At 38.7% G+C, this 144179-nt stretch overlaps 2 protein-coding genes across 2 annotated transcripts in view; one reads left to right on the top strand and one right to left on the bottom strand.

Annotated features, from left to right (window-relative positions):
- DENND1B (DENN domain containing 1B) overlaps positions 1-32081 on the top strand; it is a 234348-nt gene extending 202267 nt beyond the window's left edge. Inside the window, exons 20-23 of the mRNA XM_070746382.1 lie at positions 16734-16822; positions 19717-19933; positions 23711-24246; positions 26263-32081. Of these exons, the coding sequence (XP_070602483.1) occupies positions 16734-16822; positions 19717-19933; positions 23711-24246; positions 26263-26290 (870 nt within the window). The 3' untranslated portion in view covers positions 26291-32081. The remainder of the gene's footprint in view (positions 1-16733; positions 16823-19716; positions 19934-23710; positions 24247-26262) is intronic.
- Positions 32082-60625: 28544 nt separating this feature from the next.
- Positions 60626-102448, bottom strand: CRB1 (crumbs cell polarity complex component 1). The gene is made up of 7 exons (XM_070746381.1): positions 102397-102448; positions 92441-93388; positions 75937-76487; positions 71526-71691; positions 68059-68953; positions 64696-64824; positions 60626-60875 (listed from the first exon to the last, which is right to left on the bottom strand). Exons 1-7 carry the CDS (start codon positions 102446-102448, stop codon positions 60626-60628), a joined length of 2991 nt encoding a protein of 996 aa, XP_070602482.1.
- Positions 102449-144179: the final 41731 nt, after the last annotated feature.

The raw sequence follows: 144179 nt of genomic DNA, 5'->3' as shown, positions 1-144179 counted from the left end.
GTAATTACATGGCAATAGTTACCTATTTATAGTGGAAAAATCTATTTGTGGCGTCAGTTTGCCAAGCATCAAGGAAATGAAGACATTGATAAAACATTTGTAGTCCTTGAAGCAAATGCTTTATTTTCCATTCTTGCTTAAGTAAAGAGAAGAAGTCTGGTTATTATTAGAATACTAATCAAGAAGGAAACACAAGTCCATTTCTCTTCCGCTCTCCCCCTTCTTTCCAAAATTGGCAGGGGAGAAATGTACACATTTGAAAATGAAATAAAGACAGAAATTAAAAGGCTGAATATCTGCAAACAGCAGGGAACATCAATAAAATGTTACTATAAATAACATTTTTTTTCAGATGTGCATTAAGCTTTGAGCATCTTCCCCCTCCCCATTTCTTATCATTTTATAAGAAAATAACCTTTAAAATATGAGTAGAGATTATCTGTAACTGATATCTATTGCATACTGTCTATTATATCACTGATGATAAGTGACAGAAATCCTCTCTCTTGCCCACATCTCAGCCATGGCCTCTGCATACTGAAAATTGAGCTTAGCCAGAACATTTGTCTTTGATTTCATTTTCACTTTCATTAGTACTGAAAAGCACCTTAGTTTGTTTCCATGTGTTTTTAATTTCTTCCTTTAAACTTGGTCAGTTTTCATCCTGGACATTAGAAGAAAGTGCGCAATACCTTTCCAAGATGATTTAGAAGCTCTAGGGACCTGCTCATTCATCCCAAAAGCAATAATACAGAGGAGCAACTGGAATTTAGGAAGCTTAGGAGTTGTAAGCCAGTCCTTGAATACCCGAGTTAAAACATAAAACATAGTTGGAAGTCCAGACATCCAGTCCAATGTCTGGCTTAATCCAAATTATAGCTTCCTTGACAGATGATCATCTGCCTCTTGGTAGAAAATACCCAGTAGAAGTGAATCCATTGTCTGTCTGTGTAATTGATTATAGTTTACTGCTTTTACAATTAGAATTTTTTTTCAATCAGAATGTTCCCTTTTGTAACCTACACCCATTACTCTGTTACTCATACTGATGTTATATGATTTTGGATAAACGAAAAATGAAATTGTGTCGTGACCCAAAGTCTGCTCTTCTCAAGAACAAACATTTCCAGTTTCTTCAATCTCACTTCATAGGACTTCTCTGAATCTGTCCATTTATTTGAAACTTTCTTAAAATGCTTTGCTATATAGACTAATACTGAAAGGGAGATCTGCCCAACACAGAATAAAGTGGATCTATTATGTTCAGTGATTTGTAAGACTATATTTTTGTTGCTGTAGTCAAAATGTGCATAGATTTTAATAATAATAATGTGCATTGATATTAATAATAATAATAATAATAATAATAACGATGATGATGATAATGGACTGATTATTAACTATGGACTGATCAACATCAGAAGGGGCATCTTCCAGGAGGACTCTTTGTCCCCATTGCTATTCATCATCGCTATAATCCCGCTGTCACTCATCCTACAGAAAACAAACCTAGGCTACCAAACTGCTAGGAATTCACCAAAAATTTCACATCTACTGTATATGGATGACCTGAAATTATACGGAAAATCAGAAACTGAGATACAGTCACTAACCAACACTGTGCGAATCTTCAGCAATGACATGAGCATGGAGTTTGGCCTGGATAAATGTACCACAGTGGCACTGAAAAAGGGGGAAATCACTGAAAGTGAGGGCATTGAAATGCCTAATACTCAAACAATCAAGTGCCACCAGCCAGAAGCCTACAGATACTTGGGAATCTTGCAACTGGATAATATCAAGCATGATCATGTGAAAACTGTGATCAGCAAAGAGTACATCCAGAGGACCAGAAAAATATTTGAAGAGCAAACTGAATGGTGGCAACACTATCAAGGCTATAAATACTTGATCTGTGCATGCGTCGCCCTAGATAGACGCACCGAGAGAAGGCTCCCTCATGTGAAGAAGGAAAAGTAAAAGTTAACCCCTGACAACCCTCTCTAGCTTGGTGAAAGTGGATTGAGAGGAAGCGAATTGAACAAAGCTGTTGAAAACCTTATGAGAAGGAGTTAAAAGTTGAAGCAAGCAATAGTTTTTAACGTGTGTAAGTGAAGAAGCGAGAACAAAGGAAAGATGGCGTCTACTATGGAGTTGGAAGGAAAGATGGATTCGTTGCTTAAAGCATTTGCTGACATGGGACAGCTGCTCCAAGATATGAAGAAGGAATTATCGGTCGTTGGGGCTGGAATGGCAGACTTGAAAGAACAATCCAAAACACAAGATCAAAGAATTGGGAAACTGGAGGTGGGGAAGTCTCGCCAGGAACTCCGCATCATTAACTTGGAGGACAGACAACGTAGGTCTAATCTTCGTCTGAGGGGTTTTCCTAAAGACTTTGCGGAGAGCAAACATCTTATTCAAGAAATTCTTCAGTGGTTCAATGAAAACAAGGTTAAATGTGATCTACAAGAATTTGAAAGAGCCCATTGGGCTTTTGGATCCCGGAACCGAGGGGATTCAAAAGACATTATCGTAAGGTTTGCCTCAGAAAGGAGAGTGGCAGAAATATTCAAAGAGTTGAAGCAGATTTTAAACTTACGTTACAAAGCTATTCCAATACGCGTTTTAAAAGATCTGTCTGCTGAGACCCTCAGGATGAGAAACCAGATGAGAGAAGTGACCTCCCAACTTTATGAAAATGGAATTAAATTTTCATGGCGTTATCCAGCTACAATATTTGTTTTTAAAGATTCCAAGGCTTTCCAGGCGAGATCGTTGGAAGAGGGAAGAAAGTTACTTCATCAGTTGGGGTTAAATCCGGATGGTGAGTCCCAGGCACAGACGTCGAAAAGCTGGCCAGAAGCAGCAGAGAGTGAGCTGTTTATGCTCCAACCGATCCGGGTAGCAGAACAAAGCAGGGCGGAGAAGATCGCAGCACTCCAGAAGGAACTGGACTCTCTCCAAGAGAAAGAGAAAGAGAAGAGGGACGAGCCAAGGGTCACCCGCCAGAAGAAAAAATAATAAACTGAACTGAGCTGACTTGCTAATATGGTATTATGATTTTCAACTAATTAATCTTTTTTTGTGTGTATTTTTTTCTTGGTTTTCTTCGCTAACTAATAAAGGGAGAGGAGGGAAGGAGGGGGAATCTTTTGATACGTTGCAAAATGGGGAGGAAGGGGGGAGCTTTCTGGTGGAACGCAGATCCAGGAGTGCCTCTCGATAACGAAAGTTTTTTTCGTTGCCTCCCCCTGGGGGGGGTTTGGGGGAAGGCACTAGGGTGGGGATTCATGGTAACTAAAAAACATTTTTCCGGTAGGCTCTGTTTTGCAGGAGGGGGAAATGTATTTAAAATTATGTAAATGGGTGATATAGGGTTATTATCGTTGAATGTAAATGGTCTTTCATAACAGAAAAAGCGTTTTAGAATCATGAAGTTAGCTAGGGACAGTAAAGTTGATATTTTACTTTTATCAGAAACTCATAAAGGAAGGGAAAAAACAGATAGATTAGTTACAAATAGTGAGTGGCAGAAAGTTTATGAGTCGAGAGGGACAACCAGTTCAAGAGGAGTCGCCATCTTGTTTAATCGAAGGGTTTATTTTCAATTAATTAATATTAAAAGGGACAAAGATGGCAGAATGTTATTTATTAAGGGGAAAATAAAAAATAAGTTAGTAACCTTAGCGGTAATTTATGCTCCTAATGTAAATGCAAAACAATTTATAATAAATGTAAAACGGAAACTAGACAATTTTGCGGAAGGTATAGTGATTTTAGCAGGCGATTTCAACTTGGAATTAACAGCAGGGAGGGGGGAAAAGAAAAAGTTACACTTAAATAAAATCAATATGACGGATTTACATGGAGACATTGTAAACAGAGATACCTTTTATTCTGCAAGACACAATAAATTTAGTTGTATTGATTATATGTTAATTAATAAGACAGATGAGGCAAAGCTTAAGAAAGTGGAAGTGAAAAGTATCTGGTTATCAGATCACGCACCTCTCCTGGCAGTGATTGAGATAGAGACCTGTAGGAAACAATGGATATGGAGATACAACCCTCTGGTTTCAGCTAATGAGGAGAATAGAATTAAATTACAAAGGGAACTGAATGGATTCTTTTGTACTAATGCAACAGGTGAGATTAAACAAACAATAGTCTGGGATACACATAAGGCTTTTATGAGGGGTAATTGCATTAGTACTGAAGCTTTTATTAGGAAATCCTGGGAAGCTGAGAGGAAAAATTTATTAAGAGAAATAGATTTAATCCAAGAAACTTTAAAAATTACAAGAAACAGAGAATGGAATTCATTATTATTACTTAAGAAAAAGAAATTACAATTACTTGACGAAGAAAGATGGAATAAAATGAAGATGATTATAAAACATAGAATTAGGGGATGGGGTAATAAATCAATGAAGCAAATGGTACATTATCTGAAAAAAAGAAAAGAGAAATCCCACATCTCTGCTTTAAAAGATAAGGAAGGCCTAATTAAACGTAGTAATCTAGAAATGGAAAAAATAATGAGAGATTTTTATGGGAATTTATACAAAAAAGAGTATGTTATTTCGCAAACTATAGAGGTTAAAAAGAAATTAAAGGAAGAGGATAGACAAATGCTAAAGGCAAAAATTACAAATGATGAGATATCTACAGTTATTAAAGGGTTGAAACCTGCTAAAGCCCCAGGGCCAGATGGTTTTACTGCTGAATATTATAAAATGTATATGAATGAACTATTACCGCATATGGAAAAATTGTTTAACAATGTAATGGAGACTTTTGAAACTCCACAGACGTGGAAAATGTCAGAAATTATAACGGTCCCAAAACCAGATCGTGATTTAACTGACCCAGGTTCTTATCACCCTATCAGCTTATTAAATCAGGATTATAAAATATTTATGAAAATATTGGCAAACAGGGTGGAAAATATCTTACCGAAAGTAATTGGAGAAGATCAATACGGATTTGTTAAAGGAAGGAAGATTTATGAACCAATAAGGAATGTGGTCAATGTTTTACACCATGCTACCAATACCAAAAGAAAACTAAGTATTCTAAAATTAGATGTCTATAAAGCTTTTGATAAAGTTAACCACGATTACCTATTTCAACTATGTAAAGATTTAAATATGGGAGATTCATTCTGTAGAATTATAGAAGCAATATATAAGGATAATATAGCTCAAATTAGAGTAAATGGTAACAGAACAGAAATGATTAAAATTCAGAATGGAACTAAGCAGGGTTGCCCACTATCCCCAATGTTATTTGCATTAGCAATTGAGACTTTAGCAAACAAAATTAGAAACGATAAGGAATGGAGAGGTTATCAAATAGGGAAATTTGAATTGAAATTAAATTTGTTTGCAGATGATGCTATAGTGATGTCCGAAACCCCAATAGAAATGATGAAAAGAATAATGATATTGCTCCAGGAATTTAAAGATCAATCTGGACTTAAGGTCAATATAGAGAAATCAGAGATAATATGTTTAAATACTGGCCCTAAAGAGCAAATCGAGATATAAAAAATATCAGGATTGAAATTAGGTTGCAAAAAAATGAAATATTTGGGAATTTGGTTGTTTAAGAATCCAATAAAAATAGTGACGGCTAATTATAATCTAATATGGAAAAAAATCCAGAAGCAGATAAAAAACTGGAAGGGTAAAAAGTTAGGAAGAATTGCTAAGATTAGGGCCCTCAAGATGATGATAATACCAAAAATGATGTATTTGTTTCAGGTTCTACCGGGTAGTTTTCCTGAGGCAAAACTAAGAGAATGGGATAACAAATTAAGTTATTGGATTGAAGGAGACAAAAAACCCAGAATAAGGAAGCATTGGCAGTTTGCACAAGAGAAAGAGGGAGGTTGGGGCAGCCCGTGCCTAGTATTATATAGAAATGTGTTTCAAATGGAAAGGTTAATGGAACTACAGTTATGGGGGGGAAAGAAATGGGTAGAGTTAGAAAAAGAAATCAATAATATAAACAATAAAGAATTATTATTTAAAAATTGGAGTAGAATAGAAACCAGTAAATTAAGTGATCCTTTTAAAGCATGTTTAGAAATATGGTATAAATGGCAGAGGAAAAGTGGAATAAGGGTATCCAGGCTATCAACGTTATATGTATTGAATATAGGGGATGATGTTAACTTAAGTAGAATCATTAAAGTATTAAATAGTAAAGGGATAACGAGAATTGAACAATTATATGAGAAAGATGGAAGAGTCAGCAGAACTCGATTGGAATGGTGGATTGGTAAACAGAAATGGTTGCAGATTAATGCAATAAGTACATATTTAAATAAAAGAGAGAATAAAGAAGCTTTCTTACGAGAAGAAAATTGCTTAGAAAAAATAATAAGAGAAAAGATAAATGAGAGCAAAGCACAAGCCGGCAACATATACAGAATGCTATTGCAGATGGAAGAGGAAGTAACAAAAACTTTGACAAGATGCTGGCAAGATGATTTACAAATAGATGAAAGGGAAATGAAAGAAATAATAGAAAATATATATAAGATTAAAAATACGAGAGTTAGAGAGATGAGAAGGAAAATTTTACATAAATGGTACTATACACCAGTACAAATTGCACACTTCCAGGGGAAAGAGAAGGGTAAATGTTGGCATGGGTGCCAGGAAAAGGGAATTTTTATGCATATGCTCTGGGAGTGTGCAGAAATTCAGAAATTTTGGAATGTAGTGCAGAACGAAATTAACAAAATGTTAAACATTAACTGGATAATCACAAAAGAAATAGCAATTTTAATTAAATATAGGGAACTAGGAGAATTTAAGGAAATCAAAGCCGCAGCATTGGAAAGTGCCCAAGCGGTGATGGTATTAGGTTGTAAAGATTCTACAAAATGGACATTACAAAATTGGTACTGGTACATGGTGGACCACATACATTTTGAAATCATGGAAATAAGATTAAATAATTTCGATGAGAACAAATTGGAGAAGTTGATGGTGCGATGGAATAAGATAAAAGATTATATGTTAAGTAGAATCTGTGATGTAAATATGAAAAATAAATTGCAATCACTCTTTTAGTAATACTTGATGCAAGATAGAGCCAAGGAATAACAGATAAATAATTAAATTTTCTTGAATCCTCTTGTATGGGTGGTGGGGGTGATGGGGGGGGGGGTGTTATTGTTAGGTGATGGGCACATGCACTGTGCACTGTTATATGTTTGTTCTATGTAAACTTTTAAAAATCAATAAAACTTTATTTTTTAAAAAAAGGCTATAAATACTTGGGGCCATACCTGTCATTAGATACACAGTGAACTGGACTGAAGCAAAGTTGGACAACTTGGACAGGAAAACCAGAACATTAATGACGATCCATCATGCACTACACCCCCGCAGTGACGTTGACAGGCTGTATTTACCAAGGAAAATAGGTGACAGAGGACTTTTGCAAGTGAAGCAGACAGTGGAAGAATAGAAGCATGCATTAGCTGACTATGTGAAGGAGAGCAAAGAGTCAGCATTGATGGAGGTCAACACTGGGAAGCTTCTCAAGGTGAAGCAAACTAAGGACCAGTACAGAAAAACTGTAACTCAATGTCGTATGGACAGTTGGCGGAACAAATCATTGCATGGCCAGTTCTTGGAGAAGCTTGAAGGCAAAGTGGATAAAGAAAAGACCTGGTCATGGCTTACAAGTGGAATATTCAAAAAGGAGACAGAAGGACTGATACTGGAGGTACAAGAACAGGCCATTAGAACAGATGCTGTCAAAGCCAGAATTGAAAAATCAACAGATGATCCAAAGTGCAGACTCTGTAAAGAAACAGATGACACAATCAATCACATACTCAGCTGCTGCAAAAAGATCGCACAGACTGACTACAAGCATAGACACGATGCTGTGGCACAGATGATCCATTGGAACTTGTGCCAGAACTACCATCTACCAGTGGCAAAGAACTGGTGGGATCATAAGCCCGACAAAGTGATTGAAAATGAGCAAGCAAAACTAATGTGGGACTTCCGACTTCAGACTGACCGAATTCTGAAGCATAACACACCAGACATCCTGATTGTGGAGAAAAAGAAAGCATGGATCATCGACATCGTAATCCCAGGAAACAGCAGAATTGAGGAGAAGCAGCTAGAGAAATTAGTGAAATACGAAGATCTAAAAATCGACTCTGGTATAAGCCAGTGAAAGTGGTCCCAGTGGTACTTGGCACGCTGGGCAAAGGATCTCAGCAGACATTTGAAAATCATCGGAATTGACAAAATCTCCATCTGTCAATTGCAAAAGGCCGCTTTACTGGGATTGGCAAACATAATTCGCCGCTATATCATTCAGTCCTAGGTGCTTGGGAAGCATCCGACTGGTGATGAAATACGAAATCCAGCACAGTGATCTCGTTTGCTGTGTTGTATTGACATAATAATAATAATAATAATAATAATAATAATAATAATAATAATAATAATAAAATTAGATTTGCATGCCGCCCCTCTCCGAAGACTTGGAGCGGCTCACAACAATAACAATACAATATAATACAAATCTAATATTAAAAAGAACAAGTTAAAACCCATTATTACTAAAAACAATCAATACTACACAATCACACCACACTCAAATGCTACAAGTCAGAAGGGGGGATTAGGGCCCCCCCTATGCTTGGTGACATAAATGGGTCTTCAACATCTTGCAGAAGGAAAGGAGGGTGGGGGCAGTTCAAATCTTGGGGGGGGGGGGTTGATTCATAGGGCCGCCAGACGACATTGTTTAGTTGACAGGACCCAGAGAAGGCAAACTATGTGAGACCTAATCGGCCGCTGGGATTCATGCAGCAGAAGACGGTCCCATAGGTATTCTTGTCCGATGCTATGAAGGGCCTTATAGGTCATTACCAACATTTTCAATTGTGTCCAAAAACGTAATCGGCAGCCAGTGCAAGCTGCGGAGTGTTGATGAAACATGGACGTATCTAGGAAGGCCCATGATTGCTCACGCAGCCGCATTCTGCACGATTTGAAGTTTCCAAACACTCTTCAGAGGTAGCCCCATGTTGCGGTAGTCGAACCTCGAGGTGATGAGGGCATGAGTAATGTTTTAGCAATGACGTACTACTAAATTATATTCACTTTGACACCAATCACTGTTCCAGAAATACTGTTATCAAACTAAATATTTTCCATTCCATACCATATCTGTGCATTCGACTTTTGCTTTTTAAGTGAAGAATTCTGCATTTGACCTCTGTTAAATTTCATACTATTATTCTCATCTCATTCCTCTAACATAGGATTGAATTTTATTTCTGTCTTCTAGGATCCAGTTTTATATCATTTTTAAATCTGAAAAGCATTCCCTTGTTCTCTCAATAAAAGTCATTAATAACATTTTAAAGGATAAATGGCTCAAGACTGAAGCATGTGGCCCCTTAATAGTGTTATAAAATTATTTCGTTTATCTTTTGAATGTCAACTATCTTACTATCCATGCTCTACCCATTCTGTAACAGAACAGAAATAAATTTAAAACAGTACTAAAAAATGCTGGTATCCCACCTTCCTCCCATAATTTTTTTCACCCTTCAGATGAACAAAAATTAGCAACTCAATTTTCTATTACTTTTGAATTTTTTTTTAAAAAAACTATATTCTAACAAGGTAAGCTATAAAATAGTTTTAGCATAGTAACAAGAAGGAAGAAAAAGGTGACTATTCCTGTACTTCACGCATACATTTATTTTATTGATTGATTGATTGATTGATTGATTGGATTTGTATGCCGCCCCTCTCCGGAGACTCGGGGCAGCTAACAGCAATAATAAGACAGCGTATAACAATAATCCAATACTAAAAACAATTAAAACCCATTATAATAAAAAACCAAACATACATACAGACACACCATGCATAAAATTGTAAAGGCCTAGGGGGAAAGGGAATCTCAATTCCCCCATGCCTGGCGGCAGAGGTGGGTTTTAAGTAGCTTACGAAAGGCAAGGAGGGTGGGGGCAATTCTAATCTCTGGGGGGAGTTGGTTCCAGAGGGCCGGGGCTGGCACAGAGAAGGCTCTTCCCCTGGGTCCCACCAAGCAGCATTGTTTAGTTGACGGGACCTGGAGGAGACCCACTCTGTGGGACCTAACTGGTCGCTGGGATTCGTGCAGCAGCCTCACCAATTTTATCACTGCAACTCAACTGCTACCATCACCACCATCATCCCGTATATTGGGGTTGGGTATGGGTCTGTCACTGAAATTGACAGATTTTAGTTTGGTTTGGAGTGGTCTTTAGTGTGTAATTAATAATGTGAAATAGCAAAGAAAATCACTCAGCGATCATTTAATCTAATTTGGTTTCCTCTAAATAAATATTTATATAAAAATATAGATCTGCAAACCTTATATTGAAATGCCAAATCATTCTACGAAGAAGGTTCTCACTATGGCGGAAATGGAACAATCCAATAATTCCCAATATTTTTCAATTGGAGGCTCATTTAAGACCTTACTATAGGTATTTTTTGTTCACAAAATGGCACCAATGGTAGTAGAGGAAAATGGGTATATTAAAAATATAGATGTACTTCCCATGAAGAACAAGATACAATTTCTCTGAAACATTCTTTCCAGCATCTCTTAAGACTTTCCCACCCAGTTTATCTTTGCCTTTTTTTTTCCTGAACAGGCAAGCATTCTTCCAAAAAACCCATTGGGTTTAAGCCAGAATTAATGATGCTACCACAATCTTTGGAAATATCTTCTATCCTGTATGAATTAGCAGTGAGTCTTGGCCTGCCACAATTTTCTGTGGATATTTTTTAAAGAAATGAAGAAAAGAATTAAATGATACCCCTGATAGAATTTACGGTAGTCACCTTGATCTGGATTATATAATTTTCAGTGTTTTCCCATCCTGCCTTATTTACACCCTAAATATTCATTGTTTTCAGTATTCATTCTTTAACAGTAATCCCATGAGACAATAACCTATTATCCTAAATATCACAATGATGCTTTCTTTAAAGAAATATTGCCAACCTATTTTATCTTAGGTAAATTTAAGAGATAGAATTATCAGGAGCAGAATAATAAGAATTTGTGATGCATATATCGGCCTGAATACTGTTATGGATAAAAGGAAAATAATTTTAATATGTAAGGATTGAAAATTTTTAGAGCTTGGTAGTTCCACTAAAATATGTGTTCACATAATTATACATAATTGAGTGTTGGGCCGATTCTGAATTTAAAAGGTACATTGTCTTGTCAAAATACCGTTCTTGTGAGTGATTGCTATAGTATTTCATATTTTATAAATGATAGGAATACAGGTAGTCCTTTGATTTACAATAATTCGTTTTTGAAGCTGCAACAGTATTGAAAAAAAGTGACTTATGACATCTTTTCACACTTATGACCATTGCAATATTGGTGGGGGGGGGACTCGTGATAAAAATTTGGAAATGGCATGATTTTTATGACAGTTGCCATGTCTTGTGGTCATGTGATCACCTTTTGCAACCTGCTGGTGAGCAAAGTCAATGCAGAAGCCACATTCGCTTAACAACCACTTTCTAACTTAGTAGTTACAATGATTCACATAACAACTATAGCAAACACAATGCCACTTAGACTTGTATACTTCACAGAGCTTTACAGCCCTCTCTAAGCAATTTACAGAGTCAGCATATTTTCCCCAACAATCTGGTTCTTCATTTTACCAACCTCAGAAGGATGGAAGGCTGAGTCAACCTTGAGCTAATGAGATTCAAACTGTCAAATTGCTGACAACCGGCTGGCAGCAGAAGTAGTTTGTAATACTGCATTGCAACCACTGTGCCACCATGGTTCTATGACAAGAGATGTAATAAAATGGGGCAAAAATCCTTAACAACTGTCTTGCTTAGCAACAGAATTTTTGGGGCTCAATTTTACTTGCAAGTCAAGGACTACTTCTAGTCAACCATCTTTTAGTTAGCAAATAGCAGTTTGCCTGCTTTAAATGTTCAATTTTAAAAATCTGAAAGTTCAGTTCTTAATTGTCTAAAAATTTTGGAAGCCATTTTAAATATTTAACCAAAAAAGTTTCATTCTTTTCTTGCTATATCTTCTTCCCTCACTCTTCCCTCCTTCCCTCCCTCCCTTCCTGCCATCACTTTTTTAAGATAATAATTTTTATCCCCTGGGGAAAGAGGGCATTGGGAAGAAAATCCAATTTAGGAAAGTTCAACCTTTCAGCATTGAGTGCCCAAGCTAGAATTTGCATGCATACCAGAGCGCCGGAAACCCAAAGCCCAGTTAGGCACATGCCAGCCAGCTGTTTTGAGTTTCCGGCACATACATACACACCAGCCAACTGGTCTTCAGGTGCATCTGAGCACCAGAAACCCAAAGACCAATTGGCTGGCACGTGTGTGCCTGTTTTTTGGTCCTTTTTTGGACCATTTTAGGACATTTTGGGGCCTTTTCAGGCTGTTTTTGGGCTGTTTCTGGCCCTGAAAGCAGGCCCTAAAACTGGCTGGTGCACAGGAAACCAGAAAAGCAGCTGGTGATGACACACGTGCTCACAGAGAGGGCTTTGTGGTATGTCTGGCATGCGTACAGTAGGTTTACCATCACAGAATTGAAGTGCTTACATGCCTACTTGCAGTCATTGGTCACAATGTACATCCTGATAAATAGCCTTTCATTATCCGACACTACATATCTACATTTCTTTTAATATGGAATTTTGAATATATTTGGTGTGCTCCTTTTCATAGTTCAGGGGATGTGGGGGTTCAGTGGCTAAAATGCTGAACTTTTCGATCAGAAAGTTCAGCAGTTCTGCAGTTTAAATCCCTAGGACCGGGTAATGGAATGACCTCCCATTACTTGCCTCAGTTTCTGCCAACCAAGCAGTCTGTAAAAATGCAAGTAGAAAAATAGCACCTGCCAGGTATCCACCGTTTCCACTGCGAGACCAACACCGAGGTAAAACTTGTCCCAGGGAAGCCAACAGACTGGAACTTAGTCCAAACAAACTCTTAATTCCTATCTTTTTGAACAGCCAGTCCTGCCAGATGGAACTGGACACTGGCTCCAGGTTTTCCATAATGCCTTGGCAGAAGCTAAAACTGTACATGCCAGACTTACTGCCTTCCCAGCTAATGCCTGTACCTGCAATTATCAAAGACTTCCAAGGGAACCCCATTTCTATCTTGGAGAAGGCAGTTGTACCTGTCACTTTCAAGGGCATTAATTGTAACCTGCCCCTGATCGTTGTCCAAGGGGCTAAGCACTCCCTCATGGGTTTGGATTGGATGGGCCCATTAGGATTGGCTGTGACTGGGCTACATCAACTGAGGGTGGAGGAACCCCCTAATTTTGTGTCTGAATTTCCCAATGTATTTGACAATTCCCTGGGTTCTTACAAAGGTCCTCCAATTTCCTTTTCCATAGATCCAGCTGTGTCCCCCCCCCATAAGATTGAAACCTCGAAGGGTCCCCTTTCCCTTATTGACAAAGCTGGATCACCAACTAGACAAACTGATTGCACAGGGAATCTTAGTGCCCATACAGCTCGCCCCCTGGGAAACCCCAATTGTAACCCCCATGAAACCAGATGGTTCTCTAAGGGTATGTGCTGATTACAAATCAACCATAAATAAGGCACTGCAGCACAACTCCTACCCTATCCCTATTGCACAGCAGCTTTTGCATTCTCTAGGAAATGGCAGGGGCTTTGCAAAGCTGGACCTCACCCAAGCTTACCAGCAACTGCCGGTCGATGAAGCCACTGCATTGGCACAGACAATTGTAACCCACCGAGGGACCTTTAAATGCACCCGCCTTCAATTTGGGATCAGTATAGCCCAGGGTTATTCCAAAGGTTAATGGAACGCTTGTTAACTGGTCTTAAAGGCACCATCCCTTACTTTGACAATATACTCATCTCAGCCGAGTCACAGACCCAATTGCATCAGCGAATCAGGACAGTCCTCATTAGAATGCAGGCCAAAGGTTTGAAATTAAGGGCAGATAAATGTGTGTGTGGGACAAATAGTGTAGAATTTTTGGGGTACAAAATTGACAGTGAAGGCATACACCCCACCTTAGAAAAAGTAAGGGCCATCAGAGAAGCCCCTGAGCCAAGAAATAAGGCAGAGCTTCAGGCATGTCTTAACTTCTACTCTGTTTTTTTTAAACCAAAGGATACCGCAGCTGAGCCATTGCACAGACTACTACACAAGGGAGCAGCCTGGAGATGGGGAAGCAGTGAACATGCAGCTTTCATGAAAATAAAAGACCTGCTAGTTTCTCATAGCGTGGTAGTTCAATACAATAACACCCTACCAATACGGCTTACATGTGATGCCTCCCATTATGGGGTAGGTGCAGTATTGGCCCACATCTTGCCCAATGGGGCTGAGGCTCCCATACCCTATTTCTCCAGAACCCTCTCTAACGCTGAGAGGAACTATAGCCAGCTTGACAGTGAGGCCCTGGCCTTACATTTTTGGGAGAGAATTCGAACTGGTGACTGACCACAAACCACTACTAGGCTTACTAGCCAACAACAAACCGACCCCACCGTTCAAGTCACCAAGGATGACCAGGTGGGCTATTTTTTTAGCTGCTTATCAGTACACACTACAACACAAGGCAGGGTCTCAGATAAACCATGATGATGCCCTGAGTCATTGCCCCATAGCGCAACCAGTCGAAGACCCTGCACCAGCCCATTGTCACGGCCAAAGTCATAGCCACTGAAACCAGGAGAGACCCACTCTTATATACAGTCGTGCAATACATTCTCAGAGGGTGGTCAGGAAAGGGCCAGGACCCTCACCTTAGAGAATTCACAGCAAGAGTTAACCATCATGAGGGATTGTATCCTGTGGGGAGACCGGGTAGTAGTGCCCAAGTGTTTAAGGGGAAAGGTTATGAACATGCTGCATAAAGGACACCCTGGAATCGCTAGGATGAAGGCCCTAGCTAGAGGGCACCTATGGTGGCCTGGATTAGACAAAGACATTGATCAGTGGGTGGCCACCTGCCCCCCCTGCCAGGAGTCTAGGCCTTGCCCTCCTAAAACTAAGCCAACGGATTGGGAACCACCCAGGGGCCCCTAGTCACATGTCCATGTGGATTTTGCTGGTCCAGTAGATTCCCAGTCCTTCCTGGTAATAGTGGATGCTTATTCTAAATGGGTGGACATCATCCTCATGGGAAGTACAACCTCATGCGCCACTATCAAGGTTTTACATAGGCTCTTTGCTACCCATGGTTGCCCGGACATCTTGGTGTCAGACAATGGGCCTCAGTTCACCTCAAGACAAATGGAGCTGTTCCTTGCTCAATTAGGGGTCAGGCACGCCCTCATCTCATCCCATGCCCCTTGGGCTAACAGATTGGCAGAAAGGCTCGTAAGGGTGGCAAAGGAGGCTTTAAAGAGGTCTGAACCGGGGGAAATCCAAGAACGTTTGGATACTATCCTATTATCACAACGCATCACCCCCAATGCAATGACAAAGAAAAGCCCAGCAGAACTTCTGATGGGGAGAAAGTTAAGATCTCCCTTAGACAGATTGCACCCAGAATATGCTAACACCCAAGAAAAAACTCATAGGTCCTCTGAAAGATCACTGGAGTTGGGGCAAAACGTGTTTGCAAGGAACTTCGATGGGGGAGTTAACTGGGCTAAGGGAACAATCACAGAAAAACTAGCCCCTAAAACATACTCTGTAAAACTAGAAGATGGCAGGACTTGGAAGCGTCATAAAGATCACCTCCGACGGCGCTTAGAGTCCTCAGCCCTACGAGAACAACATCCTAGCAACTTATGTAAAAACACTCACTTTTCGCTCCCAACAGGGAGCACAGCCTGACAAGCCCGCTCACAGTCCCACTCAGAAAAGTTCAAAATAGCCTTGGACTTACCCGGTCTTCAATGGCGTTCCAGTGGCGGTCTTCAATGGCGTTCTCTTCCCCTGGTAGCTGGTGGCATGGCTGCAGTCTCGTCGGAAGGAGCTCCACAGGCAGGGCATGGAGCTCTCAGTGGCAGCTTTGAGGAGCCGACCTCCTCTCAGCCTGATATCCAAGAGTTAAACGATCTGCGCAGGTCTGAGCGTGCAAGTCGTAGACTAAGCAGATTGGACGACTTTGTCACATGGTTAAAACTAACTGACCTTCTCCTGAACTAAGAGGGGAGGGATGTTAAATATTCATGAAGAAGGTTCCAGAATTCAGAATCTGCATGGAGCCTCCTAAGCCGTCCTGATTGGTTGCTTCATTTGGCGGGAGACTTGTTACCATGTCAGATAGAGATTGTTACATTATGAACCCTATAAATACAAAGCCGCGGCACTATCCGTAGAGCAATTTTAACCGTTTGCGTTAACCCTGTCAGCTCTAGCCGAATAAACAACTGCTAATTCTACCAGTTAACTCTCCGAGTATTTTTCAAGCACCACCCCCTAGAGTTGGAACATCTAACACGTATGTGTGAGGGTATCCGTTACCTTTTACCTTTCATAGTTGGAAGACTTGTCATGTGAATGAATCTAACTTTGGTAGTAAATCTGTTGGACACATATGGTTAACAGCCTCTGTCAGTTGATTAGAACTACTGGGCAGTCTTGCTTTGGAAGAGCACACGTATATCTTGGCAGATTGTGGGAAGATTGACCACGAATTCCAACCTCTCCACAACTAAATATTTTCTTTTTCAGACACGCTTTGGGCATTTCCCGACCAATATGCATAATAACGACTCTGCCTTGGATGAAGATGCTGATGATGAACTAGACCCAGAAAGCAAGTAAGTTCATTTGGGTGTGATTTGAGCTAAGGTTTATTGACAGAATTATACATCCAGGAGCAATTGGAAAAACCAGTTGAGAATTTTCAGGATAACTCTAAAGAACCAACGAAGCAAATATTGCAGAGTTGGTGGGAAACTTTGGATTACTGTAGGGTGCCACTCAGAGGCAAAGTAGACAGAAGAATCCTGAACAGTACCTTAAATTTTGGAGAAAACAGCACAAATAACAGAAAGGGAAACAACAGACTTAGTAGTGATACAGCTTGGTATGAAAATAAAGAAAATAAAATCATTTTCTTACAACCACAATTGGAAACAAAATTTCCATGGTTAAGCAAAGTGATAGTTTAGTGAGTTGTGCCTAATTTTATGACCTTTTTACCAGGATTGCTAAGCAAATTACCACAGTTACTAAGTAAGAAAGACCCTCAAAATGTCGCTATAGGGCATCAAGACAACTAGACACAAGAACAGTTTTTTCCCGAGCGCCATCATTTTGCTAAACAAATAATCCCTTCAACACTGTCAAACTATTTACTAAATTGGCACTACTTTTTTTCATCATTTCTATCTCCATCTCCTCCCCTCATATCCTGGACATAAACTGTTTCAGCTCCTACCCTCAAAACGTCGCTACAGAGCACTGCACACCAAGACAAGTAGACACAAGAATAGTTTTTTCCTGAACGCCATCACCTGCTAAACAAATAATTCCCTCAACACTGTCAAACTATTTACTAAGTCTGCACTACTATTACTACTAGTTTTTTCTCATCATTCCTATCATCCATTTCCTCCCACTTATGACTGTATGACTGCAACTTGTTGCATTCAGGGTTTTATATATACAGTGGTACCTCTACTTAAGAACTTAATTCGTTCTGTGACCAGGTTCGTAAGTAGAAATGTTCTTAAGTAGAAGCAATTTTTCCCATAGGAATCAATGTAAAAGCAAATAATGTGTGCAAACCCATTAGGAAAGAAATAAAAGCTTGGAATTTGGGTGGGGGGAGGAGGGGGAGGAAGAAGAGGAAGAGGAAAGTCACTGTCAAAGGAAGAAGGTGAGGTGAGGGGAATCAAAAAAATCCAAAACTTTAAGGCTTAAAAAGAAAAGAGGGACTCTGAGGTGGAGAGGAGGAGCATGCACCTCCAATACACCCGGCGTGAGGCTGCCTCCCATACACTCTATCTCCCATACACTGGCTGTTGCTGCTGCTACCTGATGCCCCTTCCTTCTGATGCCTCTTCCTTTGTATGCTGAAGGGCTCCCCTCTCCTCTCGCTTGCTCGCTTTGTAGCCGGCACTTTTCTTTCACTGTGGTGACTCCTCAGCTGCCCAGAGCTAAGGGAGCATTTATTTTCTCTGGGCACTGGCAGAGGTTTATTCCTTGTCCAAGTGTTCACTCTGGACTGCCAAAGCCTCCTTAACTGCCACCAAAAGGCTCCTCTGGCAGCCCAGATGGCCGGGATTAAAGGGGGAATGGCAGGAAACTGGTCAGGCCTTGGTGCCGCTCTCAAGACTAGGATAGATCTATTTCGGCCTTATTTTGTCCTCATCAGCTCACTGGGACTTGAATATGCAAACCTTTGCCTTGTAAGGCAGAGAATTAACCTCTAGGCTACAGTATCCAATCCCTTCAGCTCTGTACCAGGGAAGGGTTACATGTTATTTGTGTCGAATTACCCTGGTATATTGAAGGAATATCACAGCTCCCCCCCCCTCTCTTTTTTTTGCCTCTCAGCCCAACCCAGGGCCATTTCCAAGGCAGTTAATTTATTCATAGCCGACAACTATATTCTGTACATGTCACATGTTTTTGCTGAATTTAGGGAGACTAGGATATCTATCTATCTATCTATCTATCTATCTATCTATCTATCTATCTATCTATCTATCTATCTATCTATCTATCTATAACCCTGAATTCAATAATATGTTAAAAGAAGGCTTTCCACTGCATCTGTATACGATTTCCTGATTAGTGCTATTTCTGCTGTTCCTGCATGTCTGCACCAAGTATACTTAGATGCAATCCTATATACCAGCCTTAATCAGTTTAGCTCTCTCCAGATGTGCGGATTGAAATCCAGTTTCTCAGTTAGTGGTCATACTGCTTTGGGAATGAAGTCCACACATTTGAAAGGGTATCTAGATTGAAACATACAAATATATATTTTTACATTTGAATGTTGACTCAATGGAGTCAGAATATTGCTATCAAATTATAAATTATAAAGTAACAGCAGCAGTTCAAAAATAAACAAAGGCTACATACCTTTCAAATTTGGGCAACTTATTAAAATTAAAACTATCTTCGAAAATAATGTTCTTAAATTCGGAACAAATTACATTTCAGCTATCAAAAGCTTAGGAAATACTAATAAAAGATAGATCCTACCAAAATCAATCCCATCCACATGGATTTGAAAATCCTGTCAAACAGGACTTGCAAATGCAAGGTTTTGAAAGAGCTCATTCTTGAATTGTGTTTTTTAATGTAAGATTTTCACACACAGAAAAGCTTATACACTAAGGCATTGCCACAATGCATTACAGGTATGCAATATTTTTTTTTTAAAAAAAAATCTCCCTGCAGTTTTTCTTCTCAACCTGAGGACAAAAATGGGTATAATTTATCTCTCCCACTCCACCTTCTAGGTTACTGGAAAAGACAATTTCACAAGTAGCTATTTCTCACTGCTGCTGGCCAAAGCCAGAAAGCTAAATAATTATGGTTCTTTTGCCCCCGCCCCCATAACAAATACAAACACCATGAAGCTTACTTGCCAAAATAGATTTTTGTAATAACTGTCAACTTAAGCTTCACAAACATTTAGATTCTTTGTCATAAAATACCAGGGTAGTGAAAAGACTTTATATTTTTCCTTTAGATTGTCATCGGAAGACAGTGAGGAAACATCTTACTATTTGTATGACAGTGACGACTCTGGGGAATTAACCAAAACGTCTGTTCCTCCTGGAGAAATGGACCTGCTGGGAGAGATTTTGGATACACTGAGCACACATAGTTCCGATCAAGGGAAGCTCTCGGGGGCAAAAAGCTTGGACTTTTTTCGATCAATGGATGACATTGACTACAAGTCAAAGGTTAGTTGTTTTATCTTGTCTCTGTCTTAAATCTGAAATAACTTCTATGTAGCATTGGCTTTTATGGCCAGTATACCTTTCTGATTTTTTTGACCCATTCTGCTCTCTAACCCTTTATAAGCCACTTATTTTAGTACTTCGTTTTGGTATAGTCCAAGACAGCAATAAAATAATTAATTCCTCTGCCATTAAATCATGTAATTTGTAACCATTTATTCAATTTTTTCCTGTCAAATGCAACTAATTTCATGCACAGGATTTCATGCACAGATTTTCAAGTGTATATGCATGTTATATGTTATATCATGCAATCCATTCTAATAGTTTCTGCAAACATTTTTTATTTCTCAGCTGAAAAAAATTGTTTACAATATACATATATGCATTGTATATACATAGTATAGATACACACATATCCTGAACTAGCACTCTTCTATGTTTATGATAAGCGGTAATATTGAAAAATCGAGGTGGGCATGACACTTTCTGCTTTACTCTGCTTAAATTGTTAACTAATTGCTAAATATTCCATTTATTCTCACGAATGTTTTACTTTCATTATCCGTCCCTCTGATCACATTTAGCAACCAACTTTCAAATCCACATTTCATAGCAAAAAATCCTAATCCAAGTTTATTTAAATAATATTACTCACATTTGTACATTTCTGATGATCTGCTGAAGAACAGAAATTAGGCCTACATTTTCCTTGTCAAGCAAAAACAGGCTGCACTTTCCAAAATGTGTTCATTATCCTTCTTTCAATCAGACCAGCAGATGACATGGCTCCCCAAATCAACACAGGCTGTGGAAACTTTTGCATCTCATTTAGAAACCAAGGACAGAAGAATGGAGAGACACACATAGCAAGATGCTTGAAGTCCAGTGTGAAATTTCCACAGTCTGTGTTGATTTGGGGAGCCATGTCATCTATTGATGTTGGTCCATTGTGCTTCATTAAGTCCAGGGTCAACGTATCTGTCTAATGTGAGATTTTGGAGCACTTCATGCTTCTTTCTGCAGCCAAGCTATGGGGAGGCTGACTTCAATTTTCCAGCAGGACTTGGCATCTGCCCACACTGCCAAAAGCACCAAAACCTGGTTCAATGACCGTAGGATTACTGTGCTTGATTGGCCAGCAAACTCACCTCACCTGAACCCCATAGAGAATCTATGGGGCATTGCCCAAAGAAAGACCGAACAATGCAGAAAAGCTGAAGGCCGCTATTGAAGCATCCTGGTCTTCCATAACACCTCAGCAGTGCCATAGCTTCCATGCCACGCTGCATTGAGGCAGTAATTGCTGCGGAAGGGGCCCAAACCAAGTTGTGAACACATATGCATGCATATATGCATTTTCAGAAGTCCGATGTTGTTCTATGAACAATGCTTGTTTTATTCTAATTTTCTGAGATTGTGGATTTGGGGTTTTCATGATCTGTACCCCATAATCATCATAATTATGACAAATCACAGCTTGAACTATCTTGCCTTTTAATTTGCATTACTGAAATAAATGAACTTTTGCACGATATTCTAATTTTTCAAATATCACCTGTAGTCTTAGCCTTGCTTTCTATTGTCATAGTCATGCTACTTTTGTTTGCAGGTCTTTATATATTGTGACACACACAAACACACACACTGGTTCTTTTACTTCTACTCTGCTATCTCCAGTTATTGCAATCTACATTATCCAGACTTTTTTTCTTTCTTAATGATAATTATGGCAGGGGTGTTGTGTGGCAGATCCTTGTCTGTTTGAATTCTAATGTTCCAGAGCACTTTAGCTTCTCCATTTTCTATTATGTTTTTCATGCTTAATAGCCAAGCCTGAATTGTTCAGCATTGTTGACAGAGCAATCAATAACAAACAGTAGCGGTGTAAGGAGTCTCTTTGAAAGATTCCTTTCATGATAGTAACCTCTCCCAGTCTATTACCATTGAACAGCAATTGTCTCTTCCATTGTGCCATTGATATTTGCACAATGTTTCTGATGTTATTTCTAGGCATGTCTGTCTGTCAAACCTTCGAATTTCTGTACCTTCCACTTATTTATTTATTGGATTTGTTTAAGACTCGGGGCGGCTAACAACAGCAGTAAAACAGTATATAACAAAATCCAATACTAAAAACAAAAACCCATTATATAAAAACCAATCATACATACAAACATGCCATGCATAAAATTGTAAAGGCCTAGGGGGAAAGTGTATCTCAGTTCCCCTATGCCTGGCGGCAAAGGTGGGTTTTAAGCAGTTTACGAAAGGCAAGGAGGGTGGGGGAAATTCTAATCTCTGGGGGGAGTTGGTTCCAGAGGGTCGGGGCCGTCACAGAGAAGGCTCTTCCTCTCGATCCCACCAAGAGACATTGTTTGGTTGATGGGACCCGGAGAAGACCCACTCTGTGGGACCTAACTGGTCGCTGGGATTCGTGCGGCAGAAGGCGGTCCCTGAGGAAATCTGGTCCGGTGCCATGAAGGGCTTTATAGGTCATAACCAACACTTTGAATTGTGACCGAAAACTGATCGGCAACCAATGCAGACTGCGGAGTGTTGGAGTAACATGGGCATATTTGGGAAAGCCCATGATTGCTCTCGCAGCTGCATTCTGCACGATCTGAAGTTTCCGAACACTTTTCAAAGGTAGCCCCATATAGAGAGCGTTACAGTAGTCGAGCCTTGAAGTGATGAGGGCATGAGTGACTGTGAGTAGTGACTCCCTGTCCAAATATGGCAGGGAATTGAATACCTTCTTGTAATCTATCTAAACTGTTCAAATTGATCTTCCTTCTCTTAAAGTTTTTCAAAATCTTGTTAATTAGAAGCTGATCTTTTGTTCCTGCTTGAATAGTTTTCTTTCTGCTATATGTCAGCTTTGGAAGCCATATTAGCATAAGGAGCTTCCACGTTTCTCTAAGTTCTAATCCATGGGTGTTGAACTCGATTGCATCACATGGCGTATTGTGATTTTTTTTGCCTTTGATACCTGGGTAGGGCGTGGCCTGCATATGATGTATCCAGCCCATGGACCAGCAGTTTGACAGGGCTGATCTGATCAGACCAAAATACTGTGATTATAGATAAACAGAACATCTAAATTTTACAACATTGACTTAATTTCAGTTCTTTATGATGTAGAATAGGGGTGTCGAAATTGCGATGTCACATTGTTGTCATGTGACATGTTTATTTATTTGAATTTTTTTTAATGCCGCCCTTTTCTTTAGACTCATGTTAGCAATAGCACTTTTTTTAAACAGATCCAGCATATTGCCCCCATACTCGAGGTCCTTATTTTACCCACCTCAGAAGGATGGAAGGCTGAGTCAACCTTGAGCTGATGATGAGATCTGAACCACTGACCCGCAGATCTAGCAGCCTGCAATACTGCACTCTACCCACTGCGCCAGGTCGACTCCTATCATGACTTCCCCCCCCCCTTTTGTTAAAATGGAGGTATGGCCCATGAGTTTGACACTTCTGACCTAAAATATTTTTACATCCTGAAATGTAATTAGCTCAGCTTTAAAACTTTTGTGGGGATAGAAGTAGAAATCAAAATTTGGAAGATTGTTCTGTAAGGAAATAAATGTTACATAATTTATTCTTGATTCATTCAGCTGAATAAAAACAGGCAGATTAATTAAGATGTTTTAAAATTTAGTGTAATGTTTGTATGCTATTTTTTTCAGGTTAAAAATACTGTGAAATTGTTATTTAAAGATATCAAGGGGAAGAATTCTGATAGGCTGCACATTCTCTTTTTTATTTCAGAATAAATCCAACACTCCAAGTGAGAGCAATCTTGCTCTACTCTGTAGCGGTTGGACATCTGACCTGGCTACTTGGAATCAGCGACAAGATGACAGCATCCTCACTGAGAAGAAGCTTTCTCAATCACCCAGGAAACATGTTTCTTCTAGTGGTTATAGAGAATCTGTTTTTGCGCTAAATAAAGAAAAACCTAATCTTACCTCCAGTGCTGATGACTTGACCTCCCCTAATAATCATCTAAGATCTCCAGATTCAACCCAAGAAACTATGCAGGAACATTCTCTGCAAACTTTGCAAATGAAGAGTAAGTGGGATGAAACACTAAGCAGGACCTCTGCAGATGAGAAGTCACCAAGTTTGAGTCAAAATCCATCTTTCCTCGTTCCGTGGGAAAGGGAAACCCAAGATGGAAATGAAATTCTTGAAGAGGGTGGGCTTCTTCAAGAAGTGGTGTCATTATGTAAACTGTCTTCTGCATTCGGTCAAGGTTTAAACATTTCAGGGGACAGATTTTCCAACAGCAGTAGTAATGAAACGTAAGGAATATTTATTTATTTGAGAAGTTACTTGCGTGGTAAATGACTAAAGGAAAACAACTCAGGATATAATAAAGGAAATAAGAGATCTTCAGGTTTTTTAATATTTAGTTTTAGTTGGCCTTATTTTTGTGTTTTTATCCTTTTATTTTGAGTCTATCTCCTTTGAATATATTTGCTACACTTCAGTTCACAAGCTTGCATTTGGGATGGGGCTGTATAAGAGAACCAGTTTGGTTTCCTGGTTAAGGCACCAGACTAGAAACCAGTAGACTGAGCACTAGTCCCATCTTAGCTTTAAAAGCCAGCTGGGGGATTTGAGGTCAGTCATTCTCTTTCTCAGCCCAACCCACCTCACAAGGTTGTTATTGTGGAGCAATAAGAGGAGAAAGGAGTATTAAGTATGTTATTGAGTTATTTATAAAGACGGGATAAAAAAAAATCTTAAAAAATGTGTTTACAAAACATGTTTAGCATGCAGTCAGTTACAACTTCATCCTGGACATTTCCAGTTGTATTTCCAGCTGCCATGCATAAAAAGTCACTGCAAGTCTGTATATGCAATACTGAGTTCAGATAACATGCATTATTAACTAAAGCATTCTAGAATCATGGTACTAGCTTGATTTCACATTTAAGCCACAGCTGGTCTGTGTCATGAAACAGTTTTTAATCATTTCCTTTCCCTATATGCAAAAAGAAATGTATCAGACACATTTATCCTTCTATAACAGAAACCAAGAAATGTAGCATAACTATTCTGGAACTTCATACGGGATCTGAAGGCCTTAAACTGAGAAGAGCAGATTTAAATACCTTAAAGGCTGAACTATAAATACTTGCAAAAAATACCATCATTATTTCATGGCTGCAAATGTGCTTGAGTAAAAAGAAATGCAGACCATTTACCAAACAATGGAACTCTTAAGTTTACAAATGAACACCAGTATAATATTATTTATGCAGTGATTTTAGTAAACTTGTGAGAACTTTGTTAAATGTGCTGACATTGTCAAGTACTACCTATCAGTTTGTGCCACTTGAAATAACACCAAGTGATAATGATGCTTGGGATTTATTATAAGACATATGGCTTTTAATTTTTAGCAGACAATGCCTGTCTTCCAGATTCTGAAAAAATGGTACTTTATACACACACACACACACACACACACACGTGTGTGTGTGTGTGTGTGTGTGTTTACATATTTTTGCTGATAAGTGAAAAGGAAGGGATGGTTAAATGCAGCAAAAAGTTTACAACTGCTTTTAGAACTTATTCACTGAATATCTTCTACATTTTAGTTTTCCTGAAATACATATTTTGACCACAGTGGAATTTTAACGGAATGAACCTTTGAAAGATGTAATATTTTGGAGAAGGGGCAGGGTCAATCAATCATCTGATATACATATATCAATCATCTGGTATACATATATCAATGTTTAAAAGCTCCTTCAAATTTTTCATTAGATCAAATATTTTGAAAATTGTCAGAAGTGGTTTCTAGATATATGTATAAAACAGCTGACAGTCTTTTAGAATAGCGGTCCCCAATCTTTCCAGCTTGGCAGTCCAGTGGTGGGAGAGAGGAAGTGGTTCTGTGTGAGAGGCAGGCATACATGCAGATGCACACAGTTCCATTTGCACAAGCTCACACAAATTGAGTTTTTCACATATGACCACCATTCATGCAAATGGAGCTTCGTCCATGTGCGTGAGCCCACCATTCACACAAATGGAGTTGTACTTGGGCCACTGCCTGGGAGTTGGGGACCTCTGTTATAGAAAGATCAATTGAATGTAGAAACAGTTCTTTTTCCCCCCAGCACCTATTTTCTGGAATGCAAGGTTTTTTTCTCCATTGTACTGTACCATTTATTCGTTCTCCAAGTCCAAAGGTTTGTTCCAAAATATGTCTCATATACAAGTTTCATTTTAAAAAAAGAAGAAAAACTATGCATATGCAAACTTTCCACAGCAATTATAAAGTTCTGGTTTTTTTTTTTTTAAAGGTTAAATCCTGCATGGATATCTTTGTGAATCTTACACAACAACTTTATGTGGAGGTGGGGGAAGAGCGAAAAAGTTCACAGGTTTTCAGTGACTTTCATGGTTAGTGAATGTGACTTGGGATTCCATCTATATGGAGTTCTGTATTGATGAGTCTTCTTAATGAACTTTTTGAAATGTAACTTTCTTTGGTCCTTGAATTTAACTCCTATGCCAGATTTTATTATAGTTGTCATTTTTTCCAATGGTAACAATTGTGCCTTACAAATGTGTGCTGCGATACTTGCCAACTCTTTTTATTATTAACAAAAGGACAAAATACTTCCAAAGGATCAGAATAGCAGTTTCTAAAACTTTCAGCTAGCAGCTACTCTGTTTGCCATCAGTTATTGTCTAAAAATTCTCTGTATAGGCCACATAAGTAATTTTTCTATAGTGACAAAAATATTAACTTCCCATATATGGCTGATTTTACCTATTTCATATTCACTGTTTTGGGGAAATTTAAATTTCTGTTTTTAATATGGTGAGGTTTTTTTAAAAAAAATATTTTAAAAATATTTCTCAGGAATCCCAGCAATTATTTCTATTGATCATGTGATTCTTTCTGTAAAATATTGGATTATTTACTGACATTTAGCTTATTTATTCAATACAATTAGTCTGTCTAGAACAGTGATAGTGGACCTCTGGCACAGGTGCCACAGATGGCATACGGAGCCATATCTGCTGACATGTGAGCCGTTGCCCTAACCTAGCTCCAACATGTGTGCTGGTCAGCTGATTTTTGGCTCACAGAGGCTCTGGGAGGGTGTTTTTTGGCTTCCAGAGAGCTTCCAGGGAGATGTGAGAGGGCATTTTTACCCTCCCCCGGCTCCAGGGAAGCCTTTGGAGCCTGGGAAGGGTGAAACACGAGCCTACTAGACCAACCAGAAGTTGGGAAACAGTCCATTTCCGGCCTCCGGGGGGCAGAGGAAGCTGTTTTCACCCTCTCCAGGCATTGAATTATGGGTGTGGGCACCCATAGCAATAGCACACGTGCACGCTCTTTCAGTACCCAAGGAAAAAAAGGTTCACCATCACTGGTCTAGAAAATGGACAGCCTAGTATTGTCTTGGACTTCAGCTTCCATCAGACCACCAGCATGGCTAGTGGGAAAGACAAAGGATGTTTGTAGTTCATAACATCTGGAGGGCAATAGTTGGCTTTTTCATATTTAGAACAAATAATGTATTGTTCAGTCAGGTAATTAGTTGGCTATTCAAATGTACTTTTAATAGGTGATATAAAATCACTGTTAGTTGCTTTATACCCACCATGGATTTTATCAGATATGCAAAAGGGAAATCTGTTTAGATGATTATCCTATCCCCAAATCAAAAGTCCTAAGCAGCATATAGAATAATTGCACCAACGGTTTTCCTTAACTAATGTCTTTTTCCAAGAATAGAAAAGATTATTTTGAAAAATCAACTACTTTAGTTCAGAGTTCGTTATGCATCTAATGGATGAGAGATTGCTTTGCTATCACTTTCCAAACTCTCAGATACATGTCCTATGCCCTGATCGGCTTTTGCTCTATGGCAGAAATTAAAATGGCTTAAACTGGAAAAATATTTGTTCAGGTACCTCTATGCACAGAGAATTACATGGAGTAATGTGTTGTAATGAGACCCACTTTGATGAATAGTAGAATAGTGAAAAAGGGAAGTATTTTTTTTTTCAAACTGACTTTTTAAATATTTCCCTAACATTTCAAAAAGTGATATTACCACTTTTTGATTGCTGTGAGTTAGATTATCAAAAACTGTCAGTACTATCTAACTTTGCTCTCAGAGATGTCAACAGTGATTTTCCAATTGATTGAATAGACGGCTTGCACTGATGAGCACCTTTGAAAATGTTAATTTTCATAGCTAGACTAGATAAATCCATCAAAAGATCCATTAACATTGTTTTAGCAGTGCTTAAATTATTATAGTTAAGTTGCATTAGATAAATTATATAAACAAAACAAATATCTCCTTTTAGTCATCCTTTCCATAGTTTACTAGGCTGTATTGAGCAGGGAATGAAAAATATTAATGTTAGTTGCCAGTTGGGTGAAAAGTGTGTGTTGATTTGTGTAATCTCTTTCTAATATTAGTATTCATTTCATAACTGGCTTCCACTCAGGCATCTACTTAGTTAAAGAATTAGAACAGTATGTCATTGGCAGCTTGTCAGCATCATTTCAGGGAGCCCAGCTGCCAATCCTTGGTATAATTCAAGGAGAAAAAAGAATAAGATGTGTGACTGTCCTCCTAATTTGTTACTATAGAAAATATAAGGACTACAGCATACAACCAGGGGTGGGTTCCACTTACCTTCGCCACTGGTGCGCATCGCAATGTTTTGTATGCATGCGCTTGCTCAGCTTGCATGCACGTGTGTCCCCTCGGTCAGTTTCACTTCTCTGCATGCTCAACAGTATATTCATCCTGAAACACAGCTGAGGAGCTGCTTAGCTGTGTTTTGGGTGAAGAAATAAAGGTCAGTATTAACCCAGGGGTAGAAGAGAAGGCTTTTTTTCCCCAGCAGAGAACTAGCAGAAGCCATCCAAACACAGGAAAATTCGCTGAAAATTCAGAAAAAAAGATGGCAGGATGCACAAACCGGTGCCAACAGAATCGGATCCACGATGCCAATCTTAGGTCAGCAGTGGGTCGCTAACAGTTCGGGTGATCTGGTCGGAACTGGGAGGAACCCACCCCTGAATTGCCTCACGATGGCTGGGGATGGACAGAGTCCTATTCCCATATGTCTGGAGGACATACCTTGAGAAGAACTAGATCAGGCTTTAATTCAAAAGACATTGGCTGGCTTTGATAGGTGTACTGTTCATTTTATCAAAGAAAAAAATAACAATTTTAAAGCTCTTTTAAAAGAATACATCGCTCCTTAAATTCGCCCCTGCAGGAAGGTAAATAATCTTAGATATCTTGTTTTAGCACTTTTTCCTCTTCATTTTAATATAGTTTGATGTTACTAGGAGCCATTTCTTTTCCTCCCCCAAGCGAACAAACGCTAAAGTTTTTACATAAACTTAAAAAGATAGCTGCCCGTGAAAGAAAATTCCAGTGGTGCTTCCTTCTATCCAAGATCTCATAACTCTTTCAATCTGGGAATAAGAGTTAAGTTGTGTAGTTATTCCCTCTTTCCCATTATTTCAAGTTGCTTCATGCAAGACTTCATCTTGCTGGATTGTGTTTCCAAGGACTGAATATGTCTGGTGCAATCCTCAACCACACTCTGTGTTTGTCATAGATATTCTGTCCTCCCTTTACCTTATAGCAGCGTTGCTTCTGTGTAAGGGATCCAACTAAGTAAACGTGCTTAAGTGCCTCTTTTATGTTCAATATCATAAAATTTCTGAGCAATAGACCCAAAAGTTCTTTTTCAAAAGGTAACTGGGCTTTGTTTTGGGAAATGTTTTCCCAAAGTTTTGGGGAAATCAAAGTACAGTTGAATTTTGAAAAAGCACCTTTGGAATAACCATGACCTGGATGACTGAGAATCCATAAATATTGAGCAATAGGAATTAAAAATATCCAAAACAATCCTTGTTTTTCTCAAGGATCCGAAATAATGTTTCAGGAAAAATATTTTAATGTTAAGTATTTGCTACTTACTGACATTGGGGCAGGCTTAGTAAAAATATGGGTCCTGCTATTAACTGCACCATATGTAGCAAGGCATGAATATAGAATCAGTATTAATGGGAAGGGAGAGGAGACAGAAGTTAATAATAAACTTTCAAACTGAAATACTGATCCTTTTTAAATGGCTTCTCTCAGCTCTGCCTTCGTCCCATTTCAGATATAAGTAAAGGATCAACTAGGATATGGGAAAGTGCTGGATTAAAGAAAAGTGTTGAATTTTGTGCAATATTTTTCCTTATATTTGTGTGTATGCATGTATGTGTTTTGATAATTAGAAGCATCCGTTGCTTTCTCAGTAGGTCTTTGAGATTGCTTTTCACTCTTGTATATTTCTAGTTTTTGTTTCAAAATTGTGTGTAACATCTCATTACAGTTGTATAGTAAAAAGACGTACAGTACATTGTCAGTGGGCAAATAGCTTTTAGTCGATTGAAATTGAATAGGGACATCCTATTGTGTTATACAGTAATACGAATCTAAAATTTTGCTAGTTATTTAGTAGACCTCAGACACTTATAGCTAGTAATGCCTGTATTGCCCACATTACATTATAAATGCACAACAGAGTGAGATTTCTGTTAATTTACTTGTAATTGCTGATCCTGTCTGTCCCACTGTTCCTTCACCATGCAAATAAATAGCTGCTTCTTACAATTGATACCAGATGGCAATGAATGGTCAATATGTATAATTTTTATGATCCAGGTTGTGATAAAAAATTGTTTGTTTCAATACATGTTGCCCTTACATTTGGATTGTTTATTTGGTTAACTTTTTGTATATTTTCTTCCCATGGATAAACAGTGATCAAGAACTACTTTGAATTACTTGAGTTAATTGAAGCACTGTGTAATCTAGTCCTGATTGCAAGTAGCAGATAAGCACTGTGATGAATTTAATGTTACATACCGCATTTCCTGTATTGCAATAGTTGTGATTCAAGAGTGTACTTTATTTATGTTACACTGTGTACATAATTTCATTAATGCAACACAATTATATATTTATGACCATTTGTCTTGAAGAAGAGAATACAGAAAAAAAATTATCCGAATAGAGCAAATCGTTCAATGCCTGGGTTAAAAAAAAATCAGAGTTGCAGAAATCCTTTTAAAAATTCTGTTATGAATGTCACAAACTAAGTAACAAAATCCAGGATGATTTGCCCCAGAATGTGTTTCTCCTTCTCTTCTACAAATATAGGACTGATTGAAAAGGGACTAGAATTGTATTATTCATGAAACCAGTATATGTTGCACCAGTTATATATAGAGAAATAAAAATATTGCTAAAAGAAAATGAAGAATAGTGTAGCCAATCACAAAAAGGGATAGATTTTTTTTTTACTGCAAGTTTTGGGGGAAAAGGAGAAATTCAACATGTCCAATATCTTCTAAAAAGTCCCCTTTGATGCATATATATATGCCAAACAATAAGCCTCTAGCTAATTTATTTGCATCAATGCCTTTGGGTCCACAAACTTCCTAGTGCAATACAGGGAGCATTCTGGGAGGCCAATGACATTCTTGTAAATGAATGTTTTGTCATGTGCTATGCCCACTACTTTATGAATAGGAATCTTTTTTGAAAAATTCTTCACTTGCTGTCCAAAAATGTCTCTTGCCAATGGTATTGTCTCTGCAGGATGGATAGGAATCAGGCCTCCTGGCTTTTAAAAGGGAAAAAGATGAAGAAAGAGACATGGTTTGAATTTAGCAGACAGGTTGTGCATTGAAGAACTTAAATCTCAATCCAAGAAAGGTTTGAAAGGATTCCTGCCTCAAATCCCGGAGAGCTATTTCCTATCAGTGTAAACAAAACTGAAACTATAATAGATCAACAATTTGATTGCTTTCAAATGGACAAAATTACTAGATAAAAATCAGCTGCATTATAAATTGGTGTTAGGAATGGATCCTGACTCTGAAACAATATAAAAATGCTGCTCTTGGAGTATAAAAACTGGATTTTTTTTTTCATTAGTAGCACCTCTGTATGCACTTTAAGTTGACCCTTTGGGCTAATGTTAATACAAAGTATTTGATGGACTTCACATTGCCATAAAGTGCCCCACTTGTGTAATATAAAACAAATAAAAAAATAGCAAATGTCAACAGTGATTAAATATAGTTGTTTTCTTTCATTTTGCTTGGAACTCTAGACGCAAAGTCAACAGTCTTGAAAACAGGGACATTGTTCTGTGATATTTAATGTATTTCTCAATATATAGAAATTAAAATGAGGAACTTGCAGTTGTGCACATTTTACTAATCATATCAAGTTGAAGAACAGAATATTTATCAAAATGCCTTGACTCTGGAACTTCCTTACAGAATAGTAAGGACTAATACACAGTTTTCTATTTACAGTTGAGGAATAAGAAAAAGGGTTTCTAGCAAATCATTTCTCTACAATGAAAACTTTTCAGTACTCTCACTTGTCTGAATAGCCAACTCCTGTGTGTCCCTGAATCTTTAAAGATTTTTGCGATGTGTGTTAAGGAACATGAGATTATGAAATGTTGAAAGCTAACTCCATCACTTTCGGTCTTGTCAACGGGAAAATGTCATGTCTGTGGATATAGCCTAGTTTAAGCAAGATGGCAACACATCCAGAAGACATAATTTATACAAATGGAATTTGACATGAAGTGGGCATGGCATACAATCTGCCCGGCACAGAATTCAAACAATACCTATTGACTGGAAACAAATGACAGGAGCAGCTAGCTGCCCAACTCGAGGCTCGACTACTGTAATGCTCTCTACATGGGGCTACCTTTGAAAAGTGTTCGGAAACTTCAGATTGTGCAGAATGCAGCTGCGAGAGCTATCATGGGCTTTCCTAAATTTGCCCATGTCACACCAACACTCCGCAGTCTGCATTGGTTGCCGATCAGTTTCCGGTCACAATTCAAAGTGTTGGTTATGACCTATAAAGCCCTTCATGGCACCGGACCAGAATATCTCCGGGACCGCCTTCTGCCGCACGAATCCCAGTGACCAGTTAGGTCCCACAGAGTTGGCCTTCTCCGGGTCCCGTCAACTAAACAATGTCGTTTGGTGGGACCCAGGGGAAGAGCCTTCTCTGTGGCGGCCCCGACCCTTTGGAATCAACTCCCCCCAGATATCAGAGTTGCCCCCACCCTCCTAGCCTTTCGTAAGCTCCTTAAAACCCACCTCTGTCGTCAGGCATGGGGGAATTGACATGTTCCTTCCCCCTAGGCTTATAAAATTTATGTATGGTATGCTAGTGTGTATGATTGGTTTTTAACTTGTGGTGTTTTAAAATTAATTTAAATATTGGATTTGTTTACATTGTATGGCGATTGCTGTGAGCCGCCCCGAGTCTGCGGAGAGGGGCGGCATACAAATCTGATTAATAAAATAAATAAAATAAATAAGAAGTCCCATCCAAGCTGCCAAATCCAGGTTAGCAGTTCTGATATTGGACAATCTGAGAAAAGCATAAATCATGTCCATTTAATCATAGTTCTAGTCTGACAGTTACAATGGGAAGCATCCTCATCCCCAGCTTTTATCCTGTGTATGCATGTGTGCAGATAAGAAAGATGGAAATGTATAAATACTACAAGGATAGAAATGGCTTTCAAGTTCCTCTTGCCAAGATCAGAGATGTTGTCAACCTTGTGCAGTCCTTTCCTCCACTACATGTACTCTATATTTTTATTGAAGTATACTGCTAAAACATGTCTTTTTAAACAATCTGTTGTGATTCTAAAAATTTGACTGCATAGAAATATTCACAAAGGAACCAAGAGATCAAATATATAATAAAAGGCTTATTAGAGTCTGTCAAATACCAGAATCTTTCTCTAGTCAAGCAAAGTTTTTAGAGCTGCACCTAAAAAATAGTAACTTTCGGTCAACTCCCTTCTCCGATTCATTGCTTCTGTATTAATGAGCATTAATTATCTTTGTAAAATGGGAATAAAATACATGTAAAACCCAGCACAATGCAACCTAAGAATTTCAGCACTTTCAGCTTGGTTGTACAGTGTTCCCTCGATTTTCGCGGGTTCAATCTTCGCGAATAGCCTATACCACGGTTTTTCAAAAAATATTAATTTAAAAATACTTTGTGGGTTTTTTCCCTATACCACGGTTTTCCCCACCCGATGATGTCATATGTCATCGCCAAACTAATAATTTTTGCAAATAAATAACCAAAAAAATAATTAGTGTTAATAAATAATTATGTTTATAAATATCAGGATCACTAAGTGTCTTATTCAATGGTGAGTACCAGTAATAATGGCGAGTAAATGGTTGTTAAGGGAATGGGAAATGGCAATTTAGGGGTTTAAAGTGTTAAGGGAAGGCTTGTGATACTGTTCATAGCCAAAAATGGTGTATTTACTTCCGCATCTCTACTTCGCGGAAATTCAACTTTCGCGGGCAGTCTCGGAACGCATCCCCCGCGGAAATCGAGGGAACACTGTATTTCACATTTGACTCTCCCATTTGAAATTCTTTGGTGAAATGTGCCCACAGCAATTTTCATCAATCAAACAGTAGCACAAAGAATAGCAACAACAATAATAATTTAATAACAGCAACAGACCAATAGATTTATGCACCTATACTTTTAGAAATATACTGTAGTATTAAATGTTATGACTTTGAGGCAGTTCATTGACTTTGAATGTACGGTAATCCCAAGAAAATCCACATTCTGCTGTTGCCAGGGAAGGAAGAACTTTCCATTCTGGATTCCCTGTATTTTTGTCCTTGTGATGATCATAGCAGGGAAAATAACACCATCAGACCACGGAATTTGGATTGGAATTTGGATTGAATGTGACAACTAAAAATACCTCCACCCCTAAAATCTTCTCATGTATATAAAAACCATTGCAGTGCTTCCAGTTATGATGTGGATTTCCTGGTATGCAAGGAAAGCTGAGGGGAGACTGTGGTTTTTCATCATCTGATGGGGGACTGGAAGGAGGGGTGAGAGAAAAATTCCAGAAGCAGAGTCTTTAAAGCTTTAAATCCCCTGGGGCTGTTGGTTTTCTTACAAATTTTGTATGAAATCCACCAATAAGCAGAGATTCTGTGCCTTAAAAAAATACAGGCAGAAAATGCAGAAAATGACCTTGATGGAGATAGGTAGGAGCTGTTGCTTAGGCCAAAGGGCTGGAAGCATTTTTAAACCCATATTATTTGGAAGTGGCTCAACCAGATAGCTCCCTAATTCACTAAACTGTAAGAAACGGAAGAAGGTACAGTTGAATCAGACTTTCAACATTCTGTTGTTATAACCAATCTTAATAAAAGTAGTTTTAGATGCCTTTTAGATGCCTGAGGTATGCTACCTCAGCATACCTCAGTTACATCAGTGACCCCAGATGCTACCCCACTGACTCACCAGGAAGTTTCAACACAGCATGCAGCTGCTGAGGCATCAAACCACACCCACCCACCAGTATTTATAGAGGGAAGGCAGCTCAGGTCTCGCTGTGTTCGCCCTAGAACAAGGACAGAAGCACCAGCCTGAAGATGACGAGTGGGACCTCGTCGAAGCGTCGCCAGAAATCACTGAATCCTACACGGGAAGAAACCCAAATATGCCAAGACCGTCATATGTGTGTGTGTGTGTGTGTTTTCGTAGATTTTCATGGGTACAGGTATGAAGATCTTGCAAGTAGCCTGCAAGCTCCAACTACTCGGGATATCACCCCCAATCCACAAACATCAACTAATCAGCTTACATCAATTACATCAACGACCCCAGGTGTTACCCCACTGACTCACCAGGAAGTTTCAACACAACTTGCAGCTGCTGAGCCAGCACGCCACACCCACCCAGCAGTATTTATAGAGGGAAAGCAGCTCAGGTCTCGCTGTGTTCGCCCTAGAACAAGGACAGAAGCACCAGCCTGAAGATGACGAGTGGGACCTCGTCAAAACATTGCCAGAAATCACTGAATCCTACACGGGAAGAAACCCGAATATGCCAAGATATATATATATTGTTCAATGCAATGAATAACAGTTTCCATAAAATGAGGTGTGCCATCCAGCCCCTTTTATCATGAATGTTTTCCAGAATGAAATCTTGCATGCCAAAGAGAGCAGGAAAGTTTGGCTTTTTTAAAAAAAATCTCTTCCTTCCACAGGCACTCAATATGCAAAAGGCTATTCCCAGAAAGGCAAAGCTGAAAAGTCTCATACAAATCTCGAAGCTTCCTTTGATTCATAAGCAAGATTTCCGAGTTTAATGGCAGAAAGCCATACGGTCTGATAGGCTTCTACTGTGGTATCCAAAACAATCTTTTTGTTCTAGTTATTGATTGAGAAGATCATTATTAATTTCGGTTAGATCAGTCTTTCCAAGGGAGGAGGTTGCACCATGTCCCACATTTCAACTCGGGATCCCTCTTTCTCTTGGCGACTGGGGCTGTAAGTCCCTTGGGTGGCACGTTTATTGGCAGTTATGATGGAAATTATGATTACCAGAAGAAAGATCAGTAACAAGACCAAGGTCATTGAGCCAATGGTGGTGAATATATTGAAAGACAGATCAGCCGTCAGCTGGAAGAATGGAAAGAAGGAACAATATGATGCCGTTGAAGCAGAAAAATTACAAATACAATTTATCATGGAAATAATTGGCTTACATTCATAATTACATTTTAGGATACTTCTTCCCATAAGCTGAAAATCTAGGTGGTTATCTTTGTACATACAGCAAACTCTCAGTATATTTTCTGAGGAATGAATTTAAGAATAACAACAACAATATAGAAGATCCAGGTTAAATTTGTCTAATTTCCTGACAACTGTAGCTGTTGCTTGTTTTTTCATCATGTTATCTATGGTGCAGCCATAGGGTTGACTCCCCATTTTCTTCCAGCCAATCAATCAGTCAACAAAAATTCAAAGGTTACTACAAACAAAACTTTATAAATGCAGGAATTTCTCTAGTTCATTTTATTAGTACAGCTAAGCCCACATACAGTTCTATTAATAATAAATGACAGCCTGTTGTTTCCTACTGTTTATTTTTCTTTCTTCATAAAGTCAACAGCATGCAAGAATAATTAATTTATTATATGAATCCTTTTTTAAACTTAACACTGTCCTGAAGTTAAATTAAACCTTTGCAAAGACACTAACCACTTGTTATGAGTTGCAGCCTATGTCAAATATGGTAAACGATTATGGTTTCCGTAATGATATTGTGATTATGTAAGATTTATGTTAAAATTATTGTTATTATTAAATAAAGTTGATAATTTTAAAATAATTGCAATGCACATTTTACTATAAGCTTTTTAGAAAAACACGATTCAACCAGCATAGAAGCTTTTATAATAATAAAAAATAAATAGAAACAATACCAAATATTGTAATGTGAAATGTGAAAGTTGAATTATATTCAGCAGTACAATATTTCATACAATGTCAGGAAATGTTCATGGCATCACCACTAGCATCAGATATTTTCCAGGTGACATTAATTAGTTGTTGAGGGACACTTGAATTTGAAGAACTATGAAAGATATTAAGATATTTTCCCTATCTGTTTCAAGAAGCACAAATGTAACTAGAAGTACCATGGGAAAACAGACATGCTGGACAGCATCACCCTGGGAGCATTTTGATTGTCAATTCCGATTTTGTTTTGGTGCTTTTGATTTGGAATACTAGTGACAATTGAATTGTCAAAAACAGATTATATGCTTGGGGCATAGCTCCAAAAATATTTAAAAACAAAAGAACCCAGGAGGGTTTAAAAAAAAAGAGTAAACCAGACCAAAGCTTTCAAATGCCACTTTCTGAAGATTAAGAAATCAAATTTGACTATATCTGCAGAGTAGTATTTCTGACATTGACTCTTACAGATTGCTTTGAGCCAAATCGTTTGGGCTCAGCATCTGTAGGAAAGATAATAATCTAGTTTCTATTTTCCCATGATAACAGAATCACAGGGTCACATGACAGATACCAAATAAATTATTTTATTTATTTATTTATTCTATCAAATTTCTAGCCCGCCTTTCTCCAGGGGACTCAGGGCGGCTTACAAGATAAAAGTCAATACAAAAATTATAATCACAACCATAAAACCCAAAATCCTAAAAGCCCTATATTAAGATATTTATTGTAAATCATCCAGTCACAGTTATACTATTGGCCAGAGCAAAATATTCACGCTCATTGGCCCCAGGCCTGCCAGCAAAGGTATGTTTTTAAAACCTTTAAAAATGTCAGAAGAGTGGGGGCACTGCGAATCTCCAGGGAGAGATTCCAAAGGACCAGAGTTGCCACAGAGAAGGCCCTTCCGCCAGGCCCTGACAGGCAACATTGCTTGGCTGGCAGGACCTGGAGAAGGCTGACTCTGTGGGATCTAACCAGTCGCTGGGATACTGAGGCAGGAGACGGTCCTGTAAGTAATCTGGTCCTAAGCCATGTAGGGCTATATAGGTGATGACCAACACTTTAAATTGCGTTCAGACACCTATCGGTAGCCAATGCAGCTCATAGAGTGATGGTGAATTGGTGATATATGCTCTCATGGCTGCATTTTGGACTAGCTGCAGTCTCCAAACATTCTTTAAAGGTAGCCCCATCTAGAGCATATTGTTGATAGTGGATCCATGTAAAATTGGCTCCATGAATCTCTTTAAGGATCCAGTAATCTAATTATCTTAATTCTCTTTTATCTGGGAAAATGTATTGAAATATGGTATTTTCCACAGGATCTTACTTTTATTACATAAGATTCTCATCGCAGATTAGATATAAGGTATTCTTCCACTGTAATTTCTTAAACGATTTTGGGGGGAAAATGTAATTCCACTCTACTTCAGGAATCAACTTCCTTCCTTAACTTCCTTCCTTCCTCCTTTCCTTCCTCCCTGTCTCCCTTCTTTCTCTTTCTCTCTCTCTCTCTCTCTCCCCCTCTCTCTCCATGTGGCTGGCAATGGTGTATAGCAGTTTTCTTCAAATTTTTGCCCATCATCAGACATATTAGGCCAGGAAGGAAGGAAGGAAGGAAGGAAGGAAGGAAGGAAGGAAGGAAGGAAGGAAGGAAGGAAGTTATTACTGAATTCCTGGGTATATAACCTTAGCTGAACATAGTTCTTAATTCATTTCTGGGTGTCTTCCCCAGTCGGAAGTCTTCCATTCCTAGATATTAGGATGTAAAGCTGCCAAACAACTTTAACATCAGTTCCCAGTGGAAAGTCAAATGAGTCGCTGAATGTTCAAACTGTAGAAATACATATAAATGACCACACCAAAAAATTGCCATGCTTTGAACTACCACCTCAGCAATGGACAATCCTAAATAGGTTTTGCATCTCACATGACATCTCCCTGTATAAACTGGCCATACTGTAGTTTCCCCTGCTCAGTGTGGGATCCCACATCAAACAATAGATCACATTCTGCCTGGCTGAGGTCCAATATCTGATTTGTTTAATATAAATGATGCTTCAATGGTTGGATGGCTTAACCAGTGATGGCTAACACTTTTGTCGCTGCACGCACGCACCCATAATGCAATGCACATGTGACACCCCCCCATGGGCCTATCATGGGCCTAGACATTGATATTTGAACATACATCTTTTTGACATTTATACTTTATCATGTTTTATTAATTTAGATCAGTGATTCTCAACTTTTTTAATGCTGCGACCCCTTAATACAATTCCTCGTGTTGTGGTGACCCCCAACCATAAGTCTAGTGCCAATTCTCCCAACAGAACTTTAAGCTGATTGGCAGCAAGGTCAGAGGCGTACCCCCACTGTAAACGCCTGATTGGTTGGATTGTAAAAACATGTTTCAAGGAGCCGGAATAGAAGCATTAGTTCCTAGCACCATGGGGAATTTGTCTTAGGCAACCGCTAAGACTCCCAAAAGAGTTCCGACCGCCAGGTTGAGAACCACTGATTCAGATGATATGTAAATATATATAGCTGATCCATGAATGATAAATTATATGGTAAGCAAGTAAATAAGTAAGTGTCCAGAGTTACTCAAAAGAATAATTCAGCCAGCACCCTACAAGTGAGTTGGAGACCACATTTTGAACCTCTAAGGCATAAATGGGAAATGTTTTTAAGGAAGTAAATAATTCTAATGTGATGGGAACATACAAAGCTGTTTTAATCCCACCTGACAGTCCTTCTAATTCTGTATTACTCTGACTGATAGCAGATTTCTTGGGTGCCTGGGAAAAGCTTTTCCCATTGCCTGCTACACTATATATATGAAGGATTATTATTTTATTATTATTATTATTTACTTGATTTGTATGCCGCCCCTCTCTGTAGACTCGGGGCGGCTATGGTGGGGTGTTTACACAGTGAGATTCTGTATCCAGGTTAGTGAAATCTTTATATATGAATATATATGTGTGTGTCTGTGTGTCTGTATGTCACATATTTGGCTGAATTTGAAAATTAAGGGAGACTAGGATAGATCTATTTCGGCCTTATTTTGGCCTCATCAGCTAGCCATACCCTCACTGGGACTTGAACCTGCAACCTTGGCCTTGTAAGGCATAAAATTAACCTCTAGGCTACAGTATCCAATCCCTTCAGCTCTGTACCAGGGAAGGGTTACATATTTTTGTGTCGAATCACCCTGGTATATTGAAGGAACATCACAGCTCCTATTTTGCCTCTTGGCCCAACCCAGGGTGCTTTCCAAGGCAGTTAATTTATTAATAGCCGACAAACAAATATATACATACATACATAAAAGCAGTGAGTTATTCATTCTCATAGCTTTTATTCTTCTAAATTCCATTTTCATTACTTTTGGAGGAGCTTGAGAAATCTAACAAGATACAAAAGCCAAATAAACCGAGTCTTATGGGCTTCAGTCTTATAATTTTACCACCAGTGGCCATACCTTTGTGCAGATGTGTGAGTGGAGAAATGCATGGTGGTCCCTATACTCTTCATTATTTTTTTATGACTGAGTATGTGTCTTAGCATGGAAATTCTGCTGCCATCTCAGCCCAAGGAATGGCCTTGAAGGACAGGATGAAAAGTTGCTGCCAAGGTAATGGAACAATAATCAAGGCGTGGACCCATTCCATGAAACTAGTTTTGAGTAAACATTTTCCCTTAGTTCACATTTAAATAAAGTGAGAGAAAGATGACTCACATTTTCACTTGCAAGATTCTGTTGCTCTGGCTGTTACAATAATACCAATTTTTCATCACCTGTGTGACATTTCTTTCTTGGTCTGGTCTACCTTATAAGATTGTCAGTTCCCATTTATTTGTGCATTCAACCAAACAATCTTTATAAAGAAAGATAAATATTCTGGCACTTGAAAAGTATTAAAAGATGGTGCTTAGGTACACGTTGGTGGTATATATAAATTGTCTGTATATTTATAATCCCTTTCTAATACTAGCATTTATTATGTATGCTACTTTCCTCACTGCTTTAAATTTTAACTTTTTTTTAGCTTGGATTCTTAATTGGGGGTTTGCTTCATTTTTAAAGTAAAATTTAAATTCACTTTCATCCTAATTACAGGATTTAATCTGCCTTTTAAGTGTTTGGAAATTTTTAGCAGTTTCTTTGAGGCAGCTGTTTAGAAAACAACATTAGCTATAACATGCACTTCATCTCTCTCCCTCTTTCTTTATGATGATGGGGTAAAGGAGCATTTTGACATTACTGTAGAAATCAGGAACAAATCGTTAGAATATGTACACAAGCAACAGGGTCTAAACATTTAGTGGATAACTATAGGCTGTACTCAAATATAATTATTGAAGCATATCTGTTGGTATAATGGTATATATGGGAAAGACTTTGGGAGATGGAGTGAAAAGGAATTGTCAGATAAGAGAAGCCTAGTCTGCACCTGTATAATGAACATGGCAAGAAGGGACTTTCTCTAAATCAGTGATTTTCAACCTTTTTTGAGCTGCGGCACATGTTTTACATATACAAAATCATGGGGCACATTGAGCAGGGGGGGGTGGGGGGGGCTAAAAAAGTTTGGACAAAAAAACTCTCTCTCTCTCTTCCTCCCTTTCGCTCTATTTCTCTCCCTCTTTCTCTCTTTCCCTTCCTTCCTCTCTCTCCATCCCTCTTTCTTTCTCTCTTTCTTCCTTCCTCTCTTTTTTGCTCTCTTTCTATCTCCCTCCTTCCCTGCCTTTCTTTCTCTCTCTCTTGCTTTCTTTCTTTCTATCTTTCTCTCTCTCTTGCTTGCTTTCTCCCTCTTTCTCTTTCTCTCTCTCTTTCTCTCTCTCTTGCTTTCTTTCTCTCCCTTGCTGAGCTTCGCGGCACACCTGACCATGTCTCGCGGCACACTAGTGTGCCACGGCACACTGGTTGAAAAACACTGCTCTAAATGACTTAGAAGGGACTTTCTCTAAATTCTTGGGATTTACAGTCAACAGTAGAGGAACTGTATTTTCAGACTTGTAGGATTACAAGCAGTAATGGGCAGCCAAAATTTTCACTGCCACACTGTGGGTATGGCTTATTTTGTGGGTGTGGCTTGATGGTCACATGACTGGGTAGGAGTGGCTTGCTGGCCATGTGACCAGGTGGGAGTGGCTTGAACGATCATGGTTCAAGTGAATTGTTAAGTCCTCGACTTACAACCTCACCAATGTCACTCTCTGGGGTGACAATTAGCTTCGTGTTTCCCGCGCTCTCCTTCCTGGGTCACTCCCTGCCTCAGGCTGGGTAGCTAGACGAACAGGTGCCAATCAGTTGTTGAGAAAAGATGGGGGAGGAAATGGGCCCCCTGCAACTCCTGCTGGTGCTGGTCTCCCTGCCGCTTTCCGAGGAGGGGGAGGGGAGGGGAGGATGTTCAGCTGGAGCTGGGCTCACAGCTTCATTTATGTTGTGAGCCGCCCCGAGTCCTCGGAGAAGGGCAGCATACAAATCCAATAAATGAATAAATAAATTTCCAACAGTGGAACTGCGTTCCACCCTGTCCTGCCTGTTTCCCACCCCTGCTTACAAAGTCTACCAGACAGGAAACATGATCTTTCTACTTTATTGTAATGCTAAATTAACAGAATCTTGCAAGTTTGAAAATATAATTTTCTTGCTGTTACTTTTGCAGACTGAGAGAACTTAAGGAAGATTGCCTTCTGAATCTCTTGCTCTGTCCACTATGCAGCTGTGGGATATGCTATCTCTTACATGATAGTTCCCGGGGTAGCATCTCTTTCTTCGTGCCATTACAGTTAGGAACAAAATACTGTAAAATGATTATCAGAGGAACTTTCTGAAATGTTAGCCAAAAGGACAAAGTGTTTCTTCTGCCTGTCCTGTACTACACTACACTACACTACACTATCTGCATTCAATGATTCAGTTAGGCCTTTGGGGATCAGGCTTGGATTCATTTGTATTTGAGAGTTGAGAACTCTTTTCTGCCTTTATCGACAAGCCATTGCCTTATTTTTTGCATTTCTGGAGCAGCCTTTGTCCCTCATTTGATTAATTGGGAATATGGGATTGAATGTTAAATAGGGATTCCCTCAAATTTTCACCTCAAACAAAATGAGAAATGAATTTAAGGGCTCTGCCTTAGGCAAAACATCAGAGGAATTTGGAGGGAAGCCAAAAGAGCTCTGAAATCTTAAATAAAAGCTATAGGGATTTAGGGGTCTTTTAAAAAAAAGTATGACTGGAGAAATCCGAAGCAAACTTGCAGATCCCTGATTAGATAAAGCATGTGAAATTTTTCAAATGAAACTAAAGGGAGATTTGCTCATATAAAACTCCTTAGGTAGCAGGTACCTATTCATACTTTGAACCAAAACTCATCCAGTATTTTCATAATTTACTCTTTCTTAGTTGAAGGTTGTAGGGATCTGACTCTTTGTAGAATAAATGTGATATAAATAAATAACATATGCTAACAGAGAGCTGTAGTTGAAGCAGCATTGCAGTTTGCCCTATGAAATAGGAGGTAGCAAGTTCAAATGGCATTAAAACAAAAAAAGGGTATCTTATTGATTTTATTGGTTTTGGTTTTAAATTATAGGAAGATAGTAAAGTTATTGTCTTCTCTTCTTTAACTTCTCTACACCTATATCAGGGGAAGAAGATTAATAGTACTGATTTATTTTATAGTGTAATTAAAAAACAAGTGCTCTTTGAAAGCACAATTGCAAAATATTACTCATTTTCAAGCTACAACAAATGTTTTGAAAATGTTTGGAGATTGACTTCTAAGTAAAGGCATTTTAAAGATCAGTTTGATCGTTATGCTGGAATAAATCAGATTCTATTCTATATGTGGTAGACTTGTGACATGAGGAAACAAGATTATCAGTAGTATATTCCAAAACCCATTGCTATCAGTTCATGCTCATGTGTGATACGTCTGCACAGAACAGTCCTGGATGGTTGAGTGGAGCCTTCTGTTGTCAGCACTACTGGTTTGCAAAACTGGGCCAAACTGGGAGCAACCCACCACTGAATCTTATGTACTAAAAGTATTTGTTCCTGGGTTTTTTCATAGTATTTTTAAATGTTTTGATATATGCATCTGTGTGTGTGTCACTATTAGTTTGACAGATTTAATAGACAAAAAAGGAAAAGGGCCATTCTGTTAACGTAAATATCATTTTCAGCAGTGAAGCTCTCAAATTCCATTCTCGATATTCAGAAATACTGTACAGTGATTTGTACCTTCTCAGTAATGAAAAGCTGGATTTTAGTTGTTGATTTAAATGAATGAATGTCATTCATAAATTTACACAGGTATTTTCTGGTTTTCATTTCATAAAAGTTTCTCCAGTACTGTGATAATTTCCCTCTAGCATTTTACAACATCTTCCAAAAATTATCTAAGCATTGTGCTACTATAGCAGTAATGAAGACAAAGTTTTTGATTGCTTTAGTGATGAATGGGAAATGACCTATGAGAAGTGTTTAATGGTTGTAATTTGGTGCATTGCAGTCCTTCCTTTAGCTACTGAAATTAACATTTAAGTAAGTTGACAAAATTATCAAACTTATGTCAATGGAACAGATAATGGAACATTTGGGACCATTTTTTCTTTCACGTGCATGCTTTGTACAATGGTAAAATTGTTATGTCCTTCTTTATAATGATATTAAACAAATATTTAGTTTATTTAATCAACATACATGCCCTTCATGGCATCGGACCAGAATATCTCCGAGACCGCCTTCTGCTGCACGAATCCCAGCGACCGATTAGTTCCCACAGAGTCGGCCTTCTCCGGGTCCCGTCAACTAAACAATGTCGGTTGGCGGGCCCCAGGGGAAGAGCCTTCTCTGTGGCGGCCCCGACTCTCTGGAACCAACTCCCCTCAGAGATTAGAACTGCCCCTACCCTCCTTGCCTTTCGTAAACTTCTCAAAACCCACCTTTGTTGTCAGGCATGGGGGAATTGAATCATCTCCCCCGGGCCTATATAATTTATGTATGGTATGTTTGTAGGTATGTCTGCTTAAAAATGGGTTTTTTTAACTATTTTAAATTTTAAATTGTATATTATTAGATTTGTTATGAATTGTTTTATTGTGTTGTGAGCTGCCCCGAGTCCACGGAAAGGGGCGGCATACAAATCTAATAAATAATAATAATAATAATAATAATAATAATAATAATAATAATAATAATACATATGAGCCTGGTGCCAAGATTCTATACTGTTGTACTGTCCTCTTTCTTTTTTTCCCTATTATACATCAGTTCAACAATTAATAAATGGGGGAAATTATTTCTGTGTAATGCGGCATGAAACAGTGGATTCCTTATCTTATAGAGTAGCACCTGGAAGTCATTCCATCCATAAATTTCAACTGTGAAAATCTCCACTCTGTAATTCCTGGATTGGAAAACTATAATTCAACCATTGCATCCAAGGAAATAAAGTACGAAGATACAAGGCTGGACAAGGAATGTCCAAGATTAAAATTATTTTCTTTCATTTAGCATTTAAAAATTACATAGAAATTTACAAAATTATTGACATTAGCATTTACATTTGTTTGAAGCTTTTTTCTCTCAATGTCATTTAATCAGCATGTAATATTGCAAATTTTATCAACATCTGCCTATCTTTTTGAACAATCAATGTACATGCAAATACCTTCATTTTCAAGGTATTTCCTCAATAATCATGTCTATGGCATAGATTGGTTGAACATATGAGCTGTGTCCTCTTCGCCAACGATGTAAAACTCTTCAACACCACCGATAACACAACTACTCTCCAAAAAGACCTTGACGCTGTTTCTGAGTGGTCTAACATATGGCAACTCCAAATCTCAACTAGCAAATGCTCTGTCCTACACATTGGGAAGAAGAATCTGAACTCCAAATATGAACTGAATAATCAAATTATCACAGATAATCCCCACTCGGTTAAAGACCTTGGTATACTGATAACAAAAGATTTAAGTGCCAAAGCCCACTGCAACAATATAGCCAAGAAGGCTTCAAGAGTTGTAAACCTAATCCTACCTAGCTTCTGCTCTGGCAATCTCGCACTACTTACAAGAGCTTACAAAACTTTTGCCAGACCCATCCTCGAATACAGCTCATCTGTTTGGAACCCATATCGCATCTCAGACATTAACACCCTTGAAAATGTCCAAAGATACTTTACCAGAAGAGCCCTTCTCCACTCGAAATAGAATACCCTATGAGACTAGACTTTCAATCCTGGGCCTAGAAAGCTTAGAACTAAGACGCCTTAAACAAGATCTAAGTATTGCCCACAAGATCATATGCTGCAACAAGATCATATGCTGTCGCCGACTACTTCAGCTTCAACCACAACAACACAAGAGCACACAACAGATTTAAACTTAATATTAACCGCTCCAAACTTGACTGTAAAAAATATGACTTCAGTAACCGAGTTGTTGAAGCGTGGAACTCATTACCGGACTCCATAGTGTCATCCCCAAACCCCCAACACTTTACCCTTAGATTATCTATGGTTGACCTATCCAGATTCCTAAGAGGTCAGTAAGGGGCAAGCACAAGTGCACTAGTGTGCCTTCGGTCCCCTGTCCTATTGCTCTTCTATATCTCCTATACCTTTCTTCTATTCCTATATCTCTTCTTCTATTCTTTCATTGATATGTTCTATTACTATACCTTCTTTTCTATTATTTCTTAGATATATTTTACTATGAGTATCTCCTCTATAACCTTCATCATGTATTTTACTATGTGTATATAGATATATACCCTCATTGTGTATTTGACAAAATAAATAAATAAAAAATAAAATATTTCAGAGAAAACTGTCCTTGCCAGTTGGTGCCAGGATTCAGCAAATAACATTGAACCTGTCTTTAGTGCTATCATGAATCTGTGATTAGCAAAATACAAGGGTTTTATGCTGTCATAGCTGGATATCAAGTCAACGGCTCATCTTCTGTATGTAGCTGCAACACTTACAGTGCAACCGTTTTCTGCTTCCAACTAAATATAGCAGAAGGTAGTGTGTTATTGGTCTTGTGTCCAACATGTGACTCCCTGCTATCTCATTGTTTATTGTCATATAAATAACTGTGGCTTGTGTTAGCAAGTTTCTGTGAACATTATTGCTGTGAATATTTTCTTTTTAAAAAAGCTGATATGATCTGAAAGATGAGGCAACAGATCCGTTAGAGCTTCTCCACTAATTATCTGGCATGCTGGTCTGAACACTCTGTATCTTCCATATGCAAACAATTAGTGAAGGGGAAAAGAATGGCCAAGTAACCAATCCTTTGAGATGTTGGGAACTGTGTTTATTTTAATTCTAATTATTTCATAATGCAAGAGGGCAGGGATGTTATTAAAGGTGCCATAGGTTAATTAAAATTAAAAGAGGCTTATTTCACTTATTCTACATGATTTCACGCCAATATACAATAGCCTAGACTAGAATCAAATATTGATCTTGGGGTCATTCTTGAGAAGGCTGCAGAAAAAGAGGAAGAGATGGGGAATCTTAAGTGGGGTTGCTCACCTCTTTTGAAATTTATTTATTTATTTATTAGATTTGTATGCCGCCCTTCTCCGAAGACTCGGGGCGGCTAACAACAATACAAAAAGACAATGTAAACAAATCTAATATTAAAAATAATCTTAAAAACCCCAATTTAAACAACCACTTATACATACAAGCATACCATGTATAAATTCTATAAGCCTAGGGGGAAGGGGAATTTCAATTCCCCCATGCCTGACGACAGAGGTGGGTTTTAAGGAGCTTGCGAAAAGCAAGCAGGGTGGGGGCAACTCTGATATCTGGGGGGAGCTGGTTCCAGAGGGTCGGGGCTGCCACAGAGAAGGCTCTTCTCCTGGGTCCCGCCAAACGACATTGCTTAGTCGACAGGACCCGGAGAAGGCCAACTCTGTGTGACCCAACCGGTCGCTGGGATTCGTGCGGCAGAAGGCGGTCCCAGAGATATTTTGGTCCAATGCCATGAAGGGCTTTATAGGTCATAACCAACACTTTGAATTGTGACCGGAAATTGATTGGCAACCAATGCAGACTGCGGAGTGTTGGTGTAACATGGGCATACCTTGGGAAGCCCATGATTGCTCTCGCAGCTGCATTCTGCACGATCTGAAGTTTCCGAACACTTTTCAAAGGTAGCCCCATGTAGAGAGCATTACAGTAGTCGAACCTCGAGGTGATGAGGGCATGAGTGACTGTGAGCAGTGAGTCCCGGTCCAGATAGGGCCACAAATGGTGCACCAGGCGAACCTGGGCAAATGCCCCCCTCACTACAGCTGAAAGATGTTTCTTTAATGTGAGCTGTGGATCGAGGAGGATGCCCAAGTTGCAGACCCTCTCTGAGGGTGTTAATAATCCCCCCCCTCAGGGTTATGGATGGACAGATGGAATTGTCCTTGGGAGGCAGAACCCACAGCCACTCCGTCTTATACCAGGTTTTTGCATGGACTGTTGCATTAATGTTGTACTATTCACAGTTCTTTAGAGAAACAATGTCAAATGTTACATGTTTTCCTATTCCTTATTTCTTGGTAGGTCTTTCCCACATGAAATGAACAGTTTCGGTGATGTTTATGGAATAGAATTGTGACATTAGTAATTAAGTAATTAAGATATCAGGCTAGAACCTGAGTTTTAATCCTGCCTTAGGCACAAAGCCAGTTGGGTGACCTTGGAGCAGTCACTGTATCTTAGCCTAGGAAGGAGACAATTCTGAAAACCTTTCTAAGTAAACTGCAGTTCAGACAGTCATTAGGAGTCAAAACAAAGAAGGAAAGGTGATGAGGGGACAGGAAGGGAAGGGAAGGGAATTGTGACTAGGGATGTAAATTAAACTTGCTAGAGATTTCTCTGAAAGTGGATTTGTAAGATTGCTCAGAATGGCTTCAGTGAGTGGCATGGAGAGCAACACTGAAAAGTCTACTAGTATGTAGCTCTTTCTTGTCCAAATTACAATGTGAAGAAAAGTTGCTTTTAAGAAGTGTATACAAAGGAATATTTACTTTAAAAAACTGCATTAGGAAAAATTATTTAACAAAGCACAGTTACCCCTCAAAATATACATATGTTACTCAGTGACAAAAACGATTAAAAAAAATGGATGCCAAGTTCTCAAATTTTAAAAAAAACATTACAATTCGCTCTTTTTTTCTACTCCGTACTATCTATAACCTTTGCAATTTTATTTTTATTATTTTAAATATAAATGTTTGAACTTCTGCATACATAGTATTTCAAATGTAGAACAAAAGCACCAAAATTTAATACGTTGCTGTGAAGGTGCTACTAAAATATTCATTCTTGTAGAACTTTACCTTAATCTGTCCATACATCAGACCAACCTAAAATAAGGTCAAAGTCAGTTTGGTTCACATGAACAAGGGGGCTCTTTGCAGACTTTGGTTCAGCATTCAATAGCATCATTCTGGACATTCTTCTAACTAAACTAAATCAGCTAGCAGTACCTGAATACACTTGTAAATGGATCATAAGCTTCCTAACAGAGAGGAAGCAGCAGATAAAGCTAAGCAGAATCACATCACATACCTGTACAATTAGCACAGCCCCTCCCCCCAAGTATGTGTGCTCTCTCCACTTCTCTTCTGTCTATATATCTATGACTGCATCTCTAACAATCCATCTGTTAAACTACTTGCAGATGATATCACAGTGATTGGTCTCATTTGAGACAACAATGAAACCACATACAGATGGGAGGTTGAACAACTAGTCTCGTGGTGGAGCTGGACCAATCTGGAACTGAACACACTCAAAACCATAGAAATTATGGTAGACTTTAGGAGAAACCCTCCCATACTACCATACTAGTATCTTACAATACTAGACAACACAGCATCAACAGTAGAGACCTTCAAATTTCTAGGCTCTACCATATTGCAAGACCTAAAATGGGTGGGTACCTAACATCAAAAACGTCATCAAAAAAGCACAACAAAGAATGTTCTTTCTGCACCAATTCAGGAAGCGCAAAATGATATAGTCCTACAGAGGAATTATTGAGTCTGTAATCTGCACCTCTATAATTGTCTGATTTTGTTCTGTGACCCAACAAGACAGACACAGACTTCAGAGGATAATTAGAACTGCAGAAAAAAAGAGTTATTACCAACCTGCCTTCCATTGATGCATGAGTTAAAAAGAGGAATGTGAAAATATTTACAGACCCCTCCCATCCTGGACATAAATTGCTTCAACTCCTACCCTCAAAACAACTGCACACCAAAACAACTAGACACAAGAACAGTTTTTCCCCAAACACCATCACTCTGCTAAACAAATAATTCCCTCAACACTGTCAAACTATTCACTAAGTCTGCATTACATGACTATTAATCTTCTCATCGTTCCTATCACCCATCTCCTCCCTCTTATGACTGCATAACTGTAACTTTGTTGCTTGTATCCTTACAATTTATAGTGATCGTTTCCTAGTATGACTTGATTGCTTATTAGTACCCTATGACTATCATTAAATGTTGCACCTTATGTCTACAGAGAGGGGCGGCATACAAATGTAATAGATAGATAGATAGATAGATAGATAGATAGATAGATAGATAGATAGATAGATAGATAGATAGATAGATAGATAGATAAATTCTTGATCAATGTATCTTATCTTATTACGTACTCTGAGAGCATATGCACCAAAGACAAATTCCTTGTGTGTAAAATTATACTTGACCAATAAAGAATTCTATTCTGTTCTGTTCTGCTCTGTTTTGCTCTGCTCTGTTCTTCTCTCTAGGAGAGAATTTTTAGCACAATTAACTAATTTCAAACATAAGAAGAGTATATAGTTAATTCCTTTGCATACTGTTGATATCTGAGGCAGTTCAAAAATATGAAAATAAGTAAATAAATAAAATATCAGGCACCTTATATGAAAAATGGCTATAGTTCCCATTTTTAGTTTTAATCTGAGGTCAAGTTCATGGCATGGCATAGTATAGCTTGGCGTGGCATAGCATAGCATAGCATATGCCGAGAAAGTTGAAATGATCTATTCCCATCCTTCCATCTCATTATGTGTAATTGCCCCCTAACCAATAGAACTCTTTTTAACTAGTGGTGTGTTTACATTTTTCTACGTCTCAAGAAGCAAGGGGAGGTGTCACAGGCACTTTGTGCTTCCTTTTAATCTCTACTTTTTATTTTCTATTTGTGTTGCTTTTCAAAGAAAGTGAATAACCGGTTTGACAGAAGTACAAGCAAGACACCAGGGACACTAGCCATCCAAATTAAATATGATGGTTAAAAAAATAAAACAAAAATATCGTTTACTACACTGATATCCTCCCACAGATTTTGCTTTTTGTAATATATAACAAAGCATTTGTTCTTAGTACTTGCGAGTCTATTGCAAACAGAAAGTGTTTTGAATTAAGCTTGTTGAAAAAGTAGATGCAGGTTTGAGGAACCTTTATTATTATTTTTAAAAAGGGGGAAACAAGATGAACTACAGTTGGATTGGTTCTGCCAGGAAGATACAACAATGTAAAAGCATGTTTTCTTAGCATTAGTGGGTTTATAAAAAAAAATTAACCCCCAAAATTTTGTAAGCAGGAATTCTGGGAATTAGTAACTTCCTAGTTACTAATTCCCAGAATTCCTGCTTACAAAATTTTATTTCATTTTTATTTAGTGTTGTCTCCAAGTTATATTAGCATACTATCACCACAGATCAGTGCCACTGCTCATGTCTTTGACATCTCTTTCAGGGCAACTTTGTACCACTACCCAGAAGAAGCAAACAAGGTGAGCACCCAGCATTTAGAAAGACAGATAGACTGACGGGGATGTATAGTTAATGAATACAACACAACATCTGTTATGCTTTTAACGCTATCAAGTGCAGCACACCAATGCATCTGTTATAGCTATGGGGGAATCTTTTAGCTTTATCATCTGTATTTATATCAGGAGGGATATGCCACAAACATAGAAATGTAGTGCTGTATTAGCATGAAAAAGCCGTTTCAGGTTTCTCTTTTTATTTTTTTAAGGTGGAGGATTAGTGTTGCATAACACCACCTCAGCAGCTGTGAATATTTAAAAAAATAAAAAATTGTTTGGTTATTTACACCTATGCAATTGTGTAGTGATTGAAAATCTGAAGGTTTGAGGAAGGTGTAAGAGTAACTCTGTAATAAATGAACCTATCTTTTAAAATAGGAGCTTTTACTGAGTGAGAAAAAAATAGTATTGGTGGAAGAGTTTGGTAAATTTTGGGAGGGGGTATATAGTTTTTTTTCTGTACTATATACAGATATTAGACAATTTACAACTACGTCACCCCTGATCTCATCTAACAGTAGTTCATAAAATCATATACAAAATGTCCTTACTGTTAGTGACTACTTCATCTTCAACCACAGCAACACCTGAGCACATAATAGATTCAAACTTAACATAAACCATTCCAACCTAGATTGCAGAAAATACGACTTCAGCAATAGAGTGATCAACCCCTAGAATGCATTACCTGACTCTGTGGTTTCTTCCCCAAACCCTAAAATCTTTAACCTCAGATTGTCTACAGTTGACTTATCACCTTTTGTAAGAGGTTTGTAAGGGGCATGCACAGTGATGGGCCACAATTTTTTTTACTACCACACACTGCCCATGGCTTATTTTGTGGGTATGGCTTGCTGGTCATATGACAGGGTGGGAGTGGTTTGTCAACCATTTGACTGGATAAGAGTGGCTTGCCAGCCATGTGACCAGGTGGGAGTGGCTTGATGATCATGTGACGGGTTGGCTTAAAGGTAATGAGTGACAGCTGCAAAGCTCCCACTTCTCATTCTGTTGGGAAGCTGTGGCCCCTTTATATCCCAGGAATTCTTGCTGGATTAGGAATTCTGGGAGTTGGAATCCATAGTTGTAAAGAAAAGATAATTGCCCATCCCTTCTCTAAGCTTAGAGAGAAGAAATTTTCTAATGAGACATTATCTCTAAGATCATACATTTCCAATGTAAAGATGCTGAATTCAAGTTCAACCAATCAATATTAGTATTTTTTAAAAGAAAGGTAGACATTTTTTAAAAATGGGTAATCATTTTAAAAAAAACAATGGCAGAAGCCATGACAAAAAAAAGCAGGAAGGTTAAAATTACAATCCATATGGTTGTCAGCTGTACTCCCATGCAATTCTTATACATTGAAGATATATGTGTTGTTAAGTATGTATGTTTTATATGGTGGAGAAAAAAATAAATTAAAAAAGATCCCTTTGAATTTTTGTGATATGAAAAATGAAGGAGCAAGAACATTATAATCTGGACATCATATGAATATAACTCTAATATAAAGCAACCTCAAGTATTTATCATTGCAGTTTAATCCTTCTCACAGCATTAGTTCTTAGCCACAGCAAGCCACTGAATCTAACAGTAGTTGTTTCACTAGGTAGAAGTACCTGTGTGACCTTATTAGATTCAAAAACTAAGAAGCAGCTAAGCAGAGCCAGACCTGGTTAGTATTTGGAGGGAGAAAGTAAAAGGATGTCGGTTAATCTGAGAAGTATAAAACACATGAATGAATATACTTCTGCATTGCATGAATATGTCTATGAAGTCATCTAGAGTCAAACTTGTTAAATTCAATGTAGCCTTCATGTTACCTTTCACTAGTAAAATCTAAAGTGCTGTCCAGGAGTACAATAATAAATATATTTATATAAAGGCCATAATTTGTATCGGTGATGGTGAATATACTACTCATTTTGGAGCTGATTTAAAATCCTTCAAATTAACATTATAATGCTGTGCGAAGGCCAAAGCACATTTTGCTTATTCTTTCTTATTTTAATAGGATTGTTATTAATTTGTTTTGCTTTCGCAAAATGAGCACATATAAGAATGGCAGTAAGATCAAAAATGAAAGATGAACATGCAAGATGAAGGGAAAAGATATGCCAACGGAAGGAAAGGTTGTTATTCAGGGTTTGACACCTTTTTTGTCAGTACGATAATTAGTCAAGAATAACTGCATAGAAAACAACTATGCAAATATGGAATAAATTATTTATGAAGTGGTAGGCATTTATTATTGTAATTTAAGTGCCATTAGGATGCATACCTCCAACTACCAATTGCAATTAATGAATATGTTAAGGCCCCTCCAATAGGCAAATCCCAGGATCATATTCTGCAAAGGTTTTTTTTTCCAGTTTTGAATTCATCGTTACTAATATTTGCCATACTTATTCATAGTTATAACATTATTAGGAGAAGTGTAACTCTGTACTATATGGCTGTCTTTAAAAAAAAGAAAGAATGCACCAATACTAACCCTGGAGAAACAGTACTAGCAATGTCTGGATTTGGTTATTGCATACTACAAAAAGGTAAGTCTGAAGGGGAGCTGTAGGCTTTTAAACTGGGCCCTGGGCGCTGCACTTTCAGGCCAAAGAAACACAGCACTGGCTTCATGCCTTGATGATTTATATGGCTCTAGTTAAGGACTGTTACATTCTACTGTTTATTCTACTCTACTGAATGACAGTTGTTAAGAAAGTTGCTGATTCAGAAAAGTAATGGGTCAAAACCAGAGAGAGAATTTTAAATGTAAACACACACATTTCATGCAGAAGAGAGAGAGGGAGGGAGGGAGGGAGAGGGGGAGAGAATGAATGTGTTGTGTGTGTGTGTATATATTTCACTTGACATTTGGTGAAATCAAAATAGCAGGCCCCCAATGTATTCTGAAATTGGAAAAGAAGGCTTGCTGTCCTGAGGGAGGATTGATCCTCCCAGCTTTAGTCTTTAGTGAAAGACACTTGTCTCGAGAGATGTTTAAGTAATCACACACCTCAGGGCTCAGGTGTAATACAGTTTGGAAACAGCACTGCTTCAGCTTTCGAGGTAGCACGGGTCTGAAGTGTGCATAAACCTTTATAAACCATGACATCCTCAAAGACAATGAGAATAGCACAGAGAGACACAAATGAGAAAGATAGAGACAGCATGACAAAAGCAGAAGGTTTATTATTTGCACAAAGACAGAGATGATAATACAGACAGAATGTGGTAACAGAAAACAGATGTACAATGAATTTGGAGGATGGATTTGATAATCCAGGTGTTAGGAGTCGTTTCCATGATTGCAGGAGTTAATGGGCTTAGCGGCATGTATAGGGAATACGATTTTTTTAAAAATAAATGTTTATGCATTTAGCTGAAAACCCCTCAGAGTCACTTTGAGAGTAAGGTGATACCTAAATTTATGAACAAATATGAAACAATGGCTGTTAGTTATTTTAATGACACATTTTAAGTACATATTTGCACACTGGTGTCTGATCCCACAATCTCAAAATACATTTTGAGGAGGGGAATATATACATGCCTTGCCTATTCTGCAGAATAACCGCATTGGACAAATTTTTCATTTTCAAGTTTATATTATACAAGATATTTTTGAGAGCAAGCAATCATTCTTACAAATTCTGTAGTTTGCCCGTATTGCAAACCTATAACATAATTTATTATTGCAACATCATTTGTGTTGCTTAGATATTTTTTTCCCCATTTTGGCAAGATACCCCCAAAAATTATGTACCACAATCAGAACTGTCTACCATAATATAATATTAGTAAAGCATTTTTCTTCTATGTTACTCAACTTAGTGCTACAGCCATTTTAAATAGGAAACAAAGAAAAAGTGTTTATTCAGACTATTGCACCAGAATAAAAGCCCTTTTTAAAATATAGGTAGTCATACATGGTTAATGAACTGAATATTAAATCCATTCATTCTGCATTCATTCCAGGTCATTATCAATTCACTTTCCAATTAAGATGGCAATGCTAGATACCATCCATCCATTTGTCCATCCATCCATCCATGGAGATGAAAGGATACATAGAGTTTTGCTGACAAAATAAGGACTAAACCAGCCATGGTGATGCATTGTTTAGAATACAATTCTTTCAACTCACAGCACACTCCAGGAATTTAATTTTCAATGGCTCAAAGTTGACTCAGACTTCCATGCTTCTGAGGTCAAAATGGGGACCCAGCAATATGCTGACTCTGTAAATCATGCAGAGAGGGCTGTAAAACACTATAAAGCAGTATATCAGTCTAACTTCTATTGCTACAAGCCCAAATTTGGGTCTACCTACTAAAGATGCAGCAATACAGGAACTGGGTGGGACAGGAACTGGGTGGGTCTACCTACTAAAGAAGCAGCAATACAGGAACTGGGTGGGACAGGCTAGTATTAAATCTTATCAACACAAAGTAACTTTATTGATAAATCATCTGTATTACATTCTTCGACTGAAGCACATAGGCTTCAGTCAGGTCCTCCATTCTGGAGGGAAAATACTGACTGCTGATTGGCTAGCCAAGGGGTAGGCAAAGTTGGCTCTTCTATGACATGTGGACTTCAACTCCCAGAATTCCTGATCTAGCATGATTGGCTCAGGAATTGTGGGAGTTGAAGTTCACAAGTCATAGAAGAGCCAACTTTGCCTACCCCTGGGCTAGACTGTCTGGCAGCTCCCTATAAAAGGGCTGGCTGTCAGACAGAGCCATTGCTGGGTTGTAAATAGTTGCCAAATAAAGAGCTGTTGTTTTGAAGCCACTTCTGTCTGCCTATCCCATTCTCTCTATCTAACAATCTGAACCTAGAGTGACTCCATTATTAGGACAATCTGGAATATAACTTTTCTGAAGTGAGTACCTTAAGTTCATAGGAGCACCCAAGTATATCATTGACTAGAAGCTGGATACCTGTGCTTCGCTACGAAACTGAACTCCTCAGTATGGAGTAGAACAGTGATGGGCAACCTTTTGAGCTTGGTGTGTCAAAATTCGCCAAAAAACCAAGCATAACTCGGGTGGTGTGTCACCTTGAGAAAAAAACATAATTTTGTGATATTTATAGTTTAAATCAGTGTTCCCCAACCTTTTTTGAGCCGCGGCACATTATTCACATTTACAAAATCCTAGGGAACATTGAGCGGTGGGGGGGGGGGCAAAAAAAGGTTTGGACAAAAAAAATCTCTCTTCCTCCCTTTCGCTCTATTTCTCTCTCTCTCTTTCTCTCTCTCTCCCTTCCTTCCTCTTTCTTTCCCCCTCTCTCCATCTCTCTTTGTTTCTCCCTTCTTTCCTCTCTTTTTTGCCCTCCTTCTCTCTCCCTCCTTCCCTCCCTCAATGTCTTTCCCTCACCCTCCTTCCCCCCTCTTTCTCTCTCTCTCTCTCTTGCTTTCTCTCTCTCTCTTGCTGTCTTTCTCTCTCCCCCTCTCTTGCTATCTCTCTTTCTCTTTTTTTTGCTTTCTCTCTTTCTCTCCCCCTCTCTCCTTCTCTTACTATCTCTTTCTGTCTCCCCTCTCTCCCTCTCTCTCTCCCTCTCTTGCTATCTCTTTCTCTCTCTTTCTCTCCCCCCTCTCCCTTTCTCTCTCTCCCTCTGTTGCTATCCCCCCTCTCTTTCTCTCTCTCCCTCTCTTGCTATCTCTTTCTCTCTTTCTTTCCCCCCTCTCTCCCTCTCTCTTTCTCTCTCTCCCTCTGTTGCTATCCCCCCCTCTTTCTCTCTCTCCCTCTCTTGCTATCTCTTTCTCTCTTTCTTTCCCCCGTCTCCCTCTCTCTTTCTCTCTCTCCCTCTCTTGCTATCCCCCTCTCTCTTTATCTCTGTCCCTCTCTTGCTAACCCCCTCTCTCCCTCTCTTGCTATCTTTCTCTCCCCCCCTCTCCCTCTCTTTCTCTCTCCCTCTCTTGCTATCTCTTTCTCTGCCCCTCTCTCCCTCCCTCTCTTGCTATCTCTTTCTCTCTCTTTCTCTCCCCCCTCTCCCTTTCTCCCTCTCCCTCTCTTGCTATCTCTTTCTCTCTTTCTTCCCCCCCCTCTCTCTCCCTCTGTTGCTATCCCCCCTCTCTTTCTCTCTCTCCCTCTCTTGCTATCTCTTTCTCTCTTTCTTCCCCCCCCTCTCCCTCTCTCTCTCTCTCTCCCTGTTGCTATCCCCCTCTCTCTTTCTCTCTGTCCCTCTCTTGCTAACCCCCCTCTCTCTCCCTCTCTTGCTATCTTTCTCTCTTTCTTTCCCCGCTCTCCCTCTTTCTTTCTTTCTCTCTCTCCCTCTGTTGCTATCCCCCCTCTCTCTTTCTCTCTCTCCCTCTCTTGCTATCTCTTTCTCTCTTTCTTTCCCCCCTCTCCCTCTCTCTTTCTCTCTCTCCCTTTGTTACTATCCCCCTCTCTCTTTCTCTCTGTCCCTCTCTTGCTAACCCCCTCTCTCCCTCTCTTGCTATCTCTTTCTCTCCCCCCCTCTCCCTCTCTTTCTCTCTCCCTCTCTTGCTATCTCTTTCTTTCTCTTTCTCCCCCCTCTCCCTCTCTCTTTCTCTCTGTCCCTCTCTTGCTAACCCCTCCTCTCTCTCCCTCTCTTGCTGTCTCTTTCTCTCCCCCCTCTCTCCCTCTCTTTTTCTCTCAGCAGCGGCAGCAGGGTGATCAGCTGTGAGGCGGAGCTTTGGAACCGAGGCACCGACGGCGACGGCTAGACATGTTGTGCCCAGCTAGGAGGCGGTGTTCTCGCCCCCCCCACAGCTGAAACTGACGTCCGGCCGGGGCGATTCTTCCACCGGCCGGACAGGCATGCATGTGCTGCCAAAGGCAGCGTGTGGGCGAGCCTGCGCTCTGCGCAGGCGCGGCCAGCTAGGAGACGGTGTTCTCGCCCCCCCGCAGCTGAAACTGATGTCCGGCCGGGGCGATTCTTCCCCGGCCGGACAGGCATGCTGGCATGCTTGTGCTGCCAAAGGCAGCGTGTGGGCGTGCCTGCGCTCTGCGCAGGCGCGCCCAGCTGGGAGGCGGTGTTCTCGCCCCTCCCAGCTATCGCAAATATCGGCGCCGCGTGTCACCGAAAATGGCTACGCGTGTCAGTGCTGACACGCGTGTCATAGGTTCGCCATCACTGGAGTAGAATGTCTAAACTCTCAGCCTGCAGGCCGGATGGGTCACGCACTGGCCATACCCACTGGCAGCTGGAACAGAGTTCTTTTCAGATGGGCAGGGGGAGAGTAAAACATCTAACGTCTTAACATCAGAGCGTGTTAATAATAATATAAGAAATAACTAATGATATGATGGTCATTTTGAAACATCCTTTTTTAGCAAGCATCTAAAAGCTAACAGGAACATATATGTCAAGTTTCGAGTTTGTAGGCTTACGATTCTGGAGATTTGAGTTCAGTATGCAATTTAAAATTGGGGAGCATATTAACTTGAGCATTACATTTGAATCAATCTTTTAAAATACTTATGATTTTAGCTGCAATTAAACTAAACTATCTGCTCTCAATGTCAACAAGCTAACAAATATCTGGACTGCAGGAAGGTAGAATAGTTTTAATAATACTGAAGGAAAGGGATTATAGTTAAAAAATGCATGTGTACAATATATCTAAAGTCATATAGAAGCATTCTTCCATCCAATCAGACATTACATCCATGCAAAGACATGTGCACAAATTAAGACATAAGATCAGTGATAACATTTTGAAAGTCAGAAATACAAGTTGGTGATTTCAAGAAAAAGACCACATTTTTTAAAAAGAAGGGAATAAATAGCCTCATGCTCAAGCTGCAAAATGTAAAGGAAACCAAAGCAAATCTAAAGTGGATTTAATGTACGTAAACTGAAATCAAAATTAAATTCAAACTGATAATATGATTAATTCCTATTCCTGACACGTTTCTCTTTCTATCAAATTAAATTTACAATTTGGCAATAATATTTGGAAGGGCTCCATATACAATCCTCAATGCATGGAGGGCACTCTATATAACTCTGGGGCTGTAGGCTGCATCACCTGTTTTGAAGATGTTTGTTTTTACATCTTACAACATTAAGGGAGGAGACAGGCTAAAAACCAGACTGCTGAACAAATCCAAACTAGAAGACATTATCAGCAAGTGAAAATGGAAATCTGTTTTTGGAACCTTGCCCTGCCATCTCTATCACTTTAAAAATATCAAGTATCACAAATCTATCTCACAGCCTCTGTATTTACCATTGCAATAACAACTCCAAATCATTGCAATGACTGATTTTACATCTACCTGAAATATTGCGAGAAACATGGTTAGAAGTTTTGGATTTGTTGTTATTTTTACTTTCACTTTGGCCAAGATATCTTCTGGTGTGTTTTGATGGCTTTAAAATAACACTGGAGGGATTTCGTTGCTAATCATCTGGTTCACCCCATTCCACTTCTGGGTCATCATCCATGCGAAGAATGAGGTAAGAAAGTAGCTGAAAAAGATTTTGCCACAACAAGAGAGAGACAAAAAAGGAGATGTCGCTTACATCTATTTCACAGCGGTCACCAGCATAATTCACATCACACATACAGTAAAATTTGTTGATCTGGTTCTGGCAGAGGCCTCCATTGAGGCATGGATTAGAGTTGCATTCATTGATATCCACTTCACATCTGCAAAGCAAACATTAAATTAGTATTTAGATCAGCTGTTCTAAGAGAAAACGAAGGCTCTGAAATGATTTAAGCCACTTTTCCTCAGCCTGATTCTTCCAGATTTACAGAACTTCACTTCCTGTTATCTCAAGACATCCTGGTGACTTTGTCTATGCTGGATATTATAAAGTATAAAACATCTCACTGCAGAAAGTTAGTTCACAACATTGATCTTCTTTGGAGCTCAAAATTAATAGTTTCCATAAATGAGACTAATGCTCTCCTTTTTAAAAGATGCATTATAATGAAAGGAAACCGGATGGGAAGAGAGAAAGGCAAAAGAATAAAAAAAATCAGAAATGAGAAGCAGATATTAAATATAAAAGCCAATGGATTCTCCTGATTGCTGGATTATGGATGGATTGCAGATTTGGGAATGTTGAAGATGACAGTGTTAGGAAGAAATATTTAAAGTGAATTAGATATACTGTACATGCAATGTAAATTCAAGCGTAAGTGTTTATATGACATTAAAGGTATAAGTTCCCCTCGCACATATGTGCTAGTTGTTGTTGACTCTTGGGGATGCTGCTCTTCTCCCTTTCAAAGTGGAAGAGCCACTGTTGCACAAAGATGTCTCTGTGGTTAGGTGGCCAGGATGACTAAAAACCAAATATGCATGGAGCGCTATTACCTTCCCACCAAAGGTGGTCCCTATTTTTCTACTTGCATTTTTAACATGCTTTCGAACTGCTAGGTTGGCAGAAGCTGGGACAAGTAATGGAGCTCACCCCATTATGCAGCACTAGGGATTTGCAAGCTCAGCATTTTGGGCACTGAGCTACTTTGTCCCTATTTATATGACATTACTGTTTTGCTATTTGTAAAACCAATAGCAACTATAACTAGAAAGTTGGTTTTATGGTATGTTAGTTTATGTTCTCCGGTCACACAGAACACAGATTAAATCTAGTAAGTATTGATAATGCTATTGAAAATTTTGCAATGTCAAATATATAAATATATGTTTTTATTTGTGTATAGAAAGTGTGTAGTGTTGTAACAAGGGTTCTTATATGGCAAACACTTTGAGAACTTTAAACATAACTGAAATAATTTTAAACAGAAATCAAGGTTTAATTCAGCCAAGATGGAGCAGTGGGTAGAGTGCAGTACTGCAGGCCACTAAAGCTGACTGCTCGGTCAGCGGTTCAAATCTCATCACCGGCTCAAGGTTGACTCAGCCTTCCATCCTTCCGAGGTGGGTAAAACGAGGACCCGGATTGTGGGGGCAATATGATGGCTCTGTTAGCTATTGCTAACATGTTGTAAGCCGCCCTGAGTCTAAGGAGAAGGACAGCATAAAAACTTTTGGATAGATAGATAGATAGATAGATAGATAGATAGATAGATAGATAGATAGATAGATAGATAGATCTATCTATAACAAATTAGAAGAAAAATGTTAAAATATCAATTTGACCTAAAAAAAATCAAGCCACATAACATGAAAAAAGTTCTGGGCAGTTTACAATATTTAAAATAAACATTTCAGAATTGGTTTGGAATATATGTTCAGTTAGGATCATCCTAAAACATGCAGGCGTCCTTATTATATGTCAAGAATATAAGAAATGATACACAATGCCATTTATTCATTACTGAAAAGCTAAAACTTTTTGCCAGCTAGTAAAGTTGAAAATATAATGATTTTAATTCCTTTAATTATAGTAATTAGGTTTCTAGATCAGCAGAACATGCATTTTCTTGTTGTTATAAGCCTCTGAGAAGGAAAAAAAAATGCACCATTGCTTTTTGAATATTCTTAATTCATCCTTAAACCTAAATGACCTGGTATTTAAAGTTTTCCTTGGGTATTTGGACCATGTAGTCCATCATGGCTGTGAGTGCCAAATATTTCATGTCATTCATGATTGATATTTCACATTAAACTATATGGTATGCAGGTATGTGCAGTTCACTTTCATTTTTGTTAAAAGTGATTCAGTTATGAATAGGGGAGTGAGACTGTGAAACATAGTTTTACTGTTCTATAAGGTTTTTTCAGGTGACATTAGTTACATCAGCCTTCCCCAATCTAGGTTCCTCATTTATTTGTGGATTCCAACCACCAGATTCTTGGTTACATCAAAATTTTGAGAGTTGAATAACTGCAGAGAAGATGGGTTGCAAGCATTACTTATATAGGTAGTATTTACAGGATGAATCCCTCCATAGATTACAGTTTATTTTGAAACTAGCAATGTAGGATTTGGGGAATCTTGTTCATTGTGTAATTGGAGTGTGCATGGAGCTACATCATGGGTGAAATGCTCCTGGTTTGGTCGTGGCTGTCGGTTGTTGGAGAGCCAATCATGAAGGGAGCACAAGACTCCGCCCACCCAACCAGACACCGCCATTTGTGTTCTTTTACCTTCTGCACATGCACAGAATTCTTTGCACATGTGCAGAGGGTAAAAGAACCCAAATGGTGGCATCTGGGCAGGTGGGTAGAGCCTCACACTCTCCTCGAAACCGGCTCTCTGATGACCAACAGCCACGAGAGAACCAGGAGCATTTCACCCCTGAGCTAAAGTGAATAGGAAGCTATAAGATAAATCAAATCATGATCTGTGCTACATGTAGGGTTTATCTACATGTGCAGGGAAACTATGTGGTATAGCTTCCCAGAGATAAGCTTGATCACAATATCTTCCAATCTTTTTGAAGTTATATGTAACTCACCTAATCTCATTCATTAACTAAGTTCCTTCTGGCCAATAATTTTATTTAATTTTTTAAAAATGATCCCACTTTATACAAAATAGCTTTTTAATGTGAAACCTTCATGTTGGGGTGATTCCTTCAAAACACATATGTGTGAGTTCTTTTTTGTTTTTTTCACTGCTTCTTCAATTGAATTAATAGCAAGGTGATACAGTAGTGTAATTGTTGTGGTTGGCTCTGGCCAAGCTCCTGCCCCAGGGAATGGGGAGGTGGATGCAGGGGGAAATTTAACATGTCACAGGCCTGTGTTATTGCCAACAGAATCAGTTCAGAGTTTAGTTTCCTCGGATGAAGAAGAAGGTGGGAGTGACTCGGCAGAGGAGGGCTTGACACACAGCCCAGGCAGTCACTCTCCCTTATCTTCCGTTGATTCAGATGTTGACATTTTGGACCCACACAAGCGCAGAATTATGCATAGAAGAGACCAAATAAGAACATATTACAGGAAATAAGGGAGGCCATCTGTGTTTGGGTGGGGCTCCAGTAATTAGGGCTGCTGCTATAAATAGCAGCATGTGGGTTTGGCCATTGTGGAAGAATATCTGATCGGAGTTGGTCAGGAATCTTGTGTTGCTGGACTTTGTTGCTTTTTCACGCATTTGAAACCAAAGCAGAGCAACGTGTGTGTATGTGTGTGTGTGTGTGTGTGTGTGTCTCACTTCATTGGAAAAAGAAGGGGTGTGAAGTGTCTTCACAGCTGCTAGCTAAGTACTTAATGACTGCTTAAGGGAAATTGTACAGACTACCGGGATGTTTTGGGAAGAGTGCTCTTTGCAATACAAAAAGAGTGCTTTGTTTATTTTGAATTTTGTGATAAAGAACATTGTTTTGAATTTTTAAACGTGTGTGTGTCTGCAATTTGTACCCTTGAATTTTCGGGAGGCTCCTATCAGAGAGCCCGGCAGAACAGTAATAAATACACCTAATATTTCTACTAAGCCCAGTGTTTGTTGAATTAGACTGTAATAACAACAGTTTATTCATGTGCAGTTGCATGAAAAAAATATACATTCATTCGCAAATCAGATATGACACATCCAAAAAGTCTTACTGTAACCCTGCAAAGCCTGGGAGGCACATGCACTCTAAGCGTCCTTCGAACTCAGTGCAGTTGCTATAATTGTAACAGGTGATATTTCTATTCTCATTCCCACACAGTGTTGAAGGCTTTCGTATGTGCCTATAGTGGAGGGGGAAAAAACAAGTCTGTAATAATATCCCAATATTCTTTCCAGGCATGTCTATTTTTAATATCTTAAAACCCTGATATGAAATCTACTGAGTCTTCTCTTGGATTCATATAAGACTAAATATAGGTGATTACTTCCAAGAAATCAGATAACAAATATAGGAGACTGCTTGGGCTGTCTTTTTCTAGAATGGGAGATGGAATGAGATAACCGGCCACAGACAACTTGCTGCGGCCAACTCTGCACAGCTGACTCATCATGACCAACTTTCTGCGGTATAACTCGCTGTGGGACAATTTAACAATTTTATTGAATTAATTAAAGTAAATAAAAATACTTTAATTTTTGCTGTTCACATTTAATTCTGTGCCTCCTTTTGCATCCTTTCTTCAACGATTCTATTCCACTAATTTTATTGATATTGGTGTAACTCTAATGTAATTGGCTGTGAGTTGGCCATGGAGACTTGGCTATGGGGAATTGTCATAGACCAGTGGGAAAGGTGAGTTGGAAGGACTAACCCAAATAAAGGGAGTGGCTATTTTTAGGAAGTGTCTCACTGAAATTAATGTAAATTCTTTTTAGTCTTTCATAGAAGACTCCGAAAAAAAATTGGATTGCTTAAAATGAAGAGTAGAGAGGTGCAGGGCTTTTTGGCGGGGTGGGGGCTAACAACGGTTTATCACTACATTCTTCAAAAGCTAGTCCAATTTTCCAGTCTAATCTACAGCTCTTGAATTCTTTAATGGTCTCTCATTTAACAACTAACTAAGTCTGTGAAGAGCATGTTTTAAAATCTCTTTCAATCTTTCGTGGATTCCAAAATGCTAATTTTCCCTATTGTTTCTGCTGCATAACCTAAAGACTGTACTTCCAAAGTCCCACACTTCCCAAATACTGTTGGATTATAAACTGCTTGCATATATACTCTCACAAGAGGAGGAAAAAATCTGTCAGGAAGAATTCCAACCCCCATCACCCATTTTTTCCTGTTATATTTGTTTAAGACTATTCTTTTGATACTGTATTGAATGGTTATCTGCCAAGACAGATTATTTATTTATTTTATTTAAGAAAATTTATATGACCACCCAACTCACTCTCAGGATCAAGGATATCTGCCCAAAATGAGGGTATTGGTAAAAAAAATTGGGAGGCACAAAATAATTTGTATCAATTACACAAAACCCCAATAGCATACAGAAGCCTAAGTGAACAAAGAAAATGAAACAAAACAGATCAGAATTACTGTATAGTTTTGGAAAAGTTTTAAATACTGTAACTGTTTGCATTTTAGATAACACATTAAAAGTTTCAATAGGTGTTCAAGCAATTCATGCATTGGCTGCCGATCAGTTTCCGGTCACAATTCGAAGTGTTGGTTATGACCTTTAAAGCCCTGCATGGCATTGGACCAGAGTACCCCCAGAACCGCCTGCTACCGCACGAATCCCAGCGACCGATAAGGTCCCACAGAGTTGGCCTTCTCCAGGTCCCGTCGACCAAACAATGTCATTTGGCGGGCCCCAGGAAAAGAGCCTTCTCTGTGGCAGCCCCGGCCCTCTGGAATCAACTCCCCCCGGAGATTAGAAGTGCCCCCACACTCCTTGTCTTTTGTAAATTACTCAAGACCCATCTATACCGCCAGGCATGGGGGAGTTGAGACACCTTTCCCCCAGGCTTTTTTTAATGTATTTATGTTTGGGTATGTATATGTTGTTTGCTTTTTGAAATATGATAGGGTTTTATGTGCTTTTTAATATTAGATTTGTTTTCGCTGGAATATTGTTTTTATTATTGCTGTGAGCCGCCCCGAGTCTTCGGAGAGGGGCGGCATACAAATCTAATAAATTGAATTGAATTGAATTGTTCGTTTGCCGATGAAGAACCATTTGAGGGTGGGGGCTATTTTGAGTTCTGAATGTGGTGACTTTTGAGTTCTCAATGTGGTGACTTATTTCTTTTCTCCTCTCCCCATATTTGGCTCTTTCTCCATGCTATATTGCCACCATGAACTGTAATTATTATGGGTAAGTGAAATTTAGGATTTACTCATGTTTTTATATATTAAAACTCTTCACCACACCTTTTTTTCTTTGAGTAAGTACTGACTCTTGGCAACTGCCTGGACAGATCCCTGCATTTTTCTTGGCAAGATTTCAGATGTTATTTGCTATTGCCTCCTTCCTAGGACTGAGAGGTACTGACCCCAAATTACCAAGCTGGCTATGTACCTTATTTTATTTATTTATTTATTGGATTTGTATGCCGCCCCTCTCCAGAGACTCGGGGCGGCTAACAGCAATAATAAGACAGTGTACAATAATAATCCAATACTAAAAACGATTAAAAACCCATTAATATAAAAACCAAACATACATACAGACATACCATGCATAAAATTATAAAGGCCTAGGGGGAAAGAGTATCTCAATTCCCCCATGCCTGGCGGCAGAGGTGGGTTTTAAGTAGCTTACGAAAGGCAAGGAGGGTGGGGACAATTCTAATTTCTGGGGGGAGTTGGTTCCAGAGGGCCGAGGCCACCACAGAGAAGGCTCTTCCCCTAGGTCCCGCCAAGCGGCATTGTTTAGTTGACGGGACCTAGAGAAGACCCACTCTGTGGGACCTAACTGGTCGCTGGGATTCGTGCAGCAGAAGGCGGTCCCTGAGATAATCTGGTCCGGTGCCATGAAGGGCTTTATAGGTCATAACCAACACTTTGAATTGTGACCGGAAACTGATCGGCAACCAACGCAGTAGTCGAGCCTCGAGGTGATGAGGGCATGAGTGACTGTGAGCAGTGACTCCCAGTCCAAATAGGGTCGCAACTGGTGCACCAGGCGAACCTGGGCGAATGCCCCCCTCGCCACAGCTGAAAGGTGTTTCTCTAATGTGAGCTGTGGATCGAGGAGGACGTCCAAGTTGCGAACCCTCTCAATGATTCTCCCCCCAGGGTAATGGATGGACAGATGGAATTGTCCTTGGGAGGCAAGACCCACAGCCGCTCCGTCTTGTCTGGGTTGAGTTTGAGTTTGTTGACACCCATCCAGGCCCCAACAGCCTCCAGGTACCGGCACATCACTTCTACTGCTTCGTTGATTGGACCTTAAGATGAGACTAGAACAATTTCCCAGTTCTTGACCTTGTGCCTTAACCACTACATAAAACTGGATTCTAACTACTTGTAGTGGATGACTATCTTTATCAAAGCTTTGTTACCATACCTGCAATATCTTCCAGTGAAATTCCCAGTGCAGAGGCATGAATAACCATTAATGCCATCTACACATGTGGCGCCATTTCCACAGAGATGCCCAAAACAGTCATCTACGTCTTCTTCACACCTTGTTCCTCTATATCCAGGATCACATACACACTTGTAAGCTGAAATCCCATCACTGCAATTTCCATGGAGACAAGGGTTTGAGGAGCATTCATCAACACTGAGTTCACATTGAGATCCAGTCCATCCCTTGGCACATGTGCAGCGAAAATAGCTGTAAAAATCTTCACACAGCCCACCATTCAAGCAAGGATTTGAGCGGCAGGCATCCAGCTTAAGGCAACCGGTAACAACAGAATTGGCAGAGATCTTAAGAAACTGCTCTTCCTGTGGTTTTTTAATACTGTCAAAGTACGAGAGATGAATTCCACCAATCTCCACAGTGCTCATGCACCCTCTCAGTCCATCTTTTTTATCAAAAGCTTTGTCAGCCAAATAGATATCTGTTCCTTCTCTTAGGAAGTTAAGGTTTCCAGTGGCAACAGTACTTGTAGCATGGTCTCTCTCATCATTTATGTCAATACGCCATCTTGATGACTGAGACAAGGGCTCTGTCATAGAGTAGGTGACCTCATGCCACTTCCCATCATTCACTGATAGGGAACTAGCCAGAGTCAATGTGAAAACATTATTACCACTTTGCAGCTGAAATAACAATGTGGTATCCTGAATACTGACAGAGAAGAACTCTGGCTCCTTCTCGGCATAAAGAAGTATCACATCTGGGTCTCGAGTCCGAAAACCAAAGGTTATATTAGTGAGATCTCTCCTGATCTTCCCATTGCTTCTATAAAAGATGGCACTGCTTCTGCCATTAAAAATGGCATTGGAGATACCTGAGCAGAGATGAGAAGAATTAATTTACTGCATAAGGCTAGTGCTATCATCTCTATATATTCATGGGGGAATCCATTGTGGTTGCCACCTGGCATGAATCCAAAAGTGCCTAGCAATAAAAAAAAGCATACTTATGTGAATCTTAAGAGTTGGAGAATTGCTTATTTTCTCCCTATTATCTAAATCATTGATAGCCCATACTTATTATTTACTTAACTGTCCTGACCTTGTATTGATTATGGAGCTGAAAAATTTGTTAAAACTTTAAGAAACCTGCAACTAATTAGCATGAAAATGTACATCTGAAATAATTTGCCAGAAGAAGAAGACATTTGAGGTCAGTTTAAAGGTTTAACCTTATCTCACTGTATCCTCAAATAGAAGGTCAGTGATACTGAATTAGCACGGTGCTGTTTTTAGAACTGTCTTAGCTCCAGCTAAAGGATCTGGGGTGCAAAACTGTAGATAATTACAACATCACAACAAAGAATTAGATTTTTCTGGATTACTTTGCTACCATATAAATGTTCATCTAGTTTTACCAGTCACTCTCTCCATCTTTACTCCTTCTTTAAAATATAGAGCACACATAAAGTAGATAGATATGCCTCTACTACCAGGTCATATCAGATTTATAGCAATCAGAAATTCTCTATTGTTATGTTTGTTTACCTTTTCCTGCTTCCTATCTTACCATGCAAATATTCATTTCTATACATTATGCAAAGCTACTGACTCCCTGCAATTTTCTTCTTATTGTGTCACTGCAGAATGCAATTCACCATCATTTTAAATGCATACTGGAGCTCCTATTGTTTTTAAGGATTTACTATGACTTTTAGAATTATGGAATGGTCAAACAAGTGGCAACTTCAAATCTTAATTAATAAATGCTCAGTCTTTACACATTGGCAAAAAACAAACAAAACACAAAATACAAACTAGATGATCACAACCTTGTTGATGAACCTGTCAGTAAAGGATCTTGGAGTACTCATCATTAATGATTTAAGTGCCAGAGCCCACTGTAACAGCATTGCTAAGAAGGCATTAAGAGTGGTTAACCTAATCTTGCGTAGCTTCTTCTCTGGTAATACTGTACTTCTAACCAGAGCATATAAAACATTTGCTAGACCACAGGTAGGCAAAGGTGGCACTTCTATGACATGTGGACTTCAACTCCCAGAATTCCTGAGCTAGCATGATTAGCTTGGGAATTCTGGGAGTTGAAGTCACAAGTCATAGAAGAGCCAACTTTGCCTACCCCTGTGCTACACCAACACTCAAATACATACATCTGTCTGGAACCCACACTACATATTGGACATTATTACAATTGAGAAAGTCCAGAGATATTTCATGAGATGACTGCTACACTCCTCCATTCGCAAAAGAATAGCTTATGCCTAGAAAATTTAGAACTATGTCACCTTCGATCTGACCTAAGTGTAGCACATAAAATTATTTGCTACAATGTCCTACCTGTCAATTACTACTTCAGCTTCAACCACAACAATACATGAGCTTGCAATAGATACAAACTTAATGTAAACCACTCTAAACGTGATTGCACAACATTTGACAGTGATCAATGCCTGGAATACATTAACTGACTCTGTAGCTTCTTCCCCAAACCCCCGTAACTTTAACCTTAAACTGTCTACCATTGACCTCACCCCATTCCTAAGAAGTCTGTAAGGGGTGTGCATAAGGATGTACATAAACGCAGCAATGTGCCTACTGTCCTTGTCCTAAAGTTCCTATGTATTCATAAAATTCCCATGTATTCTTATATATTCATATTAATGTTTATACTTTGTAACCTTACACATGCTTGACTAAATAAGTAAGTAAGTAAGTAAGTAAGTAAGTAAGTAAGTAAGTAAGTAAGTAAGTAGTGGCAAAATTTGACACATAAATTTTCATTAAAGCCACTCACATAAGTTCCCCTGTGTGTTAAAAGCAAAAACAAAACCATCAGTTGAGACACTCTGGCTGATCAGCCCCATTTCTTCAGGTGAATTGTAAAATATCTCTGGAGTCATGATGCTTAACCCAGGGCCATAGGTAATCACTCCTATTAAAACCCTCTATTCTGAGCCTTTTGCATTTTTGGATTTTGGGGCAAAATGAATGGTACAATCTTAAGGGACCTGCCTCCTAAACTGGACTCAACTGTGCTCAGTTTTGGAATGTACGATCCTCAGCATCCCATACAAAGCCTTTTGCTGTGCATTGGCTGATCTATGTTTACCTATTTTGTAGTCTTCTGTTTTTTAATTATTGATCATGCTGAGCTCAGTTGAAATCTTTGTATGCTAGTAATGTCAATAATTAGGAAACTAGAATAACAGAATAGCATAGTGGGAAGGAACCTTGGAGGTCTTCTATTCCAACCCACTGCTATAACAGGAAACCCTGTAATATTTCATATACATGGTAAGCTAAACATAGCAAAAGAAGCAGATAACCCATTTACCCTGAAAGGATGGCGGGGGGGTGGGGTGGGGGAGTTGTTGCTCTGTTACCTTAAAAGGGAATACAAATAATGGAGAAAGCTCAAATACTTGCATTCAAATCCTTGATGCACCAGCAGGCATTGGGCTTCAGGAGGGCAAGGACTGAGGTCACACCATTTCACTTCTTCGCAAGCTTTCCCAGCCATATTTGGTGGACAAGTACAAGTGAAGTCATCCCATATTGAGTAGCAAACACCACCGTTGTGGCATGGAGCGGACTAAAAAGGAAAAAAAATGGAGGTGAAAGGTGAGCAAAGTTTTCAATTTTTCCAATCAATTGAAAAGATCACCGGGGGTGGGGGGTGGGGGCAGAGAAGCTGCCTGTCTCTTGGCAGGGTGGCGCAGTGGTTAGAGTGCAGCACTGCAGGCTACTTCAGCTAACTGCTAGCTGTAGTTCAGCAGTTCAAATCTCACCACCGGCTCAAGGTGACTCAGCCTTCCATCCTTCCGAGGTGGGTAAAATGAGGACCCATATTGTTGGGGTATATATAGAGTGCTGGGGTCTATATAGAGTGCTGGTGAGACCACATTTGGAATATTGTGTTCAGTTCTGGAGACCTCACCTACAAAAAGATATTTACAAAATTGAACGGGTCCAAAGACGGGCTACAAGAATGGTGGAAGGTCTTAAGCATAAAACGTATCAGGAAAGACTTAACGAACTCAATCTGTATAGTCTGGAGGACAGAAGGAAAAGGGGGGACATGATCAAAACATTTAAATATGTTAAAGGGTTAAATAAGGTCCAGGAGGGAAGTCTTTTTAATAGGAAAGTGAACACAAGAACAAGGGGACACAATATGAAGTTAGTTGGGGGAAAGATCAAAAGCAGCATGAGAAAATATTATTTTACTGAAAGAGTAGTAGATCCTTGGAACAAACTTCCAGCAGACGTGGTAGATAAATCCACAGTAACTGAATTTAAACATGCCTGGGATAAACATATATCCATCCTAAGATAAAATACAGAAAATAGTATAAGGGCAGACTAGATGGACCATGAGGTCTTTTTCTGCCGTCAGACTTCTATGTTTCTATGGGGGCAATATGTTGATTCTGTAAATCACTTAGGGCTGTAGAAGCACTATGAGGTAGCATAAAAGTCTAAATGCTATTGCTATTCCACTAGTGGCAGTTAGCCTTGTTTTATTTTTTTATATATTTTAATAAGGGATGCATCAGATCTGCTCTTCCAGATGTTAAGTAACTTTACTATCAGGGTGGCCAATGGACTAAAGGAAATTTTCCATCCAACATTTTGAAGGCCATTAATTTATTTTATACAAAGTTTAGACTGGAGCTGGCAGTCACACTGGTCTATTTATCAGTTTTTGCTAAACAAACAAACCCAATAAAAAGTGATGGCTTAAATCCATTGGCAAAATACTTGCTTCAAATGTCAAAAGAATTCTCAATTAATTTCCTGACCTGACCAGTATCTTAGGGAGCAGGGTTAGTGAAGACCTCTGATTTCACTCTCAACTGGGAAATAGACAGGAAGCAAGAAATCTGAGATCAAGTCTTTCAACTTCTCTGCCTTTTCAAACAGCCATTGGGGGGCGGGGAGGGTTCCAGTTTTTATGAGAATAGCGGTACTGTGAGTGAGAAAGTTCAATCTTCTGTGCTACTTTCTCTAGATCTAAATTAGATCCTAAGGTTGCTAGGAGACCCACTTGGGAGTTGTTGTTGGGAACATAAGTAACATTTTTGAGCCTGAATTTCTTTTTCTGTTCTGGGCTAATAACTTCAAGAGAGGGAGAATTGATTAGACTCAAAAAGAGAACGGAGGGAGGAAAATAAATATTAAGCTTTCTCTTGCTACTTCCCACAACACAAGGGTCTCCATCCCTGCGAATGATTTCATTGTTATTATTATTCTTTTCAAATAAGAATCCTATGTCAACACAGATAATACTGCTAGGTGTAATAACAGTTTTGCCTGTTATAAAGGAATTCTATTGTATAGAAAACAGCCAATTTCTTTTTTTCCCTAATTGTAGAAATCCTCCTTCTTTGGGAATTTTGTTTGTCTTTGAACTGTGGACAAATTGAAGAGAAGGCAAACAAAAAACTAGTAAAACAAAAGCAAGTTGTCTGAATACTTGTAATTTTAAAGCCTTGCTTTTATTTATTTTTTTCCTGTACTTTTATACCATTTTATTAACTTCCTTGTGCATTCAGCTGTACAGAAAAACAAGTTTCAATTGAATGCATGCTTGAATACCCGGATGCATAATTCAGTGGATATAAAGGTTGGAGGAAAACAAGGAGTTCAGATGAAGGGAGAAATAACTTTGGACTTCTCAAGTAAGAGGAACTGTCAGGCTATAAAGTTGTGAAGAATGAATGAAAAGTAGATCCTGTCTACTTTTTTTTTTAAAAAAAATATTTTTATTGCTTTTGTTTTGAGCTGGCTTCTGTTAATGGTTCTGACATCAAGGAGCACATGTATGTAAGCCCTCATAAAACCATAATTACAAATAGCACGCTTGTCAAAGGACTCCATTAATGCATTCAGGACATTCCCAGACCTACTGTTTCTCTCCTAATTTGAAGCAATCGAGAATTGTAGCTACTTCTGCAGGTCTAGAAGTACTAAGAACCCACTAGAAACACTAGAAAGCGATCTGTGCTCAACTTCCATCTGAATACTGGAAAAGCAAAATTTAATCAGTCTCCCAATTCCCTAAACTCTTGCAGGTCCCAGAGCAACAGGAATCCTTTCCTCCACTGCATATAGACATAAAATAAATTGCCAGCTCTTTTATAAAATCAATGTATTCAGGCTCCATTTGTCTGATTTCCACAAAAAAGAAAAAGAAACAAAATCTTAATAGTTACTGTTAAGGGACATGAATGCCATTCCTGTTGCATTAAAATGCTTCTTTAAAGTTGTGAAGAGAAATAATAGTTTGTCAGCACTTTTTTTGTAACCATATGCTTTCCCCTATAGTATTAACTATGGTTGCATCTTGCTCTTGAGCCTGGAATGGTAGGAGAAGCAAAAATGTCTATAAATAGGGACCAGAACTGTGCCTGCATTTCTGCAAATCTGTTAGACTGAAGTCTCCTCAGCTTCTCAATTCATGATGGAAAGTGGGGTGGGGGGACAAATAATGAGAAAGCACAAAGTATTGGTGAGCACTAGCCATTACATTTGAAAGCAGCAGAAATCATGTAATAGAGAAAGAGAGAAAGAGAGTGGCCTAGACAAGGGTTAGGCATGCTGTGAGTTTAGTTGTCATTCCTCTCAAAGACTTCAAATGGCAAGAAGTGAGAACGAATAAGGAATGTCATATTTTCCTTTAAAAAATGTAGTGGTGTAATTTAAAAGTTGAAAGCAGGGCAAGCTCTTGATAAAATCAGGCAAGCTTATAAGGAAATCATTAAAATGCCCCTAAATGTTTAAGATTTAAATGAATAGCGGCTTAATGTAAAACATACATGGTATAAACATAATATATTCCATAAGCCTATACATTCCCTTGCATATAATTCATAGATAATAGGGTTTTTTTTTAAAAAAAGAATGCCATGTTTTATAAAGTGTTAAAAGTTGTGAGTTTTTTTGATACATCTAATCCATTTTTGGCTACTTTTACCTTTCTTCAGCAATACAACATTCACTTCTTGTTTAACATTTTATGAATCTTGATGCCAGGTCTTAAATGCCTGTAACATGCCCCATGATTAGCTTGTTCTGTAAAGAGTGGTTTTAAAGTAATTATGAGAATATTTTGGTTTGGGGACTACAGTAAGTTCAAGTTGCTCTTAATGAATAGCAGCTTTGCTTACTGGTTGTCATTACTGAGAGATTTAAGAGCTGCCCTTCTAGGCTATAGATGTTTTGTGGTATCATTGGCCACAAACTGCAAAGCAGTTTGGCCAAATCTGATCTTACCCACTTCTTTCACAAAAGGCTTTTAGATATTCCTAATATTCTTGTCACATACCGCCCAAATCCCAGTGGCCGATAAGGTCCCACAGAGTTGGCCTTCTCCGGGTCCCGTCGACCAAACAATGTCGTTTGGTTGGCCCCAGGGGAAGAGCCTTCTTTGTGGCGGCCCCAGCCCTCTGGAATCAACTCCCCCCCAGAGATTAGAATGGCCCCCACCCTCCTTGTCTTTCGTAAATTACTCAAGACCCACCTTTATCGCCAGGCATGGGGGAACTGAGATATCGTCCCCCAGGCTTTTATATTTTATGTTTGGTATGTATGTGTTGTATGGTTTTTAAATCGTTGGGATTTTAGATATGTTTTATTTTAATATTAGATTTGTCTCACTGTTATATTGTTTTTGTATTACTGTTGTGAGCCACCCCGAGTCTTCGGAGAGAGGCGGCATACAAATCTAATAAATAATAATTAATAATAATAATAATAATGCTTAGGAACCCTACCAGGTAAAAGGGAAACTCTTTTTAATCATGGGAAGAGCACCTGAAAAAAACCAGATTCTTACCTCACAGAGGTCATCTCCAATACATCCTTCAACTACATTGATCAGGGTACTCTTGCTGTTGACAGAATTCAGCGAAGCCGTAACCGGGTAAAATTCAAGTGGGTGATTGCTGAGTCTTAAATCTTGAACACAGCCTTTGAAAAAGCCACCATTTAGAAAGGTTTCTTGTTTGTCTGGTAATCCACCTATGTAGAGAATATCCCTTGTGTGTATTTTTTTTAAGGGTGGAGGAATAGAGACCAACTTTTTTGATGATTGGAACAAGTCCACCGTGTTTGGCCCCATTTTTAAAGAAATGAAATAGAAATTTCCATCGTTCATAATCTGCGTACTTAAGATTTTGTTGGAGTGCGGACCTGACATTGCAAGTTTTCCATCTTCTAGCCAGACCTTGAGAAATAGAGATGCGTTTCTTTTTAGACCAAATAAGAAGCCAAAAGGTTGGCGTGTTCGCACAAACATTGATATTGTGGCATTTTCATGACTTTCTTCTAGGGAAAAAGCAGCATATCCAGTGGTTTCCTTATGACCAAATCTTGCTGGAATGTATTCTTGCTTTCACATGAGAAAAAGAGAGACAGTAATGATTTCTTTAATATAAAAATGCTCTCTGGGTATTAAAATATCATAGATCAGCAATGCCTACCACTTAATTTAAACTAAATGTTTGACACCAATTATACTTTTAATGGTAAAATAAAAAATGAGCTTCTGGACTGATTTTAGCCTTGTGATTTGTTGAAATGGTTTGAGTGTAGAGAGGCAAAATTTGATTTAAAATACAGTGGTACCTCATCTTACGAACGCCTCTTCTAACGAACTTTTCAAGATACGAACCCGGTGTTTAAGATTTTTTTGCCTCTTCTTCCGAACTATTTTCACCTTACGAACCCAAGCCGCTGCTGCTGGGATGAAGGGGTTTCTTTCCCCCCCCTTTTTTGAAGAAAGAAAAGGGAGGGGTGGCTTGGAGGGGGAAAGACTGCATTTTAAAAACTAGGAGAACAGCATGCTTGCAGGCACTGAAAGAGTGTCTTTTGAAGAAAGAAAAGGGAGGGGCACCCCCCCCTTGCCTTTCTTCCTTCCCACTCACCCTTTAGCCCAGCCTTGCTTCTTCCATCCACCCCCTTTAGCTGCTCCTCCCTGCCCTCTGTTCGCCTCCCTTCTAAAGTTTGGGATTTTCCTGAAGGATTTGCAGCATTATTTGCTTTTACATTGATTCCTATGGGAAACATTGTTTCATCTTACGAACTTTTCACCTTACAAACCTCCTCCTGGAACCAATTAAGTTCGTATCATGAAGTACCACTGTACAATGTTTCTTGAGACAACCTGTATTACATAAACCTGGCCATGTGGAGCCAACTTTTCAAAGCAAGGATACAATTGGGAGGAAAAGAGGACAGGATGGAATGATTAGAGTCTGGCTGAATCTGGGGTTTACTCTTTTTTTTAATACTCCAAAGTTATGTTTCTAATGAATTCACATTTCTAATCATTTATCAATAAAATCAATTTGATTAGTTAACAAGTTCTTTTGAACAGCATATCAGCAAGAGCTATTCTACTGATATATGTTATATGCTATAATGCATGAAAATAAGGCAATGGAAAATCAGACTGGGATTGAGAGAGACAAAATGGATTAGATGAAATGCCTGAGTGACAATTGGAATACTGAACAGTCACTGGGTAATTTTCACTGATAAGTGCTGCTAAAATTTCTTCATGATTTAGCACTCCTGGTACTTATCAGATATATTTCCATCCAGCTTGTAATGTTCATTACTATTGGCTAGTTTCAGACTTCCTAGTTTGGTAAAATCTGGTCAATTATAAAAAAAGGTCAATGATATGGACTGGCAAGTACATCAAATTATTTCAAAACCAATTTTACTATAACTTCTTTATCTCTAAATCACCAAGATACTTTGGAACAATTACAGTTCCAATATATTGTAGAGTATTTGATGCATTGTATATAGTAGTATTTAAAGAAGAAAACAAGATATCATATAATAAGCTTTAGTGCCAATACCACCCAGGGAATGGTGAAACAAATATTATACACTGTGTTTTCTATAAAGAACAAAACAGATCAGAGCAGAGCAGAACAGAATTACAGAGATGGAAGATGGTCATGTTCACTATTTACTGGATTTTCTAATACATGAAAGCTTGATATATTTTATGCAAATGTGAATGATATCTTTTATCAAATGTGAATGACAGTGATTACTAGGTTTCATCAAATACTACAGCAAGTAAGGTCGAACAAGATTTTTTTTATCAGATAAGAAATAGATACTGTAAGGAATAGATAAGCACAAGAATAGACTAACTAATAACCATATTTAAAATGGGAAAAGGGGAATGCTTATGTGCATACTTATGTTTTTATAGTCCTAACCAAGGGCTGAAATCATTCAATCAGGTTGGAGATAAGGAAGTGGACGACCCTCAGTTATTGGTCCAGCTAAACATCAATCAGTTTGGCACAGTTCAAAGTGGAAAAATCAGCTTTGGTCTTCAGTTAAAATAGTTTTTGACCACTAATGAATGTAGTATCTCATTTCATTACAATTCAGTCACCTTATTTCTAGTTAGATATCTCAGTGCCAGCATTCTCCTTTGAATTTCTCAATGATCTTTCTTTGAAACCCAAAGAGGAAAAAGGGAAAATGAGGAGTGACCCAAATGGATGTTCTCTAGCTGAGTGTTCCCAAGATTAGCCTCTAAGATAAGAAGCTGGAACTTGAAATAAAATAAACACACAATTCCCCTCTATTGAGCAGTGCAATTGCTTCATATCATTTATCAGTTACAGGAGCTAGTACTCTACATGCCTGTATCCACATTTGTTTGAAGAAAGCTTCGATGAATAAATAGAGTTACCATAATAGGTATCAACCTCAGAATAGTGAGAATTTGGTTCAAGCCACAAAAGCCTGAGATCCAAGGGAGGTGCAACTATTTACCAATCCAAGTATCTCGAATCCTGTCAGAACTGATTTGCTAAGGAAAAATAGGTCGACAGTTTCACAGTGCAGGACAGTCTTGGCCTAGAAGGACTTTTTATTTATATCTATGATTTTGTGACAGAAATAGATATTACGGAAACTCACTTAGAGTCACTCATGGCTGAATCATAGGTTCTGTTCTTCTGTTCTTGGGTCAGAATAAGCATGTGGAACTATAGGTACACTCTTTCTATTTTAACAACACAACTATAAATGGATCACTTGAAAGACCCACAAATGTTTAATTGGACCAACAATTGAGGCTAGTCTACTTCCTTCTCCCCCCTCCCGCATATAACTTGGAGTTGCCATAATTCATATACAATTTTATATGACATAGGCCCTGGACCCTGTTGTGGTTCAGCCTGAGGCTGCTCAGGGACCGGCTGTGTCTCTGCTGGCTCCATGCCCGGAGGAGGATGACAGTGCAGAGGAGGGGGCTGAACAGTCGGACGGGGGAGAGGAAAATCAGGAATGGGATGAAGGAGAACAGCATGAGAGCCCTGGGGGGGGGGCTCTCCCCAGCCAGTAGCTTGGAGTCATTAGGTGATGACGCACAAGCTGTCATTGACATGAGACAGAGACGTTCAGAGCAACGAAAGGAGCAGTTAAAGAAATATTATCACCATTGAATTAGAAACAGCTGGGTTTGGGTGTGGTCCTCATCAGCAGGGTTTAAAAGGTAGGCAAGCCCTTGAAGCCATGTGGAGTGTTATCAGTTTGGAGTGGCATTATCCTGTCTTGTTTCTCGGCGTCTCTGTTCCTGGCTTGTGGCCCAGCAGCTTTGGAAGATCCGTGGGAGGTGTAGGTCTGCTATCTACAGCCTTGGCTTGGCAGCAAGAATTCTGTATTGCTGCATGGACTTTTGGCCTTCGTGGATATATCTGAAGATACAGCATTTTCCTGTTTGTAAGGACATTTTCTGTTACCTGTGTTTTTCTTGAATTTTATAAAACTGCCTTTGCCTTTTACCAGTGTGTCTGGCTTCTCTTTTTGGGTTGGTATTGGCTTCTGGAGTGACCCAGACAGAACAGACCCTAGGAACACTTGTCCCATTCCTTTGTAGTACTATATCATACAGAGCAAATTATCCAAAACTGTTTAAAAATGTGGTTTAGAGAAGGGAGAAGTTTAGTGACAATTGGGTTCCAACAAAAGGAAGAAATTAATGCCTGAATGAGGGTGAGAATTGTTAAAGTGTTACCCAATTTTGTCAACCATCTGCAAGAAACACACATTCACTGTATTCTCATGGGTAGCATTGCTCACAGCTACAAAATATTGAAGGCTAATTAGAACTAAGGTCTGCAACACACTCATTTTTCATAGAATAAGGAGAGTTAAGAGCATTAGACTATTTAAAATCAAAATCAATCCATAAAAGCAATGCTTCACAAACACCATTCCCAGACTTTTCTATCATGCACGGCATCAAAAAACCCCAAACAAACAGTGGGGCTGAGCTATCCGCAGGCCATTTTTTATTTATTTATGTTTGCCTGCAGCGTTTATTCTAATGAAGGAGCCTAAGACCCATGAAAACAGGAGAGCGGTCACTGTGAAAATCCTTTTTTGCAACTCTCAAAGGCTACCTAGTTATTTCAGTTCATTTCAGGAGGAGCAAGTAAATACTAGAGCTTGGAGATAAAAGTTTGCTTAAAAACCAAATGTAAAGATGTTTAGATTTGGTAACAAAAGTATGTTCTGTTTCTTACTCTATAAACCCATATACATAATTGAAATGGGTATTTTCAACTATTAAAAGTCCATGTCCATTCCACCCCCCATCCCCCGAGGCCATCTCTTTTTTCCTCTATTAAGGGAGAAGTCATTTTTCTTGCTGAAGGGTGAAAGCTTATGATACAGCTAAGCCAGCAAGCAACAGGAAGAGCCACTACCTTACAAAGAGAAGAAGCTAGGGGAAATCTTCAAAAAGATAGCCAAACACACATGCAGTTTTCAATCACTCTGTTTCAAAAGAAATGTTGAATATGATCTGAAATTTAGCATAAACCTTGGTCAGAATTAACCTCTTGAAGCCATTGTGTTTGGAGGCTGATACAAATAAAACAATGGTTGTGTCTTGGTTTGTTATGGTTTTATGATATTCGTTCATCATGTTCGAAGAGGACCTTGATATCCAATGGATTGTGGGCTGTACATGATGGTCTGCAGGTGGCTGGTAAAGCCTATACAGGCACGAAATGTTCTGTCACACGTTGGGAAGACATGTATGGGCACCATTGTAGCAGCATTTGTATCTCTGGCTTTGCAGAGCGCTTACTTCTCTTCTGCTATAAATGTTCTTCTGGCCTCAGATGTCTGGCAGCCTTGTTGGATCAGCATATGCCATGTTGGTCGATCTTGTGCCAGAGTTTCCCAGGAGGTGGTGTCAATATCGAGTGACTTAAAGAAAGCTTTCAATGTGTCTTTGTATTACTTCCTTTGTCCTCCATGTGATCACTTTCTTTTAGACAGCTCACCATAGACGAGCTGTTTAGGGTTGTGATGGTCTGGCATCCTAGCAACATGGCCTGCCCATTGTGTCTGGGTTTCATCAGCAGAGTGGGAATTGATGGCAGACCTGCTCTGGAGAGGCGCTCAGTGTCAGGCACCTTATCCTGCCACCGGATTCTCGGAATTGTACAGAGGCAGGTCATGTGAAAGTAGTTCAATTGCCTAGCAAGTCTCCTGTATACAGTCCAAGTCTCATTGGCATACAACAAGGTAGTTTGTACTACTGCTTGGTAGACTTTGAGCTTTGCAGCAAGGCTTATTCCATGTTGGTTCACACACTGGTTATTAGTCTGTCAAATGCAGAGCTTGCCTTGGTGATTTTTCAGTTGACCTCAATGTCAATTGTCACTGCACAGGAGAGGTTGCTGCCAAGGTATATAAATACCTTGCTTGTAGCTCTTATCCCTTTACTGTGATGGTGGGCTCTTGGTATTTGGCTTTTGGAGCTGGCTGATGCATCACTTTGGTCTTCTCTGTGTTGATAAGGATACCAAGGTTGTTGCATGTTGCTGCAAAATTATCCACACTGGCTTGCATTTCCTGCTCTGATCCAGCATTTGGGGCACAGCCATCAGCAAAGAGAAGGTCACGTAGCACAATCTCATTTATCTTTATGACAGCCTGGAGTCTTTGCAGGTTGAACAGTTTCCCATTGGTCCTGTATCTCAGGCTAACTCCCAAGGAACTGTTCTGGAAGGCATCTGACAGCATGGCTGAAAATGTTATGCTGAACAAATTCAGTACCAGCATGCCCCCTTGCTTGATGCCATTTGTGATGGAAAAGGCCTGGCCTTTGAAGCTTCTCCATTGTCCAACACACGAGCTATCATACCATTGTGAAATTGATGTACCATCAGGATGAATTTATCAGGGCACTCAACTTTTGATATGATGCGCCACAGGCCTTAACGATTGACAGTGTCAAAGCCTTAGTGAGATCTACAAGGGTGGTGTACAATTCACAATTCTGCTCTTGAAAATTATCTTGGAGCTGTCAGGCTGTGAAGATCATGTCCACAGTACCACACTTTTTTTTGCAGAAACTGCACTGTGCTTCAAGTAATAGATGCTGTTCCAGGTTGTCAGTCAGGTGATTTAGCAACACTCGTGCAAGGATCTTGCCTGAAATGGAAAGCAGTGATATTCCTCTATGATTATCACAGACTTGTCGATTCCCTTTCCTCTTATAGAGGTATATGATACACACATCTTTCAGTTCCTGAGGAATGGTTCCTCGATTCCAGATAGATTGGAACAGCTGAATGAGTTTGTCAACATGCACTGCACTACCATCCTTATAGATCTCTGCTGCTATCACATCAGATCCTGGGACTTTGCCACTGGACAGCTGGTTGATCGCCTGAAAGGTTTCAGTTTTTGAGGGTGGAGAGTCCAAGCTGTGGTTGATATCCATCTGGGGCATTCTGTCAATCACCTCATTGTTGGTGGAAGATGGGCGGTTCAATACAGATTGGAAATGCTCAGCCCAACACTGTGGAATTAGAGTCTTCTCAGTGGTGAGAGTTCCACCGGCTGTGTCCAGTAGAGGGGAGCTCCCTGAGGACTGAGGTCCATAAATAGATCTGAGGGCTTAATAAATCATTTAACATCGTTACTGTCAGCAAACCTCTGAATTTCATCTGCTTTGATACTCAACCAGGAGTCCTTCCTCTTGTGAAGCTTGCTCTTTATGATCCTGCAAGTGTTGTTGAAGGCATTTTTCTTAGTTGTTGATGACGGATCATTCTGATAAGTGCGATGAAGGTGGTGCTTTTCAGCAAGTAGGGCCTTGATCTCTTAATCATTTTTGTCAAACCAGTCCTGTTGTTTTCTGTATGAGGGTCCCAGAACCTTTAGTGCAGAAGAATGCACAATGTCCTGAAAGTGTTCCCAGTCTTTCTCCGCATTTCCCTCTACAGCTCTGAAAGATGGTTGTCAAGATCTTCTGCTAGTGAAGCTGCTATGTTGGGGTTCCTCAGTTTACTGACATTGATCCATTTTATCACAGCTTTGTTTCCCTGTGGATGTTTCTTTGGCTTGATTTGAAAGCTTAATTTGGAGATGGTGAGTCTATGGCCAATCCAACAGTCAGCACTCAGCATGGCCATGGTCACCTGTACTTCCTCCACACATTGACATAATCAATAAGATGCCAGTGTTTGGAGGGTGGGTGCATCCAGGATGTCTTTTTGCAAGTGGGCAGGCGAAAGATGATATTGGTGATGATCAGATTGTGAGCCAACCATGTCTTAAGTAGTAATAGGCTATTGCTGTTACATTTGCCAATTCCATTTTTTCCAATGACACCATCCCAGGCAGAGTGATCAGATCCTACTCTTGCATTAAAATCGCTAAGTAGGATCAGCTTGTTGGTGTGCTTCACAGATTAAAGTAGATAATCGTTATGGTTCAAGATGTAGTGAAAAGAGTGCTCACCATTTGTTAATCGCTTGCCAACTTTTCTTGATTAAATTTGAGTCCAAATAATATTCTCTCCCACTAGATTAATATACTGAGTTGCACCAAAATCATCTTGATGTCAATTATTTCCTTCTCTTGATGCCACCTTAAAACTGCCCTTCCAACAGAAAGATAATCACAGTAATGGAACACAGGCCCCCCTCCCCAGGAATTCTGTCTCCTTAGGATTAGCCCTTGGCGCCTGATATAAATGATTGAAATCCAGGAGTTTAGAAAAGATGGAAATCTGTGACCAAATCTCCCTTTCAAGCATTTTGTCCCATTTAGGAAAAGTGAACTGGTAGCTCCAAATGCAGTGCTATTATTACTATTTAAAGTTGTATTTATTTTATTTACTTAAAACATTTATATAGCCACCTATCTTCCAGTCAACTCTGAGCCGCTCCCTATTAAAAATTCAAGTTTAAACAAGGTCTTCCCATAATGCTATCCAGTATTTTCGCTCTATCCAAGGAAAAACTAAATTAAGAAATGCAACATTATGATTATGGAGTTTTAGTGCCCCATGTAGTTTGAGCCCTGAAGAAAGTGGAAGCCAAAGTACTTTAATATTGTAAACAAATTTTGACTTATCTTGTTCTCTCACCGTATCTCACAGTTTTCACACACATTAGTCTAAAATTTTTAAATTTAAATTTTAAAATCAATATTTTTTATTTAAAATTTGTATTCTTCATCCTATTTTATCATTGTCATCTGGATTCTGTTGTGAAGCAATAAAATATGAGGTAAAATTGTGAAGATTTTAGACACCTGGGAATTTTAAACATACTTTCAAGAAAAAAATTTTTCTTCTTTTTCTAGAAATCAGAATTCTTTTTGAACCAGATATCAAGATGATTAGGAAAGTATCCTATTAATATTGATTTTAGTGAATAAAAGAATGAGATTGTTTCCTAATTACCTTTCCCTCTGTGCTTGTGTATGTATATTCTTAAAATGTTGGATACTGTGAAGAATATTGTGGCCAGAAATAAAAGACATCTCAAATAGTTTCTAATCATTCACAACAGCTCTATTGGAAGCAAAAACTCCTCTTGGAAGACGGATGGTTTCAATTTTGCTTCATAAAGAAGCAAACATATTTACCAGATGTAGTTCTCTTTTCCAAAGTTGCTTTTCAAACCTTTGGATAAATTACTGCCAAACCTCAAAGCTGTCTACTACAATTATGGCTCCTGCAATGTCATTTTCCAATAGGAACAACTGGAGTGGGGGGATGTAGGTGTGGGCCATGAAGAACAGCATAGAAAATATGGTATTTTTAAAATAAATATAAGATTGCATTTTGAAGAGTATGTTTTCCAAATATAACTATCTAGAAAATTCATTTACCAGACAAAAGCTCCCACAAATCCCTATAATCCAGCACAATTATGCCACATCTACTAGAAGTGGGATATCTGAATTGAAACAAAGATCTATAATGATTTTTTTCATGCACATTCTAGCTTACTACTTTTCCTGCCAATGGTGGATGGGACAACTCCCTTTTTGCAGGAATATTTTAGCTCCACTTTTTGGCATGAATACATTTGACAGCAAATTCTGCAGGCAGCTCAAACCAAGTCAGACATATTTGAGAAGAATGCTCAGTACAGCTGGACATATGTCTGCTTAATATGAATTGCTATACATTCCATTAGGATTTACTCTTGGTAGAGAGGTATACACATGCATGTTATAATTTTCTTATTAAGTCTTGTCTGAGTAGGTGCTTTTATCTATCTATCTATCTATCTATCTATCTATCTATCTATCTATCTATCTATCTATCTATCATCTATCCATCCATCCACCCATCCATCCATCCATCTATCCTTGACTTTGAGTATGAGAACCATATAAAATTGGTTGGGAATTAGCATGTTATCACTTACTTTGGCTATCATTTGAATTACCAATATATACCGTATATACTCGAGTATAAGTCGGGTTTTTTTAGCCCAAAAATGGGCTGAAAAACCCGACCTCGACTTATACTCGGGTGACTGACATGTCACCACAAGGGGGCGCAAGCGGCTGAGGGAAAGACAGCCGTCTGCCTTTGCTTCAGCTAGAAAGAAGCGGCAACTGCCCGGTCAAGAAGCAAGAATCCACCCCCTAGCCAAACGGCTTTTTTCTTGTTTAGCGCGGCGTTCGAGTGGTTGGCAGGTTCCTTTGCTTGCACACAAGAGCCAACCACTCGAACGCCACGCTAAACAAGAAAAAAGCCGTTTGGCTAGGGGGTAGATTCTTGCTTCTTAACCGGGCAGTTGCCCCCTCTCCCAGAGCTTCTTTGGAGCTGAAGCAAAGGCAGACGGCTGTCTTTCCCTAAGCCGCTTCCTGGAGACCGCTAAAGATATCGCTCTGGGGGAGGGGGCAACTGCCCGGTTAAGAAGCAAGAATCCCCCCCCCCAGCCAAACGGCTTTTTTCTTGTTTAGCGCGGCGTTCAAGTGGTTGGCTCTTGCATGCAAGCAAAGGAACCTGCCAACCACTCGAACGCCGCGCTAAACAAGAAAAAAGCCATTTGGCTAGGGGGGGGGATTCTTGCTTCTTAAACCGGGAGCAGTTGCCCCCTCTCCCAGAGCTTCTTTGGAGCTGAAGCAAAGGCAGATGATTGCCTTTTCCTCGGTCGCTTCCCGGAGGCCGCTTTGGGACATCGCTTTGGGAGAGGGGGCAACTGCTCCCAGTTAAGAAGCAAGAATCCCCCCCCTAGCCAAACGGCTTTTTTCTTGTTTAGCGCGGCGTTCGAGTGGTTGGCTCTTGCGTGCAAGCAAAGGAACCTGCCAACCACTCGAACGCCGCGCTAAACAAGAAAAAAGCCGTTTCGCTGGGGGGGGGATTCTTGCTTCTTAAACCGGGAGCAGTTGCCCCCTCTCCCAAAGCGATGTCCCAAAGCAGTCTCCGGGAAGCGACCGAGCGAAAGGCAATCGTCTGCCTTTCCTTCAGTTCAACAGAGGAGGCAAATGCCCTGCCTTCCCCCAGCCGGTTAACCGAGCGCTTCAAGTTAACCGGCTGGGGGAAGGCGGGGCATTTGCCTCCTCTTTCGGGCTGAAGCAAAGGCAGACGATTGCCTTTCCCTCAGTCGCTTCCCGGAGACCGCTTTGGGACATCGCTTTGGGAGAGGGGGCAACTGCTCCCAGTTAAGAAGCAAGAATCCCCCCCCTAGCCAAACGGCTTTTTTCTTGTTTAGCGCGGCGTTCGAGTGGTTGGCTCTTGCATGCAAGCAAAGGAACCTGCCAACCACTCGAACACCGCGCTAAACAAGAAAAAAGCCGTTTCGCTGGGGGGGGGGATTCTTGCTTCTTAAACCGGGAGCAGTTGCCCCCTCTCCCAAAGCGATGTCCCAAAGCGGTGTCCGGGAAGTGACCGAGGGAAAGGCAATCGTCTGCCTTTCCTTCAGCCCGAAAGAGGAGGCAAATGCCCCGCCTTCCCCCAGCCGGTTAACTTGAAGCGCTCGGTTAACCGGCTGGGGGAAGGCAGGGCATTTGCCTCCTCTTTTGAGCTGAAGGAAAGGCAGACGACTGCCTTTCCCTCGGTCGCTTCCCGGAGACCGTTTTGGAACGTTGCTTTGCTTGCGCCTTCCCTCCTACAGCGGAGAGAGGCGGCAAATGGCCAGCCCTTCCCCCACCCGCTTAACTGAGCCCTTCGGGAAGGTGCCGCCTGTCTTTGCTGTAGGAAAGGCAGGCACATCCGAAGCGCGTGGGGAAGTGGCTGTGGGAGGCAACGACATTCCTAAGCCGGTGAGGTGTGGTGGGGGGGTGGCGAGAAGATAGAAGCAAGAATCCACACCCCCCCCAGCTTTTTCCCCCTCTCCCTGCAAGAAAAGGAGCCAGCCAAACACTCCAATGCCGCGCTAGAGGGGGGAAAAGCCGATGAGGTGTGTGTGTGGGGGGGGTGGATTCTTGCTTGTCTTCTCAACACCCCCTCACCCCACCTCTCGGGAAGAGAGCAACAGGAAAGGACGCGGTTTTCTTCTGCCGGGTCGAGGACAAAGCGGGTGTTGAGGGCGGCGGGCGAGCAACATTTCAGCGGGGAGAAAACCCCAAGCTGAGAGTGCCTTTTAAAATCACTCTCCTCTCAGCCTCGGCAAGCTGCCAAGAAGTGGGGTTTTCGGAGTGAGGAGGCAAAAACGCTCAGAATGTCACCAACGAGGCATTTCTCCAAGGGGCGGGGGTCCCTAAACTTTCCTTTAACCCCAGCGGACACAAAGATGGGAATGCGTGGTCCTCGCCAGCCACCCATCTGCGGGGGCTGCCCCGCGCCAAGGCAGAATTAAATTCAACAACCAAAATATTATATTTTTAAAAAACATACTTTTTTGACAGTTTGTTTGCCTTTTAAGACATCTCTCTGGCTGTGCCTAATGTCAACAATAAAATTTTTTGCCAGGTGAATTTTTTTTTGCCAGATTAGCTATGGATCTCACTGAAGAAATTTTAAAGAATACAGTGGTACCTCGAGATACGAGTTTAATTCGTTCCGGACCTGGGCTCTTAAGTCGAGCAGCTCTTATCTCGAACGACTTTTCCCCATAGGAATTAATGTAAATAATTTTAATTGGTTCCAGCCCTCAAAAAACTCACAAAGTTAGTCTAAATTATGCAGAAAGACATGTTTTTAATGAAGAAATGTACATGTACATATAAATGAATAATGAAGTTTCTTTCACTTAACTTGTAAACTTTCTTAAACTTTTAAATTTACATATGTTCAACTTCTCTGCCACCCAATCCTGTAGGACAGAGGTCCCCAACCCTTTTTGCACCAGGGACCGGCTTTAAGCGATCAAGAGAGGAATGGGTGAATGAATGGATGGAGGGTGGGAAGGAAGGAAGGAAAGAGGGAAGGGACAGGAACAGAGGAAGGAAGCAAGGAAACTTATGAAAGGGGAGAGTAAGAGAGGAATGAGTGAAAGGAGGGAGGGAGGGAAGAAGGTGGGAAGGAGAAAGAAAAGAAGAAATAGAGGAAGGGAAGGTAAAAGAGAGAAAGAAAAAGAGCAAGAAAGAAAGCTGCAAGCACCCCCCCCCCCGAGCCCCCCAGGCCGGTTGCAACCTTTTAAAACACGCGCGCCGCTTCGCAGCTGTCTCCTGAAGCCGAACGCGGAAGTTAGCGTTTGGCTTCAGGAGACAGCTCCTTGGCGCTTGTATCTCGAATTTGGGCTTGTAAGTAGAACAAAAATAATCTCTCCCCTCCCAGCTCTTATCTCGAGTTGCTCTTAAATAGAGCAGCTCTTATGTCGGGGTTCCACTGTACTCAAAATGATTCTTCATTTGCTTTGTAACCTTAAATAAAAAAACAATACAGTATTGACTCTGTAATTTACCCGGGGAGGGGACAGGAGGGGGGCGCAGACAGACAGGAAAGGAAGACAGACAGACAGACAGACAGAGACCTATGACCACAATTGAGCTCAAAATTTGTTGTTAAGCAAAAGCATTGTTAAGTGAAAATCACCACATTTTACTCAATCCATGACATTTCCTAGCTCTAACAGTGATGTGCAAGCTAGGGAAGTACCGGTATATCTGAAGACATGTGTAATGTTCTAGTTATGGTTAACTGTGTGGCAGAAAGTGGACTCTGGGTTTGTTTTCCTATTACAGTAAATGAGGTTGAATGTACCATATATAATTTTACAAGAGCTCTCTCTCTTTCTCTCTCTGTATATACACATACAGTTTATATAGTAGATAATGTACAGTATATTTTTGTGTGCCTGTGTGTAATATTTATTTACACATATGGCATATATACATAGAATTAAGTATATTTTGGATGTTCAGTAATTGTAAATATAGAGGGAAATTGTATCTCTTTGAGGCAAGGAGAGGTCAAGTATCCTAACCCTAACCCAAACCAGCAGGAGCAGGGGATTGAGGTAAGTACCTAGGTACTTGCATTTTTTTTGCCTATACCTGCCTTGGGGGATATATACCTGTTTACCCTCTTTTAAACTTACAGAGCTAGTTTACTGACTTTCTTTGAAATAAATATTCTAAAATATTTAATCTACTGATGCCTCAATTGATGTAATTTTATTGGTTTCCATTTTTATAAGTTACCAGTAGCCGCTGCAATTTCCACCCTCGACTTATACAGGGGTTTATAAATTTTCCCAGTTTTTGTGGCAAAAGTAGGCGCCTCGACTTATAGTCGGAGCGACTTATACTCGAGTATATACGGGGTAAGTCCTTTTGAAAAGTTAAGACTAAGGTAATTCTAGCAGAGAAAATGTATTTACATATAGCAGTTTGGAGTTAAAAGCAAAAAAGTACTTTGGACATATAGCACTTGTCTGCAACCAGAGATTGTCCCGCCTGCCTTGGTGCATTCTCTACTCAGGAAGATCCAGCAGCATTGGATAATTTTTGACCTGCATCCAACCTTCTCTTTGTGGAGTTATATTGCAACTCCATATGGTGCTGGAAGGTTATCTGGATCCTTTTCAGTTCATCTTTAGATCTGGGTAAAGTATCAGCAGGGCACCGATTACGCTTATGGGTGACATCTGGTCATCTTATGTGCCAGTTAACTTACCTGGACCAAATGACACTTTCCATGGTCACTCATGCATCAGACAACTCTATATAAAACTATTCTTGAAGACCACTCAGAAGGTAAAACTCATCCAAAATACAGCAGAATGAGAAGCAATTATGGGTTTTCCCATAAATAAATAATCAAGTAATTTAACCAAGGGCATCTTTCTTCAAGATTGTACAGTGCTTATGGAGAGTAGTTGCTGAAGAAGACATTGTTGCTTTAATGAGTTGTGGAAAGCGTCTGATTCATCCAAAATATTTAAATATATGATTGTGAAGTGTCCCTTTGATGGCACTAGCCTGATGTCCCATCAAATGTCCCTTTTATGGGACATTTGTTCCAGCAAAAAAAGCCTATTTCAGATCACATCTGCCAAAGAATTTAAGCTGGCCTGGTCCAAGAGAAGAGATTTTTTTTCCTTGGCCTCCTCTTTCTATACTATTTTCCCCTGAAGGTGAGATCTGCCTCCACACAAATGGTGCCCATTTCACTGATACAATGCTGGTGCTTGTGTATATATATATATATATACACAAGCACCAGCGTTGTATCAGTGAAATGGGCAGCTTAGAGAAATAAATACATAAAGTTAAAGGTATCCCACAAAGTAATATGTGACAATCACTTCTTAGGAAAGCTTCTTCAATGAGATCATATTTGAACCAAGTATGCATGTACATCTCATGTCTTTGAGAATATCTGAGGTGTTTAGATCCCATATGAATTTTGGGTGGCCTTTCATTAGTTATGCAACAAGTATGACTCAGTATATGTAAAAAAAATCATAAGAGGGTAAAACAGTACCTTTCCATTTTCATTCATTAATGTACATATCACATAGACAAATAGCCTGAACTGGCTAATTGCTGGTGAATTCAAGGTAGATACAGTATATTGATATGGCTGGTGAATTCAAGGTAGATATATTGATATGGCCAAGATAGATGTAAAAGAGAGAGTATATTACTTTGTATTAATATAACCCATGCCTCTATCCAGTGAAGGGCTGGAAAAAACTTTTACTACCACACTATGGGCATGGCTTATTTTGTGGGTGTGGCTTGCCAGCCCTGTGCCCAGGTGGGAGTGGCTTGACAATCATGTGACTGGGGATGGCTTAAAGGTCATGTGACTGGCTTAAAGGTGGCCAATTTGATGTCAACTCAAAATACAATTTCCCTATCTCTTTACTATTGCTGAACATCCAAAATATACTATTTAGTTTTATGTATATATGCCATATATGTACACACAGGCACACAAAAATATACATTATCTACTATATAAATTATATGTATATGTACACACACATACACATGCACAGCTCTTCTAAAATTATACACATTCAGCCTCATTTACTGCTATAGGAAAAACATACACAGAGCCAAGAAGGGGGGGGGGAGAAAAAAAATCTACCGGTTCTGTGTACCTGATCGTACCTGTAGGAGCCCATCACTGCCTATATCACTCTGTACAGGCATGGGTTATAGTAATACAAATATGGTGGAAATGCCAGGCTGCCATCCCTCTAACTAAGGCATTTTCAATTGCCATGTTACTCTGCAGTCTTTCTACAGCAGGCTTACAACAGAGGTTTTCAATTGTTCTCAGACTGTGGAAATTGTTAGTTTAAATTAAACACAATTCCCAGGACCCCTGATCAAGAGACAAAGCTCTTGGTAGAAATATTGACTATTTTTAAAAAATTATGATAGGGTTTTTAGGTTTTTTTAAATATTAGATTTGTGCCTGTATAATACTGTTTTTTATCGTATTGTGAGCCGCCCCGAGTCTTCGGAGAGGGGAGGCATACAAATCTAATAAATTATTATTATATTATTATTATTCAAATGAAATTGGGTCCATGGGATCCCTTAGTCGGACCTAGATTGAAAAATCCCAACTGATAATACAATTTCAATTATAAAGAAGTATCCTAGTTTTGAGGTAATGTTCTTACCTGTAGCACAGTTTGGCCCAGCGTAAGGCCGGTAGCAATCACATTGATAGTTCAGCCATAAGTTGTTGCAATGCCCCTTATTTTGACATGGCTGGTACTCACACCAATCTTTTTTAACACAGCCTGATTTGACATTTAAAAATGTGTCAGATGATAAGTTCTCCGGGATAATAATGCTGAAATCCACTTCTACGTCCTGAAGGCAGCCTACAAATGAAGGTGCAGAATGTGTACTGTAGATATTTAGTAGAGAGCCATTGTTTGCTACTGGCAAGCCACCCAAAAATATGTTTTGAAAAGCAATCACTGCCTGCCTGCTATCTACTATAGCAGCAGTCTGACTAAGACATAATTCTGTGCAAGAGCTCTTGTGTAACTTCAATGTTACTGCTCTGGCTATGGCGACCTCCACTGAATGCCATTCACCATCATTGACATTATAGGCTATATGTAAAAAGGCCTTCAGTTGATTGTTGACTTGCATGGATAAATATAAACAGCCATTCTGTAACTCCAGCTTCACAAATGTGTCTTTGTCCCCTCGGTAAAATATCAAAGTTGCTGGCTGAACAGTCAAAAAACTAAGGTTTATGTTATAAAAATAGTCCTCAGAGGAGGCTGCAATGCTGTTTACCTGAAGATACCCATTTCCCTGAAAAGACAATGTGGTTGAGGTTTCACAGTGTACTCCTGTGTAGCCAGCTGAACATATGCAGTTAAATCTATGTTGGCCATTTCTTAAATGAGGAATACACAATCCCCCATTCTGACATGTATGTTGAACACAGCCAAAGAGGATTTCTGTACAGTTCTGACCACCATAAAAAACTCCATCTTTCTCTCCAGTGAGACAGTGGCAGGTATAACTTCCAAGAGAATTTTCACAGGTCCCTCCATTCTGACAAGGGTTCAAGTGACATTCGTTGATGTCCTCTTCACAGCGAATGCCTGCAAAAAAAAATTATGGAATTGGATTACTTGACATATCCAGTTTCTTGGCATCCAGCTTCTTGACATATATTTGTACACACACACACACAAACAAACACACACGGGTTTTTTGGTCAAATCATCCTGGTATACCCAAATATGGAAGAGAGCATATTGCTTCATTTTTGGCCCCTCGGCCCCTCCAGGGGCCATGTTCAAGGCCATTAATTTTTTATAGTTGACAAACAGAAACATAGAAGATTGACGGCAGAAAAAGACTTCATGGTCCATCTAGTCTGCCCTGTATTTTATCTTAGGATGGATATATGTTTATCCCAGGCATGTTTAAATTCAGTTACTGTGGATTTACCAACCACGTCTGCTGGAAGTTTGTTCCAAGCATCTACTACTCTTTCAGTAAAATAATATTTTCTCATGTTGGTTCCAATCTTTTCCCCAACTAACCTCAGCTTGTGTTCACTTTCCTATTAAAAACACTTTCCTCCTGAACCTTATTTAACCCATTAACATATTTAAATGTTTTGATCATGCCCCCCCCCCCCTTTCCCTTCTGTCCTCCAGACTATACAGATTGAGTTCATGAAGTCTTCCCTGATAAATTTTATGCTTAAAACCTTCCACCATTTTTGTAGCCCATCTTTGGACCCGTTCAAATATATCATGTATAGTTCAATTATATCATATACATTCACATATATCAATAATTTCATTATCTGTGTATGATGAAAATGATACTTGAGGTCAAAATGTTAAAAGAAAAGAAACCTACACATTCATCTGGAACATAGTGATTTATCCTCAGCTGGAGCTTTAATAAGAAAAGAAGAGTGATCTCTCAGGTCTGCTTCTGCTTGCTGCTAACCCTTGGCTTTGTCTGAAGTCATTAATACCAGTGTCTAGGAAACTGCAGAAATATAGAACAATTGCCTTTTGATTTTGAGCTCTTCTTTGATAATGGAATAGCTACATCCTCAGATCAGGAAGGCAGGAAAGGAGTAATGAAGGCTTTATCTCAACTAGCGTAATTATTGGTTCCCATGCTCTTCCAGCTTTGTTAAGCTTTTGATCCTTTTCATATAACACTTAGTCATAATCCAGGTGTTTATGACTTCAGGCCCAACTGCAATATATACAAAAGGATAGAAGGGACTAAGGACTAAAGATAGAAGGGGCTAAAGACCGAGGGGAAAAGGTTGAGGCCATTGCAGAGACATCCAGTCTATTTAAATGAAAACAAAAAGCATGTTGGCCTGTCCAGATTGCATTAATATTGAGGAGGAGGATTCTGCTAGATCATCCTAGCAAGAGTCCATTCTGCTCAGAAATTGTTTAGTAATCTTACACGGTGGGTGGGTGGATCCAACTGTAAGGGAAGAGTCCGAATCTGTAATTACTGGCTCAGATGGAATGAAAAAGAGATGCCATGGTTTTGTTTAGCATCTGTACAGGATACAGTACAGAGGCAGGATCTCCCATCCAACAGTTATGACTTCTTAAAAGCATGGTGACATCTTGAGTTTTTTAAGATACAATGAGAATAAAAAAAAGACATCTCTCACATTTCCATTCTAGGGATGCTCTCCGTGGCAGCCAGCTGCTGTTTTCAAATATTGTTATCCACAGTAGGGGGAGCTAGTCTTCAAAGGTGGGTGGATCTTGTCCGCAGCCAATCAGGACTGAGTCTGCCAGCATATAAATAGTGCCCCTCATCTTATATTACCCCTCCTTCTGACTCAATCCGAGTCCAGGATGCATGCTTTTACTTCCAGCAATTCATTCAAGTGTCATTTGCAACACTTTGTAATTAACTGTTCCTCGGCCAGCACTAAATCTATTCTTCTTAATCCCACCCTAGAGTTAATGAGTTTAACACATGAATTACCAATATTTCTGTCCAGTATGCTGACTCTTGCTTACTTTCCTTTCAATATATTAGACATTTACAGTTAAAATCACTCATTTTCTGGTATCTTCTTTTTCTGCAGATGCTGAGATTAGTGCTCTATCTTTTCTTGTAGGATAGACTAAATTAATTCTTGCCACAAATGACTCTCTGTCCCCTGTAGTTAGCCATGGATGTGCTAAACAAGTACTTCACCACCCAGGCACTTGCGTAAATGGCAAGTTGACAGTCATATATTACAATGAGATACTTGATGTCAATCCAAAACAAGCCATTCAGAGTGACATACAAATAAGGAGTTCGGTTCACCTGGTCATGTCTATGTTGGGGTTTAATGCTCCCCACCTGCTCACATTCTGTAAAATTATCTTAAGATTCATATAAGTTAGTGGGCATCTCTGCCTAGTAAGGCCAATTCATTCAAGGACAGTTTTATCCATTTTCTTGCATCTGGCCCAGAAGAAGCTGCATGAAAGAGCCAATAAGTGTCTCTGTGCTAGGGAGGAAACATTATTTATCCATTTTACATTCATTTCTCTGGGTGCAAATGACTTCCTTGAGTCGCAAGACAGCAATGAATGAAGCTGCATATTTGGTGTGTTGGAAAATATGTCTGAGAGGAAACAGTTCCAAACACTCATTTGTGAAGTCAGTACATTTCCTTTCCACCTTTTAAATTAAGTGACACGCTTCTCAATTATGAGAAGCAATCAAACGTGCCAATGCAGTAAAACACATTTGCTAAGACAGAGTTAATATATGAAGTATCCGTAAGGTTTCTTTGTTTCTTTTAAATGTAAAATAATGCTTTAAAAACGTTTTGAACCAAACAAAAACCCTGTACCATCCATTAACACAATAAGCATTTCAATGCCTCTAAGGCAAATGAAGAAAATGTAAGAATTTTTGTATTGACTTTTTATGAGTCACACTTGGGTCTTTCAACATTTGTATTCTGGCGTAGAATGAAGGAACACTGATAGCAGTGATGGTGAACCTTTTTTTCCTTGGGTGCCGAAAGAGTGTGCGCATGCACTACCACACCTGTGCAAGTGCTAACCCTATAATTCAATGCCTGGGGAGTGTGAAAACAGCTTCCCCCATCCCCTGGAGGCACTCTGGAGGCTGGAGATGGCCTGTTTCCCAACTTCTGGTGGGCCTAGTAGGCTCGTGTTTCACCCTCCCCAGGCCCTAAAGGCTTCTCTAGAGCTGGGGGATGGTAAAAACATCCTCCCCCATTCCCCCGGAGGCTCTCTGGAAGCCAAAAACATCCTCCCAGAGCCTCTGTGCAAGCCAAAAATCAGCTGGCCAGTACACACATGCATGTTGGAGCTGAGCTAAGGTAACTGCTCACGTTCCAGCAGATATGGCTCACCATCACTGACTTATAGGAACTCATCCCTCTTAATACTGCTTGATACACCCTGGTATACTCCCTCTATAGAATAATGCTTTATAGGTAGTTCTTGATTTATGACCACAAATGAAAACAGAACTTTCATTGCTAAGCAAGATGGTTAAGTCATAGTCATTATTAAGGAAAACGCTGCAGTTGTTTAGTAAATCATAAAGCCATTAAGTGAACTCAGCTTCCCCTATTGACTTTACTGGAAATCTGCTTGAAAGGATGTCAATAGGAATCACATGACCCTGGCATGCTGCAACCATTACAAATGTAAACTGGCTGCCAAACATCTGAATTTTGATCACGTAACGGTGGGGATGTGCAATTGTTAAAAATTGATTTATAATATAAAATACCAAAAATACAGAAGGCAATAGTAGGAAAGTACCGTATATACTCGAGTATAAGCCGAGTTTTTTAGCCCAAAAAATGGGCTGAAAAACACAGCCTCGGCTTATACTCGGGTCATTGACAAAGTCACCACACGAGGGCGCCATTGCTTGAGCCAGAGCGAGGAGGCACCAGCTTTTGTCCCCTCTGGCACGCCGTAGTTCCTCTCCCTGCCTCAAGCAAATGAGGCAGCCATTTGCTCCAACCGAGAGAGGGAAAAAGCAATGGTGAGTAACTATTCTTTGCTCTATCTGCATTACCCTTAGTCGGATTAAAAAGGCCCCCTGCTGTCAGATTCTCCTCCCCCTCCTTTGAAAGGATTTAAACTGTTTTAAAAATGGTATTTTGTGGTAGTTGCTGTCCTTGCTTGGATAGGATCTAATAATGTGTTATGAGGCAGAGCTAGACAGGAATTCTTTTTCTATCTGTCTATTTTTCTATCTATCTATTTTTCTATCTATCTATCTATCTATCTATCTATCTATCTATCTGTATCTATTTCTATCTATCTATCTATCTATCTATCTATTTTTCTATCTGTCTGTCTGTCTGTCTGTCTATCTATCTTTCTATCTATATCTATCTGTCTATCTATCTATCTATCATCTATCTATCTATCTGTATCTATTTCTATCTATCTATTTTTCTATCTTTCTATCTATCTATTTTTCTATCTATCTATTTTTCTTTCTATCTATCTATCTATCTATCTATCTATCTGTATCTATTTCTATCTATCTATCTATCTATCTATCTATCTATTTTTCTATCTGTCTGTGTGTCTGTCTATCTGTCTATCTATCTTTCTATCTATATCTATCTATCTATCTATCTATCTATCTATCTATCTATCTGTATCTATTTCTATCTATCTATCTATCTATCTATCTATCTATTTTTCTGTCTGTCTGTCTGTCTATCTATCTATCTTTCTATCTATATCTATCTATCTATCTATCTATCTATCTATCTATCTATCTATCTATCTATCTATCTATCTATCTATCTGGTTTTCTATGCTGATAACCTCACAGCAGCTAATGCTGAAGCTCTTCTTTGGATACACTTATTTATTTGTTTGTTTGTTTGTTTGTTTATTTATTTAATTGGATTTGTATGCAATCCCTCTCCAAGGACTCAGGGTGGCTCACAGCATATATAAAAACAGAACAATAATGTAAATCCAATTAATGATGAGAAGGAATCCAGTTTTGAAGGATTTTAACTGTTAGGTTTTAGCTTTGTTCCTGATCGAGCTACTTTTTTTACTTTTTAATTTATTGTTAATATTGTTAATTTGTTTACCCTCTTTTAAATTTACAGAGCTAGTTTACTGGTTTTCTTTAAAATAAATATTCTAAAACATGTCTCAATTAATGTAATTTTATTGTTTTCCATTTTTATAAGTTACCAGTAGCCACTGCATTTTCTAACCTCGGCTTATACTCGGGTCAATACGTTTTCCCAGTTTTTGTGGCAAAAATTGGTGCCTCGGCTTATACTCGGGTCGGCTTATACTCGAGTATATACGGTAAGTGAGAGAGGAGGGAAGGGAAGGGAAGATAAAAGTGTAGGGAAAGGGGAAAAGAAAAAAAGTAAAGGCATTGACTTCTAACTCCCTTTGGTGCAGTAGAATAAGATAATAACATCAAACCTCAATTGCCCATCAGAACAAGTAGACAGAAGAACAGTTTTTTCCCTGAATGCCATCACTCTGCTAAAAAATAATTCCCTCAACACTGTCAAACTATTTACTAAGTCTGCACTACTATTAATCTTCCCATCTTTCCCATCATCCATCTCCTCCCACTTATGACTATATGACTGTACTTATATCCTCATGATTTATATTGTTTGTTTCCTAATATGATTTGATTGCTTATTTGTATCCTAAGATTATCATTAAGTGCTATACCTTATAATCCTTGATGAATTTATCTCTTCTTTTATGTACACTGAGAGCGTAGACACTGATGACAAATTCCTTGTGTGTCCAATCACACTTGGCCAATAAAGAATTCTGTCCTGTCCTGTCCTATCGCTGAACTTTTTACTTTTACATAATGTAGTTTTTTCTGTAAAAACAAACCTATTTAATCAGTAAAACCCCAAATCAAAGTTGGGAATGTACAATGTTTTAAAGTCACTTTTTTTCAGTGCTGCTGTAACTTCAAAAGGTCATTAAATGGATGGTTGTAAGTCAAGGACTACTTGCATGCCTTTGCTTTTGAATGCTAAGGAAAGGTTGCAATTCAATGGCAGACTGCATAATTAATATACAGATGTTCCCAAGTTTCAGCTCAAACATTTTCAACTATCAAACATCTGTCTGAAACCTGGAGAGCTGCTTGAGGTCACTATATAAATAATGAGCTCCGATGGTCTAACTTGGTATGAAGCTGCTCAGATTCCAGTTCAGATCTATCTGCTCAAGACCAAAACAATGACATTCTAAAATAAACATGTTTATAATATACCAGATCAGGGCTTAGAAACTAAGCAAAATTAGGCATGGCTTGAATTTGGCTGGAGAATCATCAGATACCTAGAAAGCATCTGAAAGTGGTAGTGAGTATTCCTATTGTTTCCTAAGAAATGACATGGATATCACTGTGTATCACCAAGAGAATGATATTTTTTCAGTATTTTATGCATGCATACAGACACATACAGACATGATGAGGGACAGGTCTATGAGTATTTGCAAATTAAATGAATAAGCATTTAAAACTCAACAGGGCTCACAATAGCTGTGCACTTTCCAAATTTACAGAATTTTGAGTCACTGAGATAAGAAAATCATTAATAGTTACAAAAGCATCTACGTTTTTCATATAAAATGCCAAAATGCTGTTCTTTTAAAAAAAAATTGCAGGGGACCATGCAATTGAACAGTTATATTAAAAACGTAGAATATTTCCAGTCTATTTTATATATAACTCTGGTTAATATTCTGCTGGAAAATAGGGTACTACAAGAACCAGATATTTGGCAATTTAATATACAGTCTAGAGCAGTGATGGTGAACCTATGGCACGGGTGCCACAGGTGGCACACGGAATCATATTTGCTGGCACATGAGCCGTTGCCCTAGCTCAGTTCCAGCGTGCATGTGTGTGCCGGCTAGCTAATTTTTGGCTTGCACAGAGGATCTGGGAGGGCATTTTTGGCTTCCAGAGAGCCTCCAGGGGGATGAAGGAGGGCGTCCTTACCCTCCCCCATCTCCAGGGAAGCCTTTGGAGTCTGGGGAGGGCGAAACATAAGCCTACTGGGCCCACCAGAAGTTGGGAAACAGCCCATTTCCGACCTCCAGAGAGCCTCTGGGGGAGGGGGGAGAAGCTGTTTTCACCCTCCCCAGGCATTGAATTATGGATGTGGACACTTATGCAGGCATGATACCGTGTACACACGCTCTTTCAGCAACCAAGGAAAAAAAGGTTCGCCATCATTGGTCTAGAGCAACTTAGAAATAAAACATCGAGGTATAGTTGAAGGAGGAAAAAAACTTAAGACAGGGCAGGACAGAAAATGGGGCTCTATTGTTACAACATAACTCTCTTCTTACTATAATCTTCTCTCTGTCTAATCATTGGAACAAATCAAAATAGACATTACTGTTTTTTTTCCCAAGGTTTTCCCCAATCTTCAGCCAGGCAAAAGAGGAGATGGCGGAGGTTCTCAGGCATCCTCTGTCGCCATGTCTTTTGCCTGGTCGAACATTGCCGGAAGCGCCTGTGGCTGCCTTGCACGGAGCTTGAAGACAGCACTTGGGGCTCTGTTCTCCCCACCCCGAGAGAAGAGCACTGGTTCTAAATGGAGAGAAAAGCGCTTTTGGAGCGTAGGATGAAATGGGGAACGCAGAGCGAGGGAGGGGAGATGGGGCTCCCAGACAAAGAATCAGTCATGTAGGAGGCTTGGAAACTAGTGCAGATGCTGCTTGTCTTCTCCCTGACACCGAAGTGGACAGAAGGAGGCTGGTATGCATGGCCAGCGACGGGATGGCCGCAGCGGTTGGCGAAGGGTGCTCTAAACAAAGCTGCCTCAGCCAGAGAGAGGCAGCCCCTGCCCAGCCCCTGCCACAGCTGCTCACCCGAGCCACTTTTCTGCCTACTGCGAGTGCTCCTCGGGCAACGCCTGCTGATCTCCCGCAGGGAGGGAAGCGGCCAAGGGCTGCTGGGCAGCCTCGGGGACAGCCGCCAAAGCATGGGAAGGCTGCCGTCACCACTGCCACTGCCAACCGCTGCCCAACTCCCCCGCACACGCAGCATTTGATGTATAAGACGCATCCAGTTTTTGAGGCACTTTTTTAAAAATAAAAAGGTGCGTCTTATACACCAAAAATATGGTAATTACCACCGAGACACCTTATTGGTCTGGAAACCTGAAAAATACATGATGAGTTAATTTTTACTTCTTTTTGTTGTCTGTATTGTATTAATTTGTTAAATAACATATTTCTACGTATTAAGGAAAATAGTGGCAATGATTTACTAGAAAGGGACATAGAAAATATATTACTAATTAACAGAAAGTGTGTATAACATTTTTAGTTCATGTATTTAATTTTAAGTCTGCAAGCTAATGTTTAACTGGAAAAAACAAATCTTCTTTAGGTTTTCGTTGATATCTTTTTGTATATGTGGATAATAATTCTTATTGCTTTACTGGCAGAAGAGGCCACTGTCATTATGTTAAAAGGATTAAGAAAGATTTATGGAATCACTGAATGTAATATAATCAAACTGAGAGACTTATAAATTAGTTCCATAGAAAGATTTCTATGAAAAGTTATTGCAAGTTATTACAAATTACATTTTCAAGACATTCATTGTTTTCAGCCATTATAGCCATCTGCTAATCCCAATATCCTGCATGTTCTTACATAGAAAAACAACCAATCTATCTGTGTATAAAATTTCTGATTTAATGTAATTAAGAGAGTATTTCATTCCTTCTCTAGCATTCTGTAGTTCTTATATTCCATACTAGTGTTTCCCCCCCCCAAAAAATGATTTGAATCATAATCTATGTTTATTCTACTTACAAATAATATTTTCTTTTGGTAATTCAATTAGATGCTTAATTTCATGATATCTTAGCTAGCACATGTACATTCCACATAACTGGTTTCTTCACCAGTTCACTTGCATACTAATTGTTAGCTTTCAGAAAAAATAAATATTAGCATTATTTCTCCATAGTTTTTCAAAATATATTATGTTATATTAGAAGCAAACAGATTTTCAAATTGTAAGTTTCAGATAACACTGAATTAAAATCGACTTAGGATAAAAAGGGGGGAAATACCTGTGATCATTGCCATTAAAAGACCCCAAGTCTGTATTCTAGCTCCAATCATTTCCCTCCAAAGTAGACGTGATTCCTCTATTAGCAATTTCCATGGGACCTGCATTTATCCATTTCAAAATGAGAACTTGGAGGGTCTATTAATATGCTTGTTTTGCCAGTGCAGATTGACAATGCAGCCGGATAAATAAGCTTAACATAAATCTCATTATGGTGCTTACGCAATGACTGTGTGTTATATGATTGGGTGTGATTCCAAGTATACCTGGATGTTAATTTTGGGCAATTTAGCAATCATGTACTTTTCCGACAGGTGTGTCCATAGCTAAAACATATAATGATTTTTCCAATGTATTGTCAAGGCACTCCATCACTGGTCAAATATAATACTACTATGTGCTGAAGCTACCTGACTATGCAAAATGAAAGTGAAAGAAGACATTTGAGGACTACTGACCTGGAAAATACTGGCATGTTGTACAGGATAGCTACCACATAGGCTTTTGTTTAGAAGTTAATAAGAGAGATCTTTTCTGAGTACTTTCTCAAGTTGAGTAACTGCAGTGGATCTCATGTCAAAGAAACTAGATTGCAAACTATGACTAACACAATGGTTCTCAACCTATTCTTCATTATGGACTCCTTTTAAATACCTGTTGTGATCATGGAGCCCCCTAAGACTAAGCTGAAGATTTAAATCATAACACTTTTTCAAGCCTTCACGGACCCTCTTTGACAACACTGCCCCCCTTTTCCAGGGCTCCGCAGACCTCAGGTTGAGAATTTATGATGTAAAGGGTTCATTAGGGGAGAAGGAATTATGCACAGAATTCTGTTGTATTGCAGAGTAACATTATCATGGTAACATGCATCATTTCAGTAGGGACAATGTATTACTGTCCCTATTATTATTGTATTATTGTATTACAATGTATTATTGTCCCATTTGTATTATTTTATATAATATGTCTGGTGGCACTTTTCTATAAACAATGCATCATTTGCATGATGCTATTTGATTCACACTGTTGTGGAAATGTAACCCACTCCTTGTGGAGTCTGATATAGGAAGGCAGGAGTTGGCTAACTACAACCTGGGGACCAGATAAGGACTACCACCAATTTTATACAGCACACAGGTCAAGGCTGGGATGGCAGGTAGCAGATAGGCAGCTGGGCTCTTAGGGCGGCCGGGAATATAATGAACTGATGGGATGTGCTGGTGGCCAGAATAATCCAACAGTTGCTATGTTCCTCAGCCAGCAGACCTGTATCCATTGCAAAAACTTTGCCAACCCCCTGAAAATCTGGGAACTCAAGATTTCACTGTATACTCTGTAATGGTTTTTTAAATTCTTTGGATCCTGAGTTTAGAGCAATATTGCTCTTATAAATTTTGTCTTATTAAAACATATCATGGCAATAGACACAGCTGCTATGAAGCATCTTTTGAAACTGTATCCAAAATTTGCATTGCCCTATAAAATATATATTTAGACATTACCAGTTCTTGTTTCTAGTGTGGCCTAGAACACACTAGAACAGGGGTCCCCCACCTTTTGGATCTCAGGGGCCAACAAGGTCATAATTTTAATGCCCCGGACCACCAAATTCATAATTTTAAATCCCATGGGCCCTAATTCATAATTTTAAGTCCCACAGACCACTAATATGACTTTAAAAGAAAAAGTTCAGAGAACCTCCTTTTTATTAATATAAAATCAGTGATGGGCTACCAATTTTTTCTACCACACTGTGGCCGTGGCTTATTATTTTGTTTCAACATCTTTCAGTGCAAATTGGGTGCTCTGGGGTGGAGCTCCAAATTTTGCTACCGGAACTGCATTCCTGACCGTTCCTAACACAAAAAATTAATTATAACAAAATCTTAATGCTTATTTAATAATAATGCTTATTTAACAACAACAACAACAACATTAACAGAGTTGGAAGGGACCTTGGAGGTCTTCTAGTCCAACCCCCTGCTTGGGCAGGAGACCCTACAGTATTTCAGACAAATGGGTATTCAACATCTTCTTTAAAACTTCCAGTGTTGGAGCATTCACAACTTCTGGAGGCAAGCCATTCCACTGATCAATTGTTCTAAGTATTGGGAAATTTCTCCTTAGTTCTAAATTGCTTCTCTCCTTGATTAGTTTCCACCCATTGCTTCTTGTCCTGCCCTCAGGTGCTTGGGAGAATAGCCTGACTCCCTCTTCTTTGTGGCAACTCCTGAGATATTGGAATACTGCTATCATGTCTTCCTTAGTCCTTCTATTCATTAAAGTAGACATACCCACTTCCTGCAAACATTCTTCATATGTTTTAGCCTCCAGTTCCCTAATCATCTTTGTTGCTCTTCTCTGTACTCTTTCTAGAGTCTCAACATCCTTTTTACATCATGGTGACCAAAACTGAATGCAGTATTCCAAGTGTGGTATTACGAGGGCTAGTAATTCTCTCTCAACCCCAAGAAACAAGCAATGGCAAACTAGTTACAAAAATCTTGCCAAGAAAATTAGTCCAGACAGTTGCCAGAATTAGACACAGACTTGATGACACAAATTATCTATCTATAACTGTCTGTCTGTTTATCTTTCTGTCAGTCAGTCAGTCAGTCAGTCAATCATCTCTCTCTCTCTCTTTCTCTTTGTCCATCTTTTTCATTTTAATACGCCTCTGCAACTTACACTAGACTAGAAAGAAGATGATATTAAAGTCCTTGCATGCCACACAGCAGCTTCCCATTTTTATTTGTACTTGATGGTCAACAACAGGCATCTATAAATACATCTGACATTGAAGGAGACCATATTGCTTGAAGCAAGGTATGTTTATGAGAAGACTCTTGATTAGTAAAAGCATTACATAATTTGGATTACAACTTCCTGATGGAAGCCTCATGTACTGTTAATCAGAACAGCAAGAACCGAAAGTTATTGGAAGTTAAATCATTTGCACCACCCATAAAAATTCATGATATAACAGGAATTAAAGTGAAATGTACATTTTCAGGAACAGAAACAATATAAAAAGGGTGGAATCATTAAGTAATTGGAGGGGGGCAGCAATGTGTGAATCTGAAGTCAAGTCAGCTCAGAATCTAGGTCTTTATCTTGGAAAAAGTAGGACAAATGGGCTGTTTAATTTTGTTTTCTTAGATAGTGTACTTACTTGTTTAATTTGTCTATATTGCTTCTCACATATCTCAGAAAAATTTAGAATGAATGATAATGCAAAATTTAAAATATATGTTATAATGTTATATGTTAATGTTAAGACAGTCACTATAAGCATTTCACCTATTTTGTTGACAGTTGTGATAAACTTGACATTGTTTCACTGTGTTTTTAAATTTACTGTGTTTCTGACTGTGTGATGGCATGAAGTTATTTTGGAACTGAATTGCAGTCATGGTGGCAACTAGAATAAATGCTTACATGGTCAGATCCTCCCTTTTCTTCCTTCCTGTTGTCACTTCCTGCTGTTAGCCACATCTGTCCAAAGGACTCCTCAACATTTCAGAGTATATTAAGGAGGATAATGAAGCAATTTGAACTCCCCAAGGTGTTTGTATAGAGGAATGTAAAGATAATGGTTGGTGAAAATATGCAGGAGCAGTTAAGAGAAAATAAAATAAAAAGCATAACTTAGTCCTGGGAAAAGGATTAATGACATGACAAAGAAATTCAAAATAATCCTGCTTTGTTCGATACAGTGCCAGGGGTGAAAGGCTCACGGTTCGGGTGGCCCAATAGTCATCAGAGAGATGGTCGCTAAGGCAGCGCAAGGCTCCACCTATCCACCCAGACATGCTGTGTGCATGAGCAAAAGGTAAAAGAACCCAAATGGTAGCATCCAAGTGGGTGGGCAGAGCCTCATGTTGCCTTCGCGACCGACTGTCCAATGACCAACCAGCCCATCCGACCTGGGAGCATTTCATCCCTATGCAGTGCCTTTGGTTTTGCTTTTGTCAGATGTGTAAGCTCAAAATTCATTGGAATGAAGATCTTGTATCAAGAGTGGGAAGAAAATTCATTTTCACTCCTGAAAACACTTAAGGTTTTAAAGCATGCTCACTTGCATGCAATTGAATACAATTACACAGAGGTCTTGGGCAACATCCAATCTGCTGTGAAAAGGTCTGTGTATCTTGTCGCTTGTTGGTTGTTTCTTGCTCACTCTAATTGAGATGGGCATGTACATCCATTGTGCTGTCTAGTGTGAAACTGCTCCTACCTTTAAATCTTGCCCAGGGATACAGCAGCTGGAGAAAACAGTTCAATGGTTTGTGAGAATTGTGTATTGCAGAAATGCAATGTGTATATATAATATGTAAAACTGGCTAGGTTTACATAATCTCATTGTCAAATCATGTTATAATATAGTCTAAGAGTTAGCAAGGTAGAAAGTGATAGTTTTAATAGGGATGGGCTAGTTGAAAAAAGAGAACAGCATTTGGAGTAGCATTGAAGATGGTCTGAATGTCATTCATCTGGAATTAACCACTATCTTAGTTTGGATATGTATATATAATATATTTTGGGATGAGGTAAGAAGGTCTGAAGGATATATAAACATCTCCATGAAATATAAACCTTAATATGATTAGCGATGCAATAGATATGATTTAATTAAATTATGTGAAGCCTGCCTTAAATACTTCATCTGCAAAATTTTTGCAATCTATATTTGCTCTATCAGGATGTCTCAAATTTAGGTCAAATGTTATTCACATAATAGTTGGTGATATCAAAAAAACCTGTAGCTTTTCTGAAAATATAGTCATTTTAAAACTAATATTTACTTATTCAGAAATCCTTAATTTGACTGCATCGTCGGATTGGAACCAACTGCATCATTGGATATTATAGCATATTTTTCCTATTGAATGGTACGCAATGGATCAATTATTGCAGTTATCGGATGATGAACCAGGTAGTATCTTTCCTTCAACAAAGTCAAGAAAAAAGAGGGTTTTCCATACACTGTGGGAGCTCTTTGAATTAGAGTCTAATTGCTATAATTGAGCTTCATGAATAAGCTCACAACAGCAATACAAAAGTCTTTTATAAAACATCCAGATTGAGGTGTGTTAACAGATATCGGAGAATGTATATTTGAACTGGCAATGTCATCTCAATTATCTTTTTACCTAGGCAATCTCCTATGGCCTGTCAGCTCCTAATTGTACGGTATTCACAGATAAATAAAAATGTGAACAGTAATGCATATTTATACTTATTTATTTATACTTCACTCATCAACTCTAACCGTGATGCAAATATGCATCTGACTATAGGATATTTTATCTACTTTTTATTTATAGATAACTTTCTGGTTGCTTTCAGGAACAGAAGACAGGTACAGAAGAAGAAAGAACAGAAGAAGGCTGATTGTTATTAAATATAATTAATCTATATTAGGGCTTCTGTAAATTCTCCCCATAGAAATGAGAAGCATTTCATATTTCATCTTAAATCTTCTTAGAGCTGTTTCCTATTTTTCTTGATACCTGCTAATATTTCAATTTCTGTCCCTATTAATAGTACCGTATTTCTTTTTTACATTTGGATATTCCCTTCAAAAACATGCCCAGAAAAGTAGCTCAAATGGAAGCGCAGATATTTCCAATGAGAACAATTCATACTATCAGCTGGTATTCATTAGTATTCAGTGATTCTGTGCAGGGAATCATCTGGATGGAAATATAACATGGGTGACAAAATGCACATTTTCCCGTGTATCTTAACACACCTTAATCTTAATGACATACTTGCATCAGGATAGGTTTATGTATTGATAATTGAGAACCTGTGCATGAAGAAAACTAGACATAATGACCAGTTACCTTGCTTTTCTTAACATCCTCAGCTTCACTGCCATGCCCTCAATCCTTCTGAACTCAGTTATCATCCATTTTCTTGCCATATTTCTTAAACTAGCTACTATGAGGGAAAGGTATCCTGAAAGGTGGCTGTAAGTGGTCCAATAAAAGAGATTTTTAAAAATTATTTTCAGTTTTATAAAATTGAAATCCAGATAATTCCTCCCAAAATCTGAATACTGGGTTCTGTATAAATAATACTGCAGGAATTGAATTTTTCTTGTTAATATAATAAAAATAAGGACCTTCCCTCTTAGCAAAAGATATAGGAGGCAGCACCAAAGGAAAGAGAGCTTAGGATGCTATTATTGGAAAATGAAAGCAGCATGTTTACATCTCACCAGATATCTGGCATACCAAGTGGCTGAGGAGGAGGGAGCAAGAAGCACATCCAGAGGAAGGAAGGTGTTCTGTCTGGGTTTTCCCAGACCTCCACACCCACTGAAAAACAGCCAGACACTCTGGTAAAATCCAAAAGTAATTTATAGCAGGAAAAAATAAGCACACAGGAAAACCTGTCTTCACAGCAGACAGGTTACAATACTTTACAACAGGGTCCTGATGTCCAGTCAATTCCAAAAGCTTCTTGCTGGCACACACCCCCAAGGTTTCAAGAGTCCAAGGCACAAACCAGGATTGTAGCCACCAAAGTTCACAAACAGGTCTCACGAATCTCCAAGATAAAACTCCACAAGCCAGGAAGGGTGGGGCCGCCTTTTATCCTTTCCCAAGCACCACACCCAAACCCAGCTGCGACCCCTAATGCTGGAAATATCTGGCCAATTGCGTTCTTCTCTCGTTAGCTCTCCTCTGTCGCATATCTATGAAGTCACTAGCATCTTCCCCCAGGGAATCCAGGCTGCTTGCTGGGGAGAGCTCCCCCTGGTGGAACTCTGGCTGTCCTTCATCTTCAGCCTGGGATTCAGCTTCTTCATCAGTCTGCCCCTCCTGGTCCTCAGCCTCTGAGCCGGACACCGACAGCAAATCAGCCATTCCCGGAGGGGTCCCAGGCTGAACCACAACAGAAGGTATGAGCTGAGAAATATACACATATATCACAGCTTCCACAGTAGCTTTATCCAAGGCAATTCAGCCCAGCAACAAGTGTATTATAACAGAAATGATATAATAGTAGGACCTCTATATCTAGATGGAAAAAACCAGATGCTGGTTTTAGACAACCAATTCCAGGTTTCAACCGTTAGGTGAATGGGTGGATTAATTAGAAAAAAACATAAAGGAAGGTGAAGAATCTTTTAATAAGATAAAACTGAGTTAAGCTTGGAATTCAGTGTGCTCATAGCTTACTAAAGGACCCTAGCTGCTTCTCTAATTGGTACCTATGAATTTTTAAAGAAAAATTAGAGAAAGAAGTTCCACTGATTCTTCTGCATGTGATTTTCCAAAATAAATCCTCAGACATATGAAAAGTACCTTCTTTTGAGATATACTTGCTGGCTGTTGATCAAAGCAAGTGGGGAATTAGAATTCACGGTCAAAGAGGAGACAGAAAAGAAAGGAGAAAACTGATAAACCAGTGGGACTTTTAAAACATAGGGCCAGTTATACTTAGAGAGAAAATTCTATAATGCTACTTTAAATAGTAGATGGAACAAGAAACCAGCATTCTATAATGAGATACTACTAACAGTTTCTCCTGGGTAGATAGAAGTGATTGGGCCAATTCCATTGTGCAAATGCAGTTCTGCACATAACTAGGCATCAAGGTATGTAGGACTTTATAGGTTAATGATAGCAGTTTAAATTAGAGCCTAGTGGTAGGGTAGGCTCTGAAAATGCCACTCAGAGGACAGGCCATGGCACCTGTATTAGCTACAGCCTCCAAATTATCTTCAAAGGTAGTCTAATACAGAAGGCACTGTGGGAGTCTAATTAGGTAGTAATGAGGGCATGAGTCACTGTAGCAAATGTTCTCACCCAGATAGGGTCTCTACTGGTGTCTTAGCCAAAACTGGGAAACAACTCCCAGTCCATTGCCCACACCTGTTGCTGTAGCAGGAGTTGAGAGTCCAAGTCATGGATTTGCTCCTTTAGGAATAGTTGAGAGATACCCCCACCAGCCAGACAGAAAATCCTGTTGGATAAAGAGTAACTTCATCTTTCTAGGATTTAGATTACACATGTTCTCTCCCTTTAATATCTCCTAAGAGACAGGACTTCACCATTTAGCCTGGGGCAGCAATGTATCCAAAGCATATTGATGATATAGAACCTCAAATCTGGAGCCTTCATATCAATATTAAATAGAAAAGAGTATATACCAGGCTGATCTTTCATTCCTCTACCACTCACTGCAGCTACCTACTGAAGGATTGAAATGAAACACGGTGGTTTGTTTGTTTGTTTGTTTGTTTGATTGATTTCTATTCTGCCCCTCTCCAAAGACTCCAACTTAATCTTTGAAGGCAATCCAACTCAATTGTAGCAAAAGGTGCAGCATACAAATCTAATAAATAAAATAAATAAAAGAATCAGGATGGTTTTAAACTATCTGATGTTCAGTTGAAGAATTGAGCTTTTACTGCAGCATATTTTAGATGGATGGGAAATGACACATATTATTACTTTTTTCTTTGGGCCCAGTTGAAGAGTAAATGTTTTATATTGTTTTGTTGTATGTTGTGAGCCGCCCCGAGTCCTCGGAGAGGAGCGGCATAAAAGTCCAATAAATACATAAATAAATACATATGTTTTAAGTTCTGAAGTTTTAATCAAAATATACTAAACCTGCCTTGAAAGCTAATAGGTATATTTGGTAATATATGTTGAACCCAAATCACATAAGAAACTGACAAATATAATCCAGATTTGAAAATGGGGACGAAGATGTTCTTCTGGAATGCTTTGGCTAAATAAAGAATTAATACTGTAGTTGAAGTCAATTGATTTAATGGCTCTTTAAAGACTTTGAGTGTTTACAGTTTACCCCAAATATATGCTTGGCAATTTAATACAACCAAAATATGTATCAGCAGTATGGCTGATGGTTCAGCAATTTCTGAGGTACCTGCAATTCTGGCTTCTTTAAGAAATGCTGTGCTTGAATAGTAATAAACAACTCACTTTTATAAGATATTAAAAGATGATATGCAAACATTATATTTGACCAGTGGAAGGAAAAATTGGAGTAGCCTCCAGATTTTTTTAAAAACAATGAAATATACTTCAAAAGACTAAAAATAAAATTCATTCATCAGAAATTATTATTTCAGATATACCGGGTCCTCCAAAGAATATTTAAAAAGGAGGGTCATTCTTTTTTTATGGTGACAATGTAGGAAATTTATGTTTAAAAACTCATAACTTAGGCTTGTCCTATTGTACTGTAATATTTCTTTTGTTTTCAGATATATATGTTAATATAATTTTAGGAAGAAATATTAAATTTAATGAGCTCAGTGTGAAACAGTTTTATTTTTAAAACATGGAATTTGTAATCATATCCTAGGCTTGTGGTACAGTAGAAAGGATAGTTTTACACTTTCCTGGTTTTAAGGAATAGACCCAGGTTTGTTGTCGGTTTTTGAAAAAGTATTTGTATTGTAAAAGTGAGAAGGTAGTACATATGGTCTAGATTTACTAATAAGCTTAAATTGATTCCGTATATGTATTTATACCTATTATATATGGATCTTTCTGTTAATTAGGCTTTCACATTTCTCTGACATATGCATCTCCAATATATTGTAATTAAATGGTTTGCCAGATCTTTTCTCTTCACATTACTGCAGAATGATGAAATTGAACACTTGCAGATTATAAACTTAACTCTTTATCAACTCAGTATAAATGCCTAAAAGCCACATAACAGCTGTAAATGATTTTTAAAAGAGCAAATAAGATAATTGCCCCTAATTTTAGGGGGATTGTCTAGGCAATTTATTTCTCTCTCTTCAATCTCATTCCTGATAAGGTAGGTCTGGTGATTTATTTTAACTTGTTTTTTAACTTCAGCAACTTGAAGACATGTGGATTTCAATACCCAGAATTCCTCTGCCAACATGAATGAGTTTAAATGAATTCTGTTAATCAGCTGTTTGCACAAGAAGATGTGTCAGACTTAAGTTTGGGGTGTTCAATTCCTTCTAACCACTAGGTAGCACTGTACAATGTACTTTTCTTTATGGAAATAGTGAAGGCACTTGGTAGGTGATGGTTATATTTCTTATATTTCTGGGTCAAAGGAACCACTATTCTCTTTGTTCCATAAGAGAAACTGTAAAGTAATGCTCATATTTGGGGGGCCGACATGAATGCCAAACTTCACAATTTTCAATAACTAGCTGTTTCATTCATTTCCTTTTTGTTATTGTTTTCTATGACATTGTGTCTGAACAAAAATTCATGCAAACCTGAACATTTACATACCTGTTTATATTAATTTGGTTGACTGAAATACATAAATTCCTTTTTCTGACTGCACAGAAATGTAATAATACATAAGTAATGAAGGTATTATATGGCATATATCTTGGAGAGAAAAATGCCATCATGGGCAACAATAGAATAGAAAAAACAATTGTTGCCAACCTGCCTTCCATTGAGGACCTGTATACTGCACGAGTCAAAAAGAGGGTGGTGAAAATATTTACTGACCCAACACATCCTGGACACAAATTGTTTCAACTCCTACCCTCAAAATGTCGCTACAGAACAACTAGACACAAGAACAATTTTTCCCTGAATGATATCACTCTAATAAACCAATAATTCCCTCAACAATGTCAGCTTTTTACTAAGTCTGCACTTCTATTTCTACTAGTTTTTTCTCATTGTTCCTATCATCCTTTTCCTCCCACTTAGGACTGTCTGACTGTAACTTGTTGCTTGTGTCCTAAGATTTTTATTAATATTGATTGTTTCTTCATTGCTTATTTGACCACATAACAATCATTAAGTGTTGTACCAAATGATTTTTGACAAATGTATCTTTTTCTTTTATGTACACTGAGAGCATATACACCAAGACAAATTCCTTGTGTCTCCAATCACACTTGGCCAATAAAGAATCCTACTCTATTCTAAATTTTGAATCTTTTTTTATATAAAGGGTTTCATATGTAGATAATGGCCAAAGGATTCTGGAGCTTCAGTCTACCCTTATAAATTGCACTCAACAATGAGAACATAGATTTTATCAGGCATAAATCAAATTTTGAAACACTTCTAAAGAAAGATATTCTTTTAAAAAAGGAACAAAGCACTTTCACTTTTCAGAAATTTGTGTCCTAAAGTTAGGAAAAAAGTTACTTTTGTGTTTTTATGGAATTATATAAATGTATAATGTTGTCTATCTCCTAGTACATAAGAACTAAGGGATAAAAACTAGGATTTAGCAAAATGAATTATTGGTATAGATGTATGCAAGTTACTCAATTATTCCCATTTTGAATGAGGTTTACGTAATCCAAAGAACACACTTTGTCAGAATTTACTCAAAGTCAAAACAAATGCCATGAAAATCAACAGCAAAAAGAAAACAAAAGACTAAAAATAGTCTGGCTCTTGTATATGCAGTTTAAGTCAAAATTAACAGTTTTTTGTAATAAAGATATGATAGCTTTTATATAATGGCAGAAAGGCAAATCTTAAGATCTATTTTGAACTTCACCAAATGCTCTTTCAAGATCAAAGAGTTTTGGAAAGAGGGAAAAGTGATTTAAAATGCTAATTGTTTCTTTCTTTCTTTCATTTAAAAAAAATACTTGGGAAGTGCCAAGAATTTCCATGATGTCCTTTAGAGGCGAACATATTATAATGCAATCAAAAGTAAGACTCACTTAGTTCAATTAATGTTGTTGATAGGTAAGTGAATATATGAGTGAAGTCTTAATCCTATAAATCTGATCACTGTGACCATAATATGGTTTTATATGCAGCCTAGAGAAAAATTTCTTCCAAATAAAATATATATTGAACTTTCCATTTAATCAATAAATATCTGTAGTTTCATCTATGTGTGAAGTAAAATCTGCTAAAGCATGGAACAGTACATTTTCATTTTATGTAATAATCTTCTGGGTTTTTCTCAGAGAAGCCTATCAGGAACATGCCTGCCATTCATTTGTCCACTATTTACTTAATGAAAAATAATGAAGCTTTTAAACTAATTGGCCACTACCTTTCATGTAGTAGCTCAAATCATTAGGATTCATTAATCTTTTGGAACAGTGGGGTAGAGGTGGGTAAGCATAAAGAAACTTCACTCGTTAGAAGCTTGGGAATTCTTGAGCTAGGTAGATCATCAATTGTATAAAGGCCTCAGAAGCCTGTTCTGCATAAAACGTAACCTGCAGTAAAACTGCTGCTTGGAATTTATAGTATCAGGCTGAAGCCATTTTAGTTGGGGTCTTTTGCCTGCTACACTTTATGCTATTTTAAAATGTATTCTTTGTAGTGGGGATTTGGGAGGGATAATTGCACGAGGGATGTCTGCATGTAGCCATAACAATTTTTTTCTAGATTGCCAAGGTCATCCTTTGTCTTTTCACTCCTTCACTGCACAAAAGGAGATGGGGGTTTCTGCCAAATTGGCAGGTGAAGATTGGTCAACATGATGGACTTGGGTGTGTGGGGACAAGGGCTTGAACTTTCAATTGGGTGGAGAAACCTCTGGGACTTCAGATTTGGGTTATATCTATCTATCTATCTATCTATCTATCTATCTATCTATCTATCTATCTATCTATCTATCTTTCTATCTATCTATCTATCTATCTATCTATCTATCATCTATCTATCATCTATCTATCTATCTATCTATCTATCTATCTATCTATCTATCTATCTATCTATCTATCTATCTATCTATCTATCTATCTATCTATCTTGTATGCTGCCCCTCTCCATAGACTCGGGGCGGCTTACAGCAATGATAAAAACAATGTATAACAAATCTAATATTTAAAATCTGTAAAAAAAAACGTATTTAAAAAGCCAAACATACACACAAACAAACAAACATATCATGCATAAACTATATAGACCTGGGGAGATTTCTCAATTCCCCATGCCTGACGGCAGAGGTGGGTTTTGAGGAGTTTACGAAAGGCAAGGAGGGTGGGGGCAATTCTAATCTCCAGGGGGAGTTGGTTCCAGAGGGTTGGGGCCTTCACAGAGAAGGCTCTTCCCCTGGGTCCTGCCAGATGACATTCTTCCAGATGTGCCAACATGGGTCTACTAATAAATTTGAGAGCTTTGAGGAATACTTTGCCTTTGACTCTGATTTAGGTTTTCAATGCTATTTGGAACCCTGACACATAGCACATTTTACAGATTATTTAATTTTATAGATTACTTTACAGATTACCTTATTTTTCCCCATACAATTAATTTTTGAGGTTAAATCATGGTTTGCCCAAAGTTCGCCCAGTGAATTCTATCAATCTGCAGCAAACCCCCAGTTTTCAATCAGACATCAAGATAAATGGATAGGTTTTATTGTATCTCATTCTAATTTACCTCTCAGAATTGTTGAATAAAAACAAATACTTATATAAATTAGTGCTAGTTGAAAACCCAATAGACCAAAACTAGTGCAATATTTGTGACTGGAAATGAATGACAGTTCCTATAATAGAATATTCATAGATACTATTGCCATCAGTTCTATATCAATGGTCTGAATTAATATTTTGTGAGGAGGGGAAGATCAAAGAAAATAGCCAGAGCTGTAAGTCCTCTAAGGACAATAAATTCAAAGAAAAATACAAGGAAGCTTTTATAATTTGCTTCCTTTTGTTATGCAAAACCTGGTAATGAATACTTCTCAGTGATTCCCAATCTACCTTGTCTCTGTTAAAGTCTAATAATGAAATCATAGCTAAAATATAAATAACTCTTATTTCTCTTTTAAGGAATATTTGCCATTATATATCCAGTCATCTTTTCCAGCTAAATAATATTATACCATGGATCTTAATTTGTCTTAATCAATGGCTGAAAGTAAAAAGAAATGGACATCCATTGCACAAAAACACTGAAACCTAACACAACTTGCATAAAGGAAATGCAAAATAAGGATGAAGTGTCTTAAGAACAGCTCAACAATTATGCATACGAATTGATGCCCAGGAACTCAAGACAATGAATTCTCCTCCCAAACCACTCCCTTGTAATACAAATATGGTTAAAACAGTTGGACAGAGAAGTGACTGGGCCAAAATTACCCAGTAAGTTTCTTTCTCCAAAGCTAAACTTGTACTTAGATCTTAGTCTAACAAACTCACATACTCACAAGGTATTTGCTAGTCAGAAAAAGTCAAGAAGCAATAATTGTCCACACAACAGATGTTTATATAAGGACATAGCTGTCGGGCTTTCTTTTGGTTTAACTATTTTACTACTTCTGTGCATAAATGGTGAATGAATGTTAATGCAAGCTGAATAGGTGTGGTTAGTGCTTGATCAGTGCATTATACATACAGTACATACAATCATTCTACGAATACAGGCAGTAATATTGACAATACAGGGCAAACTGAAGTTGCAGCACCATGGAGAGCTCTGTGTAATCAGAGCTTTTCATCCCTGCCCTAGTCAATCTTTTCTTAATTTTCTTTTCTTCCACTGTTCTTGGTTTTTTTTTGTTCCAGAAATACAGAATTCTAATTCTTAATATGGAATTAAAGGAAATATTTTTGCTATCCATGATTTTTTTTGTCAATACATGCTTTTTATGTGTCCTGAAGCAAGAGCAGATTTGTCTTAGATGAAAAAATATGTGAGGATCCTGATCACTAGTCTTGAGCTCATTATTAAGAATACAGTCCAATTCTTCAACTAGTATTATAACAGTCCCATGTCTGGCCAGCTTGTTCTCCACTGAGCTAGACCAGAATGACAACTTGGAGTCTTCATGGTATTTCACCCTGTAGGAATATTTGATTAGGCAAAGCTCTGAATGTTCAATCTGTTCTGCTAGAAGGAGGCTGTGGGGTGATTAGACTCTGTCCCCTAGCCAATGAATGTACAATGAGTTTGTTTGAATATTTGAATGGATATGCATTTTAATAGTTTTTTAAATGTAACCTTTTAAATGTAACCTTAATCTAATGTTAACTGTATCTTGATGTTTATTACCTTTTTTAAAGGTTGCAAGCTACCCCCCAGTCTTCGGAGAGGGGTGGCATACAAAACTCCCAGATTCTGGATCTCAATGCTAACACAACTACAAGTGGCAGGGTGAAGAAGGCTGGGAAAGAAATTTTATCAGTGTTTTGATGGGCAATGGAAATTCTGTAGCTTCTCTCCTTGAAGCTTGTCTGCTGGTGAGTTCGTCACCTCTAGGAAATATCACTATATCCTCTAGTCAAGAAATTATTGCACGTATGGTTCAAGTGCCATTACATTACATTTGTTTATGTTGGTTCCACATGATTGGAAAGGACAAACGACTCTGAGGAGCCCCTGAAGATGCCAAGACCAATAAAGTTGGAGGAAGACATAGTGGAGGCAGAGCCTGCCTTATACACCTCGAGTTCTATTTTGGATTGGGAGTAATATACAAATTCTGAAACATCTATTTATTATAGTTAGGAGATTTTTTTTCTTTAAATGTAGCCATAATAGCATTTTTCTGTGAGAAGTCTCTGTCATGTAAGGCTGATAAGTATAGAACCTTTGTCTTACATTGTATTTTGAGGCTGAATTACAAAATAACGTAGCAACAATTGATGATATTCATGTAGCTAACATTCACAAAATTGCATAATATTACTAATTTTGAAATGTGCATAGACCCTGCTACAAGATCAGTTTATGAACTGCTTCAGCACATTTGGACCATATCTTAATTATGGTAGAATTGTGATTAAGTTGCAATTGAAAAAACTCCCAATTCAAATGTCATTAACTTATTTTAGGCCCTTCATATGTGATGTCCCCCTAGGCTTTAGATGGTTACAAAGGTTGGAACAAATCAGCATACATCAAAATTGAAAAGTTCGATAATAGACAATAGTATAAAATACACTATAAGTTATCAAATTGCACATTGAAGAAAATCTGCAACTAAAGTATAAGAAATCTGGCAAAATTAAAGTTTAAGCCTGATTATTTGAATTGGGTATCAATTCGATGGCAACTTCTTGACCATTAGACTTGTGCAAATTCAATGTAAAGTAGGAAGGTAATGATTCAATACACAGCTACAACATGAGATTCAAGGGGAATCTAATTTGATGATATTGCTATTGTTGGTTGCACAGTCACCCAGATGTTCAGACTGGATAGGGCGTTTTTATCCATCCATCTGAGCCCTTCCTGAGGAGTTTGGATATTCTTTATAACATTTTGACAATGTTAAAAGTACAGTCACAGTAAGTGGTTGCAAATAAGGATGCTTTTTGCAATTGACTAATACAATTGACTAATGGTGATTTTTGTTCAAGTAGGGTTTCAGATGTTTTGGGATTGCACCCAAAGTACCTATTAATAGTGGTATTATTTTTGCTTTCTTTCTCCACAACAATTCTACTTCTATTTGCAATATCTTTCTATTTTGTTAATTTGTTCAGTTATTTTTTTCTATTGTGCTCTCTCCAGCTACTGCCACCTCCGCTGTGCAGACTTTTCTGTCTTTTTTATCAATTGTTAAATCAGGGATGTTTTGCGGCAGGTATTTGTTTGAATTCTAATTTATTCAATTTCTGTTGCCGCCCATCTTAAGCAAGTGATTTTATATGCCACTTGATTTCCAGTGACTCTAATAGGGTTAGAGATCTGAGACTGAAAGATGCCTTTAATTGCTTTACATTTTTGACAAAATTGGATGAAAATACTATACTCTTTAAAGAAATTAGGTCTGCCATGTTTCAGAAAGATACATCCAAAGGCATATTGGAATAAGTTTTGAAATAATATTGTAGACTAATTTTAGAATGGTAGGAATGTATTCTACTGTACAAAACATCAGTCAGATTCTCCAGCATAATTCCTAGAAAGTTGTTTTTCTGAATATGTTGTTGGAATTCATTAAAAATATAACAACCTTTCCATTTGCTTTTCTATTTTTTTTCTGTGTTGGAATTACTTTTTTTATTTAATTTTTTATTGATTTTTTAAAATATGCACACACAACATAAAACAGGTGCTCTGTGAGTAGTGCTCACCACCACCACCAAATTGGGGGTGTTTCTTGTATATACCATTTTAACTCAAGAGCAAAATATCTGTTTACATATTATAAAGTGATTCCAATTTATTCCTTGTAGTTTGGTCTCAATTCTACTCGCCATATATCGTCTTACCTTGTTCCATCGTCCTATCAGTTGTCGCAAATCAGTTTCATTAACTGAATTCATCCTTTTATCCATAATCTCAAATTGAATATGCTTTTCTAGATGCCAGGTTAATAATAAAGAATGACCACCAACTTCTTCTGAAATGTATTGCTCCATGTCACTTATCTTTTCTGGATAAAGTTTATCATAACCATTGTCAAATATGTCCCATTATGATATTCACGGGCTTCAAACAATGGTGCAGGACAAATTTGTAAATGTAGATGGTATGTTTTCAGGGCAAACCTTTGAAAAATGACAAATTACTTGCCCTTATGAGAGGTACTACTCTGTAGTTTCTGTTTGTTTGGTTTTGTAGGATGTACAAAGAGCTGGCATAGCCGGTTGACAAGTTAGAATGTCTTAGAAAGCGGCAAGACTTGGTAGTGTCAGAGCTGTGCATTGGTGGCAATATTCTAGGACTAGGTTAATTAGCTACCAAAAATACTGAATGTAATTGATACAGTGAAATACAATGCCACAGAAAGTGACAAGAATCAGTATGAAGAAAGTAGCAGCCCCGAGAAAAAATATTTTTAAACTTAATACCCCACCTCTATGTTTAGAACAAGAAAATTTCAAGCACTGCTTGTAAGTATTAACCTGGCACCAAGTCATCCACTCTCAAAAGTCTTAAATCTATCCAGAGTGTAGAAAATTGCAAAGTAAGGGCAACTATGCTTAAAATGCTGAGAGCCGAATTGTGGTTTCAGTTTTTGTGGTGGGGTATTTTACAGTGGAACATTCCATTAACTCAAGTAAAGAGTTAAAGCTTGTAGCTGGCCACAAACAGTAGAAAAGCCACTAAATCTGCAAAGCTCTTTGAAAAGCTACAAAGCATTTCAAAAGTGCCTGATTCAATTCACTACTTCAAAGCAAATCATTGCTTTGATCTGTGAATCTGCTTCAGTTGGGCAATTTGACTGAAGCTTTATCAAACTGAAGCACTTTTGAACCTTTGCATAAGCTCACTGGTCATAACTATTGGTAAATTCATTCTAATTAAATCCTCAAATTTATCTGTCAAAGAAGGCAACTAATTTCAAAATTATCACTCAGATTGAGCAATCTGTTGAAAATGATCAAAATAACCCCCCCACACCTAATATGAGTGTACACATCACTGTTTCTGCAAGAATTGTTAGAGAAAAAAAGCTTATTAATGTGCGGTCATTGCCAGAAGGAAAAACTTGTTATTGTTTTATGAATTCACTTAGTCTTCAAATTATTGTGGCCTGATACTGAAGGCAGCCTATATGCCTCTCTGTGAAATAGAAAGAATTACTATTACCATCACTATAGTGTTTGCTAGGGTCCCTCAGAAGTTCTTGTGTGTGTTCTCTGTCAGCCTTTGGAAATGTCAGATTCAGAAGATGAAGATGATGTAGAAGCTGTTAATTACCCTGATTTAAGAGATGTGGAAGAAGCTAGTGAGGATGAAAGTGAAATAGAATAGTCGTCCGATGAAAGCATGCAGAGTCTTGTTTCTTCTGATAATGGGAGTATAGAAGGGAGTCCTTGGTTAAATTCAGAAGGTTACAGAAAAGAAGAGATGAAATTGGGGGAAGAGGTTTTAATATGCTATTCAGATGGTGCAAATTAATTAATTATATAACTTCCAGAATTGAACGGAAGAGATGGATACTTTTCTTCAAAGTGCTAGAAACGAAAATGGTGCCGTATATCATCTCTCCGGAGAAGTAAGTTTTATATTGCATGATAAACTGCTTTTTAACAGCGTGAACCTGACTCAGAGGTAAGAAGATGTTTTGAAGTAGACAGCCTGTTATTTTAGAAAGAATTATAACGTCGCAGTTTAGTTTGTGAGATTGGTATGCATTTTCACATGCCGGAGCTGTAAGGACGAAATCCAATGTGGAAAGAAAAATAAAAGAAATGTTGTTTTGAAATTACAAGCTGTAAATCTTGTATTCTTGCAGCAACCAGCCAGATCCCAGTCCAGGTCCAGAACATTTCTCAGGCAGTAGCTTTCCTACTCTGTTCTGACAATAGGTCTGATGTTAGTATCAACATCTTCAGTCAATTATCATAGCCTATTTGTCTACAGATCCCTGGTGTTGACATCTGTCTATTCGCCTTTAGAGTGAGAGGTTTGAGGTGGCTATTAGCTTACCTTTGTGCAATGTATTGGAGACTCCATTTTAGGTAGATTGGAAAAAAATCTTTACAATATGGCTGAAGATCACTGATATCAGAAAAAAAACATTGCCAAGAGACCTGTTGAGTCTGCTTGCCAAGAGAGAAAACACATCTTCTTGCCAGAGACAACATTGCCAAGGGATTCCTCAAGATCCAATCCTCCCTGGGAAGACAGAATGCCTGAAAATGTCTCAGGAGCCTCTCATTCAAAAGACTGACAAAAGCAGATAAGCTGAAAGACATCTGTCCACTAGTATTAATATATTTCAGAAGTATCAATTCAAAGGAGTACCTTGGCTGATTCATAGAATACTTTGGTTCATGAAGTCAACAAGAGGAGTTATCAGATTTTGCAAATTTCCTGCACTGAGTGATTTTAAATTCCTGAGATTCCCTGCTGATAAGTATAGAGGTTCTCCTTCATTAATGTGGAAAGATTTCGTAAGGAGGGATGCTAATAGTAGTATCCTTATGTAAAGAGAAATACTAATAGTAGTAATATGATATATGGATAATTCATAGCAAAAAATAGGAAGCTGACGTAGCTCAAACATCCCATGGCTTGAAGTAATTTAGTAACATTTATACAGGCAGTAACCAAATGGGATTTCTCCATGTTTGTCAGAGGAATCTTTACAACTTGGAAATCAAATTGGTAACTTTGCATTTTCAAAGCATATGTTCTGTCCCAGATATCTAAGCCTTTTCCTACATTCAAAACGAAGGAAAGTAGGACATGCCTGAAGATAAGGAAGTGTTTAGTAACAGGAAGAATAATGAGTACAACACCTTCTTTATAGGGTTGATGTAAAACATGCTCTATTATCCATTGTTCCATTGCATAGATGTGTGCACACATTATTGTGTGTGTGCACACATTATTCAAATCCATAAGAATCCTGAAGAAATATATAGCATTCCTCAAATGATTTCAATTAAAAAAAACCCTGAACAAACAATGTGATTATTATAAATGCAATGAACATTGTTAAAGAATGAGCCATTGGCATATTTCTCTTTTTCTATACGATTGTTTTTTTAAATGTAAGCAATTCAATAAAATGGCATATTCCTGAAAATTCTTGTCTTAAAAATTTACAAATATTATGATAAAAATGACTTTCAATGAAAATATTTGTGGGCCTACAAATTGAATTAATTAACTGTTTTGGAAACAGATGGGCTATTTCCTAACAATGATTGTCACCCAGCAAAGTCCTCCGTTGCCCTATTTAACAGTCCTTTTCCTGGTTGGTCTTTGGTGAAAGATTATTCTCCAAGATGAAATTTTGAGTGTATTTCACTTTTTGTAGAAAGAAATTCTATACACTTAATTCAGTTTACCTCCTTTTAAAAACCTTCAGTTTAAAGTTTTGTGTGTATCAGCTAATTAATTCAATTTGCAATACTAAGCAAATGAACCACACGTCAAATAAATAAACATATTAAATTACATCTTGACAGCAGAAAATGTTAGGGGAATTTTTCTGTTTCCAAGCATTTTGAAAATGCTGTACTGTATTCCACTGTAAGAAGTAGCTAATTGCCATTGCTCTACACTGTACAATAAATACATTTTTATCAACATTGTACTCACAGAGAATTGAGTATACATCACTATGTGTGATAGACACTCATAAGAGAAATTTTCTTATCAATCATATGCATAGATATATTTAGAAATATTTGTTTCTAGCACATTACTATGTATTTTATTCTCCTTTATAGAAGTATCATTTCAAATAATGAAACAACTCTCAGTCATTATATTGGTGTCCACCAGGGGGAACCTTTTGATTATAACACAAGCGAAGTGCACAGAATTGACAGAGCTGGAGGCTCATCTGTGAATCCAGGACAGTTGCACACATAACCCGATGCTTTACAGTAGCTGAACACTGAGGTAGTTCTGGAATTTTATCCATACTAATTTGACCATGACAATTCCAAGCACTCATTCCTGCAGAGACATGGATTACTGCTACATTCATTGATGTCTATTTCCTAGTGAGAACCTATATACCTTGTGGCATTGAAAATAACAGAAAGAATTGTAAATTATTGCCCTTATTTCTGATTTGGGTTCTAGTGGTAACTTCAGAAGCAACAACATGAACTTATTAGAGCATACGTGAAAGGCTTTAAAGGAGAGCCAAAGAAGAGTTAAGAAAAGAAATTGGTTGTATATGCATTTGTTTGTGATACAATGTGAATATGTCATAATTGATTTGAAATATGTTACATACAAAGGACACTTTCTTATGGCATTGCACCCAAATACCTACTAGCATACAAGGTATTTGAGCGCCTTCTTATGGAATTGCACCCAAATACCTACTAGAATACAATGCTACGATATATCTTTACAGCACCCAGTACTAGCTAATAGGCAGGTTGCTGAATTATATGTACCTACAGTATAATCTCCAATGGTTTTCAAAGATAGTCCCATGTGGAAAGTGTTGCAGTAGCCCAAATGAGTAGTCATGAGGGCATAATAATAACTGCATGGAAGATTCACCATCACCAACCCAACTTCAGGCAAGGTTACAACTGGGATACCAGTTGAGTTTCCCCTGCTCATTCAGCAGGAGTCTAGAAAAAGCACCCACACATCCTGGTCATGCAATTGCTCCTCAAAGATACTTCTCCACTATGAAATAGTACAGCTATTCTATCTTGCTTAGGTTCCACAATTTCAGTAACATCACCTACCGAGCATGGGTTGGCAATGTATAATATGATGTCCTCTTTTGACAATGTTGCTTCCCAACTAGTGGATGACGACTCCTAGTAGCTCCATGAAGATGTATTGAAGCCATGTTCTAATATCTTAGGGGCTGCCACAAGGAAAAGGATTCAATCTATTTTCCAAGGCACCTGAAGGCAGAACAAGAAGCAATGGATGGAAACTAATCAAGGAGAGAGCTAACCTATTTATTGTTCCTTGGTTATCCTACACAACAGATGGTTTGCTTCTTTTTTATACTGTTTCCTAAGGAGGAAGGTGGGGCTGTCTAAAGTCAAACCAGGTGCATGGTCCTTTATCACAGCACATTGTTTAAAGTTACTGTTATTTTCTCAAGTTTGGGTTCTTTCCTTATTGAGAACAAGCATCCCACCCCCAAATCCATACAGAGCCAGAAAAATACTGATTCGGCAATTGCAGCAAGCCTGGAGCCAAAACTGAAACAGGGTGAACTTGCCCCTCCCCAAAATAAACACCATACTTAACAAAGCACAATTTGCAGTGTTATTGCATTAACTCTACAAGACAAAATCTCAAGCATATTGCAAGTTAGAGTGATACTGTCATGCCCATGTTGGAGTCTGAATCCAAAGAGGAAGATGAACAGCTGATGAGAGCAGGAGACTGGCTCTGTTGGCTGTGCAGGAAACTGGGGAAGGGCAAAGTCAGTCTGGACAGAGATAGAATAAGAGAGAAGGAGTTCAAATGAAGACCAAGGCCCACCCCATCTTCATCCTAGGTTACTTAGGGAAGAATAGAGAAATGTGGGTTGCATGGTTTATGAGAGAGGAAAGGGACTTGATTCTTTTCATTATGCACACCTGGGGATAAAGTTTAAGGGAGAGACAAATGGGAGTGGCAGAGTTCATCTCATGTTAATTGCTTTAACTGAGTTCCTGGCATCCTCCAAATTTGGTTTGATTTACTGCCATGCTACTTCATTTCTGGAACTCTTTATCTTGCTTGCCCTGCCGGATTAATTACCTTATCTTGCCTTGTTTGATTTTTAGTTGGACGTTTTTTGCTTATAACAATTGGACAGGAATATTTTAAACCAAAGGCTGTTATAGGTGTGTGGGAGAGTTTTTCTCTAGCCCGGTGAGTAAAAGGGATGCTGGGGGGCAAAGTTGGAGCTAATAAAGGGTCTCATACTTATTATCTGGCTGTGTTGCCTTTATGCCATGCCCTGGGTCATCACAGATATGTGTAGGAAAAACAATAGCAGAACCTAAGAGTGGAGTTGAAAGAGGAATCAGCCTAGAATCCCTGTGTATCTGCAACAAATTAACCAGGTGCTGATGGTTAGTTGAGAAGATTCCTGAGTATAAGCTTTCAGCAAGAAATCTACTTATTATTTATTTTATTATATCAATAACTATGCTGTCTTTCTCTGGAGTCTTTAGTTGAAGATTTACATGTAGACCCGGTCTTTCATGCCTGACAATATCGGAATGTTGCCTGAATATTCAATATTCAGTATAGTATTCCATACACATATTTCTATTCCTCTTTCCTTAATGTGCACTATTCCTGATGACAGAAATGGAAGGCAGAAATGTAGGACAGTTAGGACCCAATCCTAAAGCTAATCTTAAAACCTCAAATAGCAGCCTCCCTTATTTGTTTTACAACTTCCCCAAGTCAGAGGTGGTTCCAGTTTTCTTTGCTGCCGGTTTGTTCAGGGACCATGGGAGCACACATGCACTTATGTACAGTACTTTAAAAAAGTTTCTGCATATGCGCAGAAGTTAAAAACAAGAACTGGCTCGGGGACATGGCAGGCCTAGGTTGCTTCCAGTTCTAGTGATCCAGGCTGCCAAGTTACTACCAGTTCTACAGAACCAGTCTGAACCGGGAGGAACTCACCTCTGCCCCAAGTTACTTCCAAATGAATGGTATGCTAAGATCCAGTGGGAATGTTGCTACTTATTGCGGCAACCTTTTTTTCTTACTACATTTAGAATCATTTTACAATTTCTAGATGCTCCTTTATATGCAATTAAGAAATACATTGTTTTTTTAACCCAATATAGTGTCATTTTTCAATTAATCCAAGTAATTAATACATCCACAAAGAGCTTACTAGAAAGACAATTGAGGACACAGTTCTAAAATTAGAGAGAGAATCACAGGAATTCTATGAAGGTGTCAAAAAGAAGGAAGGGGAGGAGATGTTTTAAAATCATGTTTTTTGGTGTTTTAATTTTTAAAGGTAACCTTATCACCCTTAATAGTAAAGAGCTAAGATTTTTATTTAATTTATCTTATTTATTATAATTTGTCAAACAGAAACAAAAACTGGAATAATATAAAAATACAATGACGGCGATAATAGGCATGTTAGTGCTCTTATGCACTCCCACTCCATGGATCTGTTAAGTATGAAGTGAGGTCAATTTGTGACTAAAACTGAAAATTTGTAGCTGAGACAACTGAATTAGGTAGAGCATTCAAGACTTTGACAACTCTATTATAAAAATTGTATTTTTTACAGTAAAGTTTAGAACGATTTATATTGGGTTTAAAGTGGTTGTTTGCACATAGAATAGAATAGAATAGAATTTTATTGGCCAAGTGTGTTTGGACACACAAGGAATTTGTCTTGGTGCATATGCTCTCAGCGTACATAAAAGAAAAAGATACATTTGTCAAGAATCATGTGGTACAGCACTTAATGATTGTCATAGGGGTCAAATAAGCAATGAAGAAACAATCAATATTAATAAAAATCTTAGGATACAAGCAACAAGTTACAGTCATACAGTCCTAAGTGGGAGGAAAAGGATGATAGGAATGATGAGAAAAACTAGTAGAATAGAAGTGCACATTTATTATTACAATTAAAACAGAAAAAATCATTTACAGGTAAAACATTACTGAGTACAATTTTGTATGGAATACCTTAGTCTGACCACAAGCGACATAGTTCCAAATTAGCCAAGCCAAGAATTTTGAGCCTAATAGCATAGGGAATTCTATTATATACAGAAAAGTGCAAAACGTTTCTTGTAAAATACTTCTGAACCACTCATTGTACTAATGTCAGATAAATGATAGGGATCCCAAACAATTGAGATTGATTGGTCTAGCTCAGGGGTAGATAAAGTTGGCTCTTCTATGACTTGTGGACTTCAACTCCCAGAATTCCTGAGCCAATCATGCTAGCTCAGGAATTCTGGGAGTTGAAGTCCACATGTCATAGAAGAGCCAACTCTGCCTACCCCTGGTCTAGCTTAAATTTTATAAGCATTTGTTAGCAATACAATCTTTCCAGAAAAGAAGCTTCATAGAATTAAGTTTACAATTCTTAGTGGGTTTTTTTTTAAGCAATGCTGTTACAACAAACTTTGGATCATCAGAGATAAGTGCACCTAGGTGCTTAACAAAGTGAGGCTCATCTGCCAGATCAATGCCTCCTAGCTTATACTTGACATTCTGATTACATTTATCAGTATATAAGACAGAGCATTTATTAATTGAAATTTGAAGTTGCCAAATAGATGACCATCCAGACACCTAGTCGAGATCACTTTGCAAAACAACATAATTTTCTGTAGAATTGAATAATGTTACATCAGCAGTGAAAGGAATGCAATTGCTTTTAAGTTGATCACAGAAAAAAAGAAAAAAACTATAAAAATAATAAAAACAAGAAAAGAGAAGAATTCCTCCCCTTGTGTATATAAGAGCTGATCATATATATATATAGCTATGTCCCTGTGTGTATATGTTTTTTTTAAACAACATCAACAACAACTCATTCAGCAAAAGATAACCAGCAGCGATGGATGCTTGTGAAATAATGCAGAGCTTACCTGCCCAGCAGTGACACATGTAACCCTCTATGGCATCTTCACAAGTACCATTATTATGACATAAATGTGACCAGCAAAAGGGAATAGGTATTTCACAATGCAGACCCATGTATCCATTGCCTGTGCAATTGCAACTATATCTGCATTGCAATAAAAGAAACACAGACATATTTTTGGTCCATTCTACTGATCTAAACAATTGTGTAGTCTTCTCTATCCAAAACCCTGCATGGCTAGCAGTGGGCCTCTAGAAATGATCTAATGTAGGAGCTGGGAACATACTTTGCTCCGTAGGTCTGGGTTACATTGCTTAGATCAGTGTTTCCCAACCTTGGCAACTTGAAGATATTTGGACTTCAACTCCCAGAAATGCCCAGCTGGCAGTTTTTTAAAGCTGCCGGCTGAAATTCCCTACAGGGCGGGGGGCGACGCTGAGCTAGCTCTTTTCAGAACTCAGCACTTCCGGGTTCATTCGGAACCCAGAAGTTCGGCTTCTGGCAGCGCGCCAATGAGAGCGCGCTGCCGGCTTGCCCTGCCGGGTCCCGATCGCCCTATTTAAAGGGCGATCTGGAAGGGACCCCCCATTGCTTTTGCCAGCGAACATCCGCCCACCCTCCGCTATCAACAGTGTGTCCTAAGGAGGTCGCCTTTGGGGCCGAATAGGAATTTTTTGCGGCCTCCCCTTTAGAGGCAGCCGTTTTTCCGCCTATTCCACACTGACGGTGCGGACTGGATTGGTTAGGGGGTGCGGCGCTTTTAGTTGTTTAAATAGGCCTCACTTTGGTCACTAGGGTTTGGCAGGTTGGGGGCGGAAATGGGCAATTAGAAGCAACTGCGCATGCTCCTTTCGGGCATTCTTTAAGGGTGATGGACCGCCTCTCTCCAGGAACTAGAGGTTTGAGCAACGTTGGGGATTGGAGAGAGGATGTCCATGGGAATCACCGTATCCAATCTCCCCCGGGGATTGGAGGGTGAATTCCTCCAACACGTGGGGCGTGGTTTGATCCAGGTGAAGGTGGTACCTCCACCTGGTTCAGCAAGGAGTTCATTGCCCAATGTTGCCAAGGAATGTTATGGTAGGAATTTCCGCCCCGTTAGTTTGGCTCTGCAGGTCCTTAGTCTGTTTTGAATTAAATATTCAAAGTTACGTATTTAAATTTATTTAAAGTCATTTAAATTTATGATAATTAATAAATGACCCTTAATCCACAATATATGTCTCAGCGTCTTTACTCCACCTCTGGGGGGCAATTCCCCAGCCAGCGAATGCTGGCTGGGAAATTCTGGGAGTTGAAGTCCAGATATCTTCAAGTTGCCAAGGTTGGGAAACACTGGCTTAGATCACTGATTTGGGGGCTGCAATGTGTTTATATTTAATGTGTTATAAACCACCCTTAGTCACTGTTCTGAAGCATCACTTAAAAACAGCACAATTAAACAGTAATAAAAATAAAAGGTATGCCATCCTTTTCCATTGTTTTATATTATTCCCATCAACTCTCAGCTGTCAGGGGGAGTGGCAGATGGATGGTTTACCAAAATGACTTCAAAATGAGGAAGGAATCTCTGGGCTACAAGTCTTATTGCCTTGAAGATTTCTCATCTAAGATATTAATTCTCTTTTTTTCAAAATCCTGTTTTCTTTAGCTAATCTTTTCCAGCACCACTGAGAAACCTGCATTCCGTTTTTTCCTTTTTTCTTTTTCATTTTACCTATTAATGCAGTCCATCATTTTCATGCTCAACTGTGATGGTTCACTTCGAAGGTAGATTCTTTGTAATCATCTTTAATGCTTAGGTGAAACTTTTTACATGTTTTACTAGTCATTCAAAGCTGAGATGAAACGGAGAACCCTAGTTTTATTTTTATTTTTATTTTTTTTCATATTTGTATTTCTAGGCATATTCCTGAATTTGCATCTCATTATCTACAAACATAATCCCTCTTCATTGATCCAACTTCAAGACCAGGCTGAAAGCAAAGCTGCTGCTGAGACTAGCAGTGAAAAAAAAATTCTACCAGAATTCCTCTGAGACAATTTGGGGCTTTCATCTATTCCAATTTCCATTAAAATATTCATTAAAACAATACACTGCAGTACATAAAATTAAGGTAGGATACATATTCTTCTGTGACAGGGTGGGATATTATATATGTAGGTCAGACTTCAGGGAAAGATTGACAGAAAAGAAAACTTCTTAATTTAATTGAAAATGCTCGTTCGATGGAACCTTTTGAATACAAGGGTTGTACATTGGAGTGCTTTGGGACTAAAAAATTTGAAAAACATGGAGGACCAGATCAGACAATACTGTTTTTCTAAACAAACCCTTTTAGCATTTAAGAAATAGTTATACGCACAACTAATATGCATACATACGTACACATACATACATACATACATACATACATACATACACAAGCATAGTTATGCAAATATATTTAAACATACACATATATTCATATTAAGATTACTGTTACCATCAAATATCTATTTGGAAGGACCCAAATGGTTTTGTTTTCTGCAACAGTGAAAGTCAAGCTATGATTATTCATATTATATTAACTTGGCTTTCTTGGAATAGTTATGTTTTGTGTTGTTTGTGTGTTTGTGTGTGTGTGTGTGTGTGTGTAATTCCATTGAATTTATTTATTTATTTAAACAATTATAGAGTGGTAATTTGTACAAATAAAACATTAGATAAGTAATGATAAAAAGTAACAAAAGAAGACAACAGGACAGGGACGGTAGGCACAGTGGTGCGCTTATGCACGCCCCTTTCAATTTATGTAGTATTATGGTCTGTCTGCTACATCGGTGGTTTTACATGCATAAACATTTGTACGGTTGCAATTAAGTGTGGTACAGTTTTTAATTGTTGCAGAAGAAAAACACACTCACACTTACAAGTAGCAGAACTGAAATATGTAATGTGCTTTGTATTGTGGTTGTGCAATACTATTAAAGATAGATGAAGTTATACTGAGGAATTTACTCTCTGGAACAGTGGTAAAAGAAATCTTGTTGAAACATCTTGTTATATACAGAGAACATCTTGCAAATAAAGTACACCATAAAATATTCAAGAGCACTTTGCTGCATTTTGCGTAGTGCCTGCATTAATTTTGGGGGGCAATTAATGCTCAATATTTTCTGCATGAGTTTACCAGAAAATTTTGGGACTAGTTGAATGAGTCAAAACCAATCAAGGAGAATATTAGTCATAGTCAAAATATACTGAATGAGTCAAAAGGAACATCTTGCTGGTGTCCATCTTTCTCTTCCCAAAAGCCTAATCAAGGAGCTAAGATACTATACTAGTTTTATTTAAAGATATGCATTGGCTATGGGGATAGAGGTCTTGCCTCAGAATCAGCTGTGAGTCCAATCCTAGGTAGCAGCAGATATTTTTTTTCTCTGGGCACAATAAATAAATAAGGTGGTAGGGAAAGCAAGTAGGATGCTTGGCTGCATAGCTAGAGGTATAACAAGCAGGAAGAGGGAGATTATGATCCCGCTATATAGAGCGCCGGTGAGACCACATTTGGAATACTGTGTTCAGTTCTGGAGACCTCACCTACAAAAAGATATTGACAAAATTGAACGGGTCCAAAGACGGGCTACAAGAATGGTGGAAGGTCTTAAGCATAAAACGTATCAGGAAAGACTTAATGAACTCAATCTGTATAGTTTGGAGGACAGAAGGAAAAGGGGGGACATGATCGAAACATTTAAATATATTAAAGGGTTAAATAAGGTCCAGGAGGGAAGTGTTTTTAATAGGAAAGTGAACACAAGAACAAGGGGACACAATCTAAAGTTAGTTGGGGGAAAGATCAAAAGCAACATGAGAAAATATTATTTTACTGAAAGCGTAGTAGATCCTTGGAACAAACTTCCAGCAGACGTGGTAGATAAATCCACAGTAACTGAATTTAAACATGCCTGGGATAAACATATATCCATCCTAAGATAAAATACAGGAAATAGTATAAGGGCAGACTAGATGGACCATGAGGTCTTTTTCTGCCGTCAGACTTCTATGTTTCTATGCTTCTATAAATATCAGGTGTGAACTCTGCATTGGCAATGGGAAGAACATCTAGCCAGTAAACACTCAGCTCCATTCAGTTGCCCTGACTCCACCCTGATGCAAGGAATTGTAGGATTATTAAAAGACAGGGGAAAAAATGACCATGGAATTTCTTCTGGCATATTATATATTTAAAATAATTGCCTATCTATCATCTGGATTCCAAAATAGTTCTGCCAAAGAAAATAACAAAACAATTTGGATTTTTGAGAATCCACATATTCCACCTTGAGTGCCTGTATAAAGCTGCCACTTTTTAATCTGCTAAGAGCAGAAATCCCGACCTTCTCACTAGAACCATTACTTTATGAGGCAACTTGATTATCTCCCTCATACAGCAGCATAAATAAAACCTATTGTTTAATATAACCAGAAAGGGTACCTTATCCCTGTGTGATGTCTGGTCTCTTCTGATAGGACAATGCACCGTGATTTACATTTTGAGGCTTGAATTCCCAATGGGACCCTACCTTTATTAAAACCATCATTTCTATTTTGAGGTTCTCTTTATTTATGTAATTAATTGCACACACCCTCCCACATATAAGAGGAAGAGAAGGAAAAGAATCATTGGGGGAAATTTCAGGTTTGCACGATGCAATATTAGAGGGAAACATGAAATGTAGTGGGGAAAACAATGGGAAATCAGATTTTGAAAAGTGTCTTGATTATTTCAATTTAAGATGCGTCCTTGATTATAAAGCAGTCTCTCTCTCTCTCTCTCTCTCTCTCTCTCTCTCTCTCTCTCTCTCTCTCTCTCTCTCTCTCTAGCATATTTTTGCTGATAATGAAAAGGAAGGGAGACTACTATAGATCTATTTTGGGCTTATTTGCCCTCCTCAGGTAGCCATACCCTTACCAGGATTTGAACCTGGGCCCTCTGTAAGGCAGTGTCCTTAGACTCTAGGCTACAGGCTCGCCTACTGTATCCTGTATTGTGCTTGTGTGTGTGTGTGTGTGTGTGTGTGTGTGGTGTGACATATTTTTGCTGGTGATGAAAAGGAAGGGAGGCTAGTATAGATCTGTTGCAAGCTATTTTGGTCTCGTCAGCTAGCCATTCTTACCAGGATTTGAACCTAGGGGGTCTCTAGACCACAGGTTTTCCTCCTCTCAGCTTGTACCATATATTTATACCATATATTTTAATGCAGCTATTTTGGAAAGCATCTACATTCATTAATAGATGGGGTAAACATGGGTTTGGGAATTTGGGTTGTAGTGATGCAGCCTACAAGTGGTATGTTACAGGTTTAAATATTTCTCAATATTAAAAAAAACAAGTAGAAAATCCTAAGGTTTTTTGCAGTTTTAAACAACCAGCTGCAACTACTGCATTAGAATTCCCTTTTCCACAGTTCAGCGATCCATTATTGTATATTTTGGGTTTTTAAACTTGAAATCTGTATGATGCCTAAGATGAAATCAAGGAAAAGCACCATGCTCCAAATTCAAAAGGGGAAAATTTTTCCAAGCATGAGGATTGCGTAGTGTCACATATTTCAACAAATCCTCAGAGAGGGAGTATATATTGCTAGAGTGATGCATCTTCTTCTATGACATACCAGGAAAAGATTTATTTAGCCACATACCCTCATATTCAGACTCACCTTTTTTCCTTTGAAACTGGATCAGTGCACAACCTTAATAAAGTTTCTTTTTAGTTGAACTCAAGTCCTGTTGATTTCATGGACGCATCCATATTGACTGTATGGAAGTGGTTCTCTTATGATCTCCTTTCAGAACAGTTGTTGGTTATCAAGTCTAAATTAAAGTACTGATATTTCTTAGTCCAGTCCACAGTGGTTTTCAAATTCAGTGAAGTTGAGACAGTTGTTGCAATTCTGACATCTTGCAGCTGGCCTAATTCATGCCAGTTCATGCCTTTCTCTATTGATGCTTCCTATTTCATGTAGCTCAATCTTGTAAACTCAATATCTCCCCCTTCCTGTTGTTAGACCCAATTGCTTCTTGTCCGATGCAAAGGTTCCAGAGGTTTATTTACTCATGAGAATGTTTCCTGTGTTACATATTATATAATAATATACAGTGTTCCCTCGATTTTTGCGGGGGATGCGTTCCGAGACCGTCCGCGAAAGTTGAATTACCGCGAAGTAGAGATGCGGAAGTAAATACACTATTTTTGGCTATGAACAGTATCCCAAGCCTTCTTTTAACACTTTAAACCCCTAAATTACAATTTCCCATTCCCTTAGCAACCATTTAGATTATTACCCACCATGTTTATTTATTAAAGTTTATTAAAAAATGTTTTTTAAAGGCAGACGAAAGTTTGGCAATGACATATGATGTTATCGGGCGGGACAAACCGTGGTATAGGGGAAAAACCTGCGAAGTATTTTTTAATTAATATTTTTGAAAAACCGTGGTATAGATGTTCCGCGAATTTCGAACCCGCGAAATTCGAGGAAACACTGTATATTTAACTAATATTCACTGTAACATTGATAACATTGCAAATACGAATCCATGTTCAAACTGAAAGAGTTTCAACATGAGTAAATTACAGAGTTTGAACAAGAGTAAATTATAGATCTTAAATAGATAAAATGGATTGTGGGGATGTGGCAACAGTTGTAAGTATGAAAAATGGTCACAAGTAACTTTTTAAAGTGCTGTTGTGATTTCAAGTAGTCCCTTAAAAGAACTGTTGTAAGTTGAGAACTATCTGCATTTTCTAATTCATTCAAATTCCAGTTACAATTAGTGAATCAATAGCCAGTCACAAAATCTACATGTTTATCTACATGACCTGCAGGTGTTTTCAGAAAGATAGGTGAGACAAAAAAAAATAGTACTTGGCATCTGCTGTAAGAAAGTCATCCAATATGTAAGAGAACATATCCATTAATATAATCTATGGCTGTCCTCCATTGAGGCATGGTTGACTTGCACATTCATCATTGTTAATGGCACAGTGATCACAAAGGAAGCCAAATGGGCAGGGACAGTAATAGCCACCTAGAGTATCATGACAGGCTCCATCATTCAGGTAAGGCTCTGACAAACATTCATTGATTTCTAGTTCACAGTTGATACTTGCAATAAAAGCTGAAGTTGAAGACATGTCAAAAGTGCCTGTTCTGAAAATAAATGACAATTTATAGCTTTATACAATGATTGGAAAGTCTTTTGGTTTACAAATTTTACAATGATTATTTTTTGTTCCATATCTTGGGGAAAGAGGCAGAAATCTAGCTTTTAATGAAGGCAAAAAACAGAACTCTCATTTTCTAACACTGTTGTCTGTAGAGTCTGGTCACTGACTTACTTCCTTGGAGACAGCTTTAAAATGTTTGTTTATTTATTTATTTATTTATTTATTTATTTATTTATTTATTTATTTATTTATTTTGTCCAATACACAATTAGGGTTTTAGTGGGTATATATCAATATACACATAGTAAAATACATGATGAAGGTTATAGAGGAGATACTCATAGTAAAATATATCTAAGAAATAAAAGAAATGAAAGAATAGAAGAAGAGATGAAAGAATAGATGAAAGATCTGTGAGGCAAGAACTTTGCCCACAGCCAGGAGTTTGATCCTGGCCAGCTCAAGGTTGACTCAACCTTCCATTTTTCCTAAGTTGGTAAAGTGAGGACCCAGCTTGTTGGGGAAAATACAGCATGCAGACACTGTAAACTGCTTAGAGAGTGTTGTAAAGCACTGAAAAGCAGTATATAAGTCAAAGTGCTATTAATGTAACATAATTTATTATAGTTAGACAAACTATAATAAATGATGTTTATTATTTATTTATGATAAAATCAATGGATTCAAGGTATGGAATATTTTACACGATACATGAATATTGAGTTACAGTACATTTTATGACTGTAATACAAGAAATATTAGAGAAGCAAAGCACATGTGAGAATAAACTGAATGCTTGGTTCATCATTGAACTTGGATAAGTTGAAGATGGATGATGGTTCATTGATTTTTAAGGTATTTATAGATAAGAGTATAAGAAGTACTTGTGGTAAAATTAGTGTGTGGATAGGTGATGTGGATATATGTCTAAGCAACAAATCCCCAATGATATTGCTGAAGTTGTCAGATTGTTTGTATGTTGCAACTAGGTATATAAATCTAAAAAAAATTAAAGACCAAAGTAGTTGCATTTGACAAGAAAAATGGAGTGGATAATTACAAATTAGAACAAGTAGATGGATTTTATACCTTTGTAGAATTCTTACTAAAGTTGAAAAATATGAAGAAATGTTAAGATGCGCAAATACTAATAGAAAAGCAGTATTGTGTGATTTCTTGCAAGAAATGAATATTTATCAAATGAAGGAACAATTGCTATGTATAATAATGTTCTTCGGTTCACTTTGTTAAATACAAGTGAGAATTGAGTATGCCAGGAAAAACTGAATAAGGTGGGAGTGGGATACTTAACAAGTGTATGTGATAAAACTAGATGTGATAAGGTTACGACTAAGTAAATGATGAATTAATGTGGACTAAGAACAGAAGTGAGTGATGAAAGAAATGCATTGAGATGGTTTGGTGAGGAAGAGAATGAATGTTGACTTGTAAAACAAACACATGTAGGAAGAGTGAACTTATTGAAATGGAAAAGCAAAGTTAGCGAAAGCCTGAAAAAAAGAGGTAAATAAGTTTTTTTAAAAATAGCAGGCAATGCATGATGCGATATGAATGAAGTGGAAGCAAGGATCTTTGTTGCAAAGAAAACAATGGAGAAGCTTTGTGAAAATACCTGATGTAAACTAGAAACATAGAAACATAGAAACATAGAAGACTGACGGCAGAAAAAGACCCCATGGTCCATCTAGTCTGCCCTTTTACTATTTCCTGTATTTTATCTTACAATGGATATATGTTTATCCCAGGCATGTTTAAATTCGGTTACTGTGGATTTACCAACCATGTCTGCTGGAAGTTTGTTCCAAGGATCTACTACTCTTTCAGTAAAATAATATTTTCTCATGTTGCCTTTGATCTTTCCCCCAACTAACTTCAGATTCCCCCAACTAACTACTTTTAGCAATGTTTTCTTTTCTTATCTAATAATGTCTTAATTTCTGTTGCTATTTCTTACTTCTTTTCTGATTCTGCATAATACTGCTTACCATAAATGGGAGTTGTTTGAGTGTGTATGTATGTGTTTGTGTGTGTTATTAATCTTCATTTCCCCCCTTGAATAACAAGTTGTTTTATCTACTCATCATTGAAATATTTTTTTCACAACAGGTCTTTAAATTCAAACTGATGAAATAACCCAAGAGACCACTTGGATTTCACCATTATTCTTTATATAAATTGCTTGACATGCAGTTTAAGATGCTAATGGGTTAATCCTTTTTATGTCTATTTTCCTGAAGAGCCTTGCTCTTTTCAGGCATTTGGTTGTGCTATTTGTTTTTCTAGTAATGCAAAGGACAGGAAAACAGGGCACCAGCTATCATATTTCGATTTGCTACAAATGTCAACATTTATCACTGAATGTAGTAAACTTTGGCTACTTAACAGGATGCCTTTCTCTGGTTCTACCAAAAAGTTGCACCAGGCTGGTTTGTTAATATATGAAATGTTTCAATAAATACAGTTTTAAAAGGTTGCACTGGGCTCAGTTTCATCATGGCTGTTTCATGGGTAGTTTCCTCCTGGTTCGGATCAGATCACCTGAAATGATAGTGACCTGCTGTGATGTCACAATGGCATCACGGATCCAGTTGGATTGATGCCAGTGCATGGGCACCGCCATCTTTTTTGGGGGGAATTTTTTTTCCTCTGCTACTGGTTGAAAAAAGACCCTCCCGCCTGCTCCCCAATTTATAATTATCTTTATTCCTTTATTTATTTTATTATTTATTACTTAGATTTGTATGCCGCCCCTCTCCGAAGACTCGGGGCGGCTCACAACACGTGGAACAAATCATAAATAACAAATTTACAATATTTAAAGATTTAAAAAAGACCCCATATACTAACAGACATACACACAAGCATACCATATATAAATTAAACATGCCCAGGGGGAGATGTTTCAGTTCCCCCATGCCTGACGGCAAAGGTGGGTTTTAAGGAGTTTACGGAAGGCAGGAAGAGTAGGGGCAGTTCTAATCTCCGGGGGGAGTTGGTTCCAGAGGGCCGGTGCCGCCACAGAGAAGGCTCTTCCCCTGGGGCCCGCCAACCGGCATTGTTTAGTTGACAGGACCCGGAGAAGGCCCACTCTGTGGGACCTAATCAGTTGCTGGGATTCGTGCGGCAGGAGGCGGTCTCGGAGATATTCTGGTCCAATGCCTTGAAGGGCTTTAAAGGTCATAACCAACACTTTGAATTGTGACCGGAAACTGATCGGCAGCCAATGCCGAAGCATAGCTGATCAGCTCCTCAACTGTGTTTTAGGCTGATTATACTGAGCATGCAAGGAAGCAGAATTGCATGAGAGGCTGCATGCATGCCCGTGTGAAATATTGCAATGAGAACCAGTGGTGAAAGTAAGTTTAACCCAACCCAGGCTGTTTCCTTGGTATAACTAGCTGATGAATTCCATTGAGTCAGCAATTCCAACTATACCATAAGCAGAATGAAGCAACTGTCTCAAGTGACATACTAGGCCATCTCTGGACAATCCGTCTTAATTCCCACCTGTAGAGTACATCTACATGTACTACATGGTTTGTCTTCTAGACTCTACATTTGTCTAGTATCTCAGATGCAATGAAGGACACCACTGCCAATGAAGTATAGCTCAATTGCTAGTCCTGTTCAGAAGATAATTCTGTAACGGTGAATTAGATCTTATTCAATAAAATATCATCAACTTTCTTGAGATAAACTGGCTTTAGATATTTCTATAGCATGAGCAGAAAATATCATACTGTTACATGATTTGGATCAAAGCATAGGCAAAGGGTAGTTGGATAATGGCATAAACATCAGAGGTATGTGAATTGGCTGAAATTTGATTCATAATTGAGATTGGAAAGCATAAAGATTTTATATAATCCAATTGAAGATTTGATTCAACAAAATATTCAACCATAGCCTATAAAATGTCAAAATAACTGCAACTATTTCAACTTTGAACAGAATGGGATGAAAATAGCAGGTGGATCCTTTACCGAACAACGTGTCATCTGGATAGATGAAACAGTTTTATAACAAAAAGCTTCTGAAATATGTCCCACCACTACTTCAATTATGTCTTCTGTGAAAGATAAAATAAAAATAATGAAAGGACAGTACTGCTATCTCCAAAGTGTCCAACAAAGAGTTTATAAAAATGCAGAATATGTCCTAGTCCTAATTTTTAAATAAAAATGTTTAACTGTTTAAAGTTGAAATAATTCTTACAAAAGAGTTCACCTCCACTAGCTTTTCTGAATTTACAAACATGATAAATTTACTACAGAGATTAGCAGGAATTATATTGCAGATCATTTGGTGGACTGAGTTAAGGAACAACAATGAAATACATGGATTTGTGGAAATTTCAAGGATTATACAAGAAAGAGGAAATCCACCTTTAAAAAAGTAGAAAAGTAATTCTTTTAAATCTTTTGCTATCTCTGCAAAAACAATATTCTGCCTAAACAATATTCTAACAGAAGACTGAGAAATAAATAGAACAGCAAAATAGCTCTAAGCACTTTGACAAGAATTTGTAGAGATGATGATGAAATTCATTAACGGCTGCACATGTCAATATCAGCAAACACACTATACTGTTCAATACCCCATCTAGTCAATGGATAGAAAAATATTCTAATATTTGAATTAATGGAAACCAAAAAAGAGTATTATATTACCTAAGAGCAAGAGCAGCTTGACAGTAAAGCTGATTGCCAAGGGAAGGAGTGAATTTCTATTCCATGGAAGAATTCAATAATGACTGGACAATCAAATGTCATGAAAACATTAATTAAGATTTATTTTTAGAGTTGAGGGATGAATTCAGTTATCCAAAATGTTGTTTCCAACTTCATGATTTTATGAAATTCCAAATCACTTTTAACTCTTCAGAATAATTCAAAGCATTCCAATGAATTCTGTTCAAAGATTCAAGTTGAAGATTGAATTCATTTCATTTGAATGGAGGTAGTGCACTGATGAATATGATGTTTGCCTGGCATACTATGAAACATGAATGGTACAGTGATCCCTCGATTTTCGCGGTCTCGATTTTTGCGAAACGCTACACCACGGTTTTTCAAAAAATAATAATTAAAAAATACTCTATGGTTTTTTTTGCTATACCACGGTTTTTCCCACCCGATGACGTCATACGTCATCACCAAGAGTCACTTCTCTGTCTCTTTCTCTTTCTTTCCTGTCATTCTCTGCTTCAATCATTTTCTCATTTCTCTTTTTTTTCTCCCCTTTTTTCTATCTTGCTTCTTCCTCTCTCACACTCTCTTCCTCCCTCTCTCATCTCTATTTCTCCCCTTTTTGCTCTCAAGCGGCCGGGAGAACGGCGGGCGAGCGGCGAGCGGCCGGCCGAGCGAACGGGAGAGCGGCCGGCCGAGCGAATGGGTGAGCAGCGAGAGAATGAGCGGCCGGGCGGCCGGCCAGGCGAACGGCGGGCGAGCGGATGCTGGGGGGGCGGGGGCAGCCGACATTCAAAGCAATCTGTCGGCTTCCGCACTTTCATCGCTCCCCGCCTCCACCATCTGCGCATGCGCGGCCATGGAAAAAAGGGTGCGCATGCGCAGATGGTGTTTTTACTTCCGCACCACTATACCACGGATAATCGATTTTCACGGGAGGTCTTGGAACATAACCCCCGCGAAAATCGAGGGATCACTGTATACATGAAATACCATAAAAATGGCTTCACACAGGTTTTGCATGAATATTTTGAGAGATAAATAATAATAATAATAATAATAATAATAATAATAATAATAATAATAACAACAACAAAGTTGGAAGGGACTTTAGAGGTCTTCTAGTCCAGCACCCTTTCTAGGCAGGCAACTCTAACTATTTCAGACAAATGGTTATCCAACATCTTCTTTAAAGCTTCTAGTGTTGGAGTATTCACAACTTCTGGAGGCAAGCTGTTCCACTGGCTAATTGTTCTGAACTGTCAGGAAATTTTTCCTTAGTTCTAAGTTACTTCTGTCCTTATTTAGTTTCCACCCATTGCTTCTTGTTCTACCCTCAAGTGCTTTGGAGAATAGGTTGACTCCCTCTTCTTTTTGGCAACCCCGATTGGAACACTGCTATCATGTCTCCCCTGATCCTTCTTTTCATTAAACTAGACATATCCAGTTCCTGCAACCATTCTTCATATGTTTTAGCATCCAGTCCCCTAATTATTTTTGTCGCTCCTCTCTGTACTCTTTCTAGAGTCTCAACATCCTTTTAAAATCATGTTCTCTCGCTCCTCCAAAGAACATGCTTTATTCTCAAAACACGTCTGCAAGAATCTATATAATCAGACCACCAATCAGATCAGAAAAAGATCTCTAGACATACACATCATATTCTTTGCTCCAAGACAATGGCCAATATATTTAACCCTGAGAATTGTTCTCATGCCACAAAGTGTACAGAATCCCCATATTTTGCAATTGCAGAAACAATTTGAAGTTTCATAAAAGAATAACAAAACGATTATACTGAGGAACAATAAGCAAATCTCAAAGACAGGAGGGATATGTTTCTCAGTCAAATTGTCATAATTAACAGGTTTTTATATACACATACAAATACACCCCCACACACCAAACACTGTCTAGTGACCGTAAATCTGTCAGGACTTGTTAACAGCAGTTCCCTGTGAACATTTGATAACACAGTGACAATAATACACGAACTGTGTATATAAATCTCAGAACAAGCCCCACCTTATCATTAACATGAAATTACGGCTTGATTTTGCTGTGCTGGATCAGGCCACTGGTCTGTCAAACCAATAATTTGCTACTGAGCAAAACGCTTTTTCCATCGGTAAAAACGTAGTCACCGCAATGATTATATATACAGTGATCTCTCGGTTAGCGCGGGGGTTACGTTCCAAGACCTCCCGCGCTAACCGATTTCCGCGTTATATTGGATGCGGAAGTAAAACCACCATCTGCGCATGTGCACCATTTTTTTCATGGCCGCACATGCGCAGATGGTGGAGTTTGCGTGTGGGCGGCGGGGAAGACCAAGGGAAGATTCCTTCAGCCGCCCAACAGCTGATCTGCTCTGCAGCGCGGAAGCAGCGAGGAGCCGAAGATGGGGTAAAGGCAAAGGGGAAACCCCATCTTCGGCTCCTCGCTGCTGCCGCGCTGCGGAGCGGATCAGGTGTTGGGCGGCTGAAGGAACCTTCCCTTGGTCTTCCCGCCAGATCACTTGCCGCTTGCCGCTTGCCAGTCCACACACGCCCCCCTGGATGAGCGGCCCCGCATGGCCCCAGCGCCGGACTCCGTTGCCGAACGCCGAAACCGGAAGGGGCGAGGTGGGGGAGAACAGGAGGCTCAGCATTCCGTCAGTCGCAGCGCTGGCTGTCAACTTTTCTTTTTAGCACTGGGGAGGCAAGTCAGCTCCTGCCCAGTTTTTAAAAGAAAAGTTGACAGCCAGCGATTGTTCCGCTGCCGCCAGCATGGCCTGGCTGGCAGCGGAAGATGTAACGGAGCCCATGGGGGATTCGCCTTCCTCCCACCCGCAGCCGAGACTGATCGTGGGCTCCTTCGCAACCTCGGAGAGCTTCCAGGGCATGAAAGCTCACGAAAACCAGGAAGCTCTCCGAGGTTGCGAAGGAGCCCACGATCAGTCGGCTGCCGGCGGGAGGAAAGCGAATGCCACGGGGCTGGGCTCGGCTCCCCCCTCGGCTCCCCCCCCTTACCAGCCCCGCCGCGGAAGGCTCCATTCTGTTCCCTGCCGGCCCGATTGAGCGGCCGGCGGTCTCCATTCAGGGAACAGACGTCCACCCCCTCCTCGGAGTCCCCGGCACCCAGCATCCCCACGCCGCCTCCACCTCCCGGTAATGCGCCCGACCTCTGCCTCTCTCTTTCTCTCTCATATACCATGCCGGCAACAGGGAGAGAAAGAGAGAGAGAACTAGCGTGGACTTATTTTTTATTTTTTAATATTTTATTTTTTTAATTAATATTTTTTGAAAAACCGTGTTGCAGCGTTTCGCGCTAATCGAGAACGCGCAAATCGAGGGATCACTGTATACTGCAGTGGAAAATATATACAGATACTGATATACACATATAAAATACACACACAGTTATGTGTATGGATATGTGTTTGTGTATTTGTACATGTAGATGAACAGTATATTGCATTTTGATAATAAATGAAATTGCATTTTGACAATAAATTAAGTAACAGCATGGGAACATGAGCAAATAATTATATGGTGGCTTCAAGGTCCATCTATAAGCTGAATGATAGTCTACCATCTACTCCATGCTTAGAGAAGAATAAGATGAAGAAAATTGTCACCTAATGGCCTCCTGAAGATAAAATAGCCTTTGTCTCCAGTTATTCAAACAGAAGTACTATGTGTAATCCCACAAAGTTGGAGTGACATTATTAGTCATTTAAAAAACCCTCCAATTTTCAATCTTTTTACAAACCATGTTTAATCTCTTAGCTGACATGTTACCTTAAAAATCCACAGTATACTTCTGTATAATGCTTACATTTTTCTTTGAGGTAGACCTTAACTACGCTTTATAGACTCCATCAGGAACACAGGAAACTAGACTTTTTGGGGAATTCTATATTTTCTTCAGATTAACTAATGTTTACATAATGAAACACAACTGTT

Source organism: Erythrolamprus reginae, chromosome 3 (genome assembly GCF_031021105.1).
Source record: "Erythrolamprus reginae isolate rEryReg1 chromosome 3, rEryReg1.hap1, whole genome shotgun sequence".
Classification (NCBI taxonomy): domain Eukaryota; kingdom Metazoa; phylum Chordata; class Lepidosauria; order Squamata; family Dipsadidae; genus Erythrolamprus; species Erythrolamprus reginae.
Note: the sequence above shows the minus strand (reverse complement) of the source record. Positions and strands in the feature narration are given on the sequence as shown.

Excerpts from the sequence above, each read along its gene's own strand:
- CRB1 (XM_070746381.1), bottom strand. The coding sequence starts at position 102,448 with ATGATTGGAGCTAGAATACAGACTTGGGGTCTTTTAATGGCAATGATC. Across the intron at positions 76,488-92,440 it reads TGGGCCAAACTGTGCTACAG|AATACATTCCAGCAAGATTT; the intron begins GTAAGAACATTA and ends TGTGAAAGCAAG. Across the intron at positions 71,692-75,936 it reads TTGGAGATGACCTCTGTGAG|TCCGCTCCATGCCACAACGG; the intron begins GTAAGAATCTGG and ends TTTCCTTTTTAG.